This window comes from Eubalaena glacialis, chromosome X, assembly GCF_028564815.1.
Source record: "Eubalaena glacialis isolate mEubGla1 chromosome X, mEubGla1.1.hap2.+ XY, whole genome shotgun sequence".
Classification (NCBI taxonomy): domain Eukaryota; kingdom Metazoa; phylum Chordata; class Mammalia; order Artiodactyla; family Balaenidae; genus Eubalaena; species Eubalaena glacialis.
Genome location: NC_083736.1, coordinates 99,489,475 through 99,606,016, shown reverse-complemented (window position 1 = coordinate 99,606,016; position 116,542 = coordinate 99,489,475). Strand labels below are relative to the sequence as shown.

General features: G+C 46.6%; 3 protein-coding genes across 5 annotated transcripts; 1 reads left to right on the top strand and 2 right to left on the bottom strand.

Moving 5' to 3' along the window:
* Positions 1–24,738: 24,738 nt before the first annotated feature.
* Positions 24,739–25,339, bottom strand: NCBP2L (nuclear cap binding protein subunit 2 like). Its single transcript, XM_061178195.1, has one exon. The coding sequence runs from the start codon at positions 25,270–25,272 to the stop codon at positions 24,739–24,741; it is 534 nt and encodes a 177-aa protein (XP_061034178.1). The 5' UTR covers positions 25,273–25,339.
* A 20,548-nt stretch (positions 25,340–45,887) lies between these two features.
* TSC22D3 (TSC22 domain family member 3) lies at positions 45,888–104,241 on the top strand. 3 transcript variants are annotated; one of them, XM_061178354.1, is made up of 4 exons: positions 45,888–45,972; positions 46,584–47,009; positions 101,498–101,549; positions 102,701–104,241. In XM_061178354.1, the coding sequence occupies exons 2-4, from the start codon at positions 46,690–46,692 to the stop codon at positions 102,929–102,931; spliced, it is 603 nt and encodes a 200-aa protein (XP_061034337.1). In that variant the 5' UTR covers positions 45,888–45,972; positions 46,584–46,689; the 3' UTR covers positions 102,932–104,241. The 3 variants fall into 3 exon arrangements, with proteins under 3 accessions (XP_061034337.1, XP_061034338.1, XP_061034339.1); XM_061178355.1 differs by lacking the exon at positions 45,888–45,972 and adding an exon at positions 46,107–46,210; XM_061178356.1 differs by lacking the exons at positions 45,888–45,972; positions 46,584–47,009 and adding an exon at positions 100,384–100,765.
* Positions 89,924–99,742, bottom strand: LOC133082639 (COP9 signalosome complex subunit 9-like). Its single transcript, XM_061179309.1, has 2 exons — positions 99,686–99,742; positions 89,924–90,103 (listed from the first exon to the last, which is right to left on the bottom strand). Exons 1-2 carry the CDS (start codon positions 99,740–99,742, stop codon positions 89,924–89,926), a joined length of 237 nt encoding a protein of 78 aa, XP_061035292.1.
* Positions 104,242–116,542: the final 12,301 nt, after the last annotated feature.

The following is a 116,542-nucleotide window of genomic DNA, read 5'->3' as shown; positions in this document are numbered from 1 at the left end:
TGTGCAACAGGAGAATCAACAGTGAAAAGGCAAGAATGGAGAGAAAATATTTGCAAATCATGTATCTGATAAGGGGTTAATATGTAAAGAATCCCTACAACCCAATAACAAAATAAATAACACGATTAAAAAATGGGCAAAGGACTTGAATAGACATTTCTCCAAAGAAGATATACAAATGGCTAACAAGCATATGAAAAGATGCTCAACATCACTATTCATCAGGGAAATGCAAACTAAAACTACAATAAGATATCATCTCACACCTGTTAGTCTGACCAGTATTAAAAAAAAAGAAACCAAAAAAACCCAGAAAATAGTAAGTGCTGATGAGGATGTGGAGAAATTGGAACACTGTACGCAGTTGGCGGGGATGTAAAATGGTGCAACTGCTATAGAAAACAATAAGGTTCCTCAAAAAATTAAAAATAGAACTACCGTATGATTCAGCAATCCCACTTCTGGAAATATATATGAAAGAATTGAAAGCAGACTCTCAAAGAGATATTTGCACCCCCATGTTCATTGCAGCATTATTCACAATAGCAAGAATTGAAAGCAACCTAAATATCCGTGGAGAGATGAATGGATAAAGAAAATGTGGCATATACATTCAGTGTATATGCACTGAATATGGCGTATACATTCTGCCTTAGAAAAGAGGGAAATCCTGTCATACGCTATGACATGGATGAACCTTGAGGATAATATGCTAAGTGAAATAAGCCAGTCACAGAAGGACAAATATTGTATGATGCCACTTATAGGAGGTACCAAAAGTAGTCAAACTCATAGAAACAGAAAGCAGAATGGTGCACGCTAGGGGCTGGGGGGAGGGGGAGGGAAGGAGTTGTTTTGTGGATGTAGAGTTTCAGTCATGCAGGACTGGGGTGAGGGGTTCTGGGGAATCTGTTGCATGACAATGTGCATGTGGGTGACAATATTGTATTGTACACTTAGAAATTGTTGGGAAGGTGAATTTTATGTTATATGCTTTTTGCCACAATAAAAAAATTAATTTTTAAAAAATTGAGTCAGAAATAAAATGATCCTAGCATAACAGAAGTGTATGTATAAGAATTATATATATGCATTATATATATTTATATATTGCAGATATTAAGTGAAAAGAGCAAGCTGTGTATGGTTTGCTACTACTATGTAAAAAAGGGGGGAAGGTATATGTCTGTCCACGTGTGCTTGTATGCGCACAGACTCTTCAGTAAAGATACCTAAGAAACTGATTACCTGGTTCCCTGGGAGTCAAGCATAAGAGAAGAAGTATTTAACATTGTATTTGCCCTTTTGTATTGTTTGAATTTTTTAATAATGTTTGTGTATTACCTTTTCAAAAACAATTTTGCAAGAAAGAGGAGCATAGAGACAGAAAATAGAACAGAGGTTACCAGAGACTGAGGGGAGGGGAGAATGGGGGCATACTGTTTAATGGTTACAGAGTTTCTATTTCAGATGATGGAAAAAGTTCTGGAACTGAATGGTGGTGATTGTTAAACAACATTTTGAATGTACTTTGAATTGTACACTCAAAGTTGGTTAAAATGGTAAATTTTACGTTATGTACATTTTACCACAATAAAATTTAAAAAAGAATAAGGAGGTATACAGAACAGGTAGAGCTTATTGTATTTGTGTAAGAAAATAGATGTATGTATATGCCAGTAAATGCATAGAAAGTAACCTGGAAGCACAGTGTAAAATAGTGTGAGCCTAGAATTGTGGTGGATGTTGAGAGGATCGTTCAGGTTTTTTTTTCAAGGTGGTTTTTTAAAAAAATATTTATTTATTTATTTGGCTGTGCTGGGTCTTAGTTGCTGCACGTGGGATCTTTAGTTGCAGCATGAGAACTCTTAGTTGCCGCATATGGGATCTAGTTCCCTGACCAGGGATTGAACCCGGGCCCCTGCATTGGGAGCACGGAGTCTTAGCCACTGGACCACCAGGGAATTCCCCAGGTTTGATTCTATGTATTTTATAACTGTTTGAATATTCTACAATGAGAATTTCTTTTGTAGTTAATTTTTTTTTTTAAGATACGTCTCCAAAAAACCCAAAGTTGAGTCAGAAGTCAATTGACCCCTGAGAATTCTTTAACCTCACTTGATATGATCCCTACAGAGAGCTGGAGAATTTTCTAAAATGTGAAGAAATGACCACTTTCATCACAGACACACCGGAAGCAAGCTAGCTGGCTCTTGGCAGAACTGTCACTTAAAGGAGACTTGCTTTTAATGGCTTTTATTGTCCTTTAGAAACCACCCTTTCCTTTACTTTTTAGCAGTCTCCCCTCCGCCTGAGATTCCAGTGCTTTCAAGCTATTCCCTGGCTTACCAGAGCTCTATACAGAGGGCCCCAAACCCCATCTTCCCTCCCCGAGCAGCAGCCCATATTCTGGACCTTTCCTTTTCCTTCCTCAAAACTTAACACTGCTTCTGGGTTCCTTTCACAAATGACCTTACTGATTAAGGATTTCAATCAACTAATTTGAACTAAATGTTAATAACTTCATTTGTCTCTGTAGATAATGTTTTAATTTTAACAGAGGGCTTCAATATATTAACTCAAAGCAATGACTAATAGCGTGGGTGGATGGGGATGGGGGTAGGGAGATTTTGCTAATCACATCACATAAGCAACTGCTTTGAAAATATCCCCACTTTCAGTGGTTTTATGCAAATTATCGCTGTAAATGTATTAAAGTAAATGTTTTGTATCTGGCAGGAGATGCAAAATCGGCTGGGAGTATGGGATGAAATTATTTGTCTATAATTATTTAATGGTTACCTTTGTATATTACATGTGTTGATCCTATTAGCAAAGTAAATCAGGCCCATGGCAAAAAAAAAGACGTTTGACAGATTCAGCTTGAGGTGTTTAATTCAATTAATCTGAGGCAGACTCAGGACACCAGAGTCCTAGAGTATGAAAGGGACAGCTCATGGGCTCTTTTTTTCTAACTACAAATAAGGGGGCGGGGTAGGCAGGGGAACGCTCCAGATACTTTCTACAGAGAGAAGCACAGAACCCAGTCTGTTTCAGAAGGAAAAAATCACAGAAGGGAGATTTTGTTGCACAAGAGCATTGTTGCTTCTGCAGAAGGGAACCTTCTTGCTGCTCTCAAAAGAAGCAGCTGGTTGTCTGAAATCCAGAGGTTGACTGAAGGCTTTTCTAACCAGGGGGCTCTTAACAGGATGGTGAAAAGAAAAGTACTTTGGCACGGACTCATCAATAAGACATTGTTCTAAAACCAGTTGTGAACAGGCCATGTTCAAAATAAATACATTCCCAGTATGGAGAAATGGCATGCTCCTGGTATTTCTTATTCACCTTTGATCTATATTTTGGTATTGCTTTTATTAGTTTTGTAATTTATCTGAATTATTGTGTTTGTTACAATGAACACATCTGTTTGAAATCTATAGTACATTGGTAAATATTTTCCTAGAGCTTTTTTTTTTAAGTTTTCTTTTTTTAAAATTTATTTTATTTATTTATTTTTGGCTGCGTTGGGTCTTTGTTGCTGCGCGCGGGCTTTCTCTACTTGCGGTGAGCGGGGACTACTCTTCGTTGGGGTGCACGGGCTTCTCATTGCGGTGGCTTCTCTTGTTGCAGAGCACGGGCTCTAGACGTGCGGGCTTCAGTAGGTGTGGCACGTGGGCTCAGTAGTTATGGCTCGCAGGCTTCCTAGAGCTTTAATCTTCAGGCCCAAGCCTAAACCTTCCGGCTCACCGTGACTTCCTAACCAGCGCACCGGGTCACTTAGGGTCTAGTTTCTGTGACTTCACATCCTCCAGGTTTTTCTCCCATCTCACTGCCTGTTCCTCGGGATCTGTTGCTTCCTCCTCCTGCTCTTCAACCTCTGAAGGTTGGTGTGAGCCAAGCCTTGGTCCTTGGCTGTCTTCTCCACCTACAGCTACACTTCCTAGGTGACCTCTTCTAGTCCTGTGATTTAAGTACAATCCCCACTTTAGCTCTTCAGCTCAGACCTCTCCCCTGAGTCCAGACTTGCATCTCCACCTGACTATTTCGCATCTCCACCTGGATGCCTCACAGACAGCACTAACTTAATGTGACCAAAAGAGACCTCTTGGTTTCTACTCCTCCCCATCTCAGTAAATGGCACCACCCAATTGCTTAAACCAGATACTGTGATGTCATCCTTGATGCTCTCCTCTCCACAACACCCAATGTTCAATCCATCAAGTTTTAATCTGAGTCTCCCTTCTTCTACTTTTGCCCTCTTGCAATCAGTACTGCAATCAGTACTGCAAAGTGATCTTTTAAAAATGGAAATCTGACCATTTTACTTTCTCCTCTCATGGCCATTAGAGTAAAAATGCAAATTTCTTGACATGGTCTATAAGACTTGGCATTAGCTGGCCCCTGTCTACCTCTCCCACTCCATCCTGTTCCACTCTCACCCTTGCTCACTACAATCCAGACACACTAGACTTCCGACACCCCTTGAACCACAAGCTCTTGGCCATCCCCAAAACTTTGCAAGTTCTCTCCCTCTGCTGGAGTGCTCTTCCTTCCACTCTTCACGTAGCTGTTCTAGTTCCTTCTTTCAGGTTATGCGTCACGTACTCGGAGAAGCCTTCCCTGACTACCCCGTCTAAAGTTACCCCTTCACATTACTCTCTAATACAACACCCTTCAGGGCACTTATCACTAGCTAAAATTATCATATGTGTTTATTATATGTTCCCCGCCATGCACACACGCATGTGCACATATATATTCCACAAGAACGAGGACCTTGTCTGTCTCCATCACTGGTGTATCTCCAACACCTAGAACAGGACCTAGCTCATAGTAGGTGCTAATATTTGCTGGATGGATGGCAAGAATCAGGAAAGAGTGCAGTCCAGAGGTAACTTTAATCACACCGATACAGATTTACCCCAACCTTCAATCTGCAATGAGAATATCACATGGAAGGGATCTTTTGGCAGAAATTTATAGCAGATTCATGCAGGGAGGCCAGACACATTTCTCAGGGCCTCAACTGCCTAAAAGCCAGCAATTTTCAAACTGACCCAAGAAACACTAGTGTCCCTCGGGGTACTAACTGGTGTTCTGAGAAAAATGAATTTGATCAAGTAAGTTTAGGAAATGTTGCACACTGAATCTCTCTCTCAGAGACCCACAGCACACATTAGCACATTAAGGCTTTAAGAAGTCCTGCCAGAAATAAAACCTATTTTAGCTTTGCTTAGCATTTCCCAAATATATTTGACCGTGGAACTTTCATGTTCTACTCACTTATTAATATCTCACAGGATACTAGCATCTCTCAAAATACAGTTTTGGAAATACTGTCACAGATATAGACAAGTATAGATATGTATAGACAAACATATAGATACGTATGTCTATAAATATATATAATGGATATTAATTAGAGTTAACTTAAGATGCATGACAATAAATTCCAAAAGTCAAAAATATCAGTGAAATGAAGTTGAATGGGATTCAAGTTTAAAATAAAGCAGTGGTTGGAGATAGTGCTTACTGTTAGTATCGACTGGCCTGTGATATGTTAAGAGTGCTGCTCTAAATAAGTTCAAATCTTCTGGCCCAGATGAATTACTCCCTAGGCAATGAGAACCTGCAAGTACAATCGATGAACCACGGTTAGTGATCCTTGGGAAATCGTACAGAAGGGAGAAGTACCAGTATCAGATCCTCGAAGACTGGAGATGAATGGCTTTCAAAAGGGGAAAGAAGGTGCGTTCTGCAAACTACAGACCAGTGTGGACTTAATGTGGATCTGAGGCAAGATTCATTACCATTCATTCCTCTTACCCATTTCAGTACTTCTTTCTGTTCCTTGAACTCTCCAAGCTCATACCTGCCTAGGGCCTTTGCATTTGCTATTCCTTCTGCCTAGAGCAGGGGTGGGCAAACTTCTTCTCCAATGAGCCAAACAGTAAATATTTTTGGCTTTTGGGCCATATGGTCTCTGTCGCAACTACTCAGCTCTGAGCAAAAGCAGCCACAGACAATATGTAAAGAATCAAACTTTATCTACAAAAACAAGCTATGGACCGGATTTGGCCCAAGGGCCATAGTTGGTCTACCTGGAGTGTACTTTGCCAGGATTGTTACATAGCTAATTCCTTTTTGTTCAGAATTCAACTCAAACATCCTTGTCTTAGAGTAAGACAATCCAATCTAAGGTAACTATGCATTTACTTGCTTTCAAATCTATTTTAATTATTTCCATTGCACTAATGCATATTTCCTTATTTATTGGCTTGTCCCCATGCCCCCATACACAACAGAATAACTAGCATTTATTGAGCTCTTATTATGCACCTGACACTGTTCATAGCATTTTACGTGTATTAGCTCTTTTAACCTTAATAATAATGTCCCGGCAATAATCCTTAGTCTCCCCATTTTACAGATGAAGAAACTAGGGCTGTGAGATTAAGTAATTTATCCATAGTCATATAGTTTAGCAGGTGGTGATTCCAGGATTTAGACCCAGGCTCATAAGCATTATGCTATTGTGATATTGTGATTTATAATAAGAAATATATATTTGGCTTTTGTTCCTGTTCCTGGCACAGAGCTCCTAAAACTCTTGGAATTTCCTAAGTGATGAGAGCGGAAAATGTGTTTTTGTTATGTTAATGAGGTGAATTTTGGACCACACCCAAGGTAGGATGCTGGTTGCCAGGGGACCTCCAGGGAGAGGAGGGGCTGGAGGTTGAGTCAATAGCCAATGGCCAATGATTTAATCAGTGATGCCTGTGTAATGAGGCCTCCATAAAAATCCAAAAGGACAGGGGTCGGAGAGCTTCCAGGTTGATGAACACATGTTGATGCTGGGAGACTGGGCACTCGGAAAGGACTTGGAAACTCGGTGTCCCTTCCCATATACCTTGCCCTATGCATCTCTTCCATCTGGCTGTTCCTAAAATTATATCTTTTAATAATAAACTGGTAATGTAGTAAGTAAAATGTTTCTCTGAGTTCTGTGAGCCGCACTAGCAAATTAACTGAACTCAAGGAGGGGGTCATTGGAACCTCGAATCTATAGCCAGTGGGTCAGAAGCACAGGCAACAATCTGATCTTGTGATTGGCATTTAAAGGTGTGGGGGGTCGTATAGGACTGAGCCCTTAACCTGTGTGTTCTAACATTTATGTCCAGGTGGATAGTGTCAGAATTGAGTTGAATTGTAGGACACCCGGCTGGTGTGGGAAAATTGCTTGGTGGTATGGGGACAACCCCTGACACTCATCGGAATTGGAGTCAGAATCATAGCTATAGTGTATCTCAGTTACAAGCTCCACAAGAGAAGGGATTTTTTCTGTCTGGTTTACTAATGATGAGCCTAGAACAGAGCCTAGTGCAATGCCTGGCATAAGTTAAATGCTCAATAAATATATGTTCATTTAATAAAAATTCTAGAACGTTCAGATTATTAAAGGGAGATGTTTTCACTAAGAATAAGTCAAATTAAACTGATTTCCTTCTTTGATGAGGCTAATTGTTAGGAAGAATAAGCAAATGGAATCTTGGATTTCTTTGGATTTTAGCAAAGCATTAAATAAGTTCTTTCCTGGAATCCCTATTTTACTAGACCTTTCAGTGTCATTTAACACTGCTGCTCATTTCTTTCTTTTTTGTGGTTTCCATGACACCACACTTTCCTTGTTCTCTTCACACCTCTATGACTATTCTTGCTTATTCTTTCACGTGATCCTCCTCCTCCATCAACCCGTAGGTGTTGACCAGGATTCCATCCTTGGTCCTTGGTTCCTCCCACTTTCCAAATTCTCCCAGATGGTCCCATCCATCCTCATTGTTCTCATTTTTACCTTTGCTCTGATGACACCTAAATGTATAACTCCAGGCCAGAACTTTACTCCAAGTCTGAAAAATCCTGCAGGTACCTCAACTTGAACATGTCCAAAACCAAACTCAGTATCTCCTCCCCAAATCTATTTTTTTTCTTATATTCCCTGTCTCAACTGATGGCATCACCCAGTCACTCCCACACCAGAAACCTGAAAGTCAGTTTTGCCTCCTCACTTCCTCTCACTCCCCCCATAGCTAAACCCTGACCCAATCTCTTTTTCTTAATATTTACTTATTTATTTATTTAGGCTGGGCTGGGTCTTAGTTGCAGCATGTGGGATCTTCCTTGCGGCATGTGGGATCTTTAGTCGTGGCATGCGGCTCTTAGTTGCAGCATGTGGACTTCTTAATTGTGGCATGCGGACTCTTAGTTGTGGCATGCATGCAGGATCTAGTTCCCTGACCAGGGATCAAGCCCAGGCCCCCTGCATTGGGAGCGTGGAGTCTTACCCACTGGACCACCAGGGAAGTCCCCCCAAACCAATCTTGATAATTTTCCTTCTCAAATATTTCTCACCTCATCACACACCTAGTAACTGTAACCAACTCTTAGTTGATCTCCCTGCCTCCAGTTTTGACCCTGTCCAACTCTTCGCACAGCCACCAGAATTAGCTTTTTAAATTGCAGATATGATCATGTAACACATCATTACCTGCAAGATGGAATCCAAGTTATGTCAGGGCCATGCAAATCTCAAACTTGCCAGCTTCATCTCCCATGCTACTGCCTCACTCACAGCTAATGTCTCAACAATACCAAACTGCTTGCAACCTTGCAATTCTCCAAACACTTCTATGACGTTGCTCATGCTGCAGCCTCTGCTTTGATGCCCATCCTCTCTGCTTCTCACTCCCCCTTTGCCTGGCAGACTTCTTCTCATCCTCTCAGACTCAGCCCAGGCATCATTTCCTCAAAGAAGGCTTCTTTAACATGTCCCATCCTGGGCTGGGTTAGATTTTCCTCTTCTGTGCTTCCAAAGCATCCTGCTTCTATCCCAGCACTTGTCCAGCCATATTTTTCTTGTCTGTTCACATGCCCATATCCCTCATCAGACTATGAGTTTCCTGAGGGCAAGGACTATGCTTTATTCAAAATTGTATCCATCACACCATGTACAGTGCCTGGCACATAGTAAGAATTCAATGAATATTTGATGAATCAACTATTTTATGGCCATAACATACTGTTGGCTCATTAGGTTGACTTATAACACCCTTAATTCTTTTCACACAAATAATTGTTACATAGTGTGGTAAGTGCAATGATAAAGGTAAAACAAAAGAACAGAAAAGGGACACCCAATTCAGCCTGAGATGAGGGGAGGTAGAGAAAATGATACGTCAAACCTAAGCTGCAGTGATAGAAATAGAGTATGTGGAACCAGGGAGGAGATAGTGTGGGTCTATTTGCATGGTCAGACTATGCCTGAACAACATTTCAATCAGTGGGCTCAGTTGGATTATTCAATAAATGGCAGTGGTTTGGAAAAAAATAAAGCCAAAGTTCAGGAATGGTTGAAGGAACAGGGAAGGTTTAACCAGGATAAGAGAAGACTGTAAGGGACTTGATTATTTTCTTCAAATATTTGAAGGGCTGTGTTATGGGTTGACTCGTGCCCCGCCCCCTCCACAAAAGGTATGTTGAAGTCCTAACCTCTGGAACGTCAGAATGTGACCTTACTTTTGAATGAAGTCTTTGCAGATGCAATTCATTCAGATGAGGCATGTTGGCATAGGGTCGGCCCTTAACCCAATATGACTGGTGTCCTTCTGAGAAGGAAATTCGGTCACAGACACAGAGGGAAGAAGGCCAGGTGAAGCAGGAGGCACAGACTGGAATTGTGCTGTCACAACCCAAAGAGCAGGAGCCCTCAGAAGCTGGAAGGGGCAAGAAAGGATTCTCCCCAGAGCCTTCAAATGAAACATAGCCCTGTCAACACCTTGATTTCAGACTTCTAGTCTCTAGAAGTGAGACAATAAATTTCTGTGTTTTTTTTTTTTGGCTGTGTTGGGTCTTCGTTTCTGCGCGAGGGCTTTCTCCAGTTGTGGCAAGCGGGGGCCACTCTTCATCACGGTGCGCGGGCCTCTCACTATTGCGGCCTCTCTTGCTGCGGAGCACAGGCTCCAGACGCACAGGCTCAGTAGTTGTGGCTCACGGGCCTAGCCGCTCCGCGGCATGTGGGATCCTCCCAGACCAGGGCTCGAACCCGTGTGCCCTGCATTGGCAGGCAGACTCTCAACCACTGCGCCACCAGGGAAGCCCCTCAATTTCTGTTTTAAGCCACCTGGTTTGTGGCACTTTGTTATGGCAGCCACAGAAAAGTAATACAGGCTGTAATGGAGCAGAGGGAGCAGATTTGTTCTATGTAAGACCCAATGGATGGAAGATACAGGGAGACAGCAATCTTCCTTATATTGAATGGAAGCCTCATAGTCACACTATCGAAAAATAAAGTGAGCTGCTGTGAGAACTGGTAAGCTTCTCATCACTGGAGGTCAAGGCTGGAGATTTGTGTGATAGAAATGATAATGATAATGATGATGATAATAAGAATAAGAATAATACAACTTCCATTCTTACCCTGATTTGAACAAGCCAACTTCAAAAAACTGTTTTTGATGTAATTGGAGATATTTGAATGCTGATTGGATATTTGATCACATTAAGATTTTTGGGTTCAATTTTTAGGTGAAAATAATGGCATAATGGTTTTAATGAGAGAGAGAGGGAGATAAGGGTGGGATGGGGATTGGTCTTTCAGAGATACACACTGAAGTGTAAACACTTCACTGTGGATAGATAAAACACATTTTATCTATCCATTCATTAGTAGATGGACGGTTGAGTTGTTTCCAATTTTTGCCTCTAATAAATTATGGTGCTATGAACATTCGTGTACAAATGATATAGGTGTCTAGGATTTGCTTTAAAATAATCCAGAGGAAGGAGACATGGGTTGGTGTACAGGTGAAACATGATTGGTCATGTGGTGATAATTGTTGAAACTGGGTGATGGATACATGGAGATTCATCTATACTGTCCTCTTTACAGTGTGTGTGTTTGAAATTTTCCAAAATCAATTTTTTTTTTTTAAAGCTACCGGCTACCATGTTCTGAGCACTTAAGATGTCCGGGAACCATGCTAAGTGTTTTTAAAGCATTATTTCATTTAATTTAATCATGGCACATAAAGACAAATAAACAGCGACATTTCTGTATAGGAAGGCACAGTACTGTAAAGATGTTCTCTTCGAATGTGTCTGCATAATCAAGATGAAGAGAAAGTTCAATTGGTTTGGATTGTTTGAATGTTCAAAAGAATATATCTGTGTCAATTTGTATTCTTTAAAAAAAAATCTCCACAACAGCCCAATGAGGCATTATCATATCAATTTTATAAGTGAGGAAACTGAGTATCAGAAAAGTAAAGTAAATTGCCCAAGGTTGCATAACTACTAAGTAGAAGAAGTAGGATTTGAACCCAGGTTTCTCTGACTCCACCGTTGTGTGCTTTTAATGCCCTTGCTATTCAAAGTGTGGCCTAAGGACCAGCCACATCGTATCATAGGAGAATTTCCTAGAAATACAGAATCTCAGGCCCCCTACCCAGACCTACCGAGTAAAATTCCACTTTAAAGTTTGAGAAGAATTGTATATGCTATAATGCCCTCCAGGGTATTTAAGCACTGGTGGGATGATTAGACCCAATCAAGGGTTCTAAACGCTGGTTGCTCATCTGAACTAATTGAGGAAAATTTTAGAAATACTGATCTCAGATTATACTGTATTGTACCTCTTGGGTGGGGCATGAGAATCTGTATATTTACAGGCTCCCTCAGATGAGCTATCAGTGTTGGGAAGCACTGGAAAATGAGATCTTTTTCAACTCTTAGATTCTCTAACTCCTGATAAGCTTGTAGGAGAAAATGAAGAATTCAGTTCTGTGTGACTGTGGAAAATTACCTGTTCACTGAAGATAATCATTTAGAACGGACTTTAAGTTGTGTTCTAAGGAAATATAAGCTTCAAGGAGTGAAAATGGAGTCCAGATGGACAGAATGAGAGAATTAGCAAATATATCAAAATACATGACAATATATAAATCTGGGACTTCCCTGGTGGCGCAGTGGTTAAGACTGCGCTCCCAACGCTGGGGGCCTGGGTTCGATCCCCGGTCAGGGAACTAGATCCCACATGCATGCCGCAACTAAGAGTTCACATGCTGCAACTAAGGAGCTGGTGAGCCACAACTAAGGATCCCGCGAGTTGCAACTAAGACCAGCACAACCAAATAAATAAATAAAATATTTTTAAAAACAATGTTGAAAAAAATATATGTCATATTTTATTTCAAGGAATTATCAATGCATATACAATGAAATAAGATACAAGCCTGTGACTACAAAACAATTTGATTGGTTTTCATTGGTGCTTTATGTAAATCAAACTCATTATACTAGCATTAATTTTTTCAGTGTGTGCTGAGTCCCTGTCCTCAAGGAGTCCACAGTCCAGTAGGGGAAAGATAAGTGAACAGACAATTTTACAATAAAGTGTGATAAAGCACTGAGATACGATAAATACAAGCTGCTACAGAGCATATAGGATGGGATCCTACTAAGCAGTGGAAGTGGGAGGAGGGTAGCCAGGGAAAGATGAGTCTTGAAAGCAGAGTAGAGGGACTTCCCTGGCGGTCCAGTGGTTAAGACTTCGCCTTCCAATGCAGGGGGTGCGGGTTCGATCCCGGGTCAGGGAGCTAAGATCCCACATGCCTCGCAGCCAAAAAACCAAAACATAAAACAGAAGCAATAGTGTAATGAATTCAATAAAGACTTTAAAAAAAAACACTATGTCATCTTTCGAAAGCAGAGTAGATGTTGTTCAGGGGAAGAAGGGCATTTCAGAAAGATGGCACAGTGGCACAGAGGCCAAAGGGAACATGGTAACTTCAATAAATTAATAATATTGTAGGCACATAGGACTTCCCTGGTGACTCAGTGGTTAAGAATCTGCCTGCCAATGCAGGGGACATGGGTTCGAGCCCTGGTCCGGGAAGATCCCACGTGCTGCGGAGCAACTAAGCGCATGCGCCACAGCTACTGAGCCTGCGCTCTAGAGTCCGTGAGCCACAACTACTGAGCCCATGTGACACAACTACTGAAGCCCGCGCACCTAGAGCCCATGCTCTGCAACAAGAGAAGCCACCGAAATGAGAAGCCTGCGCACCGCAACAAAGAGTAGCCGCCACTCACCGCAACTAGAGAAAGCCCGCGTGCAGCAACGAAGACCCAACGCAGCCCACAATAAATAAATAAATAAATTTATTTAAAAAAATATTGTAGGCACATAGGTTGAGTATGGAGTAGAATGAAGAGAAAAACCTGGTGAGATAGTCCGAAGACAGTTCACGAAGGACTCTATTTGACATTCCAAGGAGTATGGACATTATCCAGAAGCTATGAGCAATCTTTGAATGGCTTTAAATAGAAGAATACCATGATGAAATTTGCATTTTAGAAAAATTACTCAGGTAGCTGAAGTAATTCGAAGGGGTTGAGACGGAAGCAGAAGAGCTGTTGGGAAACCATTGCAATATGTTAAGCAAGAGATAACAAGGAGAGCACACAAATGAAAGAGATTTAGAACTTTGTGACAAAATAAGTGAAGGAGAAAAAAGAGTCAGGTTTCTGATTGGGTACTTGGAGACGGTGGTGTTACTATCTGGGACAGGGAATGCAGAAGGAGAAGCAGACTTTGGGTAGAAATGGTGATGGAGAATGTGGGGTTAGAATAATGAGATCAGTTTGGGACATGTTGAGTGTGAGGAGTCTAGGGAATAACTAGGTGGAATTGTTGAGTAGACAAATAGATATGTGGATGAGGAGCTCAGAAAAGAGATAAGGACTGAATACATAGATGTGGAAATCATGAGTGTGCACACTGGAATTATGAGAACAGATAAGTTCACCTAGGAAGAGACTGCAAAATAAGGTGAAAGATGGGCTGAGGACAGAGTTTGGGGGATCATCACTATTTAAGGAGTGGCAGAGGAAGAGACCCCTGGAAGGAAGGAAGAAGAGCAGCCAAAGAGGTAGGAAAAGCAGGACAGTGTAGTATCAAGGAGCTAAGTGAATTAGTTTTTTACTGCTACTGTACTGTATTCCTATTGTATTGTATTTCTATTTCTATTGCGTTGGTTATCAAAGTGTCACAAACTTAGTGGCTTAGAACAATACAAATTTATCTTCTTATGCTTCTGGAGGTCAGAAATCTAAAATCAGTCTCACTGAGCTAAAGTCAAGGTGTCAGTAGGACTGGTTCTTTCTGGAGGCTCTAGCGAATAATCCATTTGCTTGCCTCTGCCAGCTGCTAGAGATTGCCTGCATTCCTTTGCCTCATGGCCCCTTCCTTCATCTTCAAAGCCAGCAGCGTAATCTTGTCACATATCCTTCACTGTCTCTGCCTCTGATGTCATATCACCTTCTCTAACTGCTCTCCTTCCTCCCTCTTATAAAGACTCATCAGTGGATGCTAAAACTAGTGGATGAAAGTTTGAGTAAAAAGATATTTATATAGTCTCAAAGTGTTTCCTTACTAGATATCTATTAGTACAAGAGGGAAAAAATAATAACTTTACAGCAGAGAAACCCAACAAGCAGAATCTGAACCAAGTGGTCAAAGTTAATATGGCCACTAATGGGACAAATCAACATCATGTGCCTACTGAGGACACAGGCCTTCTGTGATGCTCTTTCTAAAAGCACATAATCTGAACCTAATCATGAGGAAAATTCAGATACACTCAAACTGAAGGACATTCTACAAAATAGCTGGCCTGTACTCTTCAAAACTGTCAATGTCACGAAACACAAGGACCGTAGAATTATTCCAGATTAAAGGAGGCACGAAAGCTGAGTGCTACTCACGAACCAAGATTTTCTTCTGCTACAGAGGACACTATTGGGACAATGCATTCAGCGATATCTGAATTAGGAATTAGGTCTGTAGATTTATTAATACTGTATCAAGGTTAATTCCTGATTTTGATCATTGGGCTTGAGTTATGTAAGACAATATCCTTATTATTAGGAAAAACACTCTGAAATATATAAGGGTAGATGGCATCATGTCTGCAAATTACTCTCAGATGGTCCAGAACATAAGTGTGTGTGTGTGGCGGTTTGGGGGGGGGGAGATGAAGAAGAAGGAGGAGAAGGAGAAGGAGGAGGAGAAGGAGGAGGAAGCACATGTGGTAAAATGTTAACATTTGGGGCATCTGAGTGAAGGGCAAAATGGGATTTTTTTAAAACTCTTCTTGCAAGTTTTCTGTGTCTGAAGTTATGTTCAAATAAAAAGCTAAAGGGCTTCCCTGGTGGCGCAGTGGTTGAGAATCTGCCTGCCAATGCAGGGGACACGGGTTCGAGCCCTGGTCTGGGAAGATCCCACATGCCGCGGAGCAACTGGGCCCGTGAGCCACAACTACTGAGCCTGCGCGTCTGGAGCTTGTGCTCCACAACAAGAGAGGCCGCGACAGTGAGAGGCCTGCACACCGCGATGAAGAGTGGTCCCCACTCGCCACAACTAGAGAAAGCCCTCGCAGAGAAACGAAGACCCAACACAGCCAAAAATAATAAATAAATAAATAAAAAATAAAATAAATAAATAAATAAATAAAAAGCTAAAATTTCACAAAAAGAAGTGACTCTGAGATGAAGAAGTGGAGACAGCAACTTCTTCTCAACTAGTTTTACTTTACTTTCGACTTCTTTTATCAAGTTTGCCTGTGGAGGCAAGTCCAGAGGGAGGACAGTGGTGGTAGTGGTTGCAGCTGCTGCTGTTGTACAGATGGGACAGATTCGTGCCAGTTTATAGCCTCAGGGGAAACATCAAGTGGAAATAGGGTAAAGGTACAGGAGAGGGGATATCGCTGGCATGGGGCACATTGGTGCAGTTCCGCATCGTTGGAGCATTAGCCTTAGACAGGAGAGTAGATAGATTTGCACTTAAGAAGGAAGAAAACAGAGTTTCCCTGGTGGCGCAGTGGTTAAGAATCCGCCCGCCAATGCGGGGGACACGGGTTCAAGCCCTGGTCCGGGAAGTTCCCACATGCCGTGGAGCAACGAAGCCCGTGCGCCACAACTACTGAGCCTGCGCTCTAGAGCCCGCAAGCCACAACTATGGAAGCCCGCGTGCCACAACTACTGAAGCCCGTGCGCCTAGAGCCTGAGCTCCTCAACAAGAGAAGCCTGCGCACTGCAACGAAGAGTAGCCCCCGCTCGCCGCAACTAGAGAAAGCACGCACGCAGCAAGGAAGACCCAACGCAGCCAAAAATAAATCAATTAATTTTAAAAAAAAGAAAGAAAGAAAACATGGTACTGTGCGTACGTAGGTAAGTTTGTAAGTTTGTACGTAAGGAGTTGGCGAGAGAGATTTCCTTCCTGATGGACCTATTTTCTTTGTGAGTAGGAGGCAAAGTCATCTACGCAGTGCAAGGAGAGAAGTACATAGTATAGGGTCAAAATAGCTATTCTGAGGAATGGGGGAGGAAGCATTCAATCCTGTTGACCACTCCTTCCAGTTTGAAATACACTTCTCTCTTGCCTTTCTTGACACCGTTCTCCCGTGATTTTCCCCCTAACTGCTTAGCCACTACTCATTCTGCTTAACTATCTGCTCCTCCTTTAGCTAATTTTTAAATATTGGTATTCTTCAGTGATCTGTCTTATACTCTCTTCTGTTTTTACTCTATGTTCTCTCATTGGGTGATCTTAGCCATTCCCATAGATTTAAATACCGTATTTTATTTTGATGACACCCAAATTTAAATCTTTCAATCAGAGTTCTCCTCTGAGTTCCGGTTGGCCACTTGACACCTATATAAAGATATCTCACAAATATAGCACACTTTATGCATTCAGAACTGAAGTCTGGAGTCCCCTAATCATCTCCTTACGTTCAGTAGTGAGCACTACCATCAATCCTATTGCCTAAGCCAGAAATCGATGTGTCATCTTTGATTCTTCCTTTTCCCTTATCCTGCCCTCACTCCTCAGCAGGCTGTATCTTCAAAACATATCTTAAAGCTAGTCACACTTCTCCATCTTCATTGTCGTCACTCTAACGGGACTACTTTCCACTCAAGTCTGGATTGCAATAGGACCTAATTTCTCCACTTGCATTCTTGACCCCTCTAATCCATTCTCCCACAGCAGCAAAAGTAACCCTTTTAAAATGAAAGATCATGTCACTACACAGCTTAGAACCCTTTAGTTCACCTAGGGAAAAATACAAATTCTTTATCAACTGCTGGACCTTGTATAATCAAATCTCTGTCTGTTTCCCCGGAATCATCTCCCTTGTTTTAGCCCCCCTTGTCTTCTTTAAAAAGTGCTTGAAACACCTAAGCTCTCTTTCGAGACTGGGTTTTTGCACTTGCTTTTCCCTCTGCCTAGTATACTCTTACCACCATTCCTTTATATCCTTTATGTCTGAACTCAAATGCCATTTCCTTAGATATGCCTTCCCTGGCCAATCCTTCTAAATAAATTAGGTCCCTTATATTATTCTCCTTCTTAGCCTCTTGTTTGTTTCCTTTGTAGAACTTACTATAATTTATAATTATTCTACTTATTTACCTTTTTTGGTCTGCCTCCTCTTTGGGCGGAGTTCAGTGGGGATGGCTCATCTCTGCTCCACATGGTATTGGATGGGGCAGCTTGACTAGGTCTGGAGGATCCAGTATGGCCCCACTCACAAGAATGGAGCCTTCGTGCTCGCTGTCAACTGCGGCACTTTAATTCTCCTTGTGGCCTGTTTCTACATCAGGAGAGGTTGGATTTCTCTATGTAGCAGCCACTTTCTAAGAGGGTAAAAACAGAAGCTGCAAAACCTCTTAAGGTCTAGCATTGATAATTTTACAAATCATTCCTGTCCCATTCTATTAGTCAAAGCAAGTCACAGGAGCAGCCCAGATTCAAGAAGAAGAGGGGAAACTCCACTTCTTGATAGGAGGAGTAGCAAAGTCACATTACAAAAAGGGCATGCTGCATGAGAGGGATTATTACAGTCAGACAATCTACCACACTCAAATATCCAAATGGCTAGCTCCTTCACCTCTTAAAGATTTTTGATCAAGTGACACTTTCTGAGTGAGGCCTTTCCTGACCACTCTATATTAAATTGCAATCCTACCTGCTCATTCACTAAATAGTGTTTTACTTTAACACCATAGTACTTATCACCATCCAACACATATATTGTATGTATTTATTATGTCTCCTCCTTTTAGAATACAAGATCCATGAAGGCAGGAATTTTTGTCCATTTTGTTCATTGCTATATTCCCAGAACCTACAGACTGGCTGGCATATAGTAGGCACTCAATAATTATTTAATGAATATGAGTTCAAAAATAGTGAAAACAAAAAACAAAAACAAAACAAAAACAAAACATAGTGAAACCACATTTTTTCAAAATACTTAGAAATCTACTATAAGACTATTAAAGAATTTATAACTCATTAGTTTTCCCTCCTTTTCATTTCCCTGATTTCTTGGTAAACCTTGAATAAGTTGTTATCTGCAGGTCTTATCTGCCCACCAGCAAATGAACATATATAATAAAACAGTGAACTTTATTAGAGAAAAGCATGGATTATCTCAGTAAGGGAGTTTTGGGGGAATCCTATGAGATGAGATGTGAGATCCTATGAGGTGAGATACAAGGCCATTCTCAGTTCATTATTTTGTAACTTGTGCCCAATTTACACCCACTGGGGACAGCTAGTTAAAGTTCCAAGGGGATTTTTTTTGGTCTGGAAAATTGGTGAAGATGAAAATCTCATTGTCCAGTTGCAAAAATAAAAAATAAAAATAAAAAATCCAAGAGCATCAAGAGGACAGAGAAAGTGTTTTTCAGGGAGGAGGTGATTTAAAGGTAGCATTATATATTCTTTCCAGTTATCCCTGGATTGAGATCAGAAATTGGTCTAGTGCCCTATCCTTATCAGGACAAAGAGAATACAGGAACGAATCCAAATGTCTGACTAAATATATATCCCCCCTCCCCACAAAGGAAAGTGTTGGTGGTGCTAGCACCATAGAAAAACCATCAAGGAACACAAATTGAAAGAAGACGGATTGGGGGTGAAAGTAGGGTTGTAGGGAAGACAAGTCTTATATAATTAATTTTTTTTTAATTTATTTATTATTTATTTATTTATTTATGGCTGTGTTGGGTCTTCGTTTCTGTGCGAGGGCTTTCTCTAGTTGCGGCAAGTGGGGGCCACTCTTCATCATGGTGCGTGGGCCTCTCACTATTGCGGCCTCTCCTGTTGCGGAGCACAGGCTACAGACACGCAGGCTCAGTAATTGTGGCTCACGGGCCTAGTTGCTCCGCGGCATGTGGGATCTTCCCAGACCAGGGCTCGAACCCGTGTCCCCTGCATTGGCAGGCAGATTCTCAACCACTGCGCCACCAGGGAAGCCCTATAATAAATTTTTAATTGAAGAAGCCTTCAATATTACCAGGATACACACAGATAAAATAGCCTGTCTCCCCCTATATCTGCCCATATCCAACAACCTTTTTTTTTAATAAATTTATTTATTTATTTATTTTTTGGCTGCATTGGGTCTTTGTTGCTGTGTGAGGGCTTTCTCTCTAGTTGTGGTGAGCGGGGGCTACTCTTAGTTGTAGTGCACGGACTTCTCATTGCGGTGGCTTCTCTTGTTGCGGAGCACGGTCTCTAGGTGCATGGGCTTCAGTAGTTGTGGCATGAGGGCTCAGTAGTTGTGGCACACGGGCTTAGTTGCTCCGTGGCATGTGGGATCTTCCAGGACCAGGGATCAAACCCGTGTCCCCTGCATTGGCAGGCGGATTCTTAACCACTGCGCCACCAGGGAAGCCCCCAACAAACTTTTTATTCAGTGTGATTTTTTTAAACAGTTTTATTGAGACATGTCACACACCACACAATTCACCCATTTAAAGGTTTTAGTATATTCATAGAGTTGTGCAACCATCACTACAATCAGTGTGGAACATTTTCACTACCCCAAAAAGAAATCTCATACCAAATAGCAATCATTGCCCCCCACCTCCCTGGATCCTGGCAACTATTAATCTGCTTTCTGTCTCTGTGGATTTACCTACAGTGGACATTTCATATAAGTGGTCCTTTTTGACTGGTGCCTCTCAGCATAATGTTTTCAAAGTTCGTCCATATTATAGCATGTATCAGTACTTCATTTCTTTTCATAGCCAAATAATATTTTATTGTATGGATATACCACATTTTATCTATCCATTCATTAGTAGATGGACGGTTGAGTTGTTTCCACTTTTTACCTCTAATAAATTATGGTGCTATGAACATTCGTGTGCAAGTTTTTGTGTGGGCATATGTTTTCATTTCTCTTGGGTATGTACCTAGGAGAAGAATTGCTGGGTCATTTGGCAACCCTTTGCTTAACATTTCAAGGTACTGCCAGACTATTTCCAAAGCAGCCGTGCCAAGTTATATTCCCATCAGCAATGTATAAGTGTTCCTGTTTCTCTATATCCTCACCAACGCTTGTTATTAGAATCTGACTTTTTGGTTATAGCCATCCTACTGTTTGTGAAGTAGCATCTCATTGTGGTTTTGGTTTGCATTTCCCTGATTGCTAAAGACACTGAGTATCTTTTCATGTGCTTATTGACCATGGGTATTTCTTCTTTGGAGAAATGTCTATTCAGATCCTTTGCCCATTTTTACTTAGGTTGTTTGTCTTTTTTTGTTGAATTGTAAGAATTCTTCATATATTCTAGATACAAGTTCCTTATCAGATATATGGTTTACAAAATGTTTCTCCCATTCTGTGGATTGTCTTTCTACTTTCTTGGTGGTGTCCTTTGAAGCACAAAATTTTAAATTTTTGATGATATCCAATTATCTATTTTTTCTTTGGCTTTTGGTGCCATATCTAAGAAATCATTGCCTATCCTAAAGTCTTAAAGATTTATGTTTATGTTTTCTTCTAAGAGTTTTATAGTTTTAGCTCTTATCTTTAGTTATTTAATCCATTTTGAATTAATTTTTGTATATGCTGTGTGGTAGGTGTCCAGCTTTACTCTTTTGCATGTGGATATCCATTTAAAGCTGTCCCAGTACCATTTGCTTTAAAGGCTATTCTTTCCCCCATTGAATTGTGTTGGTACCCTTGTCAAAAATAATTTGGCTGTAAATGTGAGGGTTTACTTCTGGACTCCCAATTCTATTCCATTGATCTATATGTCTATTCTTATGGCAGTACAACACCGTCTTGTTTACTGTAGCTTTGTAGTATGTTTTGAAATCAGGAAGTGTGAGCCTTCCAACTTGGTTCTTCTCTTTCAAGACTGTTTTGGCTATTCTATTACATTTTCATATGAACTCTTGGATCAACCTGTCAGTTTCTAAAAAAAAAAAAAACGCCAGCTGGGATTTTGATAGGAATTGCACTGAAACAATTGATCAATTTGGGAGGTATTGTCCTCTTAACAATATTAATAAGTCTTCCAATCCATGATCATGGGATATATTTTTCCATTCCTTTAAGTCTTCTTCAATTTCTTTCAACAATATTTTGTAGTTTTCAGAGCATAAATTTGGCACTCTTGTTTTGCATTTTTTCCTAAGTATTTTATTCTTTTTGATGCTATTTTAAATGGAATTGCTTTCTTAATTTCATTTTGGATTTTTTATTGCTAGTTCATAGACATAAAATTAATTTTTGTATATTGATTTTATCTCCTGCAACTTTGCTGAATTATTACCTCTAGTAGTTCTCTTTTTTGTGGACCCCTTAGGATTTTCTCTTGCAACCTTCAAGTAAAGATATTTTACTTATTCCTTTTCAATATGAATGTCTTTTATTTCATTTTCTTGCCTAATTATCTTAGCTTAAAACCTCCAGCACAATATTGAATAAAAGTCTATTGTTCCTGATCTTAGGGGGAAAGCTTTCAGTCTTTCATCATTGAGTATGTTAGCTGTGGGGTTTTCATAGGTGTCCTTTATCAGAGTGAGGAAGTCCTGTTCTATTCCTACTATGTTGAGCATTTTTATCATGATAAAGGTATTGAATTTTTTCAAATGTTTTTTCTGCATCTATTGAATTTTGATCATGTGATTTTTATCCTTTATTCTATTGATTTATTCAGCATGATTTTTTTAATAAATTTATTTATTTTATTTTTAAATTTATTTTTGGCTGCGTTGGGTCTTCGTTGCTGCGCGTGGCGAAGTTGTGGCGAGCAGGGGCTACCCTTCATTGTGGTGTGTGGACTTCTCATTGCGGTGGCTTCTCCTGTTGCGGAGCACGGGCTCTAGGCACGCGAGCTTCAGTAGTTGTGGCAGGTGGGCTCAGTAGTTGTGGCTCGCGGGCTCTAGAGCGCAGGCTCAGTAGTTGTGGCGCATGGGCTTAGTTGTTCCGTGGCATGTGGGATCTTCCCAGAGCAGGGCTCGAACCCGTGTCCCCTGCATTGGCAGGTGGATGCTTAACCACTGCGCCACCAGGGAAGCCCCTATTCAGCATGATTTTAAAGAATATGTTATATTGTAAGAACTACTGGAGGAGTCTTCTAGCCATACAGTATGAAAGTTCCTTTAACTTAACCAACAGTATGCTTCATAGGACATTGATAAATCCTTAAAGACATCCTTGGGAGCAGGCTAAGTGGGTAGCCACTATGAAGAGTGGTTGGGAGATATGCCAAGGTACTCCTCCACAAACATCCTGTGATAAAAACAAAATTTTAGTCCCATGACTTGAAAAATCTCTTTTTATATTTTACGGAAGTTACAAAGAGGGGATGCTAAAAAGTTAGTAAACTCCATTGCTGTATGCAGAGTAAGCTAAATTGGCCAGAAATGCATGTCGGGTACTCCTGTTTCTCCCAGAGAGTAAAGATAAATATGGCTGGGTGGAGTCTGAGTGATCCTCGACGTCAAGGCCGAAAGGCGATCACACTTGAGAAGCTTGCTTGAGGGAGAGAGAGCTCAGATATGATGTAGTCAGTGGGATAATTTCCTGAGAAAGAGGAAACTCAAAGAGAAGTTTGGACCTCCTGGCCTGACTGAAGATAAGGGAAAGAGATAATAGAGTACCTTGATTAAGGGCACCATCATTGACATAGACGCCTTGGTTTGAACCCCAGCTCTGCCACTTACTAGTTGATGCCCTTACCTCTCTGATCTTCAGTTTTCTCATCTATGTAAGGGGCGCAGAGTTGTTAAGAGTAAATGAAATTGTGTTTTAAAGCCTCTAGCAAATTTCCCGGCACATAATATTTATAGAAATTGGCATTCCCTTTCCTCCTCTACTAAGGAAAGAATGTTACTGAATGGAGAGGATAACCTCAGGTCACAGGGTGAAGGATTCAGGAGTAAGAAGGTGATTTTATCTAACTTTCCAGATGAAAGGTGATGAACCCTGGAGAGGTAAGTTTGGGGTCATGAGAGCGCAATTTAAATCCTTTGTACAAGAATGAAATTAAGAAAAAGTATTTGGTATCAGAGTACTTTCAGATGTATGTAAACAAGCTGGCTTACAGGATAAAATGATGTATTATCTCACATAATAGGACATCCAGATGTAGTGTGTGCTACAAGGTTAGTTGATTCAGCAGCTGGATAATTTTGTGAAGGACACAGTTTCTTTGGTCCTTCTTCCCACCTTCTAAAGAGTCCAATTCATCCTAGGGATTTTTTCTCTTGTGGATGTAAGAAGGCTGCTTGTAGCAATCATTGTACACATACTTATTCACTTCCAGTGGGAAGGAGAGAGACAACCGCTCCTTCAAACATAAATTAAAAATCCTTCATTTCTGTCTTATTGGTGTCCCCACTGGTCATTGTCCACCTATGACCTTATTAATAACTAATCTCACGGGATTGTAAACCTCTGATTGGCTTAAGCCTGGATTCCTAAACCAATCACCAGCAAGAAAGAGGGAATTACCATAACTGATTCACACTACTGATAGTAGATAAGACTTCTGGGCCCCAGAAGGAACATGATCATGGCAATCAGCAATGGAAATGTAGTGTGAGGAGCAGACTTGAGTGATTTTAAGCCACTAAGGCTTTTGGGGTTGTTTGTTACTGCAGCATAACCTAACCTATGTGATGTAACAATAGAAAATGTAAGTAAAGTGTTGTAAACTATATTGAGAGGATTGAGAGAAGAGAAGTGCCAGTGGGGGTGTAAGTGAGCTAAATTCTCATCTATGAAAGCAGGGAGTCAGTAGATGACATTTAAAATTAAAATAAACAGTATAAGCAGTCATGTTATTTAGAAATATGGAGGAAACTACCAGGAAAGAAACCAAAACAACCTGCTAAAATAATTGAAAGTTATTACCCAGGGAATAGGCCTGGGGTAGGAAGAGGTGGGGCAGGAGGATTTTTGCTTTCATTATAGACTCTTCTGGATTTTTTAATATTTTAAAATAATGTGCTTGTATTCTTTTAATAATATTTTAAAGTTTTCCAATTATTTGACTTTATTTTATGCAAAGTCTAAAAAAAATGATCATTTCAGGCCCTGGGAACATGGTCATAAAATCCAACTGACGCTTCCTGAAAGGGAAGTTGTGCTTTTCATGACTCATATCTCACGTACCTAATTTATTCCTGAAGAACACTTCACTTTTGACCACCTGATGATCAAACTGGTAATCTGACAACCAGCTTCAAAATTAAGACAAGAACAAGAGACTATTTTTGTTCACACCATTTAATAACATTTCAGAGAGAAAGATACAGCAAAAGGGTTTCTGCCCAGCAAATAAAGTAATTTAGATTTGTTATGAAATGGGCTATTTGCTGACCTGGTATTGTTCTTTAATTATTTTTTTAGGGGCTAGAGTTGCAGGTGTTTCTCTAGTGGATTCCTCTCCTACCACAGACCTGAGCCTGTTTTCCAAAGCCTCCTCTTCACAAAATTCATCTTTTACCTGGCTCCCAGATTGGCCATGGCCATATTGTCTGCCCTCTCTAAAGCCTATATCCCAAACTATGTGGATAATACGGTCATCTAGGTGGGTCTCATTTAGGAATCGCATGGCATTTTTGGCATCAGCTCTGTTATAGTATTCTACAAAACAGAAACCACATGCCGTTTTCTTTATTTTATCCAGGCCCATAAAAACATTCTTGACATCACCACATCTACTAAAGAGCTCAAATATTTGCTCTTCGGTTGCATGAAAGGAAAGATTCCCCACATACAGTGTGGAGCTTTCCATCAGTAATTTTTCACGCTCATCGTCGTTGCTACTAAACAGCTGCTCCTGGTACTCGCTCTGCTCCAGGGAGGAGTCGCTGCACAGAATTCTCAGGTCCTTGGACATAGTGCCCAGTGGGCGCTGTGAGGGCAGCAGTTCCCGATCCAGCTCAGCAGCAGTATCACCACCAAAGAAACCCTAAATTAAATTTAACAAAAGTAAAGTTACAAGGAGGGAAACTGAAATACAAACCTGTGTATATTTAAGAGGTTTGTGCCCAGATGCATAGACATCTCAGCTCTTGACCATGAGGATCACATCAAGGCAAACCAAAAATAGAAAGTTCCAAGCCCCAGGAACATGGTCATAAAATCCCATTTTGCAAGTCTTCCTGAAAGGGAAGTTATGCTACCTTTGGTTGACTCAGATCTTACATACCTCATCTATTACCAAAGAACACATTTAATAACAGTACGCTCTCGGAAAATACGGCATAAAACAGTAAAATGGATCAAATTTTCATGGAGAATGAGCACTAGTGTCATCCTGATCAAGGACAAGGCATCAGATAAAACACATACATAATCAGGGTCAAAGCACAAATACAGTTGTGGCATACTCTCTTATGATTTAAAATAATAAATTTGTGATTCGAATCTATAATATGGAAATCAATATATTGTGTTGTTAGGTTAGGCAGAATCCCTATGTACTATCAAGTACACAAGAAGCTCTATAAAAATAAAAACTCTCTGGTATCATAAATCTGACCTAAATTAAGATTAGATTTTATTAGCAATAATTCCACTCATCATCTTAGACTTCAGACTTTTATTTAATTATTTGAATATTCCAAGTCTACTTAAAAACCCTTCCCAGATAATTTTAATGAATGCCCTTTTCCCCCTTTACTAAATTTTCCTACTGTAGTCGGAGGCATTAAAAATGATTCAACTGGTTTTAGCTACACTTTTCAAAAATATGCATTAGTTCTCCCCCCTCCCCCACTCCTATTTTGCAATGGTTCCCAAATTTTAGTGTGAAAGAAATACCTGCAGAGCTAGACTGAAATGCAGCTTCTTGAAGCCCACCCTTAAGAGAATCTGACTCAGCAGATCTAGAGCAAGATCTGGGAACTAACATTTAACATTTAACCTGCACCCTTCGGTGATCCAGAAGCAAGTAGTCCGAGGACCACACTTCTGAGAAACTCTTCTGAGGGAATGCATTCTCTTAACAAACCTATAATGAGCAATCTTTATTTGCCAGGCACTATGCTAAGTGCTATGAATGCAAAAATGAAAAAGATACAGTGAAAGTATGATTTTCAGAAATTATTGTATCCACAGCACCTAGCATGAACAATGACTTGCACATACAATAGACATGCAATAAATATGTGTTGAATGATAGAACGCATGAATTCAGAATTGACTGATGAAGCCAGACAAGTAAACAAGAAAACATGATATGGCGTGATCAATACTATTTTAGCGAAATACCTGGGGAAAGGGAGAAGGAAACTAACATTTATTGGGCATCTACTTTGCGATGGATATTTCGTGCACTTTCCATTACATCACACAGGAGGAGAAACAGTTACCCAGTTTGGAGGCACCAGAGAAGGTGTCCAGAGGAAGGGCTGTGTGCACTGATTCTCAAATGACAAGGAGGGTGTGTGTGTGTGTGTGTGCGTGTGTTTGGGGGGAGGGTGTAGAAATTTAGGGAAAGAGCCAGATAGAGAAAACATGTGCAAGGGTAGAACACAAAGAAAAATAAAAGCATAGAAACCTGAAATGGGAGCCTAAATAAAACCAGGTGCTGCACAATTCAAAGCAATGAAAATGGGGGGCCCTGCCTACTTATATGTCATTTGAAGAGCAGTAGGAAGCCCACTGCCCAAAAATCATCTTCCTGACAGCCTGTCAATGGTGTCTGAAAGTCTGCTGCTAGAAACTCATTAGTTTGAGTCATTGACAAATTGCCCGGTTAAAAAACAAATATCCCTCCCAGACTTCATTTCCGTTTTTTTTTTTTTCTTTCTTTTTTGACCTGGTTACTAGATTGGCAGATCAGAGAATGTGATAGCTATAGTGGATTTCATTTCATCCAGGCATTAGACAAAGTTTCCCAGCTGTTTGTTGAAATGAGTCTGTAACTGATTGAACAAATGAATGATTTGGTGTCAGACTAGAAGGGAAGTTCTAGGAGTGAGCCAAAAAGCTCTATTCTTGGCTGTATCTTGTTCAGCTCATTTATAATTTTGGCTTCCTACAAATAAGAGCTTTTAAAATGGTCAGAGCAGTCCAAAGTTGGAATGGGCTGCCTTGGGGAGCAATGAGCACCAGGCACCGAGGAGTTCGAGCCAACCTTGGAGAACCCCTTGCCCGGCAGTCAGGCAATGTAGACACCCCTTTTAACCAGTGTAGTGTTATGAATCAAGTATAAATTTTGAAGTCAAAAGACCTCAGTTCAAATCTCAGCTTTACCACTTATTAGCAATGTGACCCTAGGCAAAGTACTTAACCACACTGATTTCAATTTCCTCATCTGTAAACCGGAGATAAAAACACGTACCTTGAAGCAAATGCTGTGACACTGTCATACGTGAAAACACCTCGCACAGTGCTTAACACACTGTAGGTGTTCAATAAACAGCAGGTACTAGACAAGTTATTCCAATTCTGTGATTCAGTGACCCAGAATAAGACATATAAGTACATATCAAATCTGCTGATGACACAGAGCTAGGAGAGACTTTGAACAGATCTGGGCAGTCTTGGATGATGGAACCCAAACTGACAAGGTGATGGATAATACTTAGGGATAAATGTGAAGTATTACTTTTAGATTCAACACAGGGCAAAAGGACAGAGTGAGGGAGATCTGGAAAGAGCACAGGCTTAAGAGTCCTGTTTTATAATTTTATAATCCCATAGTTCATTCATTTATTCACTCATTTCTTCATTTATTCAATAAACATTCATGGAGCACTGTGCTAGATTCTAGGGAAATAAGAAATGAGATGCAGCCCCTACCCTGAAGGAGCTCACAACCTGGGGAGACTGGCAACTTACAAGATAAATTCCAACACAATGTGATTATTCTACTTATAGGAGCACATACTAGGCCCAGAGGCAGCACAGAGAAGGGACAGAAAACTACAGAGGAGGAATATGAGGGGGGGACAACTTTCTAGGGGGACATGATCCCTGAGTCTTTTAAAAAATGATCACATTGTATTTATTTTTTGAATAACCGATTCAGATTTGTGGTACAAAATATAAAATGTACAAAAAGATGGGCAAAGCAAGTCTGCCTTCCGACACTGTGCCCCAGCCACCCCGTTCTCTGCAGAGGCAAATCACTGTCACTGGTTTCTTGTGTATCTATCCAGACACACACCAAGTCCAATTCTGAAAGGTGAATAAGGGTTTGGCTGGAAAACAAGGGGTCATTCTAAGCAGAAAGAACAGTGTGTACAAAGGCATGGAGGCATGGTGGGGTATTCAGTTTGATACCATTTGGGCAAGAAGATAAGGAAAGGATTATAGAAGATAAGACTAGAAGGGTAGCCAGGGCCAGGTTGTGAAAGACCTTGTAAGGCATGTGGAACAGTTTGGACTCTACCAGTAAGCAGTGGAGAGCCATGTTAGGGCTTGAAGCAGAGGAGTGATGTGATCTGATATGCGTTACAGAAAACTCATTCTAGTACCAATATGGAGAAAAGATTAAAGGGGAGTAGGCCAAGAGTCAGGGAGACCATTTGGGAAGCTATTTTAGTAGTTAAAAAAGAAAAGAGGGGCTTCCCTGGTGGTGCAGTGGTTGAGAATCTGCCTGCCAATGCAGGGGACACGGGTTCGAGCCCTGGTCTGGGAAGATCCCACATGCCGCGGAGCAACTAGGCCCGTGAGCCACAATTACTGAGCCTGCGCGTCTGGAGCCTGTGCTCCGCAACAAGGGAGGCCGCGATGATGAGAGGCCCGCGCACCGCAATGAAGAGTGGCCCCCACTTGCCGCAACTAGAGAAAGCCCTCGCACAGAAACGAAGACCCAACACAGCCATAAATAAATAAATAAATAAAATTAAAAATTAAAAAAAAAAAAGAAAAGAGATGATAGGGACTCTAGACTAATACAATGTAGTAATATAAAGAAAAGACATACCAGATAGACACTTAGAAGGTAGACTTAACAGGTCTTGGTAACTAGTTGAATGAAGAGTCTAGGATGACTCCCAACATTCAGGCCTGGACTACTATGGATAAAGTTCTGAGTCACCAAAATGGTAGTTATGGGGTAGGTAGAGCAGGAGGAACAAATGTGAAAAGGAAGATGAATTTGTGACACACAGTTTGGTGTTGAGGTACCTGTGGGACATATGTCCCACATGTTTAGTTGCAATTGAGGATTCAGGCTTGAAGCTTACAAGAGAGGTCTGGGGCCATAGATTTAGATTAGGGAGTCAACAGCACAGTCGATAAAACCATGCGGATGGATGAGATGATCTAAGGGAAAGGTGTAGAATGAGAAACATCCTGGGAAACACCAGCACTTAACGGGTGGCCGAAGAAGAGTCCACAAAGAAGTATATAAAGGAGCAACTAGAGAGGAATGAGGAGAATCAGGAGAGGAGCAGCATGACCAAAGCCAAGGAGTAGGCACTTTCCAGAGAGGCATGAGGACAGAAGTGGAGCGAGAATGAAATGTTAAATGCAGCAGAAAGACGTCCAGTAAAACAAAGGTCCACCAAAAGAAAGACTTAAAATTGTTCGTTGGATTTGGCAATCAGGATGTCATTGGTTTCCTTAACAAGAGCAGTTAACAGTGGTGTTCTGGGGTCAGAAAAGCCAGACTTGGGGGTGGAGGGAGGCGGGGCTGGCTTTTGAATGGGAGGTGAGGAAATGGAGACAATAAGTGTAGACTACTCTTTTGAAAAGCTTCTATGATAGTGGGAGGAAAGAAATAGGATGAGGACCAGTTAGGGACAGAGTCGAAGGAGAGTTCTGCTTGTTTGTTTCTCTTTGTTTAAAATTGAAGTATAGTTGATTTACAATGTTGTGTTACCGTCTGGTATACAGCAAAGTGATTCTGTGATACTGTGCTATACAGTAGGACCTTGCTGTTTATCTATTTTATATATAGTAGTTTGTATCTGTTAATCCCAAACTCTTAGTTTATCCCTCCCCCACCTCCCTTTCCCCTTTGGTAACCATAAGTTTGTTTTCTACGTCTGTGAGTCTATTTCTGCTTTGTAAATAAGTTCATTTGTATCATTTTTTTAGATTCCACATATAAGTGATATCATATGATATTTGTCTTTCTCTGTCTGACTTACTTCACTGAGTATGATAATCTCTAGGTCCATGTTTGTTTCTTTTTTGAATAGGAGAAAGCTGAGCATATCTAAATGCTGATGGGAAGCAGCCAGTAAAAAGACAAAGAGTCGCTGAAGATACAGATGAGAGAGGGGATAACTGATGAAGAAAGGTCCTCAAGAAGGTGGGAGAGAATGGGCTTCAAAGCCTAAGTAGTTCCTGCAAGACAAGAAGGAAGGAGGTTACGACGTGTAGGGATGCGGCTCTATGGCAGGGTGGGGTGAGGGCAGGAAATTGAAAGGATGAAACTTGTAGATGGGTCATTTACAAGGACATTAAAGTCACTCAGGATAAGGGCCAGAGTTGGGGAGACTATAAGTGAGGTACCGAGGTGCTCAGTAAGTGAGAGACCTGGAGGGCTGTAGATAACAGTAAGAAGGATTGGAAGAGGGTAACTATATCATCTCCTGGCTCCATGGGGTAAGAGAGAACAGAGAACCTCTGCCACTGAACCTTTGGAGAAGTTGCTTAGTAGATGTTAAGTATCCGACCCAAAGGAGGTGCTCAATAAATGTGAAGAAGTGACTTTTTTTAAGCCCACACAATAGTAAAATCGCATTAGAAGATCACAAGAAGGAACAGTCCTAATGTACTCAGCTCTGGTCAAACCAAACATGGAGCAGTACATCCATTCCTGGGCACCTTATTTTAAAGTGAACACTTACAAACTAGAGTGGATTGATTAGGAATTGGGCATGTTTAGTCTAGCAAAGAGATAGTTAACCTTTAAAGGAGGATATGACCGGCATCATGATACATTTGAAGGGTTATTTCTGCTCCATATGGTAAAAGTAAGATTAATGGATAGAAGTTACAAGGAGAAGATTGCAAATCTTTTTCTGCACAGTTTTTCATTTATCCAATGATGAAATGTGAACTTACCTAGTATATTAAACTGGAGGCTGGATGAATACATACCTGCAAAGGGAGTTAGAAAGGCTACTGTTAGAGAAGATGGAAAAGCAATGGAGTCGTTACAGGCCACAGATCATCAAGTTGATTTGTAGACACTGTGAGAGACTATTTCCTACTTTATAAAGTAGAGCTTGGCTAGAATAGAAGGCTCTCTCTGACTCTTGCTAGTGGGGAAGAATGAGTCAGAGCATCTAAAAATAGAAGAAAAACTTGAAGAATGGCTCAAAATGATCACAATCAAAATCCTAAGGGGAGGGAGGAGAGAAGGTGGCAAGATAAAGCAAATAAACTTCCAGGAAACAAATTTTACTGGCCTTCTGGAATTAGCAGGAGGACTCTTCGAAGAACCTTTTCAATGGCTGCCTTAAATTAATGCTTGGTATTATTTCAACTATGCAGAAGAAATAAAGATTTGGACTCTTTAAAAAGCCAGGCTGTTTCCTGCTCCAGATGAAGGCAGTAGCTCTGAGAAAGGAAATTAGAAAGAGCTGGGACAGCAGTGTTACATGCCTCACCTTTATAAGACTGTTCCTAGGAAGACAGAGAAAGCTGAGAGCAGCTGTTGAAGCCTGGACCTCATGGCCAGAGATCTGGCTGGTGCCAAGAGAAAGTAATGCTTGATTGAGGCTGCTTAAGCCTCGGAGTGGTAGAAGATGCTCATATGTCTTTTAACACTTGTATTTTAAAAAGCAGTTGAACATAAGCTGAAAGAGACAGGCAGACCCAAAGCAGAGACAATGGCCTAGGACAGCCCACAGGAGGAAAGAGTGTAATAAGCGACTGTTCAGTATAGAAGCTGACCCCGATTAAATTAGTAACAAGGAATTAATGGTGCTTAATGGTTTTTGTTTGTTTGTTTATCATTTGCACTGTACGGCCTTGCAATTCAAAGTGTTGCCTGTGTTTTTATTTCCATTTCTCTAGGACCTGGGTCAAAAAGGATCTTGCTGTGACTTATGTCATACAGTGTTCTGCCTATGTTTTCCTCTAAGAGTTTGATAGTGTCTGGCCTTACACTTAGGTCTTTAATCCATTTTGAGTTTATTTTTGTGTATGGTGTTAGGGAGTGTTCTAATTTCATACTTTTACATGTACCTGTCCAATTTTCCCAGCACCACTTATTGAAGAGGCTGTCTTTTCTCCACTGTATATGCTTGCCTCCTTTATCAAAGATAAGGTGACCATATGTGCGTGGGCTTATCTCTGGGCTTTCTATCCTGTTCCACAGGGTGAGAGAGTGTCATGGACATATATACACTACCAAATGTAAAATAGATAACTAGTGGGAAGCAGCCGCATAGCACAGGGAGATCAGCTCGGTGCTTTGTGACCACCTAGAAGGGTGGGATAGGGAGGGTGGGAGGGAGGGAGATGCAAGAGGGAAGAGATATGGCAACATATGTATATGTGTAACTGATTCACTTTGTTGTAAAGCAGAAGCTAGCACACCATTGTAAAGCAATTATACTTCAATAAAGATGTTTAAAAATAAATAAATAAATAAATAAAAGCCACATGTTCTTGAGGAAAAAAAAAAAAAAAAAAGTGTTGCCTGTGGAGCAACAGGAGCATCGGGTGATTTGAATGCACAGTACAGGTTGAGAAGCACTGCTATACCTGGTTTCTTAGCTGAACTTTTGCCTAGCAAAACTCTCTCTCCCTTCTTCCTTCCTTTTCTCCCTCCCTCCACCTCTCTTGATTTCTCTGATTGTTGTTTACATTGTAAGCTAACAAACAACTCTAATTATGGCTGAGAGCCCTAAAAGTAGTGCTCACGATATGCCCAGATAAGGAAAAGAAAAGAGTAGCCAGGTAACATACCGTAAAGCATGAGTTTGGGGAGTGGGAAACCACAGACTTGGTTTCCCATTTTACTGTGTGAATAACCTTCATCAGGCTTATATACCTTTCTGAGCTTCAGTTCCCTCATCTGTAAAATAAAGGGCATTATAGTATTTGCCCCATAGGGCTTTTGTGAGGGTGAAATGAAGAGAAAGTATGTAAACTGTCTAGCATAGGGCCTGACACAGAGTAGGTGCTCAGTATATAGTACTCATTATTATTGAAAGCGATCAGTTTCGAAGTGAAGTTAGAAATAACAAAGAACTAGTGTAGCCTTCCAAAGTCCCCTTGAGAGCCTCCATGAAAGCCCCATTTTCCTCATCCAATTCAACCTCCTTGATTCCAGCGCCAGCCAGCAGTCAAGCTAAAGCATTTCTTATTCCCTTGGACTATCTTCTTGTTTTTGCTGAATTAGTAAGATTTTCTACTTTTTCATCGCAAATGGCCCACTGTTCTAGTACATTAAAGCTAAAAAATATCTTTTGTGGGCTGGCTTGGAAATGTAACTACCATTTATTAACAATTTTTTTCTCCTATGGAAAAATGCACGTCACCTTCCAAACAATTGACTTCAGAGTGAACTTTGAGATCTCAGCCTATGTACAAGTTGGAGGCTGCCTGTATGTCAACATATGGAGTGGTGACAAAGGGCTAGATAAACCGAGTCCAGAATTCCAGAGGTGGCTGAACGGTAAATGAGAATGCTCCAAGGAGTGGAAAGTAGGGTAAATAGATCAATCTGAGTGCACAGTATCAAGGTTTAGAAAGCTAATACAGGAAGGGAGATACACCTCAGGAAGGATATTAAAAAACAGCAGCAAGAACAACACGAACCATTTTTCTACTATATTAGGTCAGGGGCCCCTAATCAGTAGCTTGGGATCTACAAACAATATAGAGGCCTTACAAGCTATCTCTGAGAGATGGTTACCCTCCTCCTGCCTTGCTCTCTGTAATTTGCCTGGATTCTCAGTTCAGAGAAGACAGAAAACAGCATCCCCAACCTCCATCCTTCTCAACCCACACCCTGACAACCACCCCCCAGGTTTACTTGGCTTTCTTCTGCCCTTACCTCCTTCTTTCAAGAGGAGATCCAAGCTTCAGGAAAGTACAACAGTTTTTCCTTACAAAGAGGGAGAAGACTACTGTTTTGGGTAAAATGAGATGACTGGTGAAAACAGGATTCCCAGGATGGAGAGAGGTGGAAAGCTAATAACAGAGGACCATGGAAAAAACAAAGGACTTTTGTGCCTTCTCACTGAAGTCTTTAGCAAGAAAATTGCTTATATCCAGGGGAACTCTGGGTTAATAGGGCAGCAAGCTAGCAAAGTCTGATACCCACCATTTACGAATGCCCATTACGATATCCATGAAGCTCTGCGAGAACACTAAGAGTTTTGCACTAGCTAGGGAAACTGGGGGAAAACTGATCATCAGCTGCTAGTGGGGAAGGAAGAGCTGGCTCTTGTGGGGAGACTGGGCTGGACTGAGGACCATACTTGTGGCCTACATACACTCTACCAGACAGTGAAAGTGCCCAAGAAAGAGGGGGAAAGCTTTTGATTCACTTCTACCAGCTGTTTTCAGGGCCTGTACTGATCAGAAAACCAGAGACTATCCCTTTACTACACAAAAATATCTTCCGAGGCAACCAGAGTTCTGATCCATTTCTTCTACCATCAGCTCCTCTGTTTTCTATACACTTTTGGAGATTACAACATGAACACACCACATGACTGGTGATGGTGGTAGTGGTGGCTGGGCCAGTGCTTCTTATAAGGGAAATCTCAAATATAAGCACGCTTGGAGACACTATATATGAAATAATGTAACAGGACAAACTGCAGAGTCATACAACCCAGAAGATCAGAGATAGACGATTCCAGTAGAACCTAAAAATAATAAAAACCACCACCACCAACACTATCCACTGCCACCTTTTCCTGTGCACTTATTATGTACCAGGTACTATCTTAAGTACTTTACATGCATTATCTCATTTATGCCTCAGTGCAAACACAGGTTGTCTTTCAAGTTTGTTTGAAAGGGTCAGGTAAAATAATATATAACATTTACTGAGCTCTCACTATGTGCTAGGCACTAAGTATTGTATATCTACTATCTCAACTCGGCACTAGAAAATGGGCTCAGCCTTCCCAGTTCATCCTTCAAAGATCAATTCAGGCATCACCTCTTGGTCAATCAACAAATATTTATGGAGCATCTACCATGTTCAAGCACTGTGCTAAGAAAATCTGTGGCTGGGAACCCAACCCTGGCTGTCTATAAGAATCACCTGGGGACCTTTTAAAATTATAGATCCCTGGTCCCCACCCCAGACCTACTGAATCTGAATCCTTGTAATTGGGATCTGTTGTGGGTGATATTATGTTCCTCCCCAAAATACATATGTTGAAATCCTAATCCCCCCTATACCTCAGAATGTGACTATATTTGGAGATGGGATCTTTAAAGAGGTAATTAAGTTAAAACAAGGTCATTATGGTGAGCCCTAATTCAATATGACTGGTATCCTTATAAAAGGAGGATGTTTGGATATAGACATGTACAGAGGGATGACCACGTGAAGACCAGGGGAGAAGATAACCATCTACAAGGCAAAGAGAGAGGCCTCGGAAGAAAACAACCCTGCCAACACCTTGATTTCAGACTTCTAGTTTCTAGAACTGTGAGAAAATAAATTTCTGTCGTTCTCTTCCACTTGCCAGCTGTGTAACCTTGGAAAATTAATTCCATCTCTCAGAGAGCTGTAAAACAAGGCTACCTCACAGGCTTGCTAGGAGGAATAAATGGAAAATGGTTGTAAAGCCCTTAGCACCATGCCTTGCATGTAGTAAAGGCTCATTCATGTTAGCTGTTGTTATTAATATTATAAGGTGGTTGGTCTAGAACAGGGACTCTTAAAAAATCAGGGGATAAATGAACTTCAAGGGAAAAATATTACATCTGTATTTTCACCAACCTCTAACTGAAATTTAGATTTCCTTCCATTATAAATGCAGAGAACAGATCACAGTAGTATTAGCAGTACCTGTGACTTTGTCATCAGTAGAAATCACAGTTTTATGTCACATTACTGTTATTACAGATTCTTTAAATATTTTTACACTCATCATTACTTTGAAGTTACGGCGGTTATCAGAGCTGCATCCATATCTTGCTACTTACATTAATAACAAGCACTTATATAACTATATGACAATTTTCCATTTTTAGTATTTTGATAAGTGCATTTCAATATAATTTACTTCCTTTGTAATACTATGTATTGTATTCTGTGTATCTAAAAACATTGTTCTGAGAAGACATCCATGGGCTTTATTATATTGTCAAAGGGATCCTTGGCACAAAAAAGGTTAAGAAGCCCTGATCTACAATGGAACAAGATAGAAAGCCCAGAGATAAACCCACGCACCTATGGTCAACTAATCTATGACAAAGGAGGCAAAGATATACAATGGAGAAAAGACAGTCTCTTCAATAAGTGGTGCTGGGAAAACTGGACAGCTACATGTAAAAGAATGAAATTAGAACACTCCCTAACACCATACACAAAAATAAACTCAAAATGGATTCGAGACTTAAATGTAAGACCGGACACTATAAAACTCTTAGAGGAAAACATAGGAAAACACTCTTTGACATAAATCACAGCAAGATCTTTTTTGATCCACCTCCTAGAGTAATGGAAATAAAAACAAAAATAAACAAATGGGACCTAATGAAACTTCAAAGCTTTTGCACAGCAAAGGAAACCATAAACAAGACGAAAAGACAACCCTCAGAATGGGAGAAAATATTTGCAAACGAATCAACAGACAAAGGATTAATCTCCAAAATATATAAACAGCTCATGCAGCTCAATATTAAAGAAACAAACAACCCAATCCAAAAATGGGCAGAAGACCTAAATAGACATTTCTCCAAAGAAGACATACAGATGACCAAGAAGCACATGAAAAGCTGCTCAACATCATTAATTATTAGAGAAATGCAAATCAAAACTACAATGAGGTATCATCTCACACCAGTTAGAATGGGCATCATCAGAAAATCTACAAACAACAAATGCTGGAGAGGGTGTGGAGAAAAGGGAACCCGCTTGCACTGATGGTGGGAATGTAAATTGATACAGCCACTATGGAGAACAGTATGGAGGTTCCTTAAAAAACTAAAAATAGAATTACCATATGATCCAGCAATCCCACTACTGGGCATATACTTAGAGTAAACCATAATTCAAAAAGACACATGCACCCCCATGTTCATTGCAGCACTATTTACAATAGCCAAGTCATGGAAGCAACCTAAATGCCCATCGACAGACGAATGGATAAAGAAGATGTGGTACATATATACAAATGGAATATTACTCAGCCATAAAAAGGAACGAAACTGAGTCATTTGTTGAGACGTGGATGGACCTAGAGACTGTCATACAGAGTGAAGTAAGTCAGAAAGAGAAAAACAATATCGTATATTAACGCATGTATGTGGAACCTAGAAAAATGGTACAGGTGAACCGGTTTGCAGGGCAGAAGTTGAGACACAGATGTAGAGAACAAACGTATGGACACCAAGGGGGGAAAACCACAGTGGGGTGGAGATGGTGGTGTGCTGAATTGGGCGATTGGGATTGACATGTATACACTGATGTGTATAAAATTGATGACTAATAAGAACCTGCAGTATAAAAAAACAAACAAAAAAAACCAACTAATACTAAACTTTCTTTGGGTTATTTGTATGGAAATGTGTTAATATAAATGTTTCAGACATTGCATGAAATTTCTAAAAATCTTATATGTTCTGGTATAATGTTATAAGTCATAATTCTAGTTATTACTTTAAAATGTATATCTCAGAAATAACTAAATTTCCTTGTCAATTGCATTATTATGAACTTTCATCAAATCTTTAACCGTGGTCATTTTTAAGTCTTTTGTCATTTACAGACAGTTCTGGGTGTACTCTGATGCCTTTGCAAAAATGTTCCTATAAAAGGGTTTCATCTTCAAGGAATTCATGGAAAAGACTCTGACAAGTACAGGGTTCTGGTAACTGACTATACTGCTGAACTGAATAAATAAGCATTTTCAGAACTCTAATGGAAAACTGTTGAATTCGTAAAAGTGCTAACAAAAGATCAAGATGAAAAAAAATTAATTACATGGGACTGAGTGAACTGATGAGGATGATTATAATTTTTGTGACTTTCTGTTTGAATTAAAAAAAAATCCCACAAGGACTCAGAGGCAAAAAATATACAAATCAATTTTCACTGCAAAGTAAAGGAGCTGTTACAGTGGAGGATTACTGGACTGAATGTCAATACTATGACATAGTATGAGTGTGTTTCATGTTTGGTAATTGCAATCACTGTTGCTTTTGTTGTGGTCATCCATTTACAATGCTTGGTGTCAGTTTATTTATCTCTTGTAAAAATAAAATACAGTGTGTGTGTAAAAAAAAAGAACTTAAAAAATAAAGAGTTGTGTAAATGATGCTGGCAGGTAGAAAATAATAAAGCTGATATGAACATGCAAAAAAAAAGAGAATATATTATGTAGCCATTTAAAATTATAATTATGAACTGTATAAAACTATATAGAAATGTTTATATTAAGTGAAAAACTGTGTACCAAATTAGATCTTTGTTCTAACCATAATTATGCAAAAAACGTGTATAAATGCATAGAGACAAATAGGAAAAAAATCAACACAATTTTCTAGAAGATGAAATAATTGCTAATTTATTTCCTCTTATTTTATGTATATTATACTTACATATTATATACATGTATGTTTATATTTATTCTTTGTGCTTCCAAAGAAATTTTAAATGAAAAGAAAGAAAAAACATTACATTAAAAAATAGTAAGTCCGAAAACAAAAAAAGAGAAATCTTTACAGAAACATATTTTGAATGTGTACTGCTTATCGTTTCATAATTTTTTTTTAAAAAAAACTGATTCTTTCAGAGATTGCATGCATGATACTGAGATTATTTGGTTTTTTTGTCTGTATAATTGGTTCTTCCCAATGTAAATTGATTTAATCCTTCACGGGACAATTCTTAAATGGTTTAACTATAGGTCCAGATCAACTAAATAAAGATATAACCTTATCTTTTAATCATCAAAAAAAAAAACAAAATAGAAGCCCTGATCTAGAAGCTTTTAAACCCTTACCAACTATAGCAGTCTACAAATCTGTGAACAATTGTGAAAAGTTTCAGGAAAGATAATCTGCTTTCTCCCATTAAGAAAGTTTAACAAAATTAAATATTGATGGTAGGGAAATGGACTTATCTAAAAACTACTGTATGCCTTGACTTGAACTTAATTAGACTGTAAGTGCTTAGACGGCAGCTTCCTATTCTCTAGATATGCTATATAACCTCTCAGTGCCTTGGTTTCTTCCTCTTTTAAGTGGAGATGATGATAGTATCTCACAAGGTTGTTGTGATAATTAAATTGGATAATGCCATGTAAAGCACTTGGCACAGTGCCTGGCACATGGTAGTAATAAAAAATTCAGCTATTATAATATTTTTTAAATATTTATTTATTTATTTATTTATTTTTGGCTGCACTGGGTCTTCATTGCTGTGCACGGGCTTTCTCTAGTTCGTTGCAGTGCGCGGGCCTCTTATTGCGGTGGCTTCTCCTGTTGTGGAGCACCGGCTCTAGGCGCGCGGACTTCAGTAGTTGTGGCACATGGGCTCATTAGCTGTGGCTCGCGGGCTCAAGAGTGCAGGCTCAGTAGCTATGGCGCACGGGCCCACTTGCTCCACGGCATGTGGGATCTTCCCGGACCAGGGATCAAATCCGTGTCCCCTGCACTGGCAGGCGGATTCTTAACCACTGCGCCACCAGGGAAGTCCATCAGCTATTATAATATTAATTATTATACTAGATTTATCAATTTCCTTCCTGGCTCTCCACAGTACAAATAAAAGTCTTTAAATATATTGGTCAGGGCAGAAGACCTGTATAGACATTTTTCCAAAGAGGAAATGCAAATGGCCAACAGGTACATGAAAAGATGTTAAACATCGCTAATCATCAGGGAAATGCAAATCAAAACTATGATGAGAGATCACCTCACACCTGTCAGAATGGCTATCATCAAAAAGAACACAAATAACCAATGTTGACGAGGATGTGGAGAAAAGGAAACCCTTGTACACTGTTCGTGGGAATGTAAATTGGTGCAGTCGCTGTGGAGAACAGTATGGAGGTTTCTCAAAAAACTAAAAATAGATACCGTATGATTCAGCAATTTCACTCCTGGGTATACATCTGAAAAAAACAAAAACACTAATTCGAAAAGATACATGCACCCCAATGTTCATAGCAGCATTATTTACAATTGCCAAGATACGGAAGCAAACTAAATCTCCATCAACAGATGAATGGATAAAGATGTGGTATATATACATATATATACACATATGTATGTGTGTATATATGTGTGTACACACACACACACACACACACACACACAATGGAATACTACTCAGCCATTAAAAAGAATGAAATTTTGCTATTTGCAGCAACATGGTTGGACTTGGAGGGCATTACGCTAAGTGAAATAAGTCAGACAGAGAAAGACAAATACTGTTTGATACCACTTATTTGCGGAATCTAAAAAATACGACAAACTAGTGAATATAACAGAAAAGAAGCAGACTCACAGATATAGAGAACAAACTAGTGGTTACCAGTGAGGGGAAGGGGCAATATAGGGGTTGGGGATGTGAGGTACAAACTACTAGGTGTAAGATAGGCTCAAGGATGTATTGTACAACACAGGGAATATAGCCAATATTTTGTAATAGCTGTAAATGGAAAGTAACTTTTTAAATTGTATAAAATTTTTGAAAAATTAAAAAAAGAAGATTGTGGTCATATATATATATATTTGTTAATAAATCATTGATTGTACTTTTTTGCAGTATGCAATCTTCTTAAAACAGATGTTATACTTTGTAAATGTATAATAAACCATCACTAAAAAGTCACCTAATGGTTAAAGGCATAAGCTTTGAAGTCAGAAAGGGGTAGGTTCAAATTCAAATGCCACTACTTACTACTTACGTGACATGAGAGCTTCTTTAACTTTCCCAAGCCCAGCTCATCACTGGAATCATAGTACCTACTTCATAGGATTGTTGGGGGGATTAAATGAGATGATATATGTAAAGTGCCCAGCACATAGCATGACCTCAATAAGTAATATCTATTCCTTTTCTTAATAATTGCTAAATGTGTGGCAAACTTGTGAAGTGGGAGGATTTCCTTAATGCTTCACACAAGGTCCCCTGAGACCTGCTCCTGAAATCCCTTTCTAGCCTTGACTTTCATTGTTCCACCTCTCACATCTTAGTCTCCAGTAACACCGACTTTCTTTGTAATCCACACGCAGCCCCCAACATACACCCTGCTCTCACCTCCAGGCCTCCGTTCTCTCCTCTTTCCATGTAGATTGCCCTTCCCTCCTTCCAGAGCTGACCCCTCCTTCACACTCCCACAGCAGTGCTCCCCACACACACACCAGGCCTCCATCGTCACTTCCCGTTTGTGCTGTTTTTGTCTGTTTACATATCTGTTTTGCCAACTAGACCATGAGTTCTTTGGGGGCTTGGGCTGTGTCTTATTTACCTCTGAATCCCCACTAACCCCATACTTGGCACAGGGCAAGTGGAGAGTACGTGACTGTTGATGACTGCATCTGAGAAGGAGGTGTCCCTTTTCTCCCCTTTCTACTCCACCCAGAAAGCCACCAGCTCTGTCTGCAAGTGGGGGCCCCTTCTGCTTGCTGGGTTTATGTAAGAACGTTTTGCTACTTGGAGTCTCTCCATCCAACACAATATACATGAGCAAAGCAAGGCTTCACAGAGAGGAGTCAAGGAGGCCCTGCCCAGTCAGCCTTCCTGGGGAGGTATGCTATATGTCAATACAAGCTGGACTTGTATGCAAACACACAACAGCTTTCTGAACTCTATATCTGAACTATCTAGATTTTCCTCTTTCTAAGTTATATTTGCTCTTGATCAGCCTGGATATAGTATGCAAAGCTGTACTGAATTATTAACAATACTGCTTGCGAGCAAAGACTACAACAAGAGAAATGTCAAGGGGACAAAATCTGGAGTTTAATGGTGCCAAATGCCAAGAAGGAAATACTTCCACCAGGGCCTCGTCCCAAGGTTATGCACAAAGATAAGAGGACTCAGGCAAGTGTAGAAGCAAAAGGCCCCAGCAGGTCTCAAAACACAACTTAAATAAACATTTATGGAGCTAATATATTTTGTTATAATGTTTAACATAAAATAATTATAAACAAGAGGGAAAATCACAAACACTGTAATTAAAAAACAATTCAGTAGGCTATAAGTCTACACAATGCATATGAAATTTCATATTCTACTACCTCCTCTGGCTTTTACCCAAGAACATTAAAAAAAAAAAAAGACAGCGAAGAAGAAGAAAAGGGAATTAACGCATCTAAAGGATTGGGTTTTGAGAGAACAATCTTCAGTAGTCTGTGAGAACACAGGGAGCATACTCTCAGCTTCGCTGGACTGGTCAGTGACCTCCCAACGCCTCTTTCATGTCTTATCTTGGGATCCTGTCAGGAAGCAGGGGTACAGCTTGATTTTAGTTTTCTGGGCCCTACAGCAGAGAGAATATGGCCCTCCTTCCATTTCCGGAAATTGCTGGGCCCCATATAAGACCCAAGAGCCTTGGAAACAGGAGTTTTTTGGCTGCCCTTTGCTCCTAATCATGGGGGTGATCCTTGTGGCATACAGAGGGAATGTCAAATCTATGAAAGCCCAATCTACAGGGACTCAGGCAAGTGGGGCGCCACTAGAAAGAGGGTGGCTCTGCCCTGACTGGTGTCAGTCTGGCCATGAAGCCCTCTTAGTGTACAGGAACCGCCTTCTCTTTCCTCCGGCTCTCAGGACCAGTGCAGTGTGAATTCCACTAGCAGGCAAGTGCAATTCCACTAGTGGAATTCAGTGTCTCTGCAAGACCTGACTCAGGCAGGAAATGTTTGAAGTCTTGAACACAAGATGGCAGTATATACTGCTCTATTGCAAGGGCCATGGGCTTGTGAAAGAAGGGGGGTGGGGAGTGCTGACTGAAACTGAAATCCATTTGAGTTTTGAGTGAAAACTGAACATCATGAATATTTTAAATATTTTTCAGGAGCCAATAATTATTGAATCCTATGCATTCAAAGTATTCCAAGTCTCCAAGTTCTGAGACACCCCAGAACCCTACCACTTACCCACCCAGCGCATCCCTACATCTCACAAAGCTGGGGTTTGACCCACGGCATCAGCCTGCCATGCTCCCCACAAATCTGCCCTTTCACCTCAGCTCAGCTCCAGAGGCACCTTCTCCTCAGGGTCAAGAACCCTTCAGGCCAAAGTTTCATGAGACGCCCCCTCCCCCACCCCAGTGCCCATGAACATCCAATCACCGCACCTCTTTTTTTTTTTTTTTTTAGTTATTCAGTTACATTGTTATAATAAAGCTGCACCAGTTTTTAAAATATTGCAATACATCCATGACGGTTGGTGAATAGCTGCTGCCTGGAGCCGCCTACCTCCTCCCCTCCCCCCCCCCTCCCACCAACCTCTGCAAAGCTCCCAGCTACCGTGGCCATCCTGGCTTCTACCCCTGCCCTCTACCTTCCCTCTTAAGAGACCTCCTTGCAACTGAAGCATTAATTGACTGTTAGCTGCCACAGGGGCCACCAGGACATTGCTGGAGCATTATGGCCTGTTCTTGTTCTAATTGGTGATATTTTGAAAAGAGGAAGTTCAAGGGAAAACTGCCCATGGTCAGCTAGCCAAAGGTGGAGCTATGCTATTCTTCCTCTACTTTCTAGAATTTTTTTATCTTTTCTCTGTAGTCTTATATAACTTAATTTTAGTAAAATTTCTCTGAGTAACTGAAAAGAAAGTATATTCTCTCTGTTATCAAAATTTAGAGTTTGATATAGGGCTATTAGATTGATGTTTTTCAATTTCATTATTCAAACATTATTAAAATTAACTTTAAAAATATGGCTATACGAAAATTAAAATTTATATATGTGATTCTCATATTTCTATTGGACACAATTGCCCTATACTCTTTTTTTTAATTTATTTTTTTATATAGCAGGTTCTTATTAGTTATCCATTTTATACATATTAGTGTATATATGTCAATCCCAATCTACCAATTCATCCCCCCCCAACACCTCCCTGCTACTTTCCCCCCTTGGTGTCCATACGTTTGTTCTCTGCATCTGTGTCTCTATTTCGGCCCTGCAAACCGGTTCATCTGTACCATTTTTCTAGGTTCCACATATATGCATTAATATATGATATTTGCTTTTCTCTCTCTGACTTATTTCACTCTGTATGACAGTCTCTAGATCCATCCACGTCTCTACAAATGACGCAATTGTGTTTCTTTTTGTGGCTGAGTAATATTCCACTGTATATATGCACCACATCTTCTTTATCCATTCATCTGTTGATGGGCATTTACGTTGCTTCCATGTCCTGGCTATTGTAAATAGTGCTGCAATGAACATTGTGGCACATGACTCTCTTTGAATTATGGTTTTCTCAGGGTATATGCCCAGTAGTGGGACTGCTGAGTCATATAGTAGTTCTATTTTTAGTTTTTTAAGGAACCTCCATACCCTTCTCCATAGTGGCTGTATCAATTTACATTCCCACCTTGAAAGGGTAAGGACAGAGATCACCTAAGGTGGCAGGTGGGGATCGGAAAAGAGAGGGGAGAGGAAGTTTGGAAAATCGGGGAAACTAAGTGAAGAGGGGAGGATGGGACAAAACTAGGGAGAAAGAGGGGGTGCAGAGGTGAGGGAAGCGAGGGGGAAATAAAATGAGTGAAAGGAAGGGGAAGAAAGAAACCAAGGCGAGAAAAAGAGAAATGGGGGAGGAAAGGGGTAAATGATGAAATAAAGAAAAGGAATCCAGAAAAGGAATAAAAAAGGAGGCGAGAAAGAAAGGAAAGAGCAGAAAGGAGTAAATAAAGAGGAAAAAAGGAAAAGAAAAATGAGAGAAAGAATGGGAGAAGAAGGGCCAAGAGAAGGCAGGCTGGGGGGTGGGGGATTGAGACAGAGAGGGAACAGGGGCGGCGGGAAGCCCGCTAAGGGGCTGGCACTCCCCGAAGCCAGCTCAGAGACCACCTCCGCTGGGGCTCAGGGGAGACAGGAGAGAGTAAGTGGGGGGAAAGGGGAAGATGAGTGAAGGGAGAAGAAAGGGAGAGAAACCAAGGAGCAGTTGAGTGTGCTTCTGTGAGTTTTGTTCCAGGCCCGTCTTGGGTCCTCCTGAGGCGTGCCCGGCGCCCTCAGACTCTCCTCAGGGGCCACCGCTCTCTCTGCATCCCCCCACCACTGCCACCCCGCTTCTCGAAGGCGGCGTCTCTCCTGTAGGGGCACCCGTCCGCGGTGGGACCAGGCACACTGGCCCGCCCGCCGAGCTCGAGACCGGGGTGGCGCGGCTGCCCCGAGCGGCGACTCTCGGGGATTTCTGGCCGAAGATGCGCCAGAAGCGGCGAGAGAGCCCGAGCTTAGGCGCCGCGGAGCGCGCGGAGGGAGGGAGAGCTGGGCCGGGCTCCCGGCGGCTCAGGCGAGGGTGCGGGCAGCCGTGCGGGCGCGGGGGGCGGGGCGGGGCTGGGGGCGGGGGCAGGACCGCGCCGGCTCCCGGGAGCACGCGGGGGGAAGCGGCGGCCTCGCGTGGGCCGGCGGCCCCCCGGGGGTTACTCGCATTCTGTCACGGCCCCGCGGCGACTCCCGGCGCGCGGCTCGCTTGCTCGCTCACTCGCGCTCGGCTCCTGCTATCGCTCCGCCGGCGCAGTCCCGAGGAGCCCGAGGTCTGGCGAGTCCGCGAGCCGGGGAGGGAGGGAGGGAGCCCGGGAGGGAGGGAGCGAGGGCGCGCCCCGGCTCTCCCTCTGCCCCGCCGCCCGCCCTTCCTGCTACCACAGGTCCGCCCCGGGCCCCCGCTTACACTTGGGAAACTTGGGACGGCTCTGGGGCCTCGTGTGGTACCTCAGGGGGGCGGCCCCGGCCCGGAGAGGAGGTGGGGGGGGGGGAGAGGAGGAGGAAGAGGAGGAAGTGAGCCCGAAGGATCCGCTCAGAGCTGTTTGTCCAGCTGTTTCTATTCGCACCCCGAGCGGCGCAGCCAGAAGGGGGCCGAGCCGAGGGTGGCCGGCTCTCGGCGCTCATTTCCAACTCTTCTCCTCACAGCTTGTCTGTCCCAGACACCCTGGAGTCTCCTCAGGCCGGCCCGGCGGGCGCGCACCTGCCGGCCGCCCCTGACCTCGCGGGCCAGGCGTCCCCCGAGGCGGAGAATATGGCCCAGCCCAAGCCCGACTGCCGCTCACCTGTCGGCCTCGACTGCTGCAACTGCTGCCTGGACCTGGCCCACCGGAGCGGGCTCCAGCGCGACAGCAGCGGGGACAACAACAACCCGGGCAGGCCCACCGTGAGCAACTTTCGGCAGCTTCAGGAGAAGCTGATCTTCGAGAACCTCAACACCGACAAGCTCAACAGCATAATGCGGCAGGATTCGCTAGAGCCCGTGCTGCGGGACCCCTGCTATCTGATCAACGAGGGCATCTGCAACCGAAACATCGACCAGACCATGCTCTCCATCCTGCTCTTCTTCCACAGGTGGGTGGCAGGGCACGCGGGTGGGCACACGGGCCCGGCTCGCAGCCGCCTCGGCTGGACCCGCCCCTCTGACAGAAAGGGGCAACCGGGAAGGCCAAGAGGGGCACTGAGGGGGCGGGGGGTCGGGCTCCCGGGCTGCCACGACCGGACCCTGAGGCCACCTGGATTCCTGTACGGCTGAGGGGAAGCCCGGCAGGTGGGAGCCCTGTTTTGAAAGGTGCCTGCAGAGTCTTTCCTAGGGAGATGCTGGAGCCCAGAAGGTGGACAGAGTCCTAGATGGTTCGGGTGTAGCTGGAGGCACTTTCTCCCCAAATGCCCACTTTTCTACAGCCACTTTGGAGAATCTGCCATGGGATGCTCTTGGGATCTGAGTCCCACCCTTATCAAAAAGCCCATTTCCAAATATGCAAACTCAGATGGAAACTGCAAGGGCTTTTAAATTACTGAGTGGCCCTGACTGAGGATGAGGGCAAGCCAAATGTCGAGACAAATTAAGCTGCTGCTGGTGTGGAGGAGAGGCGGGGGGGGATAGGAAAAATTAGAGACCTGTGAGAATTTCTTGAAACTCCGGATGGGGCGGGACCCCGCACCTCCTCCATGGATCACAGCCTTCAATTTCCAATGAAGGCTAAAAGCAGCCCCAAAGAGCATCCTAAGGACAGGAGGGTGGATGATCCATGTCATAGCAGGTGTGTGTTGGAGCGCGGGTCAGACTTTCTAGAAATCTTGCTGAAGGGCAAGGAAGAGAGAGGGAAGGAGAGAAACACAGTGGGAAGACCAAAGGTGGCTACAGTCCTCCAGTCTGAGACACTCTGGTAAGAGCCAGTCTTGCGGGGACAACTGAGGCAATTTTGAGGCAGGGGAGGCAACTTCAGGAAACCCAGTGGTGGGTTTGGTGTTCTTAGAGCCATAGGAACAGGGCACTGGTGTGTGTGTGTGTGTGCACGCGCGTGCGTGCGCGTCCGTGCCTGTGAGTGGGCGGATTTTCTTCTTTCTCAACATCACAGGTTATGTAAGAGAAAGAGAAACCCCGCTGTGGGAGACCTGGGTTGTAGTACAAGTTATGGCTCTACTTCCCTGTGTGAACCTGAGCAAGTCGCCTGACCTCTCTGGTCTCTAAAGTTCCTTCTAGTTCTGAGATGCCAGGTTGTGGGCAGGTAATGTGCTCAGACAAGGTAATAAGAAATTTTGAGCTGCCACAGAATATTTGAATAATTGAATGGCTTTTCAGTGAGGCACAAATAAGAAATTTTAAAAGCCATCGAGCTAGGCAAGAACTACCCTCACTTAGTGCTCAGCCCAGGTTTGCCTCCTCAGCCCCAGAAGTTCCAGGAGGGGACAAGCGACTTAATTAGCATTATTATAACAGGTTGTATTTTCAGCCATTTTCCACGCCATCGAAGCCCTTTCTCATCTATTATTTTACTTTACGCATCAATTTATCTCATTGTCTCCAAGAAACCACGCGCGTGTATGGGAAAGGTTTCGAGGGAATCTTCATTTCTGGTGAAAGATTACTACAAGCGTATTCAGACCATAGCAGCTGCAACCCTGCCGAGCGAAAGCCCTAACAGGCTCCTAACAATCTGCTGGGATCTGGGCGCGTAGGCAGCGGGGGAGGGGTGGCAAGACACCTGGAAAGCGCGCCTGTAGCACTTGCACTCTTTCAGCTGGGAGAGAAACTGCTGCGAAGTGGCTTGATGACACATAAGAGGGGACGCTTCCTCGGCTCTGATTCCTAGGTTGGAGGCCTGGGCGGGTCAGACCTAAGCGAATGAGGGGTGAGACTGAAAGCCTGAAATCACAGTGTTCGCTTGTGCCACACCTTGGGAGGCTTTCTGGTGGTCTGGGTTTCTTGAGTGGCAAGACCTCCTTGTCACCTACTCCACTGACACTTGCTTGTTGACGTTTGGTTCTTGGCAAAGCCTGGAAATGCTACCAGGTTGGGTGGGGGACTGAGAGCATTGGTGGAGGGAGCAGCTCAAGCCCTCAGGCGTCCATGAGGCTGGGGAGTGACAGGGTCCTGTGGTAACGGCCTTAACGCTTCTAGCGGGACAATAGCAGGACAAAGCATTCTCTCATTTGCCTTGACAACTGGGACCTTAGAGATTGGAGATTCTCAATTTGCTTGAGGTTTTGCCTAGAATGACATGCTCATTAGCAAAGTAGGAGACCACTATTACTGGTCACGGGGTTTCTCCAAAATCTGAGCTGGACAGTCTTCTCCCGAGTGAAAATTTCCTCTTCTTACTTCATTTATTCCCTGGTTTTCTATCTTCATACCACAGCCATCATTCTTCCTTCTGTTCCATTTAATGATTTGATATTTCAGATTCCTGCCTGGGTGTCTTTTTCTTCTAATTTGTCTACCTTCAAGGCTGTCTCTTCTGGAGAAGCGACTCTTCCTGCCCCTCCTCCTACAGCCCACTCCCCTGCTGCAAGGGCTCCTATATTCTTGGGAGAAAGGGTGGGGCATATTCTTGATTTCTCTCTGGTTTGTCTGCTTTGACCTGTCGCTGGCTCCCAGCTTAGCTCTTGGTTTCCTTGGAACACAAGAGTGTAAGCAATTTGAGGGTAGGGCGTATTTTCCACTTACTTGGCTTTCCCTTGGCTTCTAGTTATACACCCAGTACTCAATAAAGGTTTTTTTTTGGCTAGATGACTGCTTAATTGTTGGTATGGTCCTCTGTAAAGATTTTACAACTTTAGTCTTGGAAAATTCTTATTAAGGTTTAAATGTGATTTTTTTTTTTCGGTATGAACCACATGCAGTAACTCTAATAGCCTGGTAGAAGTCCTGATGAACAGTGCTGTGTATATACATGTGAATCAGTGGTAATGGGCATGTAGCTCGTTGGTATGTAAATGGTGCCTCTAAACTACTGGGGTGGGGGGGAGATGATGTGTTTTGCACACCATCCCTTCAATCTTGTGTTAGGTAACTAATAACTATAATAGATTAATAGCTAACATCTATTGAGTGTTTACAGCATGTACTAAGCACTATAGCTGCATAACGTCATTTAATATTTACACCAACCCAATGAAATGGGTACTGTTATAACCATTCTTCATTTTTTAATGAAGGAAACTGAGGCTCGGGAAAATTAAATAACTTGCCCGATGCCTTACCATGAAGAGCAGAGCCAAGACTCCACCTAAGGTCAGTAAGACACTAAAGAATTGTCTATAAAGAAAGAATTGTTAAGCAGAGGTAAATATCAGCCCAGAAACTAACCAAATGGTTAAAATGTCCTTATTAGGTCGGGTGACAAACCATCCCAGGACTTTCAGCCAACACAGGAGTTTCAATGGTCAAACTGGGACAGTCCCAGGGAAACTGGCATGGTTGGTCACCCTATTATTAGGGGACTATACCGTATCATTTGAAAATGCTTCTAAAACTGGAAAACTTAAGAGGCAGATGTAATATGCTGGGCAAAGAGCTAAAATTTCCAATTGAAATACAGCCTATTAAAAAACTTGCAAAGTTGAAATTTGAGGGGCCTTAATTCTCCGATCAGTAAGGTGTAGCAAGCTGGAATGGGAGCTTTTGCCATACTCTGTTGTTGTCATTGTTGTTGTAACCTCAAATTTATTTCTGAGATTTTATCCAAAACTACTTAATCAGCTCTATTCTGCCTTCAGCCCCCAAGCACACCAGCCAATGTGATCTGAGCTGCTCTGAATCTGAGTTCCCTTCCAGCTCGGAGAGCCCCAGGAGTCTACCTTTAAGCTTCTGAGCTGGCAACAACTGGTCCCCACACTTAGATGCTCAGAAAATAATAATAGCAAAGATTTCTAATTGTTTTATGTGTACTAATTCATTTAACCTTCCCTATTGATGTAATATATAACAGTAAAGGGAAAGATGTAGATTCAGAGATCAGGCTTCCGACAAAAATTTGCATAAAAGTTATGTGTGCTTCTCTGCATCTTCAAACTAATGATTTCATAAATGTATATTCCTGGACCTGATTTCTGAGGACTTAGCCACTTACATGGTGTGATTTGGGGGACAAAACTCTCCTACCTGCCTGCTGTAGTGCCTAAATTCATAGTCTAAGATCAGTTTTCTGTCCTTGTACCATCTAAAACTCCTATCCCATAGCGCAGTGGTATTTGGACCACACCATAAGAAATCCTGAATTAGAGATTGAAACCCTTTGTCAACTAATTTGCCATTTGATTTTGAGGATGGCGTACTTTGCTGTAGAGAGGTTTTGGGTTTCCGTGTGGTTAAGTCTGTCATTCTTTGCCTTCGTGATTTTTGCTTTTGGTATCAAGCTTTGAAAGTCCTTCCCTAGCTGGAGTTAATTTAAAATAACTATTTGCTGAGTGCCTAGTGGTCTGACAAAGAATAGGCACTCTTGGATTAAGGCACATTCTCTGTTAAAAACACAAATGCATTTGCAAACTTAACATTCATGGTTTGTATACCTCATGAGAACCTCAATATGTAAGAAACTGCCTTTTTGCTGAGGCACAGATGTGAATTCCATGTGCTAAGAGGCTTTGGGTAGTGACCGACCCTACTGCTCTACCAGCAGCTACTATATATATTACGTATGTGTGTGTTTTATATATGTATATAAAGTATATATATATATATATTAGTATGTACATATATACCAGTAAAATATATATAACATAAAATTTGTCATTTTAACCATTTTTAAGTGTACAATTCAGTAGCATTAGGTATATTCACAGTGGTGCAGTCATCACCATTATCCATTTCCAGAACTTTGTCATCATCCCAAACAGAAACTCTGTACCTATTAAATAACTCCCTATTCTCCCCTCCCCCCGCCAAGTCCCTGGTAACCTCTATTCTACTTTCTGTCTCTACGAATTTGCCTATTCTAGATATTTCGTATAAGTGGAATCATACAATATGTGCCCTTTTCTGTCTGGCTTCGTTCACTTAGCGTAATGTTTTCAAGGTCCATCCATGTATCAGTACTTCATTGCTTTTTATGACTGAATCATATTCCATTGTATGGATACACCACATTTTGTTTAATCCATTCATCTGTCCGCGGACACTTGGGTTCTTTCTACCTGTTGGTTCTGGTGAAGAACGCTGCTTTGGACATTGGTGTACACGTATCTTTTTGAGTCCCTTCTTTCAATTCTTTTGGGTCTCTACCTAGGATTGGAGTTGCCCAGCACCTACTTTTCAACTCAGGTTTTTGGTCCTCTACTCTTAGTCAATCCATTCAAGTGTAGTAATGCCCATGAAATGAGTGAATGTCTACTTCTTTGGGGAGAACACCCCCTCCCTGAGTCAACTGCTAGTGCTAGCGATCACAATGAAAAGAAAGCTAAGAAGTTTAACAAAACAACAGAAATAGTAGAAGTTATATGAGGGAAATGATGTGATTTCAGGATGCTCATGAATTAGGAACTGGCAAAAGTTTGAGCGTGTCTCTCTAATGAATGGCCAGGGTCTACCGGGGTTTACTACTGAAGGTTTCCTTTTTAAAAGAGTAACATGTAATAGCTTCGCTTGTCATTAACCACTTTGTGTGGATAGGTTTATCAGAATTTTCCCTGGGGCGATAGCTCACTGGGAGTAGGGTTCTATGGGAATGGAACATGGGAAAGCCAAGTTTGGAGAAGAGAAGCAGAGAGACAGGCCGGAGTCCTTGAAAGGCCTGCTGCAGTGTGGGGCTCTGGGCAGCATGGAGCTCACGAGGTCTGGATGGAATGCTCGTGCTCTTCAAGAAAGGTGGCAAGAACAGAACACAAATTTCACCGCCTCCGCTCTGGTTTGTCAGGAATGGACCCATGTGAGCCCACACCTCAGAAAATAACCCTTTCCAGGGTGACCTTATTTTCCCTCCCAGCCTGAAGAGAAGGTTAACAATCCTGCTTATATTTGCACTTCCAGATAAACTAACAAGCTCTCAATTCCAGGTAGAGCTTTGGCTCCTTTCCATAACAGGTCCTGAAGGCCAGGAAGTCTGGGAAAATGGAGATGGATTGTCTGGCCACAGCTGCAGGGTCTCCAGGTCCCCTGAGTGACGGAGCCCAGCAGAGCATTGCCCGCACCTTGTGGGCTGGTTGAGAGGAATAAGGTCGGCCATCTCTGCACCTGGTGGTGGCCATTGCACGGTGTTTGCTCATCACGATTCTGCTCCTACCTGAACTTTCTCCTCTTATGTAAGGCATCCCTCAAGATAACTACAAAGCCATAATCTGCCATGGCTGGCTGGGTTTACATAACAAATTGGTTGGTGTCATGCAATAGTCTCTCTACCCCTGGAGAAGCCAACGTGCTGAGTGGGCCCGAAGCTTGGACCCATTTTGTGGGGCATCTGTGTGCTCAGTGCACTCAAGGGAGAGCATTCCTTGACCACAGGGGTCAAAAAAGATGAAATTTCCCTTTTAGATGAAGAAGGCAATAATGGCCCAGGACATGTGCTGTGCCAATGCTTGCAGTAATGGGACAAGGGTTAGGGCTTCGCTGTGGGGCCGCAGCTTTGGCAGAGCAGGACCCTGTGGGCTAATGGGATCTCTGTGAAGGCCTGAAGGATAGATCCCAGCCTCAAGGCAGGTTTGATGAGGAGTCAGCGCAGGGAAATAGCTTATGGAAGCTACCATGTACCATACCGAAATCCAGCTTAGCGAAGGAGTCAGAGCGGTGATAAGACAGGGTCTTGGAGAATAGAAAACAAGCTTTTTCAAATGCTAATCCAGGCAGGAGGGAATCTTCTCTACAGGCAGGTCTAATCCACTTGTACCTTCTAGCTGGAAATCCCTGCCCCAAAGTAGCTACTGCTCTTTTGGAAAGAGTTTAAAAGGTGTGAGATCCCAGCCAGCATGGAGACTGACTGGGAAGCTTCCCAATGTGCAGACACTAGCCCAGGGGGAAACAAGAGCTAGAAGCATGCTTGGTCAGTGATGCCCCAGGCACGCTATCAGCCTTCCTCCCCTGGGAGCCACTTTCCTCAAATAGACCCAGCCTGAAATCAGGCCCCTGCCTGTGGACAAAGCCCCACAGGGACCTTCCCCATCCTTCCTCGAAGGAAGAATTTACTCACGAAACAGCCTTGGGTATTCAACCTACTTCCTCTTGTCTTCTCTTCAGGGGAGATGGAGAGCAGCTGCTCACAGCTTAGGGTCTGGCCAGGATTCCCGCTCCGAGCTTTCTAGGCCAGTGATTGGCTACAGCTATCCCTGAGGAAGAAGGGGGTGAGAAGTGAGAGGAAGGGAAGTGGTTCCAGCGGCTCCTTCCTGGCTTACACCACACACACACACACACACACACACACACACACACACCTCCCTTTTAGTCTCACTCCCAGACTAGGCTGGGCCTGGGCCAGCCTGAGGTCCCTGACTCATAGCTCGCGTAGTGCCTTATGTAACAGAGCCAGGTTCCTGAGGCATCAAGCTTCTGCTTGCTCAGTGGCAGGCTTCCCTGGGGCCAGGCATTCAGAAGCCTGATGGGGGTCTAAGTAGAGCTCACTACACTTCCAGAGGGACAGCCTGCTCTCCCTAGTGTCAGGCCAGCATCTGCTCAGAGCCAAGTGCCAGGCTGTGAAGGCGATTCCCTCCTGAGCCCCCATACTCAGCAGCAGATGTAACCAGGCAGGCGAGCCGCTGTGGGCTTAGTGTGGTTTGGGGTGTTTTGGGGGGGCGGGTGGCATCTCCTGCTATCACCTGATGGTACGGTGCTAAAGAGTCAGCCTGGTGCATCTGGAGGGGCCCCAAAACAGGTGTCAGAAGTTCTTCTTCCTTTTGTATCTGCTTGTTGGTTCAGGTACTGTTCTGGAGACTTTAGGGAGAAGGGTTTAGTGGAAGCTGGAGGAACTTTTTAAAGGAAGGCCTAAGCCAATTCCCAATCCATTCTCCACAAAGTTTAAAAGCCCCCAGGCTGGCCTGAATTCACAGTGATACTTAGCTCTCTTCCTAGCCTGTTCAGAAAATTGCATTACCGGTTTGGTGCAACTGAGCCCCCAGTGAACTGGGGCTTGCTGAATTCTATGACGTATTTCTCTAATAAGCTTACTTGAATATCTACATTGCACAATAGCCCTATCAATCCAATAGTGCATTGGCTCAAAGGTTGTGACTAAACCAATAAGTCCTCTTCTTCTCTTTCCTCATCTTTGCCCAGCCTGTCACACTGTTTTGCCAGGGGGTAAATGGCTCACAGGTTGAGGGTAGCTGGGGACACTGCTGTCCTGTCTGAGGAAAAGAGGAAGAAACAGGGAGATAAAGTCAAAAAGGTGGCATTGGGAACTACCAGCAGGTATGATTTGTATCTAAATCTCAGACTCATGAATCCTCAGACAAGCCAAGACCACCATCTCAGGGCTCAGGAAAGCTAGGGACCCCAGGTTCCCTGAATCCGGTGAACATTGGGGGCAGGGGCTGAGGTGGAGGTGCAGAATTTCCCTTCCTTGAGGCCCCTCCCGGGCCTCCAGCCCTTCACTTCTCCCTGTCTCCTCACCCTTTCAGTTCATAGTCAGTTGCAGTAAAAAAAAAAAGAAACAAAGAAAAAAGAATAAGAAAAACCCTGCCCAGTTTTAAGGCAATATACTCTGCCTTCCCCAGGTGCACAGGAAAATGAACGAACTCAGGCCCTGCACTGAGTGACCGAGCACTTCAGTTAATCAATCCATCATTTATCGACCAGGGGCCTGCTATTTATCTAGCGCCTACTGCGGATTTATTGAATGTCTACCCCGCTAAGCACTGTAGAGGACACAGAAGGGAGGCAGCAGAGGCACGGGCTGGGCTGCGGGGAGCTGAGAGTGATAGAGCTGCATCCCAAGGCCGGCGGGGAACAAAGCAGTTCCACCGGAGCCACCGCAGGCCACACTGGGGCTTCTGCTCCTTGAGGGAAAGGCCTCAAGCTTGCTGTTCCCTGGATCCGCAAGTCCGGAGTTTAGGCGATGCCAAAGCAGACTAGGAAAGGAGAGTCTCTTTATGGCTGTGGCTTCCAGCAGGGCCTTAAAGAATGGATTGGTTCTGGCCCGGTGGGAAGAGCTGTAGGGCTCTCTAGTTGGGAGCGGGAAGGGAAACCTTGCCAGTCCAGCGGGGCTCATGGGTCAGAACGAGCTGGCTGGGGTGGGGACAGCGAGGAACACTTTCCATTCTTCCTGGGCTGAAACCCAGAGTCACCCAGCTTCAGGAAGGAGAGGCCTACTCTGGCCCTCCTCTCATGGCCCCTCTCTGACTCGGGGCAAGCTGGCCCCTGGTAGCTTCCCCTCAGAGACCTAGCTAGGCTTGGATAGGTGGAGGCCTTCAGGGCCCGGGAGCAGGAAGGCACCTCTCGTGGATGCTTGTGGAAAGCTCATCAGAACCAGGAGCGTTGAACTTGGGAGTGCAGTTGAGGGTGGGCACCAGAGGAGCCTGGGAGTATGGCTTCACATCTGTGCACCTCTGGCCTCAGTCTCCACCAGGCCCCTTCTAAGGGGGGGGGGTGACAGAACCAGGGGCGTGCCAAGGTGCTGCCCTGATAATATATATACCTTTTGCCCAAATCTCTCTGGAAAAAAGTCGCTGGAGGCCCCACAGGGTGTCATTTTAGCCTCACTTATACTTTGGTCAAACCCTTCTTTCCCAGGTGCCCTATAAATGAAGGTCCTGGGGTTGGGCTGAGGAAGGAGGGAAGCCTCAAGCTGACGGGAAAGGAGAGGGAGCTGGAGTAGCAAAAAGGAACCAGCCTCAGATCATCTGGGGAAGGAGGATGCTGCTTATGGTCAGCACCTTACTTTCTGGGGCCCTCTCCCCGAGCTAGTGTCCTGGGCATCCACGCCCACACCCTTTCCCATCAGTGCTCTGGAGAATTCACATTTAAGTTCATAAACAGATTCAGTCAACAACAAATATTGCAACAACAAATTCTTGCATGCCTTGCATGTAACAGGCTCACTGTTAGGCACTGGGAATAGAGTGGGAAACTCACAAAAGGCATGGTCACAGCCATTATGGGATAGTCAGTAGAGTGGGGGAGATGAACATTAACCAGAATAGCCACACCAATGAAAGTATAATTACAAATATGTGCCAAGGGGGAAAAGGAATAAGCTTCTCTCAGAGTGTATAACAAAGGATCAGACAAGGCTTCCTGAGGAAGTGATATTGAGCTAAAGAAATGAATCTCTATTGCTGAAATTCTAATCATCAGACCCAAGCCAAAGGAGACATGTTTAGACAGAGGCTTTCTCAGGAACCCCTGAAGTCATAACATTAGGTAGCTGCTCACACTCTTGGAGATATTTCTAGGCCATGAGTGGCCAGCAGGTCCAAAAGAGGAGGACTGACAGCATTCTGACAAGAGGAAGAGATGAGTTTGAAGCCCACGGGGCAGCTAGTACTTAACGTCATCCTTCGCTAAAAATAGTCCATGACAGTATGGAAATGCGTAAAGGCTGGCCCTGGGGACCAGTGATAAAGTGGGTATAGCATATGGGGAGGAAAATTTGTTTTTGTAAATTATTTACTGTAAAGAAAAATAATGGGGAGGGTCGTCTGGGTTTTCTTTTCCGTTTGCGGGCCTCCTTCTGAGTTATGAATGCTTCTCATTGTACAGAGGCAGTGGGGCACAGAGCTTCAGGCTGCACTCCTTTCTGGGGCCTGGGGTGTAAATTTTCTGGGCTGCAAATGTCAGATAATTTGTCCAGGCTGAAAAACAGCCTGAATGCAGAAGGGAAGAGAGGCTTGTTTAGCCAACGGGCTAAAGCCTGGGACTTCAGGGAGCTGTGTGGCCAGGCTAAAGGAGCTAAGATGATTGATCAGAGAGGAACGTTAAGGGTGGGCCTGAGGGTTGTGGAGAGAGAGAAGAGAGGTTGATCTTCAAATATAAGAAAAGTTACAACTCAGAGATGGTGACTAGCTGTTTCCAAACCACACTAGGAACAGAACAAGAGGAAATAGGCCTCTACTGTAGCATGAAGAATTGCGATTAGATATCAGAAAGAACTTCCTGCCTACCAGCATTCAGAGAAGCTAGACAAAATTACCAAGGGATGTTTTATTACAAATATGGGGAAGGTGGTAACAATAGCAATAAAGAACTGGATAAAAGTGTGAGAGGGCTGGTTATAAGGACCATGGACAGAAGGGGATAGACAGGTGGGGAAAGCAAAGGAGTCAGAAGTAGGTGCTTATAAGGAAAAAGAAAGTGCCTGTGTGAGAGATGAAAGTGTTTTTAGGAAGATACTTTCATAATAGAAATGTGTATGAGATTTCCATTGGAGAACAGTCATGAAAGCTAGCATATACCCTCCTAGGACTGGAATCATGTGGGAGAATAGACTAAGGAGCTGTTAGGTGCCCTCCGCATCCTTCAGCCTTATCTCCTGGCCAAATTAGCTTCAATGGGACACCCATCCTCCACAGTCTAACAATTTTGGGGAGCATCTCAGTGTGGGGGGCATTGGGATAAGACTGCCCACCCCAGGTGCATGGGGAAGAGGAAGATTTCTCCTTCCACACACAAATGAAAATCAGACACGGGGGAGAAAGTGGCAGCCAACAAGCCAGGCAGGATCCCCGCGGCAGGAAATTTACAATCTAGTGGTGGAGACAGATATCAAATAATAATTACACAAATAACCATATCACTACAATTGATCATAATGAAGAAAAGGTGCAGGAAGCCGTGAGAACACAGGCTAAGGGGGCTTCCCCCAGGATTAGAAAATCCGCAAAAAGAAAAGTCACCTTGTTAAAACCTTGGGCACTGCTTGTGTCCCTCTGTGAGGGATTCTTGCCCCAAATCAGTAGCAAGGAAAGTTAAAATGAACCCAGTCACTGCTAATACCCTAAGATGTGGATTTTGAAGTTCCTCTGGCTCACTGGGGCCCTCAGATAGGAGCAAACCTCCGAGGAAATTTTCTCATTGCCAAGATCAAGCAGCCATGATTTAGGCAGAGTGATTCTCTAAGGGCCATAATAGCCTATCAGCTGAAAATCGGCATCAGAAAGGCTTTGAAGAGCTCATCACCTGCCAGACGAACAGGATGAAGGTCAGTGAAGAGAAAAAAGAACGAATGTGCTGAAAATTACACTCAAAACTGGCCCCCCGAAATGACCATGTCTCCAAAATGCTGTATCTTCAGTCTCCTATTCAAACGTGGGAGGCTTTGCTGGTATATTCTAGTATTGGCTGCAAGGTGTGCCCAGGGCTGTAGAGACCAGGGGAGCAAGGATTGTAGAGAGGCAGGACCCCCGCTCTGCTTTCCCCGGTTCCTCTCCCGGGGGTGGGGGTGGGAGGTGCTGGCCCTTGTGGGGAGCTGGGTTGGGCTTCTTCACCCTTGAAAGTTCCTGGAGGAGGAGTAGAGAAGGACATTAGCCACTGTGTGCCCCTGAAGAGTCTGATAAGACTACCATTGACAGACTCTGTGACTTTGGCAAGTGACTTCTCTGGACCTCAGTTTCCTCGTGTAGAAAATGGTGGAAGTGTGGTTGGGAAGGTTAAATGAGAGGACCTTCCGAGGAAGCACTCAGTAAAGGGAAGCCTTCGTTATCATTAGGCAAGTCATATGTGGAACCAGAAGGAAACCTCTTCAGACTTCCCTCATCTCCCTCTCTCACCAGTCCCCTCACGGACCCCTCCCCTTGCTCCGTCAATCACACACCCTGTCCTGCCCAAAGTCAGCTAACACCTGCAACCCAGTCTGGCAAGCGTTCTCCCTGTCAAGGCTTGCTCTGTGAACCTTCTTCATTCACACTCAGGTGTAAATGACTGAGAAGGTTTCTGGTCTTCCGCCTGTTGGGGGGACGAGCTGCTGGGAGCTTCGAAATTTTTAACAGATCGAAACCTACAGAAGCACCAGGGCACCCTACTGGCATTGCTGGCAAATAGAGAAGGATTTCATAGGGCAGCGGAGCTGGGGACTGCCTCTTCAAGACCTTGAGCTTCCCCCTCCCGAGGGTTGGTGGCCACCACATGCATCTTAGCCGGAGACACAAAAGCTCAGAACTGGTAGGGCTTCCGTAGCCATTGGGTCTGATGCCCACCCCTTACAGATGAGGAAACTGAGGCCCAGAGATGGGTGGGTACCTGCCACAAAGCAAACAGCCAATTAGTGACCAGCTGAAAAAAGAAACCATGTCTCCTGATTCTCTGATCCAATGGCCTCATGACTTCTTGTCTCTAGACGGCTGTGGACATCCCATCCCGGTAGGTACACAACACCTCCATGCCAGGAGACCAGCTTTGGGTCTACCTGATGCCAAAAACGGTGTTTTTTAATTTGATTTCATTTAACAGGATTGACCAGTGGTTTGGGTGTTACGGAGTCCCAGCCCTGGAATCTTGCTTCTGCTCAGGCTGGGGCTGCATGCCACAGCCACAGTCATGCAAGGGGGACAGAAAGGCCTGCTGTTCGGGTTGGAAAAGAAATCAGTTGCTGAAACATTGGTCTTTTTGAAAGTTCCAACCACAGGGGCTGGCTGGCAGAGCCGCCGTCTGGGCTCCCCTGGAGGATCCGGCCCTCCCCTTCAGTCTGGGAGTTAGTTTAGGAAGCTGGCCCGGCCTCGGCAGAAGATCTGGAGGGCAGCGCTCACCCCAGGAGCTCCAGCCTTCCCTCAGAGCCTGGGAGCCCCCGAAGGCACTCGGTGCCGGGAACTTCCTCCCGCCTCCACAGCTGAGCCAGCCCAGGCTGGCCCCAAGGCTCCTGAGCACTTTTTCTTCTGAGCCTGGGAAAGAGTTTCCAGTTGCTCCCGCCTAGCCCAGCAGCTACAGAGGGAGAGCTAGAGAGCGAAAGGGAGGCACAGAGAGAGAGAGAGAGACAGGAGCCAACCCCAGCCAGGCAATCAAGGTTTCCCTGGGCAACAGTGAGATGAAGGGGGAAAGGCTGGAGGAGCCCCAGCTAGTGGAAGACCCCCAGCTTGTAGAGGACCCTGAACTCGAGGAGGCACAGTTCCTGGAGGAGCTACAGCTCGAAGTGGTGGAAAGTGGGTCAGATTTGGATCCAGAAGATCTGGGTTCGAATCCCGATTTTGCCACCAATCTGATGCTTGAGCTTGAGTAAGTAACTCCCTGCCCTTCTGTGGGCTGCTTTCCCTACTTAAAAAATGGGGGAGGGGGGAGACAAGGTGGTCTCTAGGGTCTCTTCCAATTCAGATATTCTGGAAGACTACACCTCTAAAATCTTGATGTGTGTAGATGGGATGCATGGACAGTTGAATATGTCATTGAACCCCTGAATGTTAGAATGGTGGGAGTGACAAAGGGGGTTCATATGAGCAAAAAAAGGAAGGAGAAGATGGTATATGTGTAGAGTCGTGACTCCAAGAGAGGGTCTAGGCTGAATAGAACATTAGGGTCCATTTTCAAAACTCAAGGATGATGGGCTTGGAATGAGTTAGTAACGAGAACCAGGGTGTTTGGGGGTGTGGTCAGTGTGTAGTTGCCAATGAGCCCTCCACCCAATGTCTCCCAGTGGCGCCTTCACCCCCACAGCTCAGGTCCTCAATCCAGAATGCGTTTCTTGAGTTGTTCATGTGTGTCTTTGCGGAAATTCTCATTCGAATTAGGGGGATTTTCAGGTCTTGGATGTTCACATCCAGACCTAAAAGACTGCCTAAGAAGAAAGACTAGAATTTGACGGCTGCTATGTATCGCTACTCTCCCCCCAACTAATGCACAGATGAGCTACCAGAAACCAATCTGCTTGGTGAATGTTGGTGTTTGGCACATTTCACTGCATTCAGATTCCTTCATAGTGGGTCATCTCTCCCTGGGTTATATGGTGAGGGTCCAGAGCCACAGTAGGTGCCATTTCACTAACCAGAGAGCTCTCAAGAGGCTTGAGAGCTCGGGGCTCCCTACATGGTAGATCATCTCCAGTGTCCTCTGCCAACCGTGTACCCACCAGCCTCTCCACTGCTGGGGAGACTGTGGTGGGGAGGGTGAGTAGAAGAGGAACCGCCCCCACCTGTCCTGACACCCGCCCACTGCCCTAGCGCCCTCACCCTCAACACCACACACTCTGCTTCCTCGCCGCTAGCCCTCCTTCTTCTTGGCTCAGTTTGTTCAACAATCATTTCTTGCCCCTCAGTTAATCAGTCATAGATTCCTATGGTTGCGAGGGATCTTAGAATTCCCACAGGGAATGGTGCTGCACTATATAGAGCCCTATGGTCCTCCCTAGTGCCTTAGGGACTGCTGAAAGGAAAGAAGAAGGGAGAAAGGGAGGAGAGAGTTGGGGGCAGGGGAGGAGAGGCCAGGGAGAAGGTGAATTTGAGGGAGGAAAGGAGAAGAGGAGAGAGTTTAGAGGAGGACAGAAAGAAAGACGGGAGGTTGATTGTGCCACCGCCCTCACCAAATAGACAAGGTCACAAAGAAGAATCTGCAGGTGTCTTTTAAAGTTGGAGGGGTTGGGGTCCTCACCTGGCTTAATTTTCCTCACCAGAGGATTTTCAAGCTGGGCTGCCCTGAGCTACAAGGCATTTCCTGGTGGGTGGTGGAAGTTAGGGGGCTCTGGGAGCCTGGGGAGCCGAGTGGGCGGAACTCCCTGCCTCAGCCCCACCTCCCTCAGAGTGGTTCTGCTCCTCTGAAGACTTTGTATCCAGGGACCCTGAGAGCATCCAGGTTAGATTGGGGGAGATGGGGATGGGGAATGACTATCTGTTTAACAACAACAACAAAAAAGGCCGTAAGCCACTGAAGGGCCTTAACTCTCCAGCCCAAACAAGAATGTCTTGTAAAGCATCCCCACGGGGTGGACACACTGCTTCAGCTTGAAGGCATCTACCCACAAGCCGGTTCCCTTGTTGGTCAGCCCTGATTGTTACACAGTCCTTGTGTTTAGCCAACACTGGCACAATCCTTCTGGCCTGCAGAATGCTTTAGCCCCACTGCTCATGTTCTTGCTGCAGGCCTCCTTTGTCTCCTGACCACCCGGGGAGCAGGCTCAGAGTGGGGTCGCTGGCTTCCCAGGGAAGACGGCGTTCCCAGCTAAGGGCACCACGTGCTCCAAGCTTCCCAGCCGGAGGTTGCCGGGGCCCATGTGAGCGCTGGGCTGGACAGGCAGGCGACTGATGTGGGCTTAGGGCACTCCAGCCAAAGCAGCCCCTGGGGCCAAGGCTGAGGAAGTCCACTCCACAGAGGGCACTGTCCGAGTTAAGTGAGGTCTAGTGAGGAATTCTCAGCAGGGGAAATAGCTCGAGGGAAGGAGCACTTGACCGAGAATAAGGGCCCTGTGTTCTGCTGCAAACTCCAGCCTTGGCTGGGGCTGGCACCTGAAAGGAGGAAAATAATAAGAGCCAGGGCTCTAGCCCTGAGAGGAAGGCGTGCGGGAGGCATCCCGGCCATTCGGCCCTCTAAAGCCCTGCTGGCTTTACATCGCAGGAGGAAATAAAGCCGTGCTTGTTGGCGGTGGGGACCATCTGTGTGCGCTATACAGAGAGCGCTGTTCCCCCAAGTGCGGTAAACACACGCTGGTGGTGTGCAAGATGATTTTAGGTGGTACGTGGACTAACTTTGTTCTTCTATTTTTATAGCTATTTATTTATTTAACATGTATGAGGGGGGAGTGTGTACACTGTATGATTTCAAAAATATTTCTGAGGTGGAGGCATTTTTAAAAAGTTAATCTGTTTTAAGTTATTTTAGAGAAAGTAGTAAATAAATAACAATACTGGTGGTCCTCAAATATGGCCGAGATCTTGAGAGTGGTAGGCAAATTATTGGATTTGGGGCCATCCTACCGCACTGTGTTAGCAGAGCGGGCAGTAGGAGCCATGCAATATGATTTGACATTGTCTTGTCCATGTACACCTAGCTTGAAGGCCCCCTCTGACAGCCCGATTCCAAGTGTAAGAACACCCTGCTATTTTTATATCTCTGGTGTCCTGCTCTGCCCCGTGACACTCAACACTCCAGATCAGCAGCAGGCCTTTCCCTGGCTCCAGGGCATGGTCTCTACCATGCTTGGGCACACACGGGGACACAGCACTGAGAAGTTGTCCTCACCAGCTTCCACTGACTTCTCAGCATTGTTCATGGACATATTCAGCTCCAACCTAAGGAGTATATCCAGGAAGCAACTCAAATAGGTTCCAATCTTTCTCTGAATGTACAAAGCCACAGTAGAAGGACAGGAAATATGTCACTGCGGCAATTTCGCATGAACCGGTGCCGATTTCCGGACAGGTTCAGGCAAGATTTGGTGGGAAATTTGTATAAAATCAAACTGTACAAGAGGGTTCCCACTTCTGCCAGGAATTTGTGATGGGCTCTGTGTAAATAAGCTTGGGCCACTTCCTCCTTCCATTGCCCTGAGATAGGGAACATGATTATAAGTCCTGCTTCCTCCCAGGGCTCACCTTGCGGATTGCGAGGTGAGCCCTGGAAGGAAGTGGAAAGGTGATAAAGGTTTTGGGTCAGGTCTCCTGCTTTCCACCTAGATTGTACCTCAGGAGGCTTGAATGTCTTTCCTGTGTTGTCCCTGGAACTGTCTTTAGCCAAAGGCTCAAGGAGAGACAGCTGATCTTCCAACACCTCTAAGAAAGGAAATACCACAGTGTCCTTTGGTCATACACTCCAGTGTTTAACAACCTCTGCTCTCTGAGACTGTTCCTCCTAAATTCTGTCCTCCTGCTTTCAGATATACCCCCTTAATATGATTAAATGGTAGTTATTATGTCCTTTTTCAGCTCTCTTTTCCAAATTAGCAAAATCTATTAAAAAATACTTCGAACCAGCTTGTATTTCTCCATCCCTTAGACAGTCTCCAAATTCTCCACCAGAAACTTCATTCTGTCCTCCGTAACAGCTGAGAGTATAGCAGGCATGTCTCTGCCCTTAGCCAATCGCCCCAATCTCTCCTTTGACCAGTGACACACATTTGCAAGAATGCAGGTTAGGAAAGGAGCAAAATTAACTGGACCTCGGAGGACCCAATCACCTGCCCTAACCCACGGAGCTGGCTGTCCCACGGGAGACTGGAAGAGTGTAGGGTTTCATTAGTGGCCAGTGGCCATAAAATAGAGAAGGAAGATGACCTCAGAGTTCCTACATGCTTCTTCCTTATTTAGAGCATCCAGGATCATACTTTTTCCTTAATGATACTAAATTGTGTGCTTATAATTCATTGCAACCTCTGTCTTTTGCTGCCCTACCCACATAGCCCCATTCTCGTATCTGGGTAGAGTCATATTTTGATTATTCTTGTATTCATTATCCACACTGGGGATTATCCATAGAAGTCACTGAATCCCAGGTTGCCAGCACACCCCCCCCTTGAGCTGCTCTCTGGGTGTTCAGGCATGCAGGGTCACTTTGACACCAGTCCAAGTCAAGCATAAATAAAGAAGATTCTTGCAAAAATAAATTATCTGCTCACACACAGATTCCAAATACAATCATAGTTGAATTTTACATGGCTGAGGTAACATTGGACCTGTGGCATAGATAATCGAAAATAAAAGTTACACAAAAAAATCATGTGTAGCTAGCTTTCGAACTGCACTGTGGGTCTAGTTATTTTGTTTTTTTTCCAGTAGTTCTGCCTTCCTAATTATTTGGACCCATATGAAAGTGAACTTGCATCCCTGGAGTATACAGAAACTAGGAGGAGAACCTGGGTGTAGGGAGAAGCTAAGCTGAGCCCAAGCGTTGCCACAGACATTTCACAAAGTGAAAAAGCCACCAGAAATACTTGGGAGTTGGCTTTCAGAAATCTTCTCTGTGTGTCTTTGGAATGTGTCATATAGTTGTTTAAGCCATGGATTTGTCCAGGAAGGTCTAAGGGGCCTGCCTACCAGTACCTAGTTTGACTTGGGGAGACACAGGGCCAGGGAGTTGACAGGAAATCATCGTTCCCTTCTCCCTCTTCTCCATAGCCTGATGGCTGTTGCACTGTGCCTAGTCTGGTCACCTGACCTGTGCAAGTCTGAAGGAGGTGGTGCAATTCATCTGAGGAAAATCACGTCTGAGACAGGAAGGGGCATGGCAGCCTCTTCAGCCAAGGATTTATGTGTCTGTCACAGGAGGGAAGTGTGAGCTGAGAAATGACTCCCAGAAGTGCTAGAATTGGAAGAGGCAGCACTGCTACCTTTCACAGTCAGTAGTGTATTCATGCGGAATCCGGGCTACCTCAGGAGGCCAGCATCCTGGCCCTTCCTCCCTTCCTCGAGTCCATCCTCCCTCCTCGCCCCCTTCCTCCCTCCCTCGCTCCTCTCTGGCTCCGCACACACTTAAGAAAACAGAGCAGAGCTGGCCAGGTGCATCCCGCCAGGGGCCAAGCTGTAGGTGAAGGAAGGAGGCTTGTTGCTGCTTTTTGCCTGGCAGTTAGAGGCCAAGGGGATGGACCCCAGACCCTTGAGCCAGTCACAGCAGCTTGCAGTGGATGCCATGTTGCCATGACGGGCATTGTGGCAACCTGGGTGGATGGGGTTCCTCAGGTCCCTGCAGCCCACAGAGGCCAGGGGGCTCTATCTAGACTTAATTCTTTGCAGTCTTTGTGAATTGATTTTTGCATTTTTGCCTGCCGGGCGCATTTTGGCTATGGGCCCTCTGCTGAGCCTGGGACTGCATCTTTGCTCCACGTCCCTTCCCCTGCAGCGTGGCTGCCAGGATTGCTCCCTTGGCAATGTCATTAGGCTTCCGTGGTGTCTCTGGGGAATATAAGCTGGGCAGCAGGACTCCATCTTTCGGGCTCTAGTTGTCCAGATGACTTCTAGCCTCTCCAATGCCAAGGGACCCCAGCTGCAAAGTCCAACCCAGTGTCTTTGGGAGCACCCACTCCACTCAGGTCTGTTCCCAGCACCAACGGAAACAGACTCCTGGCCTCCAGGTGCAGCTCTTTGTGTGTTCCTTTCCTATTCTTTGTCTCCAGGGCAGGGGCTTGGCCAAGGGAGCAGATTCCCCGCCATGACAAAGAACTAGTGACTCAAATATCGTATATTAATGCATATATGTGGAATCTGAAAAAATTGGTATAGACGATCTTATTTACAAAGCAGAAATAGAGACACAGATGTAGAGAGAACAAACGTACGGATACCAAGGGGGAAGGGGGGTGGGTGGGATGAATTGGGAGATTGGGATTGACATATATACACTATTCATAATATGTATAAGATAGATAATTAATGAGAACATACACAGGGAACTCTACTCAATGCTCTGTGGTGACCTCAATGGGAAGGAAATCCAAAAAAGAGGGGATATATGTATACGTATAGCTGATTCACTTTGCTGTACAGTAGAAACTAACACAACATTGTAAAGCAACTATACTCAAATAAAAATTAAAAAAAATAAAGAACTAAATAAGCAAAAAAAAAGAAAGAAAGAAAAAAATCTAGTGACTGTAGTCATGCTCCTCTTCTCAAGAAGCAAGGGGTGGGCCATGCCAGGCCTTGAAGCCCAGTAGGGAGGGTGGTGAATGACACTCCTGGCTCCAGATCTCATCCCTCCTCACCAGCACATGGTCCCTACGTTATGTGGGAGGCGATGAGTCTGAATTCTGGGGAAATACCTCTGTCTGGAGAGGAGATTTCCTCTCTCTTGTTGTAAACCTAATTGCCAAATCTGAAACATTCTCAGCCTGGATAGAGGAAGCAGGCACATTCTACAGAAAATGGCAAATTGGGTAGAAGTTGGTTTTGACCCTCTCTTTTCTCCCCCATTCTCCTTTCTAGCACAGGTTCCCTCAAACTACCCCCAGCTGCTTAGGGCTCTCAGCTACAGGGTGATAGATAACTCGTGTTCCAGAACTTTCCTGATCACCCTGCCTCTTAACCATGCCCCTGGGGGAGGCTTACTTTCTGCTACTGCTAATATGGTACAGTGAATCCAGCCAAGGTGTAAACAGCTGGTAGTAACTGAATGTGCTTCCCCTGCCCAAGTCACAATTCTGTTTAGACCTAGACCTTTGACGGAAGTGAAGTGAGAACTGCAGGCTCAGCTGGGGGCTAGCAGAGCTGACCTTTTTGGGCAAGGTTCCTCTGACCTTTAGCCCCTTAAATCATACCAAGCGGGCAGCTACCCTCTCCATCTATGTGCAAAGCCATCCCAGGGGATGCGGTTGACTTTAGCAGAGGTGACTGGGAGAGTCCTGGCTGTGCCCTGCCCCCATCCCCATAGAAGCCCGTACACAGGGGTAAGGTTCCAGCTGAGCCTAAATTCGGCCTTGGCCTCTGCCCTCCCCCCACCAGCCAGGCAGGCACTTTTGGATGATGCTGGGAAGAAACTGGAAATCCTCGCTCGTGTGTGTGTGTGTGTGTGTGTGTGTGTGTGTGTGTGTGTGTGTACCTAACTCAGTTGACTTTTTAAATATCTGAGAAAGCAAGAGTGAGGCAATTACTTGTAATAGCAAAACCATTCTCGTTTGAAGGGAGGAGCTCTAACCACTTATAGAGCAAGGGTTACGGTCCTTCCAAGGGGTCTGTTGCAAAGCTATTTTTGGCTCATTTGCTCTTCTTTCCTCCTTGAGTTCTGTTCCTCCCCAAGCCCCTCAGGAGCCCCCCTCTCTACCTCCTTCCTGGTGTCTGTGCTCACACAGGCTTATGCAGGGGAAGTAACCTCTAGCCAAGTGATTCTCTCATCCAACACGTTTTCCGAGATGGTCCCACTGCTCCTTTCCAGAAGAGCAGGGACAAAGACTGTCTGGGCCCGTGTAACGACCTCTTCCCCTCCGCCCAAGCACACCGGAATTCCAAATGCTCTCGTTTCCTTCGAGCGCAAATGGCTTTTGCCGCTGATCCTCTGCTCTGGGTTACCCATTTCCTGCTCAGCCCTGGCACAGCAAACGTGTCTCTGTAGCAGCTACCTCAGGGTAATTTGAGAAGGAGCTCTAGGCCACCACATGTGCAAAAGGAATCAGGGGAAGACACATGTGGAATAAGAATCTCCACAGAGAGAAAGATGCTGGGCTTTTGCAAACGGCCTGAATAATATAGAAATACCAGCACCGGATGTTTCTCGGATGCCAGCATCATTTAGTCTAAGGTGATTTTTTTTATTATTATTATATCCTCCCAGTTACAGCGACTCAAACAAAATCCCTGACACCGTTCCATCTACCTTAGGGAGTCAGCAACAACCCATGTCCTGGCTGTGTGAAAGTCTTGGACGCACATACCCCTATCTGGCCTGGAACCCTCAGCCTGTACCTGCAGTATCTGATCGGTTTCTGCCTAGTCAGTCAGCTGTGCCCTGTCGCTGAGCCTGTTTGGGTGGGGAGGGTGGGAAAATGGAGCAAGCGCTCCAGAAGGGAGCCTACTGTTTCCCCGCCCCCCAACTCCCCAGCTCTCTCTCCTTGTTCTATGTCTCAGGCTTCTGGACTCCAATCCTGACCAGGCCCAACACCCCCTGCCCGGAATGCTGGGTCCACAGTTGTGCTTGCCCACATGTCCACCACTCCTCCTCTGCTCAGCCCCCCGGGCTGGTGGCAGATTTCTGTCTGCCTGGCCACTGAGCCCATCTAAAGATGTCTGGTCACTTCCTTCTGGCCTTCTCCTCCTCCCCTGCCAGGGATGCTCATGGATGGAAGGAGCTACTTCAGCAGACTCACCTTGGGGAGCACGCCCTTCCCCCTCAAAGCAAAATAAGAAAGCAGGAGGCCTGCTCACGTTCATTTGGTCCCATCCTTTGTTTTACCATTTCTAGACCCATGTTTTTCCATAGGCCTTCCAGCACTGATTCATAAAACTGCAGCCCCATTCTAGGGTAACCCTAGAATGCCGGCCTGGGACCCTAGACAAAGCTGCTGAGTAAACAAAAGATGTTGCCCCCAACTCTGTCTGCCTTTCTATAGCATTCTCTCACCCCCCCTTCTCTATGTCCTGTACCCCCATCTCTCCAGTGCCCAGGCTGTGGCTGCCCCCTGGATGTCTGGAGCACTGGGTGCCGGGCAAGAGCTCCTGCTCTACACTGCCCGTTTTCCAATGTGCTCCTTTTGGAGCCCTGGGGAGCCACCAGAGTGATCTCGAGGGCAAGCGGAGAGCCCAGCCAGTGGGACTCCATGGGCCTCGTCTTAACTTCAACTAGAGTAGCTCTGCTTTCATCTGTTTTATAAATTGGGTTTTCCATGTGAGACTCTGTTTGAAAGAAAGGATTCGCTTTTTTAAGAAAAAAAAATCACTACCCTAGGCCTTACTCTCTCTATATCCAGATCAACCTACTCCTTCCTTGTCCTCTTTCCTCTAGTTCTGAACTCTACTAGGGGACAATGGGGGGTAACGCTAATCAAAGAACCACCCCTACTGATGTGTTAGTTGGCTACAGGCTGGCTGGCAACACCAGTGCCTTCACCCAGCGAAGATGGTGAGGAGAGCAGGCAAGTTGACACTCTGCTCCCCCTTGCATCACGTGACTGCCTCCCCACCCATCATTAATAATAATCCCTCGCATTTGCATAGCACTTGACAATTTCCAAAGCACTTTCACAGACTTTATCTTATTTGATCCTCTGGAAAGCCTGTGAAGGCCGCCAGGGCAGGGACTGTTATTTACATTTTACAGACTCAGGAGACTCTCAAGACCATTTAATCATCCGTCTCTCTGAAGAGCTTGCTAAAGGGAACTAATCAGGATGAGCTGAAAGGCTGGTTAAAAGGAACGAGAGTTGGAAAAAGGGTTAAAAAGAAATGATGGGGGAGGGAGATGAGGCTGAAGGGAACAGCAGAGCCCACAGTGCCACCAGATCCCCCAGCCTGGTTTGTGAAACTTTTCAGAAATAGAATGGAGCTTTGGGAGGGGCCGACCCAAGGAGATATCCCCTTCTCCATGATGGTGACTGCTTGAGCCGACCACTGCCCCCATCTTGTCTCATCCCCATTTTACAAACCTGACCTGGTCACACAGCTCTCTTGGGGCTCAGGAAGTAGAATGTCAAGTCCTAGAACCGGAAAGGCCCACAGAGATCATCTAGTCCCACCCCTCATGTTATAGGACAGGAAACAGAAGCCCAGAGACAGAAAAAGTCTTGTCCAAGGTCACACAGAGAAGCAGAGGCAGAGCTGGGTTGATACCAAGATCTCCTGACTTGCAGTCCAGAGTGCTTTCCGCTATAACCCACTGCTGCCGCTGTGTGTGTGTGTGTGTGTGTGTGTGTGTGTGTGTGTGTGTGTGTGTGTCGGGGAGTGTGTGTAGAGGTGTGAAGGAGGGTCGTGTGCAGTGCCCGAATGCCTGTCTGGTGAACCACCGTGGCCTGGACTTTGTACCCATGTGCAGTGGCTGGGGGTTAAAGCCATTTGTAGGGCCTGGCGTATGATAGGATGTGAGAAAGACGGAGTTCAGGGTTTCTCTCCCAAGGGGATTCACCCATATAAACTGCTCCAGGTAATTAAGATCCCAGAAGAATTGGCAGCTGCTTGCTGAACAAATTAGACTCTGCCTTTATGGGCATGTTCTGTGCTGGAGATCAGAGGGCCCTCCCTGATGTTTGGTTCATTAGTCATTGTTCCCTGTCAGAGCAAGCACTCAGAAAATTGGATGTCTGGCAACAGCCTGTATTCAGAAATTAAATAGCAGAAGCAGCAATGGCAAGAGCGAGTGTCTGGGACAGTGCTCCATGCACAGTAGGTGCTTGGAAAATGCTTGTTAGCTAACTAATGAACTAAGTAAAGAAAACCTTTAGTCCTCTGTGCTATTCAGAATGAAACAGTGTTAATAACAGATCTGATTGCTTTTCAGCCTAGCCACATTTCAACTTTTTAATGGGCAGGCTGGTGGGACTTGGATAGAAACTAACTGGACTGTAGACTTCCTATGCAGACGGCACTGCATAGATCACAGTACCCACCACTTGGATCCTAGATCTAATAGACTAACTGCACACTCTCAGCTTGCCCATGACTTCCTTTTGGTTGAATCCAAAAGCCTTTTGCCAGTTCTAGTCTTCTTTGGCCAGAACAGAGGCAGCTTGGTGGGGGACAATGAGATTCCAGAGCATGTATGGGAAGGGGGATGGGGACAGGCTCCAAGAGGACATCCAGGGCTGGTTGGCTTTAAAATCAACTTTTCCTTCTTTGCCATCTTGCCACAGACCAATCCTGCCAGGTGAATTTGGACAGACACTTTAGTATTGTTCTTAAATGTCAGGGAAAGATTTTTATTTTTGTTTTGTTTTGTTTTGTTTCTTATACTAAATGTTCTTGGTTCAAAATACCCAGGATTCCTTGCAAAGGTCAGCTAGCATAGCAGGACTAAGAGAGTCTTAGATGCTTTTGGCAGCTGCTAAAGGTTACCGCTGGTGTCTTGTCTATAGGCCAAGGGAGTGAACTCTGTGAAGGATTTCAAATGTCCTTGATGGACTTTTCCACCATGCTAAGAACCATGCTAGGAAAAGTACTTCTCCAGTTCACCTAGCTATCCAGCCACTCCTTCAACTCCCACCCACCAAGGAAGAAAGCACTAGAATTTATTGAGCATAGACTTTTTTGGCCTTTGTTGGGAAGGAAGATGTGTATGAGTGTGTGTATGTGTGTAGCTGTGTACATATGTGAGGACTTGGTTGTGTGGAGGGAGTTTGGGTAGTAATGTGGAATGTACATAAAAATATGTTCAAATCGTATGCAAAAAAAGGTATGGAAAATGTATGGCAAATATATTCATGTGTAGATGGGGAGGGATACTTGTGTTCGTGAAGGGACAGCTGGAAAGATGGCATCTGGGAGGGTTGGTGCTCTTGTGTGTGTGACATATGTGTGTAACTCCATCTGAGCCTATTCCTGTATTTGGGACTTGAGAGTCAGGGTGAGGAAGGTATATGTAAAAGAGGCATGTGTGCCTCTCTGTGCGTGTATGTGTGTGTGTGGTGAGGGTTTGTGAGGGTGTATATGTCTGGACTATCCTCAAGTCCTAGGCTTGCCTGGGAGAACCATCTTGGCCCCTATTCCCTTTTCTCCACTCACAGACCTCTTTAAGCTCTCTGCCTCTGCATTCCCCCCCTTTCTCTGTTTCATGATTTCTATCATCCCTCCCCACTGCCCCCCCTCTCCCAGGCCACCTGCAGTCTCTATCAACAAAGTGGGGGTGACTCCACCATTGAGAAGGGCAGTGCTGAATGATCGGGAAACAATCTCCGAGCCAATAAAATGTCTGCCTAAAGATTGTTCTTGGATCAATGGGAATTCTGTGGGTCACCCTTGGACAGATTAACATCATTAAGAAATGTAATATAGATATTCAATCCGAGAATTTTGGTGACTTAATTAAAGCCTTGTTTTTAGTTCTATTGAGAAGAAAAATCATTTATTATCTTAAGTCTGACCCTGTGCCTTCAAGAGAACTCTTATTCTGTGAAAATAAGGGCTGAGGTAGGTAATTCACACATACTTGTGAAATCTAAGCAGATTATCTCACCAGTGGCTATAACTGTAATAAACTGAAGTGACCTCGGTTTAAACAAACAGATGTTTGGGGCTGACAATTGAAGTGCAAATATGACCTTAATTAATGACTGGGTTAATAGTAAGTAGCTCACTCGTTAGAGATATTAGCTAAATTCTCAATCTCAGCTATAACATAGGTCTCCAGGCTACCTCTGTATTCTTCCTGTTAGAAATGAAAGATTTCTAGCTACTCAGTTTGAGAGGCCACTTATGAAACAGGAGAGAAGGAAAACCTAGAGACAGTTCTGATTGGAATGAGTGTTTTAGGAAAAGTATTCCTAAATACTCAAAGGTTCCCATCCATAAATGTGTATCCACCATCAAAGCCAGTCCTCTTTTATCTTCCCCTAGGTAAACCCATAAACAAGGTATACGTTAATAACCATTAATGAACAAACATGATCTCTAGTTTCAAATAATTTCCTATCAATAACTCACTCTGGGTCCACTGTCGTCCCACAGCTAGACGCAGGGAGACTGTCACTTGTGGAAACGAGCCTAGAAAGAAGCCTAACACCCTGTTGCCAAAGAGATGGATGAAACAGAATGGAGGATGATGGGAAACGGAATGTCCAGCTCCTCGGCTTAATGGCCGCTTGGTGTGAGGCACCCCACCCTTGTCCCAACTGCTTATTTGTTGTTTCATCAGGATGGGACAGGGAGGGGGTAGTTAAGTCAACTGACATGCTGGCTTTGGGTGACCCTCCCTTCAAGAATAGCTCTTTCTTTGTGGCAACGGATACATCCAGCTGCAGATTTCCGTCATCACTGGATGCGCTTGCCGATGAATTCAGAAATTATGCTGGCCTCCCCAGTTGTTGTTACTGAGTTGAACAAGCACTATTGAGACCATCCTCTCGGCCACACCACTGTCCTGAGTGCTACAGGGAGAGGGAGGAGGGGAGAAAAAGCCACCAAAGGCCCGCTTCCCACCCGTCAGGAGCTTTGGGTCAAGCTGGGGAGATAGACTACACACAGAGAAATCACTCCAGAACAATTATAGAGATAGTCCACAGATGTAAAATAACACATACCAAAATGTCTTATAAAATGATGGTGTCTATAAAATGATGGGTAGAATTAAGTGGTAAATGCAACTGTCTGGAATCTCAGTGCAGAACTTCATGAGTGGGATCAAGAAGGACCTTGTTCTAACTGTTACTTGAATACCACAGCCCTCAGCAAGAACAAGGGGGAATGGAAGTGGTTAAAGCAGGTTCTAAAGCATGTGTTTAAGTATTGAAAGTTTTGGGCATGATTGTCTTCCATGCTGAGCTCTTTATGTTAATGGAGCTTCTTGCAGATATCCAGGTCGCTGTGTCTCAGAAAACAGCACGTGCTGTTTCCACACTGGCCATAGTGAAGGGTTAGCAGCTTCTAGTAGCGGATGGTTGGCTATGTCATAGGGGGTGGGGTCGACTCAGCTTCAGCCCCAGCACATGGCTTGAAGACAGACCCAGTCGATATAATTTCGGCCTGAGCATGCCAGGCTCAGCCTTGTGGGCCTTGCCATCTGCTTACAATCTGGCCCCAGAGCTTGCTCAAAGTTAAGAAAGCTATCTAGGGCTTATTACCTTCTTGAAGCTGATAGGCACTCCTACCTACCCACTTCTTCTTCCCTGTTCACAACTGGAGGATTATACCTGGGCTGTGAAGGAGCAAGGTGGGCTCTGAATCCCAAAGAGGTGGCAAAAGCCACATACCTAGGCTTGCCCCCATACTGCCCTCCCCAACCGGTGGAGAAACTATGGCTCAGTTTCTTCCCCCTCCAGAGCTTGAGCCCTGGTAGGAAGAATACTCTAGAAAAGGTGAAGGCAAGAAAGAGCAGGGGTCCCCAACCCAACTCCGACTTGACATTGAGCCCCAGGTGTGATGGCCACCTGGCCCCATAACATCAACAGGTGTATCCCTTGACAGGTGAGAGGGATCTAAAGTGCTCACAGACCCACACCAGCCTCATGGCCACATTCAGCTCACCGGGCTACCCTGCCCACGTCAACTCAGAGCTTCTGGATCCCAGAATTCTTGCTTGGGCCTTGGGTTGGCATATCGTCTTCCAACCATGGCCAGGACCCAGAACTCTTTGGGCTAGTGCCCTGACTTCTAGTGCCAGCTCTTCTGCTAACCAGCAGAAGTCTCCACCTCACTCTGGGCCTCAGTTTCCCCATACGTAAGATGAAATGGTTGGACGACATGATCCCCCGAGGTGCTCTGGCTCTGCCATCCTGCAGTCTAAGTGCCTAGGTTTTTTCATGAGGCAAATGCTTTTTTTGCGAGGGGGCGGCCAAGGTATATTTGAGGACCTTCAGTTTGGAAGCTGGTCCAAAGTTCCCAGGTTGTGTTTGTTTCCGTGTTTGCTTCTTCCCGACTGGCTTCTCCCATCGCTAAGGGCCGGCGGCCCCTCGGTTTGGGCCTTGAACGCTGTGGGGCGGCGGGTCGGTGGTTCAGGGCCACCCCGGGCCTCCCCCCTCTGGCTGCGGAGGAAGTTCTGTGTCTCCTCCTGGCCGGTCCTCCTCCCCTGGGAGGCAGCCCTGCAAACCGAGCCGAGCGGCCCCCTCGGAAACCCGGCCCCCCGGGCGCCTGGGGCGGGCTGGGTGTGGGAGTGGGTGCTGGCTCGGGGCCCTTGGGGAGCGGGGGCTTCTGGGGACCCCGCGAGGAGCTCCCGGGCGGGCAGGCGGGCGATGAGCTCCCCCTCAGGAATCTGGGACACTCGGGCCTGCGGGTGGCTTGTCATTAGGCTGTCGATGAGCCTGGGGGAGACGAGGGGGCAGGGGCTCTGCTACAGCGCCTGCTCTGCTTCCTCCAAGGGACCTGGGAGGCCTTCAAGCCCGGCTCCTCATTTCACACGGGCTGGAGGAGACAGGCTTCCACAAAGCCACAGGACCAGGGGTTTGAGGGAGGGCGTGTTGTTCTGTGTGATCACGTGACCCCGGGACTCCTATTTCCCAGTGCTTTCTGGGGAAACATTAGTGGCCTGGAAGGATGCTAGGTGGGAGAACAGTGATGGTGTGCCACACAGAAGGCAGTGTCAGCCACAACGAACAAGCAGAGCCTCTCAGACAAACACACACTCTCTCTCTCTCTCGCTCTCTCTCTCTCTCTCGCTCTCGCTCTCGCTCTCTCTCTTGCTCTCTCACACATACACACACACACACACACACACACACACACGCCTAGGCCTCACTGCACACCCCTGTGCCTCTGTGGCGCTGGCTTTCTATGACGACAAGCTGGCAGCCCAGCCCACATCACCTGTTGGTACAACTTCACTTTGCCCAGGTGTGGGGGAGGGATGAGGTTCCTTGGAAGGGGAGGGGCATCTTCTAAAGCTTAAAAAAATGAAAGAAAGAAAGAAAACAAAGCAAGGCTGAAGTCCTCCCACAGGCAGGCTTGTGCTCCGGGTGTGCTTTCACAGGCCAGAAACTACAGAACTGGGAGTACTGCCAAGTGCTTTATCAAAGGAAACAGCCCGCCCAACAGCTGGAGATGGGCTCCTGCCAGCTGTGTGTGCCTCTTGGTTGCTCCTTCTGCTTTTCTCTCCCCTTCTCCTATCTCCATCCATCCATCTCCTGCAGCCTTGCACTTTGCATTGGGAGAGCCCGCAGGCGGACTTCCTTGGACCACAGAGAGTACCCTTGACGCTGAGTAACTGAGCAGGTCGCAGCCCCAGCTGGAGTGGGGGGGTGGTGGCTGTCACTGCAAGGGGATGTGCCATCCAGAGGCAGGTCTCCTGGCATCGGGCGAGGGGATGCTGGGTGGCGGGTGCTTCTGATGCAGCTGGAGCCTTGGGGAGATACAGTCGAGTAGTCCCTCGGAGCTTCCTTCTCACCCATGCTGGGAGGCGGGTGCCTGGCTGGGCTGTGTGTGTTGGCGGCTACAGGGTGTTTTCCAGCAACCTCAGCAACTTTCCCATCCATATTCATTAATTAGTTAATGACTTAGACTCATTTCTCTAAGCCTTGGGCTTCCCAGGAAGGGAGGAGACGATGGGCTGGTGGGGGAGAGCTCTGAAGAAGAGTGTTCTCCCCTTGCTGGAGGTGGGAGGCCCACCGGCAGAAGCTAAGGAATGAGAGGGCGAGGGTATCCTCCTGTGGCTTCACCACTTCTCCCAGCCCTCACCCATTTCAGGCTCCCTGTGTGTCAGCTAAAGTGGCCCAGCACAGCCCTGAAAGGCTGCTCCAAGCTACGTTTGTAGAAGCAACCCAGTGGAGAATGGTGCCAGCTGGGCTGCCTAGCTCTGTGAGTGGAGCTAAAGGCAGCAGCCCTGTCTCTGGGGAGACCCAGGGGCTTCGTTCTGTTCCCTGACTGTGCACAGCCCGCACTGTTAGCCCCAGTTAACCCCTGGGGGTGGCTCAAGGCCAATCTAACATCTCCTCTGCCAGCCTGCCACATCTTAAGGGCAGGGTGCCTGTTGGGTTTGTCTCTATCCCCCCAGTGCCTGCCACGTGCTGGGGGCTTAAGTAATGTCTGGTGACCTGGCCTCTGAGGAAACCACTTTAAAGCTTGGGTCTTACCAAGAGGGAGGCAGCAACTTGGTCTGTGTGTATTCCCCAAGGTTGCTCCTTAGCAGTTTTACTGAGTGAGTACTGGTGTGAGGGCAAGCACCATGATGGGGGGGGCTTGGGGGTTCCCAAGAGGTGTGAGGTTGCAAACTTAGATAATCTTAGCTTCTGGCATCTGGTGGGCGTTCTGCTGCCCATCTTCCCTCTTTCACACCATGGCCCACCATCTCCTCCACCATTGTGGTTCTTCTCCAAGGCCCAGCTCTCCAATCTTCCCTTTTACCCCTCTCTTCCTTCCTTCCCTGAGGCTTTTTGTATAAATGGGCACATTCATATGCTTAGTCACAAGGACCCTGTAGTTTAATGAGCACAGGCTTTGCAGTCAGCCAGACCTCTATTGAATCCCTATTCAGCCACTCTACCTGGTGGGACTTTGAGTAAGTTATTTCGTCTCTCTGGACCTCAGATTCCCCTTCTGTAAACTGGGGAGGGTTAATTGAGATAAAATACGTACTGTATATGAAGTGCTTTGAACTATGTTTGGTGCAAAGTAGGCACTCAGTGAATGTTAACTGCTGGTGTTCATTACTGCTACTGTGTGTGTGTGTGTGAGTGTGTGTGTGTGTGTGTGTGTGTGTATTGAAAGCATCCATCATGCACAGCTGAGCTGATAAGACTGACTATGTGCTAAACCACAGACAAACTGGAGGCCCTGACCAAGACACTCAGAAGGCACTCTGGCAGTTCCATTTGTCCAGCCCTGGCAGCCACAATCTTGGGTGGAACAAGGTATGGAGGTCAAGAGCCTGAGGCAGAGTTCAACCGCTTATCCCTGATTCCGTCCCTCCCAAGTATGGCTTTTCCTCAGGCCATAGGCCAGACTAGACTCCCGGGCGTGGATAGGGCCAAATGTCTTCTGGGAAACTCTACCTTTCCTACAACTTCTCTGGACTCTGGCTTCTCAGCTTCCCTCATGTGGGGTCTCCTATGTCTCATCTGTCCACCCACCCTATGCTCTAATACACATGTCCTTGCCGCATGTTCCCCAGCGTGTTGTCAACCCTGAGTGTAATTTAAAAAACCAGGCTAAGACTCGAAATGACCATTTCTATCATGGCCTGTTGATAACCATCTCCCTGAAGATGATGTGTGTGTGTGCGCGCATGTGTGTGTGTGTGTGTGTGTGTGTCAAGAACCTGCAGCCTTGGGGTACCAGTTCTTCTGCGTGTTTAAACTTTGTGACATCAAGATTTCTCATTCCTAGTATTTTCTGACTGCTCAACCTTCCCTCAGCAGCGGCCTCTGAGAGCTGGGCAGTCGGAAGGATGCTGATGTGGGCATGTACACGATTTGCAATGTAGGTCCTCACGAATGGAGGTTTGTGGGGCTTGCCCCCTCCGGTACCCTCACAGGGGCACTTCCGATGGTTGGCACCAGCACCACGTCAGCTGCAGGGAGCAAATGGTGTGAGGAAAGAGATTCCAGGTCTTCTTTGGCTACGGCTGTCTCCTTATTTCCTCTCCTTTCCCAGTTTGGGAGCATTTGTTGCTGTCTGAAGGGCCGGGCAGTGCCAAGACCACAATAAACAGCTTGTCCAGTACACACAAGCTCTTTGGACCCTGAAATGTCAGCTGGCCAACTGGCTCACAGCTAGACCCTGCTGCGTGCCGTTTGCATCCGGCCCCGGCAGTGCCACTCAGCACTTGTAGAACCCTGTATCGTAGCAACAGCCCTGGGAGTGGGGACCCACGGTGACCTAGCCCTAGCCCTGGGATGCCAAGCTTAGGGGCCACACTTAGGGCCCCTGGAAAAAAAATGACTGCATTAGGGCTGCAGCTCTGCGGATCCCAGACCAGCAGAGCGACCCACCCTCCCCCTCCCCCACCTGGGCCTGGCCCCGCGGGCAGCAGACAGCCAGACTCCCCATGCCCCATATGGTTGAACTGCTGACTGGTGTCGGACAGAAATATCTCACGCAGTGAAAGCTAGTGGGGTGCAGGGCACGTGCCTCCAGACGGTGCAGACAGAGCACAAAGGGCAAGAGAAGAGAGGGAGAGGCAGTGGGATCTGGTGGCAAGAGTGCCAGGCCAGGATCCAGGAAACCTGGGCTCTGCTCCCAGCCCCTGCCACCAACTCCCTTGGCATCCTTGAGCAAGATCACCCAGAGGGCAGGGTTGGGGGAACAGGCACAGGACCAAGACCTTGCCTAGGAGAAGATGAGCTGCAAAGTCGAGTTCATGCACTTGGGAGGTGGGGGTGGGTGTTTAACCAGGAGCACTGTCCCCTGAAGAAATACCTAGTTGCCTTTAAATGCCTTGGATACCTCTTGACCAGCAAGGGAACCAAACTCAGGGGCCCGGGGGACATATCAGAAAAGAGAGCACCGCTCCTTCCAAAATGTCCTGTCCTTTGCCTTGCTTGCGAGGTCAACAGGCAAGGACCGAGGATGGAGCACACAGCTGTCCCTTAGCCGTGGAAGGCCCTGTGATTGTCCTCACCTCTGCCTCTTGCGGCTACCCAGGACAACTTCTCTGGTGTGTGAGGTTTGTCCCTGGTCCTAGGAGTCTGTGTAGAAGTGGCATCTTCCAGCTCACCACCCTAGGCGCCCATGCCTCAGTATCCCCGATGTGCAGAGACCCACACTGTGGTACACGCTTACTCTCAGGGCCTGCCTTCACAGCTTACCCTCGAGCTTCCTCTGCCTGGTAGCAACAAATCTGCTCCTTCCTCTGACCCTACATGCTCGTTAGGAGCTCGTGAGGTACAGCAGTCTTCAACTGCACAAAACACAGTTGATAGAAGCTACCAGTGTCTGATACAGAGTAGGCGCTCAGTAAATACCTGTGCAATGAATCCAGGTTGGAATATATTCACAGTACTTTCATATAAAGGACAGCATTTAATAGAAGAAATGTCAGGCTCAGGTTCTGTGGTCTGGTTTCAGGACCAGTTTCGGGGCAGGAGGAAGAAGCCTGTTTGTGACCATGCAAATAACAGCATGAGGGCAGCCACTCTCTGTGTGCATGGAGGGAAGGTAGTATACACCCACTGGGGCTGGGGGAAGGATGTCTGGGAAAAGGGCCAACATCCACTCCAGTCTGAGGGCCTCAGACACTTCCCAGTGCAGGAAGGCCCCATGGTGTTGTCTAATTGGCTTTCTAGTTATTCTCTTCCTTAGTGAAGGCCCAGTGTGGCAAAGCTGGGGTAGGGCCGAGCTTCCAGAATCACTACTGGAGCTCCGGACAGCTTCTGATTATTCCCAACCAGGTGCCAGTTACCAAGGAGGGCCTAGGATCTGATTAGCATTGCCCGAGGGTTAGCCAGGAGGGCCTTGGCTGGGGTCTTCACAAGTCACTCATACCTTGACGTGCACCCACCCCTCCCCATTCGGTTCAGGGGCTCTGGGAGCTATGGTCTGGCCTTTGCAGCTTCGCTTGCCAGATTCCTGTGTTGTCTATGCCTTCACAGCAGGGTGGGTGAGAAAGAGCGGCCCAGAAGGAAAAAACAAACAGGAAAGGTCTCCGGGTCTGTTGACGTTATAAGTGCTATTGATTTTACAAGATTTTTCCATTGGGAGGACAGTGAACTGACCTCATTTTGCAGCCGGCTCGGGCTTTGACGCCACCGTCTAGGCCATGAACTGAGAATCCGAGAGGCTATTGCTTTATCTCAACACATACTTGGTAGTCACCACTCTCGGCAAGGCCAGGCTGGGGCCTCCCAGGGTGGGAGGTGGGAGGATATGGGCAGTTGCAGGCCTCTGCTCCTACTACCTTTCCCCAATGATGCTCTATGACCCTGGGCCCAAGCACTCTCAGATCTTGCAGGACCTGGAGGGCAGAGGAGGGGGGATTTCCAAACAAGAAGGACTCTTGGCAAAGAGTGCAGACAGGAAGAGGGTGGTTGAAAGAGCACTGAACTAAGAGTTGGTGACTTGGACTTGGCTCCCAGCTGGGCTACTAATTAGCTCTCTGATTTCGAGCAGATGACTTCCCCTCTCCTGGTCTCAGTTTCCTCATCTGTGCAGTGATAGGTGAAACTAATGATCCCCGAGGTCCCTTCCAGCTCTAAAATCCAGCAGGTTTGTGAAAAATGCAGAAGTTCAGAAGGAGGATAAGAATATAAAGAAGAAGCAAGAATGAAACATCCCAGTACAGTACAGAACGGGAAAAATGGGATAAAAAGAGAGGTGCACCACATCGTGGTATAGTGGGAAGAGGCCCCAAGTGGAGACTCAGAGACCTAGATCCGGTTCCCAGTTCTACCATTGAAGAGCTGCATGACTTTAGGCAGCTCACTTCCCCTTTTTGTGCCTCATTCAAGTGGGAGGAATGAGTTAGCTCCCGCCCCCGTAGACTACTTTCTCGTTGGGAACCTATATACACACATGGGAAACAATTAGGGAATAGAATCAATGCTCAGCGGTGTGACATGGGCAATAGGTGCATTTGGAGAAAGAGAGGGGAATGGCGGCTGGTGGGCTAAGGCCTTACCTGAAGGGTAAGGGAGCAGAGTAAAGGAGCAGAAGCCCCAGAATCAGGTAGACCTGGATGGAGTTTTGGCTTTGCCCCTGCCTGGCTGTGTGACCCTGGGCAAGTCATTTGCTGTATTCAAATTTGTTTCCTCGCCTATAAAAGGAGGGGTTGGAACTAGTTGATCCTCAAGGTTCCTTCCATCTCTCTGAATATGTGGGAAAGCAAAACACAACAAAAAGAGGTCAGACAATGCCAAGTAGGCCAAAGGGGAGAATTGCCCGTTTAAGGAGGAAGCCAGCCAGTGTGGATCAGACATATTTGCCAGGAGAGAAGAAGGATGGTGTTCCCAGAGCAATAGTGAGCTGGGGGGAAAGGAGGGCAAGGAGGATTGGGAGGAAGAGGCAGGGCGAGGTCATCTCAAAGGAGTGATTGGAAGGGACATGGATGCATGTTCAGTGAGAGGGGGCTTGGTTGGAGGGCATACTGGTTAAGGAGCCACCGCCTGGCACAGAGGTCTTGAGTGGGTCCTGGACCAGATGTTAAGGGTGGTGACTGCTACAGTGGACTCACCAAAGGGTAAGCTCCAAGTGGAGTGTGGGGAACGGAAACACTTTCAAAATGACAGGGCTTCTTCCACAGAGGACAGAGGGTTCAGGGGCCCGTCACTAAGTATTTGACACCCTTGGATTTTATACATCACTGATCCCTGCCCAGGACCAGAGATAGAGTCTGGACAGGTGGGGAAACTGAGGGCCTGAGAGAGAATTCAACCAGCTTGCGGTCACAGAACAATGTCACGGCAGGGCTGGGAGCAAAAGTTGGTCTCTCTCCTGATTCAGAGCCCAGTACTCTTGTGTGACCCTTGCCCCATTCATTGGATGCTCTTAAACAAATCCCTGATTGGAATTGTTAGCCTCTTAGGGGAAAAAATGAAGTGAAGAAAAACCAATTCCAGGTGACTGAGTCTCTCATTATGAGACCAGCTTTCCCAGGTGGCCTCTCCAGAGAGTCCCACCTCCTCTTCACCTGCCTGCCAACATGGGGCCCCAGCAGCAGGCGGAGGGAGGGAGACAGGTGGCAGGGGCCAACAAAATAAGGCCATGCGTTGCCGCCCTGTCACCAGTTCCCTGCCAAGGCCTAGCAAGGTCACCTTTTGCTTCTGATTTCCTCCTTTGGGGAGAGGAGGGTTGAAATGAAGCCCTGAGGGATAAAAGTAAGGGCTTTGCCCCCGCCATTTAGAAGAAACCCTCTCTAGTATTTGCTAGACCAAGAGACATTCCAGCCAAGGGGACTGCTGTCAACCTAGTATAGGAGCAGAGCTATTAGATCCGTGCTGAACCGTGGTAGGCATCGTTCTCCAGCCCCTAGGAAAAGCCCAGGAGCCCCTAATTCTGTGGAGGGAAACCCAGGTTTCCTCGGGTGAGAAGATTCCTGGGTGCGGCCTTCAGAGAGAGCTGATTGCTTATGCTGGGAAATTCAGAGGGTGCCCCAAACTGCTCTCAGCCTCTTGTCCCTGGGGGAAAGGTGGGGTCACCAGAGAAACTCAGTGGCGCTAGGCCAGGGAGGCCCGAAATCACATTCTAGCATGCAGGTCCTGGAGATGAAAGAGCCCAGCCCATTCTCTGGGTTGAGAGGTGAAGGGGAAGATGGGTGGGAAGAGCAGGCGGGCAGGGCCTGGCGGATCTAGAGGTGGAGCAGTTGCCTATCTGGCGCGATGTCAGGAGCCCCAAAGCAGACTCCACCCCCAGGTCTCCCCCAGCACACGCAACCAAACAATGATGTGTTTCTGGAGCGCATGCTGGGTGTTCCGCGTTGCGCTCAGCCTCTGTAGCAAATCATCAAGTTCAGTCATTACCCCTGCCCCAGAGTCCTTCCTCTTCAAAGCTTTGATGGGGATGGGCTGAGGTCAGAGCTGGGAGAGCAGGGTCACTCGGCACACACGGATGGCCCTGGGCCCTGGGCGGCGAGAGAGGGAGAGAGTGTGGCAAGAGGCCCTTGGATGGTGAAGGAAGGCCTGAGGGCGACAGGATGGGTGGTGAGGGGGTAGGGGAGGGGCGGGAGATGTTCTCAAAGCTGGGCAGAGTTACACAGGAGACCAGGTTTGGCTAAGGCCCAAGCCCTTGAGGAGAAACAGAGGAAGGGGGCAGGCCAAAGGCACACTGGAATTTTTGTAAAAAGGGTTGTACCAAGTAACCTGAATGAGTCCTTCAAAGACATCAAGGGGGAGGCATAATCCCTGATATTTGTCCCGGGCCTTGCAGTTAGTGGTCTCTCTCTCTCTCTCTCTCTCTCTCTCTCTCTCTCTCTCTCTCTCTCTCTCTCTCGCTCTCTCTCTCACACACACACACACACACACACACCTCCTTTAATTTTCAAAACACCCCTGTCGAGGTGGGTAGGGCAAGGGTAATTACTCCCATTTGACAGATGAAGAAACTGAGACTCAGTGAGATTACATGACTTACCCAAGGTCACACAGACAACTTTAACGGCAGAGATGGGACCAGAACTTTGATCTCCCAAATCCCAGGGCAGCAAAAGACAGAATTGGTCTAATGAGCATCCAGAGTATGGAGGTAACCACCTCCACAGCGTTATATCAGGAATTCTGGGAAAGACCCCTGCCCCGTAAATCTCTCTCTCTCCACTCACTAATACCTGAAATTTCACTCTTAAAGATTCATTCTCCTGGATTGAAACTGGGGCTCCTGTTGAAATGTGAAAGGGTGCTAGAGGAAAGAGTGGGGACACTGGAGAATATCTCAGCGCCTTAGAATATTGTCTGGGAGTATTCCTAGGAGAGTGCCCTGGCCACGGAGTGGGGTGGGGGAGGGGAGGGCAGGGGGGCAGGCCAGGAGGGGAGGGGAGGGGAGGGAGGCAGCCTTTTGCGTAAGAAGGTGAGGAGTTGCGTCAGAGTCTGAATGCGGGCGATGCTGAGAAGGGGGGGGCAAGTCTGCTTCCAGAGGTCTAATGGGTGACTGCACCGGAGTCTCGGAGGGAGGTTGGGGGAGGACTTCACGTCTCAGTGGGGGAGGGGGAGGGAACAGCCAAGGCATCAGCTGGACAGGGAAGCAGGTTGGCGTAAGAAGCTGGAATTGTGGACGGCTGAGTGGGGGAGGGGAGCTATTCAGGGAGCTGGCCTGGAGCCAGGGGCCAGTCCCAAGGGGGTGAGCAGAGGCTTGAGAGCTCTGGGCCCCATTCCAGCTCCTGACCTTGAGTCACCATGCAACTCGGCACTTTTCCTACCTCAGCCCAGACACCCATTAAGTCTCTCTTATCTCAGCTTCCCGTTTTACAGAAAACTGTGTAAAAGTTACTCTCCTGACTCCTCCTGACCGACCCTTCCCTTCCTACATTCCTTACCAGCCCCCCACCCCATCCAGCATCCTGCAAGCCTCCTGGGCCTCCCGGAAGCTCTTGCCTACTGCCTTCGGTCCCAGAGCCTGCCCCTCTGCAGTGCAGGCTGCCCTTGTACCTTCTGGTCCTGAGGGCAAGGGCCTGAAGGCCTCACCCAGCCTTTGGCCTGGGCCTCTCCACTCAGAGGCACAGCTGTAAAGAGCTGCATCTGAGGACATCAAGGCTGCGACTGTTGGAACTGGCAGCAACCTTAGAAGTCACTTTTGTCATTCCTTCCTTCCTTCCTTCATTCAATTATTCCATTCGTTGAACACTTACTATGTGCCATACACTGTTATAGGCCCTTGGTATATGGCTTCATGGAGCTCCCAGTCTAAATGGGGGTATCATTCATCAAATAAGCACCCAAATAACTATAAATTCGCAGCCTTGATCCTCTCATTTTACATTTAGGGGAAACTGGGACTCAGAGTGGTTATGAGACTTTTCCAAGGTTGTGCCGGTAGCCAGAGGCAAAACCAGGCCAGACTCCTGTCTCCTGACTACTATCCCAGTGCCCTGACTACCATGCTCTGGAAACAATACAGCATGAGTGTACGGGTGGAGTGTTTATCCCTCCATGCAGACCCAGACTTGACCTAGAGTCAGAGTAGCACATGGCCTACTTGGCAAGATTTGAAGGTCACTGACGAGCAGTCTCCCCCCTCCCACTGTTGCCCCCACCCAGCTTGTTCTCTGCCCACCTCCACACCCCCCGCCCATGCCTAAAATTGTACCACTGACTGAAATCTAAGGGTTAGAGCCCCATGATCTGGGGAAAACCTGTTGAGCTACTACCTACCACTTACACAAACACATCTCCCCGATTTGTCCTTTAGGATGGGCTGGGTACTTATGATTTGGGGGAGGGAGACTAAGAGTCCCTCTTAAAGGGGGCATTGCTAGGGAAGACAGGCCGCTGCAAACAGTAGCGAGGGGCCCCATGGAACCCTAGGCAGCAGGAGGGCACAGGTCACCTGCGGGGACAGGCAGGAGGAAGGTACCCGAAAAGGAAGCAGGAAGGTTCTGAAGACACACTCCTACTTCACAGTTTAGCCTGGGGGCCAGCCCTGCACCAACATTGTGATCGGTGACGTTTTTTTTCAAAATACGTGTTTACATTTGGTCTTTCCTTATACTGGATTATACTGAGTCTTTTGTCCCTACCCCAGCCTGGTGTCGAGTAGTTTGTACTTACTTGCAATCAGGAGGGGCCTTCCCTGTGTCTGGTCAAGCAGTTGCCCTTAAACAGTCTGCCAGGCCTGAAATGAAATGCAGATCCGTCCCATCCTGGCATGCTAGGGGGGCCCCCCTCCTGGGAATCCTTTAGTCAGTGGAAAGAACCAGCCCCCACCTGGGGGGCTTCCCCACCCTAACCCTGATAAAGGCCTGTTAATCATTCCCCTGCAAACTGTGATGAAGGGGGTTCAGCACGAATGGACATTCATGCCAAGAATGCAGCCCTGCCTAGAAATCTCAAGACAAAGCTAAATGCCCAGCTAGAGACAGCCTGGAGCTTTAGAATCACACCCCAGAGGTTCACATCTCTCCTCTGCCACTACAAGCTAGGTAACTCTAGGCAAGTCACTTAACCTGTCTGAGCCTCAGTTTCCTCATCCACAAAATGGGCCTAATGATAATACGATACCCAATTCCTACTATCAGTTATCCATAACTCTTGACAACGTTCAAAAGGCTAATGGATATACTCTTAGCACAGTGCCTACTAAGTAATCAGTACATGGGAGCTACTGAAGTTATTATTTGGACCAGATGTGGCTTTGAGATCTCTCAGTGATAGGTCAAGACCTAACAGCGGTGCATCCCTGCCCTCTTGTTGAATTAAGGTTTTCATATGTCAGGTTTGCTTAAAGCAAGGCCTACCTGCAGGGCATTCCCTGAGCTGGTGATTCATGGGTGGGATGCATTCCACCCACCTATTTTAAGCTGTTCTACATTTTCTTCCCCTTGACATGGACGTGTTTACACAGAGGAGGACAGTCCCAGTCAAAACAAGATGAAAATACACTGCTGGCTGGGAGCCCCAGGCTAACTGGTTTCAGGTCCTCTCTCAGCTGTCAGCACCTCACAACAGAGCCACGGGGGTGGGGGAACCTGCCCAGCCCTACTCCCCTGCCTCCCTCCATCGGCCCAGCTCTGCCTGGTATCAGGCAGTTGGCCATCACCTGGTCAAGCTAGAGTGGGGTTCTGGGGCTGAGGTTTTGCCAGTTTTACAAGGGCAAGAAGGAGGGGTGCTGAGGGGCAAGGGCTGCCCTGGCCAGCTCTGGTGTGAGTATTGTGTCTGCCGCCAGGGTCGCCTGCTACACAGGCAGAGAAGGCAACTGCCAACAGAGAGTGGTGGAAAATGGCCAGAGAAATCTCCCCCCAGCAACCTGACCTCCTGCCTGGCATTTCCCCCACTGGACTCATTCCTTTGGGTCAACAGGAGGCTCTTGGTAAAAAGAAATTACCCTGGGGAAGGAGAACCCATCAACCCCTTATCAGTCACAGAGCCTTCCTGGGGGTCAATTTCTCACCTATGCCAACTTATCAGTGAGTCAGTAGGACTTGAGGAGGAGATTTCCAGGGAGGATGCTTTGATGAGCATGCAAGCAAGACCCCCCGGACGGGAAAGCACTGAAGATAGAAACCCCCAGTAGGGCTTGGACATATATATATATCACTGCTCCTCACGGCCTCTTCAGAACGGTTCGCTTGTGTTTACCAAGAAGAGCAGGAGAAAACAATCTCCTTTGTCATAAACTCTGCTACTCAAAGCTGCCCACTCAGGCAGTTTGGTTTCTTTACAGTGAGTCCAGGAATATTTGGGCACATTTGCCTGTCCCCTGAAAGCCTAAGGCCACCAGTTAGCCAGGACCCGTTGTATGGCCCACCCCAGGCAAGTACCCCCCTAGTCTATACTTAGTCAGCCTGGGTCGCTTCTCCCAGAAGCCCCCCAACTATTCGGACCACAGTGAGCAGGTCATCATGTTCCTTCCCTGAGAAAAACTAAATAGTTCCCCTTCTGAGAAAGACCTTTCATTTTAATAGGGATCCTCAAGACTTCAAACCCAAGGATGACATTAATGGTGAGAATTTCCTTTATGTTGCCGGTCATCAGGGTATTTTTAGTCAGGATGGGTTTTTTATCTGCAACCCCCCCCCACCGCATCGTTCCAGTTATATGGCTGTCACTTGCTCAGAATCAGGCTTGCTAGCCTGAAATCCCTCTTTGATGTTACTGCCAGCTGAGACTTGGCTGCCCTCCTCCTGGGCTTCATCACCCTCTACTGCTCCCTGTGGGTGCCCTGTTCCCAACTGACCCAGCCCCTCCAGCTAAAGATGGAAACTGACCAAAGTCCCAGCATTAGTGCAGAACCAGGAGCACACACACGGGTGAATTATCCCTTTTATTGAAGAGGTCGGGCCTTGGTTCCAGGTCATTAGTGGCCACTTACTCAATTAAATTGTGTTTGGGTTGGGTTTTCCAAGTATGTTTGATTTTCACCAGTCTTTCGTGTTTTTAACTGCAGAGTTGCTCTCGTACAATGATTGTCCCCAAATTAACATGTTAACAGGAGGCAAATTCATGAATTTGCCTATAGTTCTTCCCTGTGGAGGCCATTAGCCAAGTTCTAATACTTATCTAAACCTTCTCTTTACTTATTAAGCACATGTTCATGGCATTGAGACTGTGTGCCAGGCACTAGTCCAGACTCTGGGGGTACCGTGATGAATAAGATAAGCCCCTGCCCTCGAAGAGCTTGTATTCTAGTCTAGGAAGCCAGTCACTGCTCACTTGAGACCATTTGCACTGTCCACTTCCAGTGGTCATGATCTTATCTCGCTGTGCCTTCGGTCCTGCTTGAAAGACTAGGGGTCCTGCTGATTACTGACTGTGCCATTGGAGAAGCTCTCAAGGCCAAAACTTTATGCAAGTTACAAGTCCTCTGTGAGGGAAGGATTGCTAAGACCCTCAAGACGCGAATTTTTTTTTTTAATAACATCACTTTTTTAAATTGAAGGTAAGGACAAAAGCTGGTCACATTCAGAGATTAACAGGCCTCATCCAGATGGTTAAAACCATCTTCTCTTTCTTGGTTAACCATCTCCTAATTTCAAGTGATTTCTACAAGTTCTCTGGAACCATCTGAAATTGTCCTTTGAGGAGATCCACCACACCACCGCGTGGCAAAGCTTGAGCAAACGCACCGCCGGACACACCTCACTGGATATCATCATCATCAAAGAGATTTTCAGAATCATTAAAAAAGTCTGCATGAACTGCCTTTTCATTGGCTGCCAAGTCCATCAGGAGCCCTGTGCTGCCTCCTGCCTCGTCCAGATCCACATAGGGCCCGGCACCCTCAGGAAACATCTCGTCCACCGCCTGCTTCACCTCCGCCTGCCAAGACACTAAATTTTGAATGTTGATTCCATCTGAACATCAGTCCCTCAAACTATGCCCCTCCCCATAGGCAGTATCCATAACTTGTGAAATCATGGAAACAACAAACTGGAACTGGACAGGAAGTTAGAAATGCTGGACTTTGAAACAGCATTGATAGGACTGCTCATTTGGTGAGCCATTTTGCCAACAGCGTTTGAGGACCAGGGCCCTTACTCATCATGGCACATATCGCATTCACGTGGCCCTTTTTACTACCTGAAGAACTCAGCTATGCCGCCTACAGGATATCCACCATGTCTGGAAACATAGGCACATATATATATTGTCAAGGACACCATCAGTCTGCAGAAACGATGCAGTATTATCTCCATTTCCAAACTTTGGGGAGTCCATAAACATATACACCTTGTGTGTTGTTTATGTGGGGCAGGGGGGCATCATTCCCATTTCATGAACGAGGAGCTAGCAGCATAGGGGGTTTAGAAGCCTTCTAAGCAGTTCTGGGGGCCTGGTGGTAAGGTAGAAAAGGAACTCTGGCCTTCTGACGTATTTTCTTCCCACTTGACCTAGTTCATTTAGAATGGGTGCTAGAGCTGCGTTTCTCAGGGAGCACCTACCCTGGCATACGCACTAGGAGAGTCGCTCTCAATTCTTCTTGTCATTACTCTCTGTCTGAGGACTCAGCTCCATGGGCCAAGCCCATTATTGCAGCAGCCTATTGTTAGAGAGAAATCACCTGGTGACAAGACAGATGCCTCTGGATTGTCTCCCAACTGTGTTCAGGCCCCACTGCCCCCAGATGTCCAAGGAGTGTCTGTGAAACTCCCTTTTCTCAACTGCTGAGCTAGTAACTGTCTATACTTGGCCTTTCCTCAGTTTCCATGTTTACTTTAGCTCTTCTGCAACTCTGTCAACAAACGCCACAGTATTATTAGTTTTAGCAAATAGCAGGATGTCAGAACTGTTGACCAGGATTTGTTACTTTGCTGTTAGAGCTCTATCCTAGGACACAGGGGCCAGTGTTCCTCTTATTTTTTAAGGTGTATGGGCTTTGCCTTTCCCAGGCAGGCCCACCGAGCTCTGCCCAGTCTATAGGCCTTCAAGGCTGCTCACTGCCAAGGCTCCACCCACCAAGACCTGGGCCCTTCTGTCTTTGCTTGGTGGTACAAAGACATCTGTAAGTAGATTTTTCAAAAACTCAATGCGAATACTTTGAATTTTCCGTTTTTGTACCTTAACCCTTACAGTCTTGCAGTGGCCTTTAAAGGAAGTCTGTACTTGCTAAGGCAGCTTCGGGGCTTAACATTCATGTGGAGAAGAGCGAGGGGGGGTGTATTTTAGGCTGGCACTAAGAATTTCCAGGCTTTTGACCCAAAGTATCTTTCTCTTCCAATCCCACCCCCAACACTGCCTGTCTCAAGGAGCAAGAAAAGAGGTTAAAAGGGTCACTCTGTTGCTGACAGGCAACCAGGAAGTCCAGGCCTTGGGGGAAACATAGCCTTTGTTTATTTAAGCCCCAAACCTAGCAGGCAGTGTAAATTAAACATAAAAATAAAATAAAATACCGAAACACAGGCCGGATGCGTACCACAGAGAGCAGTGAATTCCCTTGGGAGAGAGGAGTCAGTGAGCCGCAGGGGCGCCCTCCTTGCCCGGGTGGCACTCGCAAGCCATGGGATGGGATGCGGACGGTAGGGGCAGGGGAGCGCAAGGCTTGGCTCAGGGTCGGGATGGGCACGTTTGCAGAGATCCTGGCAAGTCTTTGTAGTCAGCCCCAGCAAACTCCTGAGGGGGGAATGAGTCACAGCCCTCCAGCCAGCCTCGGAATGGATCCACGTTTGACCAGGCAGGGACAGCCACAGGGCTGGAGGAGAGCTGGCTTTTGTTGAAGGGGGGGTAGGGCAGGTTAATTGACCAGACTGTGCTGTTGGAGAAAAATCAGCCCCTCCCCGTTCTCTCCCTCTCTCCGGGTTCTTCTTCTCCCTTCCCGCCGTGTGATGCCTGCCCCCCACGCCTCCAACCTCCCAGGCCAAGAGTTCCCACGGACAGCTGTGAAGTGTCTTAGAAGCAATCTGTTCCTCATAACAGAGAAGCCAAATTTGCCGAAGGTTGATTTATAAATCAGAGCAAGTTTGGGTTATCTTTCTAATAGCAGCTCTCATTCACGTTCTGATCAAGTTTTCAGGAGTGAGAGGGAAAGAGGTAGCCAAACGTGACAGGGAAGGAGATGACTGAACAGATGTTAGGCTCAGAATATGCTGAACCCCATCATCGTGTGTCATACAGAGTGGGTCGTGGTGACCGTGGCACTTTGGGGACTCTTCGGGTAGATCCTGTCTTGGCTCCCACCTGTAGGCCAGTGGTTCCCAAAAGCAGTTCCATGGACTGGGGCCAGGAGAGCTGCATCCACATCTCCTGAAAGTACCCTTCTCAAGCCTCAGACGTATTCCACTAGATTTTCTAGGGCTGGAGCCCAGGACGTCCATAGTCTCCTCACCTGGACCCATTTCTTTCCCTCCGCAGCCCACCAGCAAGGTGTACCTGCTGTGTGTTTAGTCATCTTCTGATGCTGATCCGCCACTGACTACTGTGTGGAAAGTAATACAGAAATTTAGTTCATCCCTATTTAAGTATTTGTAGCTGATAGTGGCAGAATGTGGTACTTTCCCAGGGCTTTGGCATTGGAAGAGAAAACTTTCCTAATTCCTCAAAGTGTAAAGAATTCCATTATAACTCAAAGGTATGACTCCGAGGGTGACATTTGTAGGCACTGCAGTAGTCCGGTCAGGCAAACAGCTTGGACTGAGAGGAATTTTTCTCAGTGCCATTCAAATCACACTTCTCAGGTCGTCAGTCACATGTGACATCTATGCCAGGACTGGCCCTCTTTAGAACTGTCCTCGTGAGGAGCCTATGGGAATCATTTCCTAGGCATTCACATGATCGATTGTACACAAATGGTGCTTGTTTTTATTCCTCTTTCATTTGAATGTGTGATTGACATCTTTGAAAACTGTGGACCTGGCAGCACCAGCACTTCCTGTGCCCGGTGTACAGTGTGAAGCGTCTCAAGCTGGTTCCCCCTATGCCCACCTGACTTCCACTCCAAGCTTCCCCCCAAGAGCCTGTCACCTATGACCCCTGCACAGCACGCAGCCAGCTCTGGATGTCAGAGAGAGCAGAGGCCACGGCTTGTGACACTCTGGCTGGGTCTCCAGTGTCCTGCCTTGCCACTTTGCCATGTCCTATTGCTTTACTACCCCTTTGGGGGGTCACGAAGCTGGCATCAGGTGAGAGAGAGAGACAGAGATGGAATGATGCCCTTTGCGTGCCTAGCTCTGTGAATTAGACTTTGTCAAAGGCTGAACGGGTGTTTGCATAAACGTGTGTGTGTGTGTGTGCGCTTGCGTGCCGCTCTTTCTTCCTGATAAGGTGTGTGTATTCCTTGTCAGCAATTCTCAAACTGGGCAGGAGGCCTTCCTTAACCCCTCCCCGCATGCCTTTGAGCTGCCTGGCTCTGTCCCCGTGGCTGGGGCTGGGTGGGGGGCCCCCAAGGAGGAGCTTGCCTTGTTTCTCTCCTTTCTTTCTCTTCTCGGACTAGTGTGTCCCCTGCCCCTTCCTGCCACCGCCCCCCACCTCAGCTGGGCTGCCTTCTTTCCATCCAGGAAACCCAAGGGAGGGGGGAGGCGGCTGGAGAGCCAGAGGCCCTTTGCAATTACAGAGCCTCTCCTCACAAGTCACAGAGTCCCACAACAGCGGATCAAGGAGCTACCTCAAGTGAGCCCACGGTGAATAGCTCCGCTGTGAGTTAAACAAGGGCCTCAGGCGTACAATGTGAGAGCCTTGGGAGGCTCATAATGCTTACCCATCCTGGCCCAGGAGCCCCCGCGCCTGAAGAGGCCGGCGCTATTACCGTCGTTTTGTTCCCCAGGGAACCTGGACCACTTCAGAGGTCACCCATTCTATAGCGGGGCCCACAGGGGAGTCAGGTGCTGCACCTCAGAGCCCCTGGCCTCTTCACAGGCCCCTTGTCTGCTGGCTCAGCGTCCCCAACAAGATCCTCCTGCTTCTCGTCTTCCAAGCATTGCCAATAGTCCCAAGTCCTTCACATACCACTCAGAGTAACCCCGGCAACTGCCAGAAAAAAAAAGGCTTGGAATTTCGGCTCTTGGGACTGCTCCATAAAGCAAAAGGACTGGGGAGAGGCCCTGCCAGTGTCTCCCTGGCCCGGAGAAGCTGGTGGAGGGCTGGTGCAGACAAACAAACATGGAGAGTGGCCATGTTCTTGCTGCTTCCTTTCCCAGCCCCTGAGAAGGCTGTCGAGGGCCAGGATTCCCAGAAGGTGGGCCGTGATGAGGGAGTTTATTTGCCCACGTGAAGATGCTCGCTGGTCTGGGAGGGCACTATAGAACAAGGATAAGACCACGAGGAGCTAGCCAAAAAAGGAAGGCCAAAGAGGTTGACAGATAGAGGTGACCCCCTCCCCGTGCTAAACGTAGACCCCCTTCTCAGAAGGAAGGGACTGGCAACTCAGAGACCCTTAAGGACCTGTGCTTTGTTCCCTTGGTTTACAAAGGAAGGGAATCAGAATGAGGGACCCTGACACTGTTGGCCACCATGTCAGAGGAGCCTTGGGTCCCACAGAAATTCCACGTTTTGTGGCTGCTATGTTAATCCCCGTCTAGATGGGCACGGACCAAACGACAGGGTGGGGAGAAAAAAGGCGGGCCCGATTCTGAGGACTGAAATGATGCCGGGGTGATGGCGGTGGTGTGGCCCTCCCAAACCCCAGGCTACCCTCCTGAGCACCCCCAAGCCCTAGGCTTTTTCCTGAAGTAAACATTTCACTGAGATCTAACCAGTAGATAGACTTCAGAGTTTGCCACAGGCCCAGGATATTCTGGAAGGAAGCACAATTGTTAACCTGCACTACCAGTTTGTTTGTTTGTTTGTTTTTAATTTCCCTGAAATGTGCCTTGTACTTTGAATAGGCAGTCAATCAACTTTGAATTGAATTGAATTGAATTGAATTGAATTGAATTGAATGATAATGGCAACTAGTGTGGGGTGGAGGAGGGGATTCCATTTACCGAGGTTAATTTGACATTCTCTTTTTTCAGGAATATCTGTTTCATACTTGTAGATGGGTAATGGGGACGGTGGAAAATGAGAAGAGAGCTTAGAAAAATGATGGAGGTAAATTTTCCCAGCTGCAAGGCAAAAGGAGAAGGGAGACAAGCATAAATATTGACACAAGGTTCATGAAATTTAAGATCCACTGAGCTAAATTGCATTCCTGGATAACGTTGCCAGTACTTCCAGTCTTGCTGAGATGCCAGGAGAGACTGCCTAGTCCCCATAGTTAGCCACCAAAGTCGGGGTAACAAAGTTGATTTGACAAGAGCCCTTTTTGACTTCTTTGAATGAGGGTGAGTGGAGTGGAGTGCCTTGTCCAAATGGGGTTTGGTTCTGCCTGTCAGCCCTAGTGTCACTGGGAGATTGTTTGTGAAGCTCACATTGGATCATGTCTGGGAGGGAGCTGAAAGGCACAATTCATTGCTCCTGCCATCATTCCGTGCCAGGGTTTGGCCCAAATCAGTTGCTAGAGCCACTTTTCCAAGACAGTGTCCCTCTCCACCACGATTCCTCTTGGGCTCCCTGCCGCCCACCACTGCCTTCTGCATCTGCGTGCGCATCCTCCTCCCTGTTTTCCTGCCCCCCAAAGTCGACGTTCTGGGCCCTGGCCCTGCAGGGCAGTTCACGTGACCCACAGAGGACAAGGCACTTTGTCTGTCTCCGTCTTTCCTTCTTGCTTCCCTCCTTCTGGACTTTGGGGATTTTCCATGAGGCCAAAGTAAAGATGTAAGTGGCAGCATCCTTCCTGTCTATAGTCTCCCACACTGGAGAGGAACCGAGGGAAAGAGAGAAGAGTGAAGCCAGCACAAATTAAATGATGGCATTTCAGCCTCCTTATTCCCCCAGCCTCTTCAGAAAAAGGGACAAGTAAGTAATTAGAAGTAGACAGAGCTTCAGGCAGAAGGGGGCCGCCGTGGAGGGGTAAATGGGGAGGGTTGTTTTGCAGCCGCCCTGTCAACTGTGCTAACACTCCGGTGCTCAGTATCCTTTTTGATTTCCTTGTCCAGCTCCTAACGCAGCGTTTGCTTGGTGGCTTGCCCCGCACCTCTCGCATCGTGTCTTTTCCCGCTTCTCCTGCCACAAGGCCCTGTGTTTCGCCGGCAACTTTGCCGAGCCTTGGGGGTGGAACATTCCCTGTAGAAAATAAGGAAGACTTGCCTATAAAGAGTTTCCTTTGGGCTGCGTGGTACACAGTGCTTCGAGTGTGACAAAAAGGGAAGTGAGATGTTCCCCCTCCTTGCCGCCCCCTACCTACCGCACCCACCCTGAGTCTGCCTCCCACCCCTCGGCAGCGTGCTGAGATCCTGCCCACAGGTTCTGAGGCCCAGACTGCCCAGTCTCCGCCTTCCTGCGCCGTGGGAACCCGAAATAGGAAGGGCTCTTGTCCTAGAGAGTCTGGCTTTTGAAGTGGAACAGAATGGTGACGATGTTGAGACACTTCTTCCACTTCAAAGGGAACAAGTTGGCTTCCAGGGCCACCTGAAATGGCGGGAGCTGACCCCATCCTCCTTATGCCACCCTCCACCTCGAAGGTCACCCTGAGAGAGGGAGGGTCAGCTGTGTCTGTTTAATCACAGAATCCCATAGCTGTAGGCCTAGAACCGAGAGCCGGCAAAGGACCTGGCTCATCAGCTGGGCGCTGTGACCGCGGTGGCTCTGGGTCCAGCCTACCATGTAACTCACAGGATGGAAGAAAGGAAATTTGGAAACACACATGTTGGAGTTGCTATGCTGTTGAATCCTTAGGCCACTGTTTCCTGCCTGGGGCCCACCTCCAGAGACACAAGGACGCTGAGAGCCTCACGGATCAGCACTTTACTCAGAAAAGTTAGATCAGATCACAGATACCCTATACAGCACAAGCTTCCACTCACTGCAACACTTGGCTCAGCTATTCTGGGCAGAGGAATTTTCCGGTGTGCCGAGGGTTACACAGAAAGCCTTTTGGGTTCCTCCAACTTCTCCCTCTCCCCCTCCTATCTGCGCCTGTCTCCCCTACCCCTGCTGTTTGAAAATCTTTCTACAGGGACATTTAGGTTGGTGGTCTTCCTTTAGCAAAGCCTGCGATCCAGGGATCCAGCCATTATTTGCGAACTGAGAATCATAAGGCCTCAGGGTGAGCTCCTCTCACTATTGGTTGGTGAACTAGAGGTGCAGAGGGGACGAGAGATTGGCTGAGTGTGGGCTGAACCTGGGACACCCTTTCAAAGTTTTTCTGAAATGAAATCCCTGATGTGAGCTTGTTTTCTTGTTGGTTTCATTCTCCTAAAAGCTGAGCACAGCAGGAATACGGGGGAGAAAGAGTTAATACGAACTGGAGATTGACTGGGCTGTGATTATTATTACGAGACTCCATACCTAATTTGGGGCGCTGTGTAGTCCATTCTGGGAGCCACCTGGTTGGATTCATAGTTCCTATTTCCTAGGCAGAGAGGGCTTTCTTTGAGGACTGCGTGGCTGCCTTTTGAAATAATGCAGGTGAGCAAAGCCCTGTTATAAAGCTCATTTGGACACTTTGGATATTCTTCCGGTCCCCCATGCTGCTGGAGTCCTAGGAGTACTTCCCCTGCCCCTCACCTTTTCTTCCTCTGCACCACTTTCCTGGCACCTCCAACCCATCCCCCAACTGCCTTGACTCACTCATTCAACAAACCTACTCCCTGCCCCCACTAGTAGGTGTAGTAAGAACAAACTTGGTCTCTACGTCAGGAAGACCTGAGCTGGAGTCCCAGCTCTATGATTTATTAGCTGTGCCACCACCTTGGGCAAGGTAGCCTCTCAGACCCTCGGTTTCTTCATCTGTTAAATGATGGTGACAGCGCCTACACCACAGGGTTTGTGACTCAGCCAACACAGCGTCTGGCCCATAGCCGTTGCTCAGTTAATGGTAGCTGTTATTGTCAGCGGGTCTCAAACCGAGCTTATTTCTAATAGAAGTGTAATTAATGTACAATTCAAACACAGCCTTGCTAGAAAACTTCACCTGTTTTTTTTTTTTTCCCTCCCCAAACTACCTGGATTTCTATGCCTCTGTCTCCATATAAGGGAGTCCCCATTGAAGGAGCTGGTTTTTCTTCTGTCCTATGCCCTGTTTTCCTGGTAGTGTTTTTTCCCTGCCGACCCGGCTTATTTATCTCTTTTTTTCTTTTCATCATCTCCCTTGGAATCTTGGGGTAGGTAGCAATAGTGAGTTGAGGAAAGATTTACAAGCCAATGAAAGGTCAACTCAGACTCTTCCTGGACCAAGAAAGCTCTGTGTGACACAGAGGGCAGATTAATATATCAGGGAATTCCAGTATCAGTTAAGCTCCGGATTTAAGAAGGTTTGTTTTTTATTTTTGCTCAGATAATGTTCTTGATGACCTATAAATGTGGTCTGCACTTTGTTCTGTCTACTACACGCAGCTTAGCGTGAACACCTTGTTCAGGGAGTTTGTGACCTGAAGATAACATGATATCCTGAGATTGGGATTGTCTCCCAGCTAAACTGGGGTGAAGGAAATCACCATCCTGGGCTAGTGCAGTAGGTTTGCTTGGGTAGATCTCTTTGTCGGTCCTTTGCAAATAGAATGGCCCTTGTGCACGTATTACCACTGGTGGGATCCAATGGGAGCTCCACATCATAGTGAAAAATGTTGGTTGTTCAGTGGCATGACTGCACGGGCAGCCTGAAGAAAATTAAGGCCTTCAGACTGGGCTTAACCGGGGCCTTGGCCAGGGTGTCTGTGCCAGGTACCCGGTTAGGTGAAATATCCTGAAGCAAATAATAATTACCTCCTTTGCTGATAAGAGGCCCCAGTACTTTTCCAATAGCTTGATTGCACTAGGGTATTTCTTTGGACCATAGCCTGAATCACAGACTGATTCATGGGTACTGGCCCTAACTCCATCCAAACTATTGTATGTGTGGTGAAACTCAATGTTCTCCTTATGGCCCTGAGTTGGTGTAAATAATACTCCCAGTTGCATCACCTGTCCCTTGTTTGGTCTAGGTTGCTCCATCTGGCTGCAATTCTGCTTCTGACCACCAGGTGGCCTCACTTAGGAAAGAGCATGATAAAAGGACCTCAAGCCTCTGATGGCTTTTTTTTTTGTTTTAAGCTTGACGTTTAAAAGAATGAAAATATATTTTGATGGAAACGTGTAACTCTTAGTAGGCAACAATCACCTCATTTTCCCTGTGACTTGGAATCTGTTTGTTTGTGAAGTACCCTGTAACCCCGTGTGTTGCTGGACCCATCACAGGGTGGGTGTTCTCCTGGGATGGTTTATATTTAGCCTTGGTTTGTAGTTTTGCTGTCATTTGCTGTTCATAGGACAGTAACAAAATCTTGTTTTTAAAAATAGGAACATGAGATCCTGGATGATGTTGAATAGGGTGTTGAGACCAAAGAGAAAAGGGCTGGCATCTTGTGGTCACTGCAGTGCCCACTCCCCTACCGTCTCCTCCCCACCTCCTCTGTCACCCATCTGGCCCCCAGCTGCCCCCTTGTACATGTTCCCCCACTCATCTGAGTTCCTGGACACTTACGCTCTCCTCCATACATGCACACTGGCATGTGCAGATTAGCTAGTCCGTGCATGCCACAGATCTGTGCATGTGTCAGTACATGGACAGGTACATCCGTAGAAGGAGGTGAGTGGATAGATGCTGGGGATGGGGGCAAGCCAGTGGGCAAGCTGGCTGGGTGAGGGGACATGCAACTGACAAAGTCTGTGTGCAGGAGAGAGGCTGAGAAGGCAGGCGCCAGGAAGGAGTGAGGGTCCTGATGGTGAGGGCGGGTGTCCAGGGAGGGCGGCCTGTGATAGCGCTGCAAAGACACGGGAGGTATGCTGGCTGACATCCGAAGAAGAGCTTTTAAAACCAGCGCCGCCCTCTACTGAACGCTTTCTACCTCCTGTAATGGCATTTGTACTTCTCATTTCTCTAAGAAATCAGCTCCATTTGGTTTTTACCAATCTCCAGAGCCCTCTTTGGAGATGCCAGTTGGCACAAGAAAGTGCTGAACTGTTTACAGTCCCAGACTAAGGTTCAGGGAGGGGATGTGGTTTAACTGAGCCACAAAGCCCGGTACAGGACTCATTTGCATGCCGCTGACGCCATGTGACGCAGCCGGCTCCTCCTATATAAAGAAGAAGGAGCCGAAATATCTCCGAGTCTGGGTTGGACTGGCGGCCGTGGAGTTTGTGACACACCAGGTGACACCCCTCGAGTCACTTCCCTTCAACTCTGGAACGCCCGCCCGGCTTTGGGTTCGCTCGGCAGCCTTCGCCCCCCTCCTAGCCCCCGGGCCCGACGCGCAGAGCCCAGCCCCGTCCAGCGCGCCAGCAGCCGGCAGCCGCCCAGCCCGCCCAGCCCAGCCCGCAGCCCGGCCAGAGCTCCCCGGCAGCCCGAGCCATGAATACCGAAATGTATCAGACCCCCATGGAGGTGGCGGTCTACCAGCTGCACAATTTCAACATCTCCTTCTTCTCTTCCCTGCTTGGAGGGGATGTGGTTTCCGTTAAGCTGGATAACAGGTAACCCCTGGCCACAGCTCCCGAGCCCGGGCGCCGGTGGGGGCTGGGCTGTGAGCGGGATCTCCGAGCGAGCCGTGCGCCGCCGGTCCCCGTTCCCCGCGGTGCAGCATCCTGGGAAGGGGCGGGGGTAGGGGACGCAGGGAAGTGGGGGGGGGGTCACCGCCGCGCTGGGATCCGCCGTCGGAGCGTCCCTGCGGCCGCTGCGCCGTAAGAACGAGCTGCTGCAGCCGGGGGCGGAGGCAGAGGGGCAGTGGGGCTGGGCTGGGCTGGGCTGGGCAGGGGGTCTGGCCGCGCGCCGTGCGCCGCTGGGGAGCAGGCCGGAAGCTGCCGAGCCGAGGAGGAATTCCTAGCTAGCTTCGGAGCTCGGTAGGTTTGCCCGGGACCTTCTGGGCCGGCGCCGGAATGGGCTGGCGGCCGGGGACTCCCTGGGCCGCGCGCCCCCATTGTTTGCATGTCGCCGAGCAGGCCTCGCTGGCCTGTGCGCCCCCGGACCCGCGCGCTGCTCCACGCGGAGCTCTGGGCGGCGGCAGCGCGGAGCCGGTCTGGGTGGGGAGGTGCAGCTTCCTGCAGGGGCCAGAGACGGACCTAGGGACAAAGTGCCCGGAACTTCGGGCCAGCGAGGCGATAGAGAGGAAGAGCTGGGGCAGATGGAGGACTTTGTGGCCACCGCTGCCAGGTGCTCAGACTGGAACCAAGTGGGTAACGCGGTCGCTTTCCTTTTTGTCTTGGCAGTGCCTCCGGAGCCAGCGTGGTGGCCATAGACAACAAGATCGAGCAGGCCATGGTGAGTGGCATCACTGCGTCATTCCCATCCCCAGACCTGGCTACTGCTTATGTAACTCAGGGTGGCAGTGAGCGGGTGGGTGCAAAAGCCAAGAGCCTGAGGAAGCTGACAGCCTGCCTCCTATCCCCTTGGAGGCCTTAAGTAGAGTCCCATCAGAGTGGCACCTTTTAGGGCATTTCCAGTCCACCCTTGCTGGACCCTCTCCTTTCCTCCTCCTTCTCCCATCCCAGGGCTTTGCAGCAGCCTCTGGCGCCCTCCTGGGCCCGTGGCAGGGCAGGGAGCTCAGACCCTTGGATTTGTCTGCATCCCACAGTTGGCAGGGGCCAGAGCTCATTGGATGCCACCGCACTGCAGCGCCTCTGCAGAGCCTGGGCTGGGGTCAGGAGTTGGGAGGAAACAGGAAGCAAAGCACCCCACCCCTTCTCCCTCCTTCACCAGGTAGAGGTCGTACTCCACCAAGCAGCCAAAATGGCTGCAGGAGATTGGGGCCTCCAGCAGTTTTAGCAGACACTTTATTGTGCCCCAGAGCCTAATGACACAGCTCCCCGCCCCCAGTGCAGTCATCCGAATTCAGAGAGGATGAAGCCATCCGGGTACCTTCCCCCAGGGCCAGTGTCCTTTCGGGCCAGGCTGCAGGACAGCTGCAGCTCAGTATGCTGGGTCCTGTGGAGAGGAGGAGACTCCAAAAGAGCCCATTATATTCTCCTGGTGGAGATGGGTAAAGCAGACCAACAGTACGGGGTGCATTGCAGGTGTTCCTTGGGATCTGGGCCAGCCGCGGGACCTTATGTGGAAATGGGGATATAGCATACCACCGCCAACCAGCAGAAGTCTCACCCAAAAGTCTCGCAGGAGCCCAGCTTTGAAAGTCATCAGAAACTTACAGGGGGGAATTCCTATGTAGTTCAAAGCTGGGCTCCCAACTCAGGCGTGGCCCCGATCACGCAGCTCTCCTGAGCGAGGGTTTAGGTGCTTCGGAGAAAGGGGCAGGAGAACCAGGGCTGCGGGGCCCGCGTGCTGAGGGGCTGCTGAGGGAAGGCTGGAGGTTGGCAGCATGAGGGACAGCGCAGGCGCCCCAACGACCAGGAGAAGGTGCCGCAGAGGGGCTGCCGCGGCTAAGGATAGCTTTGTCGTGATCTCCTCCGGGACAGGATCTGGTGAAGAATCATCTGATGTATGCTGTGAGAGAGGAGGTGGAGATCCTGAAGGAGCAGATCCGGGAGCTGGTGGAGAAGAACTCCCAGCTAGAGCGTGAGAACACTCTCTTGAAGACCTTGGCGAGCCCAGAGCAGCTGGAGAAGTTCCAGTCCCGTCTGAGCCCCGAGGAGCCAGCTTCCGAAACCCCAGAAGCACCTGAGGCCCCCGGTGGTTCTGCGGTGTAAGTGGCTCTGTCCTCAGGGTGGGCAGAGCCACTAAACTTGTTCTACCTAGTTCTTTCCAGTTTGTTTTTGGCTCCCCAAGCGTCATCTCACGTGGAGAACTTTACACCTAGCATAGCTGGTGCCAAGAGATGTCCCAAGGACATGGCCACCTGGGTCCACTCCAGTGACAGACCCCTGACAAAGAGCAGGTCTCTGGAGGCTGAGTTGCATGGGGCCTCGTCACCCCAAGCCAGCGAGCCTCTGATGCCACCGCGCCCTGGGGGCTCCCAGGGCCTGGGCAACTTAGCTGCAACTGGCAGAGGAGAAAGGTAGTTTGAGACAGGCCGCCAGTTTGCTCCAGAAAGTCTTAGGGGTCTGTTTTTTCATTTCCATGGACATCTTCAACAGCTTCACCTGACAACGACTGTCCTGTGAAGAAGCCACTTGTGGTTTAAGCAGAGGCAGCCTCTCTCTCCTCCCCTGCCTCGCCAAGGCAGGGCCACAGTTGGGAGAGATTGAGCCAAGTCAGCCTTCTGTTGGTTAATATGGTGTAATGCATGGCTTTGTGCACAGCCCAGTGTGGGATTACGGCTTTGGGATGACCGCTTACAAAGTTCTGTTTGGTTAGTATTGGCATAGTTTTTCTATATAGCCATACATGCGTATATATACCCGTAGGGCTAGATCTGTATCCTAGTGTAGCGATGTATACATATACACATACACCTACGTGTTGAAGGGCCTAACCAGCTTTCGGAGTATTGACTGGTCCCTTATCTCTTAAGGCTAATTCTTTGACTGTGTTCATTTACCAGGTTGATCCAGTTTGTCCTTTAGGTTAAGTAAAACTAAAGAGTAAAGGCAGGGAGGGGGGGGCCACCCTCTGAATGCCTTGCTGCTGCAACCTTTGCCCCATCTGTCCCCTGAAGACATGTGAGGTCCTCTTTTGAATGCCAAACCCACCATTCACTGGTGCTGACTACATAGAATGGGGTTGAAAGAAGATCAGCTGGAACTTCACATTGTCATTCGAAAACATGTTTGTGTTTTTTTGTTTTTTTTTTTTTTGTGGAAAACTTGCAAGTGAACAGAATGATTAGCTTGCCGGTGTCCTCTTGTGGACAAGGGATAGACAAGGGAATGGCTTTGACCCGACGGTGCCTGGGTGATGTGCTCAGGGAGCTTGTCTCTAGGGAGTTCTGTGGCAGTGAACACTTTCCACTTTCTGACACCTTATCCTGATGTTATGTCTCCAGGATTTGGACTTTGATTTTTCAAATGTAGCTTGAAATTTCAATAAACATTGCTCTTTTTTTTTTTCTAAAAACAAACCTGGTGTCTTACTGAATTTAAAATGGAGTGGGCGGTAGGGGCCCCACAGGTGGTCAGGGGCACTGGTTTTCTGACTCGCTGTCCTTTCACGGGCACCCCCTGAGTGGCAGGCCTGTGCTACAGCCATGATCTTGTGTAACTGTCACAACACCCCCATTGTACAGGTGAGGAGGCTGAGGCTCAGCCCATTTAAGTGACTTGCACAAAGTCACACAGCTATTATGGCGAGTTGGGACCCAATCTTCCATCCATCCCTCTCTCCTGCTCCTGCTTTCATGTAACAGCTTCGGAGTGAGTGGCGAGGTGACTACTAACACACAACTTCAGCTCGAGGGGGTGATTCGGGAGGAAGGGTACCCCAAGAAGGTCCAAAAGAAAAGGACAGGGGGTCCATGTGAGGGAGCAAGAAGAGAGGAACTGAATAAAATGAGTGGGCCCCTTCCCTCTTTTGAAACATCATCCGGATTACTTGGTGCATTCTCTTTGATACCAATCCATAGGAGACCCCTGACATGGGCAAAGGAGCTAAGAGGGCCTTAGTGAGGAAAGGACACAATGTACGCGGTGGCCCAAACCCCATCCCTCTCCCCCAAGCAAAGATGCTCTCAAGCCCTGCTGCCCCACTTGTCACTGCTGAAAGTTCACTCACAAAACCCACCAGCCTCGTGGGCACGGCCAAGTCCAAGGATCCCGACTCCACTTCCCTCCTCTGCCTCTCTTTGAAGGTCATCCTCACCCATCACCCTTTCCCCGGCCCCGTGTCTCTGGCATCTGGAGTCCTGCCATTTCTGATTCTGGGCATTCACTGTCTTCTCCACCACGCCCTAACCTGGAGCCACTGTGGGCCCTGAGCTGTGTTCTAAGCCCCCTGGCTTCCCAGGGGAGGCTATCACCCCAAATGTGAGCGACTCCGTTCAATCTCAGCTTCCTATAACATATGCACCTCCCCCTTTGTCACTTGAAATTTAAAAGAACTCCTTGATTTTCCTGAGCCATAAACCTCAAGGACCAAGAGGTCTTGGCTCCCTTTCTTGCACCCGTCGCTGCCTAAATACTTTCCAAACGTCAGGCTTCCTTCACCGTAGAGGTCATAGGTGTTGGCCTGTTCATTCCGAATCACTAAACCTCTTCTTAGAATGTTACAAACCCCTGCTTGCTGGCCTCTCAAATCCCGACTTCCCTCCCTGCTCCTCACCTCTCTATTCATGATGCCAAGTTCATTGTCTGCACCTGCCCATTTGATTGATTTTGGGGCTGTGCAGATTTTGCAGTTGCTGGAATGGACACAGACTGAATCAGGCAGCTACTCCCCTAGCTTTCCCCACCCCTTGCCCCAACCGGGCCCTCCCCAGTTCCCACTTACTCCCATCCCCTCCCCCTCTCAAGAAGAACTGAGAGACTTCTCGACTCTTGGGCTCATCTGCAGACTTCCCACGCCCTGATTTCCAGCCAAACAAGAACCAACAGATGAAAAAAGGAATCTCAGAAGATGCCCCAGCAAGCATACAGCCCTCTCTGGTCATCTAGCCCTTCCCTACGAGAAAGGGGAAAAAACATACCCACAGTCACACAGTGGGAAAGAGAGAACAACTTCGCTTCCTAGGCAACCGTGACTAAACAGAGACAAACACTGCAACTTCTAAGGCCACAGCGGTTGCTAGAGTAGATAAGAGGAACTTTGTGGCTGTTTGTTAGTCACATAGAGGAGCACAGAAAACCAAGCAGGGGTGAGGAAAGGCAAAAGAACACTGCTCCTGGAAAGACCTTCACAGGCTTTGGGGTTCTGGACTCAGCCGGTCCAGCTGGACCCAGAACAAGGAAAAGAACCAGAAGAGCAGCAGCCGTAATGGTCCCCTGCCTGGACATGCCCCCTCTCCCAGGACCCTCCTATCTATCATCTCATCTAATCCTCACGCAGCCGGCCCTTAGAAAAAGAGGCACTTAAGATTCACCTCCATTTCACAGATAAGAAAACTGAGAGCCAGAGAGCTCCGTGCTACTCCCACGGCTCCCACTGATCCCGTGGGGCAGTGGTTCCCACAGCCTTGTTAACAAGGGCGCCTTTTAAATGGCAAAACTCTTCTCAGATCTCCCCCAACCTGAGAGTGGTTGAACTCTTAGTATAGTCATACCTCACTTTATTGTGCTTCGCGGCTACTGCATTTTGTTTTTTTCTTTTTTACGAATTAAAGGTTTCTGGCCACTGTGTGTCGAACAAATCTATCAGTGCCATTTTTCGAACAGCATTTGCTTACTTTCTGTCCCCGTGTCACATTTTGGTAATTCTCGCCATATTTTAAACTTTTTCACTATTGTTATATTTGTTATGGTGACCTGTGATCAGTGATCTCTGATGTTACTATGACTCACTGAAGGCTCAGCTGATGGTTAACATTTTTCAGCAATAAAGTATTTTTTAATTAAGGTATGCACATTGTTTTTTAAGCCATAATGCTATCGCACACTTAATAGACTACAGTATAGTGTAAACATAACTTTGATATGCACTGGGAAACTAAAAACTTCATGTGACTCGCTTAATTACGATACTTGCTTTATGGCCATGGTCTGGAACTGAACCCGCAGTATCTCCAAGGTATGCCTGTATTCTCTGAGAAAGAGAGAGAACACGTAATGGCAAGCAGTGACTGTGAATTCAATGGGGCTTTTAAAGGAACTTAACTGTATTCGCCACAAAAGCATAGAGGTGGATTTGAAAAGTAGAACAGAAATGTGGGTGGTAGATTATTTACAGACAAAGACCTCAGGGGTGCAAGGTGCAGGGCTCCCAGGCTGGAAACCACCACAGAAGAGGGTGTTTCTGGTTGGGCTCCAAGAAGGAACCCAGGGAGTGAGCAGATGAGGAATCGGGGCCACTGGGACATGGCGTGTAGGGAGAAGGATTCTAGAAAGACCATAGGAAATAACGTGCACAACCCAATGTCCCTTAGGGTATTTTGAAGTGTCCTAACATAATCCTACTTATCCTGGAAAAATCTTGATTTCAAATCTCACCTCCTCTCCTCCTAGTTGGTTAGAAATTAATGGACATAATTATTGCTTTGTAGACAGCCTAGTTCCTCAGGTTGTCTCATGCAGAGCTGCTCACCGGAACCCAAATACTTAACAATTAACCACCTCCGCTAGATCAGGCAAAGTTTGACAGAGAACTCCACCAGTTAGCTATTCCAAGCAGAAGTGGTTTCCAGGGAAGAGCTCGCTGGAAGGGGCCATCATAACAATGATTAAGTAATAATAGCTGACACTTACATGGCACTTACTTTGTGTCAGACAATGTTCTAGGCCCTTTTACTCCTATTGCCTATTTTAATCTTCTCTGCAAACCTATGAGGATGTACCATTAAGATCTCCATTTTACAGATGAGAGAACGAGAAGACGAAGGCACAGAGAGGTGAAGCAACTTGCCCGAAGTCCTATAGCAAGTGAATGGCCAGGCCACGATGGAGGGGAGGGGAGATGGATGCATTGAGAAACAGGCTGGAAAATCTCAACAGTTTTCATAATTCCCCCTAAGTCACCAGAGGTGTTCTGGGGGTGGGGCGGGGGGAGGTAGAAAGGAGACCACCCCCAACTAGCAGAGGGACTAACATAAGATTAAAAATGACCAATGAAGCTGGCTGGATGGAGTGAATAGGAAAGGAGGAAAGAGGAAGAATGGGAGGCCAACTTGGCTGGCTCCCAGCCAGTTGAATCGAGCTAGGACCTAACGGGTCTGAGGGAGCCATGGTAAGCTTCTGAGCAGGGAAGTGATGTGATGCCAAATATATTTGCAGAAGATGGGTCCTGGCAGCTGGGGAGGCTGGAGCAGAGAAAGGCTAGCCGAAGGCAAGCCAGCTGTTGCGGTAATCCAGGTGTGAGGCGATGAAGGCCAGCCGGGGCAGGGAGGGGGTCGTGGAAAGGAGACAAAGGGACAAAGCCAAAAGGCACTGAAGGGCAGTGTTTCTCCAAGTGTGGTCTGCAGTCCACTCACCTCAGGTTTGTTGGGAAGTTGGTTTAAAATGCAGATTCCAGGCCCTACCCCCAGACTAAAGAGGGGAGCGGGCGGGGCTTGGGATTGATAACTCTAACAAGCTCCCCTGGTCATGCTGGAGGATGTGAAAGTTTGAGGAACCACCACTAAGTGAAAAAATTATCAGCATGACCTGGTAACAAAGTGAGTTGGGATGAGAAAGCAAAGTAGCCACAGGTCAAGGATGACTTGAAAGTTTTGTGTTTTCTCTTCTTTTTAACTGTGATAAAACATATATAGCATAAAACATACCATTGCAACCATTTTTTTTTTTAAATGAAAGCTTCTTTCTTTCTTTCTTTCTTTATTTTTGGCTGTGTTGGGTCTTCGTTTCTGTGCGAGGGCTTTCTCTTGTTGCGGCAAGTGGGGGCCACTCTTCATCGCGGTGCGCGGGCCTCTCACTATCGCGGCCTCTCTTGTTGCAACCATTTTTAAGTGTGCAGTCCAGTGGCATTAAGTACATTCACATTGTTGTGCAACCATCGTCACCATCCATCTCCAGAACTTTCTCCTCCTCCCAAACTGAAACTCTGGACCCATTAAACACCAACTCCCCTTTTCCCCCTCCCCGCAGCCTCAGGTGACCTGAAAGTTTGGAGTCCGGAGGATTGGGAGACAATGGAAGCACCGAAGAGGCAGGGGTGTAGGAAAAGGCTGCAGATTTGCCAAGGGAAGATGAATTCCAATTTTGATCTCTGGCTGAGCTAAGCATATTTCCATATGGAAATATCCCAGAACCAGCCATGGAAAGATATGTGAAGTCCGAGGCTGGAGCACCAGATGCGGGCGTGTCTGCGTGTCACAGGGGCTGGAGTGATGCGAGTGGACGTGCGCCCCAGGAAGTGGGTGCAGAGGAGGCCAAGCAGAAAGCCCAGAGCCACGCTTCAGAGGCCGCCCACAGTGAGGAGGGAGAGCCGGCTGGGAGGTGTCAGAGAAAGACAAGGAAAGCCCCAAGGGAACACTGAGGTTTTCTGATCTCCTCCCCATCTTTACCTTTTGGTCTATTCTTTTTGACATTTCCTCTCCAGAGTCCTTAGCACAAACCCCACCAGCTTATTAAATTAAACTAATCCTTAAAGGTCATTTTGGGGTAGAATGAGGCAGCTGAGATAGTCTAGGAAGAGGAGTCAGGAGTCCTGGGCTGTTGTCCTGGTCTTTGGCTAACAAGCTATAGGACCTTGGGCAAGTCATTGGTGTCCTCGCCAGCCGCCAGCCGTGAGCTTCCCAATCTGCAAAACAAAGCAGTTACCCGGGATCGATTCTCAGCCACGTGCCTAGGAAGTACCCGGGCCAGGCAGAGCCCTCTAGGCATGAGATTTGTACAGCTACCTCCTGGCTCTAGGCCTCAGTTTTCCTTCCAGCCCCCAGATTCTATTCATCCTCATATCGAGTTCTTATCAAGTTGCTGAAGAAAAAGCCACTTTTAAAGACAGATACATGGCTCAGCACCCCGACACTCCACGTGATTTTGTAGAGGAAGGAATCACCTACAGCCTTATTTCCCAGCCTTTCTCATTGCATGAATCGCTTCTGGTTGCCTCTATTGTGGCAACACACTTCCGAGCTCTGGGTCACCAAACTCACATGGGAGGGAGGTGGGCGAGTGGCACGGAGGTCATCTTGGGTAAGCAGAGGGAATCGGTTCGCCTAGGAAACACCTGTGACTGATGCAGATAAAGAGAGAAGGCAGGAAAGGAATGAAAAAGAGATGACTTCGGAGGGAGTGGGCAGGATAGGACAGGAACTAGAAGAGGAGGAATGTGGGCCCCGGGGGCAGCCCAGCCCCTTAGACCTTCCTCAGCATGGTTCCTCTGCCGTGAACTTCCTGCTGCCACTGCCTAAGAACAAACAGGACAAATTCTCCACCAAAGATTGACTCTGTGGGTCCCAAACTGTCCCAAACATCTCTTCTTTGCCGTCCTTTGCCATCCAGAACCCAGACATCTCAAGGGCAAAGCTAGCCTAACCATCGTGCAGAAGCATCTCGAGGGACAGGCAATGTCCCAGCGAGTTAAGTCACACCTGGGATCAGAGGACAGAGTAATACGCCATCAGTGCTGGGTGGGGCCCTTGAGATCAACTGTCCCAACCTCCTCATTTCCCAGAGGAGGACGTGGACGCCCGGACAGAGAAACAGGCTTGTCCCAGCCACTCACGCAGTAGGCAGCAGGGCCAGGACGAGCCCACGAGTTACAGATGACCCTCTTGCTCTAGGCCTCAGGGTCCCCATCAGTAAAGGGAAGAACTGGGCCAGAGCGATGGTTATTAACTTTGGCTGCACGTTGGAATCACCCGGCAAGAGTTTAATGGAATGCTGGTGTCTTGAACTCCGTCCCCAGAAATGTTGATAAAATTGATATGGGATTGTAACCTGGGCACCAGCATTGGTCAGCTCCCCAGGTGATTCCTGGATGATCTGTGAGGATAGTTTCAATCTTGACATCCATTCGTGCCACACACATCGGCACCTGCTGGGTGCCCGGCCCTCTGCTAGGCACGGGCCAGGGCAAACCCGGGCCCTGTGATTCTGGTGCTGGTTTCCTGTCTCCATGTGGAGAGGGCAGATGAGTCAGGCTGCTCATATTAGCAGGCCTGTTCACAGGCAGCTCTACTCTTTCTCCAGGCAGCTTTATGATTAATAAAGGAGATATTCTTATCTCCTGTCTGACTCATATGTATGTCTCTCTTGATCAATTCTGATTTCAGGCAGAAGAAAAAAGATGCTATTTATCAGCCTCCTCAAACTCTAAAACATTCTGCTGGGGATGACGAGCAGTATACAAATAACCCTATGGCCCCTTGTCAGCCTCCTTTGCAGGCTGCTCCTCCTCTAAATGTTGGAGCGCCTCTGGGCTCGGCTCTACCCTACTTTCTCGCTCTGGTTGGTTCCATCTATTCCCAAGGTCCTAACTAGCATCCCCCCATTAATGACTCCCAAATTTATATTGCCAGTCCTAAGCATTCCCCTGAACTCCAGGCTCAAATATTCAACTGTCTCCTTGACAGCCCCATATGTATGTTTCACAAGTACATCAATATCTACCTGATCAAAATCAAAGTCTCGACTCCCAACTCCCCCAGTGTATCCGACCTCAGTGTAAGGCACCACCGTCTACACAGCTGCTCAAACCGGACGCTTGATTCCTCCCTCCCCCTCAGCTCCCACATCTAATCCATCGCCCAGCGTGAGCCACTCCACCTCCAAAAACACACCCCGAATCCCTCTACTTCTTTCCAGCCCCATCACGGCTCCCTGGTCTAAGCCACCCTCATCTCTCACATGGAGGCAAAAGCCTCACACATTGGTCTCCCTGCTTGCACACTGGCCCTTGTCCACTTCCACACAGCAGCCAGAGTGACTTTCTTAATGCAAAACTAGATCCTAGTATTCCTTTACTTTAAGCTTATCAGAGGCTTATCATTGCGCTTACAATAAAGTCCAAACTCCTTCGCATGGCCTACAAGTGCCTATGTGATCTGGCCTCTGCTGACCTCTCCAGCCTTTACGTGTGTCACTCCCCCGTTCTTACCAAGCTCCAACCCCCCTGAGTGTCTTTCATTCCTGAGACACACCTCAGAGCCTTTGTGCACGTGGTTCCCTCAGTCCAGATGCTCCCAGCAGCTCTGCCACCAACTCTCTGCATGGCTGTTTGTCCCTGTCCCTCGGCTGCCTCCTTTCCTCTGACAGGTCTCACCCCTAACCCTATCTACAGAAGTTTCCCCCCTTATTGTTTCTTTCCTTGCACTTATCCCAAATGGGAATGACTAGTTCACGTATTTTTGTTTGTTGTTTCTCCCTCACTGCACAGGAAGCTCCCTGAGGGCAGGACCCACACCTGTTTTGCTCACCACTACATCCTCGGAGCTGAATCCAGGACCTGACACATGCTGATCAGCAAAAAAAAAAAAAAAAAAAAAAAAAAAAAAAAAAAAATTTATGGGAGTTTCAGATGTTGTAGCAGGTGATGGTAGGTTAGGGAAGAAATTTTGGATGGGGACACGGAGGGAGCTTTCCCAGTCTTGCAAATCACACACGTAAATTGGTCTGTTGATTATGTCAATTATGAAAGCAACAAACTGTTTATTCTTTCAACAATTTTCAATTGAGCCTGTCCTATGTGTCAGATACTGGCCTAGGCACTGAGGATACTGTGACAAATCTGAGAGTGTGATGTGGGTTCTCTTGGGGCTTACTGTGAAGGGAAACTGCATACAGCCTAGTGGTATTCCCATACCTCTTGCCTAGGGAAATCCCCTCTGTTATCCCTTAAGACAGTCTAAATGCTCACTTTTCTCCACATTTTAACCTATAAAACTTCACCCCATTACCTGGAGCCACTTGTCAAGCTCCAGTCTCATTTTAGGGAGAGTGTATAGTATTAGTTAGGATTAGCTCTGGTTACAATAACAGAAAAAAAAAATAATAGTTGCTTTAAAAGGATAGATGTTCATTTGTCTCTCCCATAAGAAAAGTCTGCAGATAGGCAGTCCAGGGTTGATAGGGTGACTCTATAAAGTCACCAGAGACCCAAATTTCTTCCAAGTTGCTGCTCCATCAGACTTATAGCATGTTGCCTCATTGTCCACAATGGCTGCTCAAGCTCCAGCCATTGTATCCACAATCTAGACAACAAAAAGGAGGAAGGGGAAGAAAAAATCACTGCTTCCTTTTGAGGGAGCTTGCCAGAAACACTGTACAACACTTCTGCTTACATCTCATTGTCCAGCTCTTAGTCTGGCCAATCCTCCTAAGGGAGGCTTTCTTTAACTACATACATGGCCACCCCCAAAGAAATTTAAGTTTCTGTTTTGTGAGGTTTTTTTTTTTAAGCTGCATCTGTTATCTATTGCCACGATAACACTGCATAGCAAACAATCATCGGAATCAGTAACATAAAACAATAAATATTTATTTAGCTCATGAGTCTGTAGGGTTCAGCCTATTTGGACTGGGCTCAGTTCCTTTCAACCAAGCTCACTCATGTGCCCTGATCTTTTCCTAGAACCAGCTTTTGGTTTTGTTGACTTTTTTCTACTTTTCTATACTTTCTATTTTATTTATTTCCATGTTTGCTTTTATAATTTTCTTTTTCTCTGCTTACTTTGAGTTTAACTTGCTGTTTTTCTAGTTCTTAAGATGAAAGATTAGAGTATTGATTTGAGATCTTTACTTAAATATAGATAGATGTTTACAGCTATACATTTTCTACTTAGAACCACTTAAGCTGTATACTATAAGTTTGGTACATAGTGGATTCTTTTTACTCATCTCAAAGTTTTACTTGTGATTTATTTTTTTGATCCAGTGTTTAACTTGGTGTTGTGTAATTTGCACATATTTTTGCATTTTTGTGGGGTTTTTTTAATTGAAGTATAGTTGAGTAACAATATTATATTAGTTTCAGGTGTAAAACAAAGTCATTCAATATTTTTATAGATTATACTCCATTTAAAGTTATTATAAAATAATGGCTATAGTTCCCTATGCTGTGCAATATATCCTTGTTCCTTATCTATTTTATACGTAGTAGCTTGTGTCTCTTAATCTCCTACCCCTGTCTTGCCCCGTCTCCCTTCCCTCTTCCAACTGGTAATAAGGAAGAGAAGAATACATGTTGGAGTAAACAACCAGAAGTTTCTTCTCTGGGTGTTTGGATATACTGAAAGATGAGAAAGAGAGAGAAGAAGAAAAGAGGAAGAAGGCGTAAAAAAGTGCATCATAAAAGGGTCCGTGGCCATTGACTTCCACCTAAGGGGATGTGCCAGAGCTGGCTGGCAGGTGTGGTCTATGCCCTGGGAACAGAGCGAGTCCAGCCTCACCCCACCAACCATCACTGTCTTCCACCCTCCAACGTCACACTCAAGACACGAAATTCCCTGGCAGTCCAGTGGTTAGGGCTCCGTGTTTTCACTGCAGGGGTCACAGGTTCGATCCCTGGTCAGGGAACTAAGATTCCACATGCCGCACAGCCCAGCCAAAAAGAAAGAAAGAAAGAAAGGCAGACAGACAGGCTGCGTGGAGAAGGTGCTCATTTGAGGGGATTATTTTCTATGGGAATGTAGCTTTTTGCAGAGCTAAAAGATTTTTGTGGGTGAAAATTACCCAATCACACCTAGTTCCCCAAACATAGGAATACAGGATCTGTTTCAACAGCCTTCAATCTTGCTGAAGAGCAGTTGCTAACCTTATGGAGAATGACATAGACAATTCAGTGTCCCCTAAAGACAGACTGCTCCCTCAATTCCCTTCTCCTTCTAACTCCAAAGGCCTCCATGTCATATCGGCAGTGGCTGCCTTGCAGAGGGTCAAAGAATGGGTTTATTTTGCTTTTAACAAAAAGCAAGGGACTCTTTAGAACTTTGATCATTGGGGCTCCCAATTGAATTCTTCTGCAAGAGTTTCCTTTGAAGGGCCACAGTTTAATGACTTCCGATTTCCCCCATCAAGCCTGTGAAATGGGACACCAGGGCATGATTGGGGAATGCTGAGGAAACTAGGACTTAAAGAAACTATTTTTCCCGCCTCTGGGCAGAGCCCATTCTGGTGCCAGGCTGAGCTGTGGAAGTTTGTCACCTGACCCTGCGCATCCAGCGAGCAAGAATTCCTCAGGCAAAACATAAGTCCTGCCCCTCCCACGAATGCTGAACGTTCTGGGTTTTGCCCTTAGGAAGAAACCGGTAAATAACTGCATTCTCTTCTCCCGGTTGCACACCCCCTTCCTTGCAAAACCAAAGAATTGGGTCACATTATCTGAGTCTATGTGGTTTAGAAGGGCTCAACATCAAGCTTCAAACTGTTGTCAGACACACATGTCGGAGCACAGGCTGCGTTCTCCTGGGCGACACGAAGGGAAGCTGCTGAGTTCCAAATTGCGGCAAGTTGTTTTTCCATACACTTCTGATCATCTTAACCCATGAGACCTATTTCCGTTCCTCTACTAGCGAGGCATTAGGCTCTCTTAGGAGTACGTAAAACTAGCCCAGACAGGCACACCGTTAGGATATGGGAAAGGGAATGTTCCCAGAAATCCCTGCCATCAAATTACCAAAGCTACCCCTGCCCTTTGTAGATTCAGTTATTCAGTCACCCATTTGTTTGTTCAATAAATATTAATAGAGAACATATTGTGTGCCAGGATCTCTGACAGATGAGGTTCCTGATCTCCTGGAGCCTACATTCTAGTGGAGGGAGACAGACAATCAAGAAACAAACAAGAGCAACATCAGGTAGTGAGGAAGCTGAGGCTGTGAGAGAGGAAGGGACTTGCCCAAGATCACACAGTCCATGTCTTCTGACTCCTGGTCCCTTATTTTTTCATTGAACATACATTGAGTGTTGAGGACCTACCATGTGCCAGGCATAATGCTAGGCACTGAGGATATAAGACAAATAAGACAGGCAAGGTTCCTGTCCTTACAGAGCCTATAGTATAGTCAGGGAAACCAACCATAAATAAACTCACAGAAAACCATAGAGACTTACTGTTTCTAGTCCAGTATGTAAGGAGCTTAGAAGTCACCACTCCATCCAACAACAAGTAAAAAGCTTAGATTCATAAGACAAGTCAGGTCACTGGGTAAACTGCTGCCCCCCAAACTGGAGAGACAGACAAGGAGATACAGACTCACAGCTTAGAGCAGAAACCTCCATGGAAACCAGTACTGGGGTAGGAAAACCTGAAGTGTAATTGATGAATTGCCGGTGGCTCAGTGTGGACAAGCCTGAGATTTTAAAACTCCAGGGGACCCAGTCATAGGGAAGCCATCATACTTTCGTGAACTTTATCTCCAGGAGCTCAACCAGGTCCTTAGAGTGAATGTTGGAAAAAAAGAAAAAACCAAACTCCCTGTGCTTCAGGCAGGGGGGGAGGCGAAAAGTAATCATTTTGAAATACACCAGAGCATTCTGTTCTTCTTAAAAAGATCTGCCTTCCGGAGAAGCCAATTAACCAGTGCCTAACCTTCTGGGGTGCCTAACTGACCTTGGGGGAAGGAAGTACTCAACTCCAGCCGACTCTAACCAAAGTTGGGGAAAAAACTGAGACACACTGCTGATGTTCATAGTTGAGGGGCACAGCATCATGAAGGACTGAGACCTAATCATAGGACTGTGGAATGCTTCCCCTCCCCCATGCCTTACCACCACGTCACTAAAGGACTACTTACCCTGCTTCCTTTTACCCGGTGCATCATGTACCCCTTTCAACAAAAAAAACCAAAGCATATTAAAAGGCAAAAAACACAGTTTGAAGACACTGAACAAGCATCA

What these genes read in the sequence shown, in the direction of transcription:
- LOC133082639 (XM_061179309.1), bottom strand. Translation starts at nt 99,742, where the DNA reads ATGTACAAGGGGGCAGCTGGGGGCCAGATGGGTGACAGAGGAGGTGGG. An exon ending in GAGGAGGTGGGGAGGAGACG is followed by an intron (nt 90,104 to 99,685) that starts GTAGGGGAGTGG and finishes GTGTCTTGGCAG; the next exon opens with GCGGAGGTGAAGCAGGCGGT.
- TSC22D3 (XM_061178354.1), top strand. Translation starts at nt 46,690, where the DNA reads ATGGCCCAGCCCAAGCCCGACTGCCGCTCACCTGTCGGCCTCGACTGC. An exon ending in ATCCTGCTCTTCTTCCACAG is followed by an intron (nt 47,010 to 101,497) that starts GTGGGTGGCAGG and finishes TTGTCTTGGCAG; the next exon opens with TGCCTCCGGAGCCAGCGTGG. An exon ending in ACAAGATCGAGCAGGCCATG is followed by an intron (nt 101,550 to 102,700) that starts GTGAGTGGCATC and finishes CCTCCGGGACAG; the next exon opens with GATCTGGTGAAGAATCATCT.
- NCBP2L (XM_061178195.1), bottom strand. Translation starts at nt 25,272, where the DNA reads ATGTCCAAGGACCTGAGAATTCTGTGCAGCGACTCCTCCCTGGAGCAG.